Source organism: Phoenix dactylifera, chromosome 6 (genome assembly GCF_009389715.1).
Source record: "Phoenix dactylifera cultivar Barhee BC4 chromosome 6, palm_55x_up_171113_PBpolish2nd_filt_p, whole genome shotgun sequence".
Classification (NCBI taxonomy): domain Eukaryota; kingdom Viridiplantae; phylum Streptophyta; class Magnoliopsida; order Arecales; family Arecaceae; genus Phoenix; species Phoenix dactylifera.
The window spans coordinates 14,365,370-14,474,511 of NC_052397.1; the positions used below are offsets into that span (position 1 = coordinate 14,365,370).

Here is a 109,142-nt window from a genome sequence, read left to right on the forward strand (position 1 = left end):
CAAAAAAAAATTATGCTTTTTAAAGTTGTAATGCACAATTTTCAGAATAATATGACTTTCTAAAAAAACTGATTTTTGCAAAGAAAAAACTTTTATAGCTTTCTAATTCTATACAATTAAAACCAAATTTTGTTCTATGTAAGTAAAATAAATTTGATAAACGTTCAGATAGTAATTTTTAATGTAATCAAGATTACGTTCTGAAACTGTGAAAAATATTTTGCCTAAAAACTGCTATATCTTTACTTTATAAAAGCCCTAAAAAAATAATCTACTAAAATAAAACCAGAAAATTAAAAAAAAGCTTGCTTAGATTGAGGCGTGTTATATACACTGTCCTAAGAACATAATTCGCCCCCTACATGCAGGTCTGCGGCAATCTCGTTCTTAAGGTATAACAATCCGGCTCAGTCCGATCCTTCTCTAATAAGCACAATAGCTGGAGAGTTTTGACCCAACCGACTCCTTCATATGCCCAAATAATAAAAAAGATAAAAAGCAAAAAATTGAAGGGTCGAAAAATTTTGTCCGTAGAAAAAATCCTCGAGAGATAGTGTACCTGTGAAAAAGAGAGAGATCGGATTATTTTGGAATTAATCCTGGATGAGTCTTTTTATAGACTCTATCCGGAATACTAAGAAGATATGATGGTTTCGAAGATACGTAATATTTCAAAAATACCGTATCTTTTCAGAGACCAACGCTTTCTTTCGAAGATTCACAATTCTTCTGAAAGAGGCGTCTCACAAAAATATATTTTAAAACATTTAAAACAACTAAAGTTTGGTCGATAAAAAAAAATTAAATTTAAACATCAACAAAAATACCTACAACCTAAAATATAATGTACTTTAGAAGTCATTTACCTATTCATTATTGTGCTCCAAAATGATAGTTTTAACAACTCGATATAAGTTTTCATATGATTTATAGTTTAGAAGCACTTAAATATGTTGGGCTTTAATTCATACCATATGATTTATAGTTTAGAAGCACTTTAATGTATTGGACTTTAATTTATGTATGTTTTAAGATGTCCATGTGAGAATATAGCAATATGAATTTCTTGATATCATATTCTAATCCTTATCCATATTGAATAAATATGGATACTAATTTTAATATCAATTATAATATCCATATCTGTCATCATATCTGTTGGAAAATGTGGATATACATGTAGATACACCTATATCCAATCCATGTCTGAGCTGTTTTCAACGTACCTACAGATATATCTTGCAGCTATCCATTCGAGTAAGCCACTAAGGTTGAGTTACTAAAGCTAGTAAAATGCATACGAGAATTCAGGCCAAGCTCATATTACAATGAGATAAACTCTCTAGTTAGTCACATAGCATCTCTTGGGAATTTCCAGCTTAAGTTACAATTCAGAGCTATTTGGAGTCCTATAGGTAGAGTCGCATCTCAAATTCCAAGTGCAAGCCAGACACTTGTTTGGATACCTGCAACTCAAATTGCACAGCAAACTGAGCTCTTTGCTGGATTGCAGCTGAGGACTATTTTGTAGTAGGTTGACTCGTAGTTAATGCAGAATGAGTCACAACTGCTCAAGTAGGTATCTCGACATTAAAAAGAAAAAAAATCTTTATTCCCTTCCCCTCTTCTCCACTCCATCTTTTTCTCCTCCGCCACCACCCACTCTCATCTCTATGTAGCCATACGCCATCTCTAGCCCTCTACTTACCCTTCACCTTCTCCACCCTCATCAAGGCCTGCACAGTCGTCTGCTTCCTTCCTACCAAGTACTCTACTAGCGGCTTCGACTTTGATCTCTTTGTCCAGGACACCTTTTATCTCTATATAACTCAAGTGCTTCGACCTGACCTTGCAATTCAACATAATTGATGACACTCTTTTCCTCAAACTCTACTCCAAATAAAGAAATTAACTTCCTTGCAAGTCAACTACCACAACTCAAGTTACAATATGACTTAAAATTGTAGTACAACTTCAACTACAAAGCTCCAACCATCCTTTAACTAAAATGTATTAAGTATTTTGCAAAAAGACAGCTAGCGACCATAGATAAGATATGAGATATGAAACCCAATTTTCTCCTTTGGGATCGTTACAAATCACAAGAGGCATGTCAGACACGGTATGCCAAGGGTCCTATAAGAAAATTCACAAGAAAAATGAATATATATATATATATATATATATATATATATATATATATATATATATATTGTAAATGTTCAAAATCATACCAATGGAGAGTAATGGCTGCATAAGTGCTCGTGAGGGAAAATCTTGAAACCTTGTAGAAAACTTGCATATATGCGCAGAGGCCTCCCAAAGCCCACCTACATGTTCTTTAATACTAAGCTTGTCCACATTTCAACCTAAATTAAATAATAATCAAGGGGAGATTATCAATGGGAACTTATTTTGCATCCCAGTCAATAACATTCCACGAGGCGAAATTTTAATTGTGGTGAAATTTTAAAAATTCTGATCCAAGAACTCTTAACTCCATCTACAACTATCCATTTCTTGTAGCCATGAATCAGAAACCAGATACAGCAAAAAGTTTATAAACTTCCTTAACTCTTTGCTAGAGCAGGAAGCTAATCCTTCCTGCATTAATCTCAGCACCCAAGGTTCGTCAGCACAATGACCCCCTCTTCCTGCATTAATCTCAAGACCAAGGTTCATCAGAACAATGACCCCCTCTGGGGCTGAAGAAAAACCAAGAACCATTGGATTTTCTAGTGCTAATGACCCATTTTAGGGAAGATCCATAAGATGCACAAATGCTAATTTCACAATGGCCTTTAACATCATAGAATGCCCATCCTTGTACTCACACAAAAATACCATAGACAAAACAACATCCAATTACTCATCAGCAGGGACAAAATTGAATGACGCAAGAAATTGCTAGAAGCATTGATGGTTGGAAGGACACTTGGCAACATTCTCTATAAAAGCCCGTTATGACCTTGACATGGCATTAGATCAAGTTTGGGGACGACCACAAATTAAAAAAAAAAAAAAACAACATGAATCAACAAGGTACTGATGCGTAGCTAAATTGTTATAATAATTGAGCGAGGGTATTCAAAATACATGAGTTTGAAATCAACACAGGCACCGACCACATAACCTTGTCTATAAAGCAATTGTCAACACCAAAATGAACAACGTTAAGCAAATATTTATAACAGTAGAGAAATAATGAATATAATTAGAATTTTAAATTTAAGTTTTAAAGCTTGGGCAAATATCCCAGCCCTTCGTTCTCAGCAACTACAGATTTTCTCAAAAGTCTCAAATGGCTCGAGCGTCTATTTTGGGCCAATATCTTTCAAGGAACAAATCTGTTCCTCCCCCATTGAAGACATCACAGACACCACCAGATCCTTCCCTTCTGCAAACCCATCCTTAATCTGAAATTCATAAAGACATAAAGGTAACAAAATTCAAAAATACAAATGCCAAATTGCTTTATAATCAAAAAAAAAAAAAGGGAATGCCACCCTAAATGCTCAAAAATAAAAAAGACAAGAGGGTCGAACACAAAAGCAGCAGCTTCTAAGAAACATTAGCTTTTAAAGAAACATTGTTAATGATTCCTCTCTCTTCAGCCGAGACTACAACGGTATTGATCTTAAGATCAATACGACAGCAGAGCATCAGCCAACAAACCCCAATTACAGACTGGTCGGTTAGTGTTAAACCACTGCATTTCTTCCAATGTTACAAACAGTTACCTATCCAATAAGCATCGATGGGGCAATATGGCGAGAGAGAGAGAAGAAAGAGAAGCCGCAGCATGTGGGTTGATCGGCTGAGTCCATGTGATGCAAGCAGGCTGGGAGTATTGGATGTATTGAGAAAGGGTATAAGCTTCAGGAGGAGCAGGTTTTTTGGTTTTTTTCTTTTTTTGGGGGGAGTGGGGGGTTATGATTTGATTGAGAATTTCTAATTTTGCCAAACACAAACCACAGAAACTCACAAAAGCAAGTGGATGTTCAAGAAAATAGCTGCTCCTATGGACATTCATTGTCATGACCAATTAAAAGGAAACAATAACGACAAAAAACATACATATTTAATTTGCTAATTTTGACGTCATTTTACTTTGTTTAGTGAAAAGGCTGCATTTACATGACCAAGTTAGAAACATCAAGTTTTATCAAATTAAGTTCTTCACTCTAGACATGCATTCCCGTCAATGGAGAAACCTGGTGAACCTAAACTTCTGATACAACTAACATAGATGTGAAGTACATAAATAATTCAACTAAAAGATATTTAAAACTAATACAAATAATAACTCCACAAAATGCATAAAACACAAAAAAGTAAAATACTATGAAGATTACAGAACCTCATTTGACTTTTAACAAAATTAGAAACTATAGCTGTTAGACCTTGACTCAGTCATCTTGAAGTGCAGAAATTGATACCTCAAACATGAACCACCCCGCCCTCTTTTATGTGGGACATCGAAGCATCAAGTCAAAGAAGGAAACAAGTAAAATAAGTTTCCACCTGGATAATCTGCTATAATGATATTGTTGCATGCATGCTAATCACAAAGCTTATTTTGATACTTCGCCTTAACCAAAGTCAAAGGTTAGTTAAATGTGATCCAGCAGACCTTATGATGATGCTTTGCATGATAATGATCAAATACATCCTAGACGGACGTAATTGACCACCACTTATCAACAGCCCATAAAACAAGGTCCATAAGCATCAAGTCTCCAAAAGACTAGATTTGGTGCTAGCAAACGTTTTTGGCTCATGTTAATAATAAGAGATCTTTTCTTCATTTATATGGAAATCTACAATTCTAGATTTTCATTCTGATAATACAATGCCATACAAGTGGAATGAGCATGTATCTTTCATCATAAACATCATATCATGAAAATTGAGCATAACAAGGAGCTAGTAAGATTGGATGAGTAGCATCATCTTCACTAGTATATGATCTTACCTTTTTTACCAGAATTTTTTAAAAAAGAACAAATATACAAAAATGGACAGCAACACATCCCTTGAATCTAATCAAACAAAATCTCCATGTACGCCATGCACTCATCATGTACTTTCATCACTGTCATGTTGCATCAGAATATGTACCTCACTAAGCTCATAAAAGTTCTCAGCAATCACAACAGGATTAGCTAGATAGATTCAAAGAGAACTCCTAGGATGGCTAAATTATTTATTTTATCCAATTTCCAACCTTAAAAAATAAAAATGAAAGTATACAATGTTACAAATGAAATAAGGGAAAAAATATTCAAACAATCAAATTAGCTAGTGAGCAGCATCCCGTCAGAAGGCACACTAAATCCAACTTGGAAAAATTAAATCGTTTTTTTCATTGTTCTAGTTGACTTTATTATATCATAAGCAACTATTAACCTTATCAAATCGACTCGAGTACCTAGATAACCTTGCCCTTTTACAACATTTCTAGGAATGCTGGAATTCTCTATCTAAAAGTAATAATTTTTCTAAAATATACATACTATAGGCCACTGACTTGCACATCGAGGGAATTATCACATCTAAATAAATTCATCAAGAAGTTAGTCAAAATAAGCTAATACCTCTTATGGATGTTAATCCAATCAAAATATTTCTACTTCATTATTGTCCAACTGAATGTTTTCATGATTTTGACCAAGATCTTTTGCCGTGGTGTAAGCCTTGCTTGGCTCATTATGCAGATCTGTCTCTCTTTAGAAGAAAATAGTCAACTTTGGATCTTCTGTGAGATCCTTGGAGAATTAGCTTAACAGTCGCTCTCAACAATAAATGTCACAGTGTTAGCACCAAACACAGCAAGGTGTACAAAGAATTTAAGAAACCTTTAATTTACTAACAAAAAGAATAACTTTTGTCATTAGCTAAAATATTTGTTTTTAGAAGGTACGATTACTTAGAATCTTTTAATCTAAATAAAAAATTTTGGATGTGATTAACACACTCATTTTTTTCAGCATATGCTGGCATATTCAATTTGCAAGCACATTTGGAATGTAAACTCCTGTAGTAATCCATATAGTCCAGGAGTTTGACCATCCAAATTAGTAGAGTATCATTTAAACAAGAGGAGATTTATTCTTCCTCCCTATCCATAATAAATACTGCAGTTAAAAATGACGATGCAGGATTTGAAGTCTACAATCTCGTGCAGGCAAGGGTAGTCATAAGAGCACAACTGCAATGATAATGCAAAAAAAGGGCAAAAAAGGAAAGAAAAAGCAGCTAATATTTTCATTTTGACCAATCATTATATTTTTTGCTAAGTGATAAAACAGAAAAGTGAAAAACTAATCCAACAAGGAAAATGCACAAAGATTCCACTAATAGCAAGTTCACGCTAGCATTTAATATAATATATTGCAATGTAGTTACACAAGATAGCAATTACTGATAATCATTGAAAAAGTCTTGAAGAATTCATCAATATGACTTAGAAACTTGCTCAAAAACACCTTGAAACAAGCATGAAAATGAATGAATAAAACTAACCTGCGTCAGAAGGGACTCATCAGTTGGGAGCCTCAAATCATCCTTGGTGCTACCATTGTCAGTCAGCAGACTCACCTAACAAGGGTAAAGAACTAAACATGAATATATTAGAGTATCAAGAGTCAAGCCACTGCAACATAAATATATTGGATTGTCCAGACACTGCATAGTCAAATAGATCAGAACATACAAATCCATCCTCAGAGATATCAATGAGCTGATAGTCAGTACGAGTAACATGAGGAACCTGCAAACAAAAAGGAAATGAATATGGAAACCTTAAATGGAATATCATAGTAGTTAAAGGATTTGCTTACGTCACAGTTGTGAGACGAGGGCACAATATCTTCCAGCTTCTTTCCATTGAAGATGTCTATTGCAACAAAGTGACATTTGGCATGGCCATGTTTCCCAGTCTTAGAGGTTGAGACCTCCACAACCTATTGCAGCAAACACAGAACAATTCAATCCATGAAACAGCTAGATGAAAAGAGGGAAAATGCTGTAGACAATGGGGAGAAATTATATAACAAAAAAAACCATGTATATTCACCTTCCAAACATATATCATTGAACATAGTAAACAGACATTTGTTGAATGGTAAATCAAGATTACACTGTATGACCCAGTAACATCTAAACAGAACAGATAAAATGCTCAAAGGAAAAAAGGTAGGAGAAAAGAGGGGGAGGAAATAAAGCAATCGCAAAACGGGATTGGGTAAGAGACAAATATGTTTTTAAAGTTCAGTAGTCACTATATGGATGACCAAGATTGACTAATATACAAGAGAGTGGTTATGATGCTCCATGTTACCTATTACTGACTCTCAAACAGAAGTACTGTATGAAGACGCTCTCCCAGTAATTCATGGGAAACGAAAGTAATAAAAATCCACAGAATACAGCATTATAATATTGATATTTACGAAGATTTTCTTTTCATGAGAAGGTCAATTAGAACTCTAAAAGATCAATTTGTGCAAAAAACATATAAGCACAAATCCAAAAGCAGCACCCTCATAGCCAACAGAAATAAAAAAAAAAAAAGCCCCTAAAAAAACAGACAGCGAAGAAGACAAAACATGCAAAGCTAGATGATCAAAACACCTAAATAAATCAATCTCAGATAATATATCCGAAATCTCCTTATCAAAAGGAAGTCACTTCTCTGAATTTCCAAAAACATGAACCCTAGCTAGATCAAATTGTTTTTTAATTCCATACTACATATTCCAGTGTTCTCCACGAATATACAAATGTACACCCCACAAAATGAACATAGCAAGTACAAAATTCAGAATACCATCAGCATGGGCATCAATAGCTACAGACGGGTGTTAAGGAAAAATAGAATCGACACATGCTGCAACAACATAGAGCCACCGTAACCCCTAAACATCAATGACAAATCTCACGAGAAAAACCTTGTCACAGATCAAGCCAAACCATTAATCCATAAGAAATCTAGAGAACTCATCTCACAGAGAGAAAGCACGCGAAGATTATAGTACAAACCGTCAATCAGATTAAAAAAAAAACATCACAGAAATGAACGAAAGTTCGACGGAAATTCCCTTCACAAACCATCAAAACAATCAGAATCCCTGCCAGACCTACTGAACCGAAGAGAAAAATGAACAGAGATCGCAAAAATGGAAGAGTTCACAACGAATCCGCACGAACCTTGCAGGGTCTCCCCTTGATCACTAAATACCCGTTCTTGCGGATAGTTCCAGCCTGCTGTGGAAAGGTCCTCGACGCTCCCGCATCAGCTTTCGACTCGAAGTGGTGCTCCTCGTCCGACATGGCTCCCGATATCAAAATCTACTACGCTACAAAGATCAAGATCGGAAAAAAAAAAAAAACGAGTCAGAATCAATAAATCATCGAGAAACACCAAGAAACCAGTATCGATTGATCGAGGAAAACCTAGCTGATCCCACCAGATCTAGAAATTGAAGGAAAGGAAAAGAAAGAAGAGAGAGGAGAAAATAATTAAGGCGAGGGTTAGGGTTTGGTAACCTTCCGAGAGAGAGGTGGGGGCACTGACGGCGAGGGAGATGGCGACGGCTCGCGGGAACGGCCTTAAATATCCGAGGCCTTAAAATGGAAAAGATTCGGATTCCGCCGAGGCCTAGGGTTTCAATTAACTCGCCCTTAATGTCGCGTCGCGTCCGGCCGTCCTCCGCCATCGGCTCGGGACAGACACGTGGACGGTTGGAACTCGGTGAGATCGCGTCGAGTTTGGGAGTTGGAGCCCGGGCGTCCGCGGCTGCGCAATCAGTGGGACCACGATTCGATGCCCTTTTTTTTTAAATTTTTATAAGCAGGATACGTGTACCATTTTATCATAATTTTATTAAAAAATTTAAAAAAAATTAAAAAAAATGTGGGGCAGACTTGTAGCTATCATAAACCTATCCATTAAAGAGACGAAGAAATTCGATAGCAGATAGCGTTCATCGATGCATAACGAGGTTAACTTTTTTCATCTTTCTCTAAAAGTACTATATGCTCATATGAAACATGTTATCATTGATGCCATTGTAAATTGAAGTCAAAAATTTTCATTTTACAATAAATTGTGTATACGTTATATTTCCATTGATTTTATGGGGTTTTGATCTTCTATAGATTTATTATGCAAAACACAATAGAAGTATAAATTATCAACAAGGCAAGAAGTCATTTTTGTTTGTTTTCTTTGATTCTAATAATTCTCCTGAGCTTGGTCAGATACATCATTTAGTACTAATATATACATCCATAGGGGCCTGCAAATGATTAATGCCAAAAATAATGTAAAGGTGACTAAAGAGTCCCAAAGACCCCCCCCCCCCCCCCCCCCTCCCTCTCTTCTCTAAATTTTCAATAGAGGAGGCTATGTATAAATGCACTATTAGATTCTCTATAAATATTGGTCGTATCCCAGACGACAAAGTTAGACAAAAATCTAAACATATCATTGAGAAGCAAATGTAAAGTCACCTTTCAAATGGATATTTGACATTCAAAGCACCTTAATTGCTTGACAAAATCCTTTCCAAGCCGCCATGACTCTGCTAGTGGAACAATATCGCAATACAAATACACATCACTTGTAGAGATGGGCACTAGGCCGGGCCGCTCATGGCCTGGCACGGCCTGGCACGAAGCGGGTGCTACAATAACGGGCCGAGCCTAGCACGGCCCATTAAAAGGGGCTGGGCTGGGTTACCACTTTCTGGCCCGCGGGCCGAGCTCGGCACGGCCTATAAGGGCCTGGGCCCGGCACGGCCCGCGGGCAAGCCCGGAACGGCCCATAAGGGTCTGAACCGGGCCTGGGCCGGGTCGGGCACGGCCCGTCCCCCTTAAAATAAATGAAAATAATTTTTTTTAATAAATTAATAAATATTGAAAACTAAGAATTTATTAATATAAAGCCACCTTAATGGTGGGGGGTTTGGCATAGACCCCTACCAGTTTATTAATTTAAATCAAAATGGTACATGAAGGGAGGTTTGGACCTTGGTCTGACCTTCAGAATACAATAAGAAAGGAGAAAAAATAGAGATGACTCACTTTAATAATTAAAAAAATAAAAATGTACAATTATAAAAATTAAGAAATCTTACTAATCATCAGTGATTCAGTATTCACTATTCAGTAGTGTTTGTATCATCATCATCAGAGGATGTTGTATTATGTCCACCTTTATCTTGAAGTCTCGCCTCAGCATCCAACCAATCTTTGAAGCAGAGAAGCATCTCAACCGTTTCGCCAGTCATCCTACTTCTCTTTTCGTCAAGAACACGCCGACCTGCACTAAAAGCGGATTCCGATGCTACTGTGGACATCGGCACAGCTAAAATATCGCGTGCAATTGCAGACATAACAGGATATTAATTTTTAACACTCTTCCACCAAGATAATATATCTAGACTCTCTATTTGATTTTCATCATATGCAGACTGAAGATCATTTCGTAAATAAAATTCTAGTTCACTACTTAAAGATGAAGAAGATGAAGATGAACTTAAAGCATGTGTGTATTTTCTCAGTGCAATGAATGAAAAAATAGATGACGAACGAGAACTACTAGAAGAAGAAATAGAGCTTTGTATGAAGAATCTAGATCCACGAATTTTTTTATCATATATAGCATAAATATCATAAAGAAGTTGTTTTACCTCAATTTTAGCAGGTTCAGGATCTTGAATCATATTTTCACAGTATGCATCAAGTAAAATTAGCACGCCATTCAATTTAACTCTTGGATCAAATACAGCAGCTAAGTTATGCACAGGACATATCTTGTCCCAATACTCATTCCATTTAGATTCCATTTGTTCAATAATAGGCATTAAAACATCATCATATCTATGTTCTGCAAATTTTTGACTAATTATATATGCTTGTTGTAAAAATGAACATGAAGTTGGATAATAAATACCAGAAAGAACATTAGTAGCATTATAAAAACTAAGCAAAAAATCTTCCAAAATTTTTCCTTTATTCCAATCAGTTTCAGTCAATGTAAAGCCTAATCCACGATCATTAATATATGCATTTAATAAGTTTTTATATGGGTATGCATCATGTATCATGCTATATGTTGAGTTCCAACGAGCAATTACATCAAGTTTAAATTTTTTAAAACGTTTACCATAATTTATACATAGTTCTTTAAATTCTTGAAGTCTTGATCTTGAAGCATGAATAAAAGAAACTGCATTTCTAATTTTTGAAATCACATCTTGAATCATGCCCATGCCAGCTTGAACAGAAATATTTAAGATATGACATGCACATCTAATATGCAATAAATTTCCATTTAACATGGGATGCAATGAGTCCTTTAATAATGTAAGAGCAGAATTATTATTAGATGCATTATCAAAAGTAATAGACATAATTTTATCATTAATATTATATGAACATACAGTTTGATAAATGGCATTTAAAATTTGTTGCCCAGAATGTGGAAAATCAAAAGCACGAAAAGCAAGAATACGTTTATTTAATTGCCAATCATTATCAATATAATGAGCAGTAATGGCAATAAAACAATTACTACCTACAGATGCTGACCAAATATCAGAAGTTAATGAAATTTTTACATTTAAAGTAGAGAGTGTTTCAATTAAAGTTTGTCTCATTGCTAAAAAGTTAGTCATAACTACTCTTCTAAATGTACGCCTACTAGTTCTTTTGTAAGCAGATTGTAGGTTTAATTGAACATATTCTTCAAAATTAAAATATTCACATAAACTAAAAGATAATTCATCCTTAACTATCCATTTTAAAAGTGCTTTTTTTTTATTTTCATGATTATATGCAAAATTACCTACAAGTGACCCCCCTTGTATATTAAGGGTACTTTAAGCATGAGAATCATGCATCCTATGACTCTCTTGATGTCCTTTTAAATGGCATGTTCTCCCACTACTACTACAACTATAAAGTTTGGCACATTTTTTACATTTTGCTTTCCAGACTCCATCAACCATAATTCTATCAAATTCATTCCATACAGCACTAGTCCTCTTACGATAAGAGGTTTGATCTTCACTCGGTTCACTAGTTCTAGAGGAACTAGGAACATGGGGTTGGGGATTAGTTTCTTCTCCCTCAGAAACAGGAGGAATGCCAAAATGACTTTCCTCAAAAGATGACATATCTAAATTGATGAATACAAAAAATAAAAACTAACCACAAGGAGGAATTGAGTAGAGGGTCAGAGGGCAGAGGTAGAGCCGAGATTCTGAGCTTCCTCTTGTGCTCTCAACAGGAGTGACCTTCTCTTCTCAACAGGAACCTCCTCTTGTGTAGCACTTGAACACTTGCTAAATGCAAACTAAAAATTAAATTGCTAGAAGAGCACTTTAGAAGAAAGAAATAGTAGTAGTAGAGAAGGAGAGAATAGTTGGTTTGGTGTGGTGAGAATGAGAAAGGAAAGGGATATTTATAGGACTCCAATTTTTTTTTCCAAAATACCCCTCAAATTAGCCGTTTTTGGACTTTTGGGAGGGGTATTTTGGGAAAAAAACCAAAAAATAGCCGTTGGAAACGGCTATTTTCTTCCCCTTGCCAGACGGGCCGTGCCAGGCACGGCCCGTTTGGACCCGTTACGGGCCGTGCCTGGCATGGCCCGTCTGGCAGCCCGTGATGGGCCGTGCCTGGCACGGCCCGTCTCGTGCCATGTCGGGCCCGGCCCGCCAATCCACGGGCCTAGGGCCGGGCTTGGATTTTTGGCTGAGCGGGCTGTGCCCAGCACGGCCCGCTAACGAAGCGGGCCGGGCCAGGCACGACCCGTTTAGTCCGTGGCCCGGTGGGCCTGGGCCGGCCCGGCACGGCCTGATGCCCATGACTAATCACTTGCCACCAAAAGGAAGCAATTGGGGCTTCTAATGACAAAGCCTACTCTGCTATGACACTATAAATCAATTCTGCTATAATTAAAGTTATTCTTGAGCAAGCTAAAGGATGGAAAAAGTTATTTTTGAGCAAACTAAGAGATCACAAAAAATTTCCATTTTGACCTTTAAACCCCCTCCCAAGCTTATATGGAGTGTCAAAAGTTGGTACGGCAAACATCTTATTTTGCTTTCCAATTCTTCGCCCAAGAGTTGGTTAATGAGAGTAGCATTCCATGTCCTCTCTATGTCCCATATAAATCTTTCACTACCACTCTCCAATGAAACCACATTGGCATAGGTAGGTGTCCCCCTAAACCTTTTCTAACCCAAAAACCAGAACTTTCTTCCTCTTCACATACAAATCTTCACTCCGGCCTATTGACAAGTCTATTTGCAAAGAATAGCTTAGGATATCATATTGCTTGACCTGCTTTCGTTCATCCCCATTTGGTATCACTCTGCATGATGTAATAAAAGATAATCATAAATACAAATACCAATGGAAATTTGTGAAATTAATAAAATTAGGTGCTCCTAAGTCCTAACTAGGCACATCCATGAGAAAAATCTCAACATTTGATGCAAAAACGTGCCAAGAGCATCGCATTAAGACACAAAACATAAAAAAACACCTTGCTTTAAAGTCGAGCATTGATCTCTCTAATCTATATTATTACTTCTACTATTAGTATTACTATTATTGCGATCGCTACCACCATCACTATCTCCTATAAAATTAACAAGCACATCATGGTGCTACACTAAATAGGGGAACTTAAAAGGGTGAAAGAAAGGTTCCATGAAGCTATGTTTCCTTAGGAAATAGCTACAAATCGAATAGGTTCAAGGTTAGAACCTAACTAAATCCAATCTTTGTATCTCTCCTTTCCAACCCTAGCCTACTCAATCTTAGGTTGGGATATCTCTAACCCAACCAAATCGAGTCTAACCTCAAGAGACATTCAAATTGAGCTGGATTATTGTCAGATTAGGTTATATTGAGTTATATTAATCAGATTAAGTCAGACTAATTTAAAATTTTAAGATCAGATGAATATTCCAATATTTTTGTTGCATTAATAGTTATTTGGTTGAGGTCTGGAATATCCATCCATTCTAGTAATTAATATACAATTTTACAACCTTGCATGAGTAAAAATATAATTATATAGAAAATATAAAAAGTATTACTCATTAGGCCCAAGCTGAGATTTTATAAAATCTCCAATTGGGGTTGAGCCCAGCAAAAGTGAAGTCCCTGCACTCAGGCAACCCAATGTGACGGGCTTCCGGAGCGTTATCCCATCCCCTTCTAGGCCGCCATTAGCGGTAGGGCTTCTGGTTGGTCCACCGGAGATCTTGATAGCCAGTGCGCGGGAGCGACCGAGCGAGGGATCTCTCCATGGCCGGACGAGCTTTGCTCTCCTCTCAGAACGGCCTTTACGCCGTCGCTCCGCTCTCTTCCATCGGCGGCCGGAGCAACGGCTTCACGGCTTCGCTGCCCCTCCTCCGCCGATGCCCTGCGGCGCCCATCCCGTCGTCCACTCGCTGCCGGAGCCACCTCCGGACCGAGGCGGAGGAGCTGAAGAAACCCCCAAAGGTGGAGCCTTTCGTCATCACTACCCCTCTTTACTACGTGAACGCTCCTCCCCACATGGGCAGCGCCTATACCACCATCGCCGCCGATGCCATCGCCCGGTTTCAGGTTTTCTCCCCAGTTCTTTGTTGGATCGAAATTCGTAGGATTCAGTTTTGGGTACATCTTCTTTTAGTTCGATGAAGTATGCAATGCCTTTGTTCATTTTCGATTAACTTGTGGTCCAAATCAGACAAAGGTGGTATCTTGTTGTTGCTAAAGGAAGAAAAAATTTGTTCTTGGCTGATTTGGGATATCAATTGCTCTCAAATGCTCTTGCTAGTGGCCAATCTTCTCATAAAGCTGGAGCAATTTCTAATTAGAGTTAATAATGGTGTTTTTATTCTCTTACGCAATTCATATTCTTTACAAAAGAAAGCTGGCGTGGTTAAATCACAGCTTAAAACGGCAGAAAAGATTTGTTTTTCTCTTTCCACAATTTCAAGCTAGCGTGGTTAATTGCATTTCTATCACCCCCCTTTTTTGAGCTTTTCCAATGCTAGTCTTTTTGCCCCAGAGGCTGCAAGAGAAGAAGGTTATATTCATCACAGGGACGGATGAGCATGGAGAGAAAATTGCTTCAGCTGCAGAGACTAGTGGCAAGAGTCCTAGCGAGCACTGCGATACTGTTTCGCATGCTTTCCGGATGCTGTGGAAAGAAGTATGTTTCCCTCTCTTTTAACTGTTTGGATTACCAGTGCTTTATATTTTTAGTATTTTTAAGTTATTGGTTGAACTGATGGAATTCATGCTGAGAATTTATTGCTTATAGTACAAGCAGAATAAGCATTACCTTCCATTTTTGCTCATTGATGGCAGCTAGACATAGCATATGACAAATTCATTCGAACTACTGATTCAAGGCATGAAGCTGTTGTGAAGGAGTTCTATTCTAGAGTGCTCAATAATGGCGATATATACCGAGCTGACTATGAGGGGCTCTACTGTGTGAACTGCGAAGAGTACAAGGTAAAACTTCATATCTTCGTCCCAGTGCATAAAATTTTCTTCTTGTTCTTCTTCTTCTTCACCACCATTGTGATTGACAAGAGGCCTTATGGGTATGTGGCCGAAAGGCTGTCTTTGGGCGGCTCTATGTTCCGGAAACCTACTTTTACCTTTATGACCTGGACGGTTCAATTAGCAAGCATGGGAAGGCTTGTGGAGGTTTAGCAAGAGACACATCAGTTCATGACTTTGAACTTCTGCAAGATGAAGATGACCAAAGGCAACACTATTAAGTGTACTAATCAGTAATTAAATAACATGTAGTCTAACTCACATATATTTATGTGTACATGTGTGTGCATGTCTGCATGCACCATAGTTTTTCTATAAAGACAATGATGCACTAAACAAAATGCTTTTCTGGAAAGACAATGATGCATTAAATAAAACTTTAACCTATCCCTGGACAATGGGACCTGCTCAAACATTGTGATTCTTGCTATTGAACAGAAAACTGAAACCTAAATAGATAGCAGGTATGCAACAGCAGGGTTTTCTAGTAGAATGTCTAAGGACTGAAGATTAGGGCTGCGAACAAACCGAGCTGCTCACAAGCAGCATGGTCTCAACTCAACGTAGCTCTTTTGAACTCGACTCAGCTAGGAAACAAGCTGATCTCAAACAACTTCTAAAGTTTGGCTCATAAATGATCCAAGCCTGAACTTGAGCCATTTGAAAATATAAGGTAGAGCCCAGGTTGGCTTGATAAAAGCTTGGCTCAGAGCCTGTATGAGCGGAGATAATTTGTCTAAGATTTCTTCTGCATATTCTGTATAATTTTAAGAGGAAAAATGTTTAAAGTAAAAAAAAAATGCATATGCTCATTATTTTTCTCTTGTCTGAAAGTACTTCTACTAGCTCCATAAACCCATTTCTATTATGCTTTGTCATTCTATTCTCCTTTGAATACTTTTTGATCTTAAACATTTTTACCAATATGTCTTTAATCATCCCTTTGGGTAATATATGCAGGATGAGAAAGAATTGCTTGAAAACAATTGCTGCCCCATGCACTTAAAGCCTTGTGTACGACGAAAGGAGGATAACTACTTTTTTTCTCTATCGAAGTATCAGCGAAGGCTGGAAGAGTTTTTATTGCAGAATCCAGATTTTGTGAAACCTCCATTTCGCTTGAATGAGGTGAGGTGTTAATAGGTACCCAATCCTTGGATTGGTTAAATTTATGGTTTTAGCCTTGAGTGGATTTTTGTTTTGAAGATGGTTATAATTTTTGAATAAAATTGTGTGTTTTGATTTCAAATTTTTAATGCATACAGTACTTCAGTCTTTGGGGTCACTGGCTTCTTATTACATTAGGAGCACTAAATGCACAAGTTTACAGTACATGAATGATGGCTTCTGGATTTCTTAAATCTCAAAGCTCAGTTAAATTCTAATTCTAATTCTAAATCTATTTTTTTAATGTTCAGCTATTTAGGTTCAGACTTGTATGAAAGCTATTTCGTGACTCTACGACATTTCCATAGCAATTTTCTTGTAACTATATAGTTACCAAAATTAAATAATAGAACCAACAATCTCATCATAGAAAGATGTTCTTATCTTTATCTACTCCCACAATTATCTTGCAAGTTGTTTGCATTATCGAAACTTAAGGTCTCCAAGACCTCTCCTTGAATAAAGATTCGTATTCAATCATTCAAAAGTCTATAATCTTTCATATGGGCTGATTGAAGTATGCAATAAGCCAGGGGTTTATGTGTCATTATCACTGCCTTTTAGTTTATGATTGCATTTTCTGACTGAAATATTGTTTTAGGTGCAAAGCTGGATTAAGAGTGGGCTGAGAGATTTCTCTATATCCCGCTCGTCTGTGGACTGGGGCATAACTGTGCCAAATGACAGTAGACAAACTGTTTATGTCTGGTTTGATGCTTTATTGGGGTAAAATCATCCTTCCACTTATCTCTTGCTTAATTTGGTAGTCTGCATGTATGCATGTATGCATGTATCTATCATAATAAACAATCTATATCTCCATAGTCTCAAGATGTTCCAGTTCATCATTTCACAAAATAGCGGTAAAAGCCTAGCCAAATCTGAGCACATAAGGGCTTCATGGTGCATTGTGCCTGGTTTCGACCATTTACATTTTTGCTTGAGGAGTTGTCTCTCAAATGATTTTTGCATATTTCTCTCCATGTTGTTTTATCCCAGTGGGCTGTGCCTGGAAAATTAGACATGAACATCTATTTTTGATCCCAAAATACAACTTCCAAAAAGTTCTTAATGTTTTCAAATGTCAGTATATGATGTTTTTCTGTTGTATTTTTTGGTTTTTTGGTCAATTTTTATGTTGAATGAGAAATTCTGATAGTTGGGCCCTAATTTGCTAAGGCTACATTCATAGGTTTTAGATATAAAATTCACGACTCTGTTTTCTTCATCAATTTGTAATTTTGAATGTTTATAAGTTCCTTTTTTGAAGGAGGTGTTATCTGTTAAAAAGGGAAAGTTGGAAAATGGGAAAAATTGGGCATAAGGAGAGCAAAATATGAAGTCAAAAAATTCTCAAAGCTTTTCGCTTTTTTTTTCTTCAATTTTAAGACCTTTTTGAAATTTCATCAAACAACCAAATACACCACATTACAAAACCATAATTAGTAATGTCAGAAAATACGGGATATCATGGTTTTCTATTACATCCAAACATACCCCTAATTGTCTTGTTAGAATGTAGTTTCTTATGGTCACACTGTAATTAAGGTATGCATTTTTTTAAAGGTCTTAAAATGTTGTTTTGTTCCCCCCTCCCTTTCTTCCAAAAGTTTTCAAAATTTCTTAGCTATGCTATTTGAATTTTGAAAACTGGATTTATGGTTCACTCAGTATAACCTTCTGTATTTGAGCTTCTCATCTGTATTGCAACCTTGGGGTTGTGAATTCCGTTTCACCTGCTAAGCTAAAACTTTTATTCAGAATATATGCAGTGCTCAATGTTATTGTCTACCATAACCATAACCTATTAGCCTGATGTTTTGAGATTTCTTTGTAAATCCTTCTTCACTATTTATCTCCTATCTAAAGCTATATAATCCTTAATAATCAAGTACTTTACCCTTTTTCACGACTTCCTCTGATCCTTCTTCTTTGTCTTCTCTTTTGCCCTTTCAATACAAAACCGAATGCTCTTGCTTATCAGAGCACTGCATAGTCTTTATTCACCAAGTTATCTCCCATTGGTTTCCTATTACTTATTGTTTTGATTTCTTAATTTTGTAATATTCATTAAATACACGAAGATGTCCTACCTTTATGCAGGTATATTTCAGCATTATTAGAGGATGGAGAGAAACCAGGTTTACAACAAGCTGTTAGTTCTGGATGGCCTGCTTCATTACACTTAATAGGAAAGGTATACTATATATCTATCTTTGTCCCTATTCTATTTTTGAAAAGCATTTTTGGTTCTAGAAATCTGTATAATTTATAGAAGGATAGTGTAGTGCATACACATTCAATGTGCTGGCCTTTCATACTGTTCCATTCTTGTGCGTACGTGTGCAGTCTATTCTGGGTGCATCACATTGGGATGCTAATTTGTAGCTAGCAGTCTTTTGAAAAAATAAAAGCTGATTCACACTTAAAGCCATAGTTATGGATTGTCTTATAGTTCTCCATTCAAATGCCTATTATTTACTTTTTAGGTGTGATCTTCTGATGCATGGATATCACAAGACTTAAAAAGCCTGGGTTGTAGTAAAATGTCCAAGTTCTTTTAAAAGATTGAAAGTATAATTATTACAGAGAATGAGCTATATGCTATATTATCTTTATCTTTTTTCCTTAAATCATTTTGCTGTCTAACAGCGTCACTAGTCAACACGAGTTGTATTCTAGAAGCTGTCAAATTTTCCTTAAGTTGATTATTAATTTTTCACACTTTACTTGTGCAGCCATCACCTTGTTGCTTTCATCCTTATGTCGTTTTTTTTGTTTCATATCTCTTTGTGACCTTTAGTACCATGGTATTGGTCAGTTACTTGCTATACTCTTTTTCTCCCTTCTGTTTGTGATACCCTAACAAATTCTCTCATTTTCCTCTTGAAAGAAAGATGCTAAGAAGCCTCTGTTAATTATGAAAACAATTCTCTAGTATTAAATGGCATTTAGGTTTTAAATGTTATCGTTTGAGATCTTTTGGTTTTCTAGAGTTTACATCTGGAAGATTTATATAAAAGGTGTTCATACAGCTGCGCTTATGTGTTTTATGCACTATGTCTCACACCAGATAGAAACAAATCCACTGTTTTCTGCTAAAAAGTATTTAACTTTTGATGTTCAGTGCCATTTATTCACAATCTCCTTTTATCAATTAATAAGCTTATCAGATTACCTTGCTTTTCACTTTGTATGGTACTTTCGTTCAATTCCTGGTTCCAGAACTTTAAGTTCATATATTTCTTATTTTCAATGGATGAAGAGGAGGCTCTCATTTTTTGTTTCCTGTTTTATATCTCCAGGACATCTTGCGATTTCATGCAGTTTATTGGCCAGCAATGTTAATGTCAGCGGGATTAAGTCTTCCAAGCATGGTCTTTGGTCATGGATTTTTGACGAAGGTATGGATGATCCATCTTGTTGACTTTTATTAGAGTTTCGTAAACCATAGGGCATCCCAATTTTTGTTAAAATTCAAATATTAAGTGACTGCAATGTCATAATTTTCTCAAACAAAATGTTAGTCATGTACAATTTCTGATATTATCTTCAGCAAAACTTTTGAAATTTCTCTTTCTGCACCAGCTCATCTACTTATGACTTTAGTGGATGTTATCTATCAATGACCTATGTATTCTCCAGATTGCATCTGTCAGAAATCTCCTGAACTTTCCCATCCTAATTTTGTTCAGTATTTGCAATTGGTCCATGATCTATACTTGAATTCACTATCCCTCTTGATTGACTTTCAGCAAGTTTGTGATTGCTTGTGTTGTCTAGTTTCTTTAATTAATTTCTTTTTGTTCCCAATATGTGCTCACTGCATCTAGACAATCGTATCTTTCGCTTTCAGAAAATGTCTACTCAACCATGACCTAGAGATGTGTCCTTTTCACCTGATACTTGGACAGTTTCTCCATCACCGTGCTACCAAATCGTTTAAACCACAATCCATATGCCTTTTGCGGTAGCTGATTGATGGGATTTCTCGAGTTCTACTTAAGTTTGACTCAGTGATTGGGATAGATCAGTTAGGACATTAGTTGTACTGTGGAGGAAATTAAAATATTGCAATTGGAGCATGTGATTATCATTTCATAGAAAACATTATATTTTGAGTTGCTGTACATACAATTTTTGAGATCTAAAGTTACAATAATAGTTGAGATTGGTCAGGAAACCTCTCCGGCTTGAAGAATGAAGACCTGAGAATGCTTACATTTGAAACAATGTGTACGAGCCCATGATCTCAAACACAAAAGCTATCTCATGTAGTTTACAATCTTCCTGCCGCTTTATTATTCATAAAAACTCAGTGTTCTTGCGCATATATATTCCATATAATACAATTGGTTTCCAGGTTAATGTTTAATTATGGTTGTACAAGTATTTTATTTGGATTATTTTTTTTGAAAATCAAGCTTTGGTCTTATTCAGTTTCAAACTGAAATTATTTGTCAATCACTTCTCATGTGTTCAGACTTCATTACATGGTTTCCGTGCAATACATCTTCTTCTTCGTAATGTATGTGCGTAAGCTCTTTAAAGATACCATGAAACCTGATAATCTATCTCATATATTTATTTTCACTTCATGCAGCACTACTTTTTATTTTGAAAATTTTAGGATGGTATGAAGATGGGGAAATCATTGGGCAATACTCTTGAACCAAAGGATCTGGTGGGTAGATTTGGAGCTGATGCTGTCAGGTACTTTTTCTTGCGAGAAGTGGAATTTGGGAATGATGGGGACTATTCAGAGGACCGTTTCATAAATATAGTCAATGCACATCTTGCGAATACAATTGGTATGTCTACTTGGATGCTGAAGTCATGTTGATTGGAATATTTACTATCCTTTTTCTGGTGGCATGTGGTAACATTAGAGTAATTCTCTACTCAGTTTATATGCTTGTTTAGATTCCCATTTTATATGGGTTGCTTGGACTTTTATATTCTCAGTTATATCCTCTACACAGGAAACCTTCTCAACCGCACCCTTGGACTTTTGAAGAAGAACTGCCAGTCCATGTTGGCTTTTGATTCTGGCATTGCAGCGGAAGGAAATCCATTCAAAGATACTGTAGAGAAGTTGGTAAGGATTAGTAATATATTCTTGAAGGCCTCATCTCTTTTGAATTTATCTTTTGTCATTTGGAGTCCACTCCTTAATGATGTCATCAGCATGGGCTACATAGTTGAGTCTTTTAATTAGTTTTTCTTTGTTATCTCGTACACACGCTTTAATATGGAGTCCTTGTAGTTTTAAATTTTCAGAGAGGTAATCCTCAGTGAACCTCATTAACACCAAAAGAGCTGCTTATACATGTCTTATGGTGAATGACCTAGACAAGAAAACCAGTAAAGGCAAAAAAGAGTTTTGAGTGATATTCATGGACCTATGCAAGGGTTTTTTTATCTTCTTTTCTACCACATTATGACATGTGCCCATGGCTGCATTTAGACAATGCATAAGACTGTCATTATATTTTGCCAAGTGATTTGATGGAGAAGTGGTTTTTACCTGGTGGCTGATACCTTGTGGAGGACTTCATATGAAAATTTTTTGGTGGGAACTTGTACAGAATTAGGCCTCAGTTCGTGTTTGTATGTGCATGCATGTTGAGTAGGGGGAGGATGCCTGCAGCTAGAATGCTATTCTGTTTTTCTTTTCCTTTTCCTGTCCTAGTAATTCATTTCTTTTAGTGTCCTGTTTTGTCTTGGTTCCTGACCTAATACTGCATAGTTTTCTTCTTTGGCTTCCACAGCTTGGCCAGATGCATGTCCACTGATGGGCACTTCTTAAAAGTTCTTTTTCTGACCAAGTAATTGTCCATGCTGAAACATACCAAAATTTCCTTTCATTTGCATACCATGATACATGAGCATATCTTGTCATCAAGGATTACTTTTGTAAAACATTTGTCTACTATAACACAGAAAGCTTATTAGCATGAAAAGTTATTACATCGAAATAGAATGTTAGAATAAATATCTGAGCTATATGTAATACCTTCTCTTAGTGATGGCCTGTTTGTGTAGGTGGAGAAGGTGCGATACCATTATGAGAATCTCTCTTTATCATCTGCTTGCGAATCTGTGTTAGATATTGGTACTGCTGGTAATTCATATATGGATGAACGTGCTCCATGGTCTGGTTTTAAGCAAGGGGGTGCTAGTTCTGAAATAGCTGCAAAGGTAATCTTTGAAATCGACTACATCTTAGTTTGATTGTTTGTTCGATCATTTTTGAGCTTTTTCTAGTTTTTTCTTTGCTATTTCTAGTTCTTTCTTTGCTATAATGTTAATCTTGCACACAGTGAATTTTCTCAAATGCAAATCAAAGAACTGTGGAAAAAATTATTTATCAGGGCCAAAAAATTTTCATAATTGGCCTAGTGTCTTTTGAATATTACTCCATCTTCATTAGATAACAAAAGTAAGTTTTTTTAAAACATTATAAGCAAGATTTATTGTACCGGTACTGGGCACCGTACCGGTTGCCCGGCGGCACGAGTTGGCACAGGTCCGCATCGTGTCGTGCCGAGCCTGTACCGACACAACAGAGGAGGCAGGGGAGAGAGTGAACGAGAGAGAGGAAAAGAGAGAGAAGGGGAGAGAGGGAGGGAGAGAGAATGAGGTTGGTGGAGGCCGGTGGAGGGCCGGCGCCCAGGCAGGAGGCGGAGGCTGGCGCCCGGGCAGGAGACGGAGGCCGTGATTGGGTCCCTGTTTTGTTTGAAATATGGATCCGGCCGCTAAAAATTTTTGCGATTTTTAAGTGAAGTCGGTAAATCGTTTGGCGACTTCACTTAAATATCACGAAATTTTAAAAAAAATAAAAAAAATTGATTTTGGATACCAAAAGAACATCACCTTAACTCAGTGAACAGATGCAGTGGCTTTTTTTTATAATCTATTAATGTTTTTAATTAATATGATAATTATTAGCATTGTCTGGCGAATCTTTTCGCAAGTTCACTTTGCTATCTATTTCACACTTCTATCTGACAACCTTGGCTATGAACATCTTTTATGGCAAGATCAACATATTTGTGGTCTTGGATGTTAAAGATTGGTGGGAAATGCAGGGTTACAGTTGCTAATCATTTCATTGTTCATTTATATGCAGGACCTTGTAATTATATTGGAGGCAATGAGGATTATAGCAATTGCTTTGTTTCCAATCACTCCAAGACTATCTTTGAGGATATATATGCAACTTGGGTTTTCAAAGGATCAGTTTGAAGCAGTGACCTGGGTACTTTCAACTCTTTATGCATCTTCTTTCTCACGTAATGTATACTACTGAGCAGCCTTCTGCATGAAGGAATGCACAACTTCATGGAACGTTTCTTAGATCCAGAAGCTTTGCTATTTAGTTTGGTGCTATGCTGTGTTTGATCATCTTATAGGAAATAGTGATAGTAATAATAATATATAGATTAGAGAGTCAATATTTATCTTGTGTGCATCTGCATGCATGATGCTGGCACATCCTTGCATCAAACTTTAGGATTTTGGTCCTGGATGTGCCTAGTTCATAGTAGCCAATTTTATTATTTTTACAAATTTCCACCGATATTTACATTTATGATTGTCTTTTTGTCTTCATCATATAGAGTGATACCAAATGGGGAGGGATGAAAGCAGGTCAGATAATGGCAGATCCTAAGCCAGTGTTTGCAAGGATTGAAAGTAGAAAGGAAGGAGAAGATGAGGTGGTTCAGAAGTTGGTCAAGGATAAGAAGAAAACTTCTCGTAGTCAAGGGCTTGTACAGGCTTAACAGCAATATTCGGCACTTTCTGCTATACCTGGGAGGCTTTTGGTCGATGCGGAGAAGGCACATGATTGACAGGGTTTGCTTGAATGCGATTGCCACGGGTTGAGCAGTCCCGAGGCCTTGTGTCGAGCTCTGTAGCTAATTATGTGACGGTTGCCTCCAACTCCTAGTGATTCTTTTATAGAACTTGGTGGTGATAATGTGCAAAATTGTTTCCCAAGTTCTATTTCCACAATCTTCAGCATCTCATAAGGCAGTTAAAAACCTGTTGAACTTGGAGGAAACAGGAGAACCCTCTTCATTTATTTTTACAAGTGTTTGTGGTTTATTTAATGTATGGTAATCCTTGTGTTCCAAGAATACAAACAAATGTCTGAACTTCCCCATATTAGTTGCTTTGCCATGAAATATAAAAGCATACTCACACCTACCAGAATGGTTTCCAAATGCTCGATCCCTGATCCCTCCGAGCTTAGCTGTTTTATTATTTGTGGTGATGCCTCTGCCCTTATATTAGCTAATTTAGCCTGCATGCATTAAGAACCATGCATTGTGTCCAAATAGGAGGACAGCCATAATGTTCAATCTTTTTTTTGTTTTTGTGTCTTACCTAAGTTACCTCTGCGTTTGATGTGCTTGCTACCTTCTGGATTTGCAACCCACATAAGCACAGCCCTCCAATGTTCCGAATGGTCAGACTCCCATGATCAAAGTTTCATGATGAACATGGTCCTAAAAAAATCTTGTTATATCAACATGAGTTTCTCCCCTTACATGCAGCATCTTACCATAATGATCTGTTCATGCTCGGGCTCGTGTCAGCTGCCTACACATTTGATCTCATTTTGACTAGGAAATGAGCTTCAACCAAGATGAATAAGATCTTGGTTCGATGAAAAGCTCGTTCTTGCAGCAGGTAGCTACCATCTTTCCTGAATTACTGTAATCCTGTTTGGCGGCGGATAGCTGCACAGTATCTTGAATTGCTACTTGGTTATAACTTGCTTCACCCTTGGTTGTTCCCCTCTCGGATCATTTCTCTCCATGGAGAAATCTCTTGTTTATGTTGTTGAATAGTGCTACCTTCCCACACTTTACTATTTGTTCAGGTGCATGATTCTAAATTGCAGTCAGGGATGGGTACAATGCATGAGAGTAAAGTGACTGCTGAGTGAGACTCAATTCAGGTATAACCATTCAGCAAGCACCATGTTTGCATAGAGAAGATTTGGCCATTTTTTATTTTTTTAAAATTATTATTATAATAATCATTATGGATAAACCTATGGCCTAACTATAAAAAAAGGACCAGTCAATACTTAATGGCTGCTGTAGCACACCAACCTACGGCCTAAGCAAGAAAAGGATTAGTCAATAATTTTTTGGTAATTTGGCACTACTGATGGTGCACGTTACCTAATTAGATAACATTATCCATCAGTGCATGGTCTGAAAGTTAAAGGGACGAGTCCAAAACCAATGAAAAATGGTCAATAGGATTACTTATTTTAAAGAGAAGTACTTATATTTAATTAGAGACGGCAATCCATGACAAACGCAAAAGGCTTGCTTACATGGGTTGGGTTTAAGTGTAGCGTCCTGAAATTTTAAGTCTATCCCGGCTTGTTTAATAATTGGATTGGATTGGATTGATCGTTTGTCAACTTGTTTAACAATTGATTTCTCGCAGCACCTTGTTTCCGATTTCATTTTCCTAATGAAATGAATGGTGGGTTCCCCACTGAACAATACCCTCCTCTGCTAATGAGATTGGTGGAAGAGAATCCATACACTAACCAGTTCAGTGTAAGAAACTCGAATTGGTCTTGCAATGGAGGTACAATAGTAGCATTATTTTTCGACTTTCATTTCTACCTTAGGATGAAAAAGGAGAACAGAAGGATCGCACCCAAGACTGCACCAGCTACTGGAATCACTATTTTCAGCAGTAGAGGCCACTTTCTATTTTTGTATGATCTTCCTTGGCATGTGGGCAAGTGCAAATCTGGAACACCCCCACAGAGTCCACTATTTTCTTTGACTGAAACCTGAGTTGCATTTTTGAAGACCCCCTTCATTGGCACTTCACCTTCAGATGATTGAAAGACAAGAGTCAACTTTTGCGACCGGTCCGAGTCCTCTAGAAGAGCTGGAGTAGGCCCTGTTAAATTGATCCAAGGTTGGCCAGGTTTCCAATTCCATAGGGAATTCTCCCTGAGATTTTATTTGTTCCCATCATCAGTACTTGGAGATGTGAAGAAAGGTTACCTATTGAGTTGGGCAACATGCCTCCTAGCATATTGTCACCCAGTACAAGCACTTCCAATTGGCTGCAGTTGGTCAAAGGGTCGAGGAACTCCCACTCCCTGGTGTTCTTCACCTCGAGATGATTTTCTCCTAGATTAATATGTTGTAGGCCTGCCAGTCTTCCAAGGTCCAATGCCACCCTTCCTCTCAAGTTGTTTTCTGCCATGTCTATGATATGAAGTCCTGAGGCATTTGCTAGTGTAGTAGGAATGTGTCCATCAAAGTGGTTACCACCCAACAGAAGGCCCTGAAGATTAGGAAGGGTGATGACAATGTCAGGTGGAATGCTCCCTTGCAAATCATTAGACGCGGCCACAAACCTAATCAATGATGACACCTTGTAAAGCTGAGGATTGCACCTGTAAGATTGTTGACATGACACTCGAAGATATTCTAGGCTTGTAAGCTGGCTAATCTCCTTCAGAATGCCACCATGCAGATGATTGTATTTGAGAGTTTGGTGAGTCATGACAGGTCACCAATTGAAGGTGGATTGAATCCAGTAAGGCTGTTGTCGACAAGATACAGTTCACCAAGCTTTATAAGGGAGTCAATGTCCACTGAAATCTTGTCGTTGAGCCGGTTGCTTGACAAGTCAAGAGTTAGTAGCTCAAAGCAGTAAGTCAGGTTCACAGGGATTCCCCCTTGGAATGGATTGAAACTCAGGTTGAGATGTTTCAGCCGGTGCAAATGGCCTAATTCCGGGGGGATCTCGCTGAAGAAACTGTTGTTTCTGACATCGGAAGGTGAGGTTTCTAATGGATGGGGAGAGAGAGCCCTCCAATCCCCGAGAGCTGAGGTCCAAGGCAGCGACCCTCTGCTGGTGCTTCCTGCTGCATGTGACACCCTCCCAATTGCAGAAATGGATGGTGTTGTTCCACGAGCTTCAGGCGTTTGAGGGATCATGAACTATTTGATATGGCATGGGAGTGAGGTTACAAGCATCCAATTATCTACCTAAAGCATAATAAATTAGAATAAATTAAAGAAATGTAGGGAAGATGAGGTACCATGGAACAATAAAATGTGCGGGTTTAGCGTCTGAGGCCTCCTTATCAACAAGTTTCCTCTTTCACACAATTTGATAGAAGAAGAAAGATAAAGGCTTCCTTCTCAACCTGATCCTCTTCATTTCTTGGAGAAAGCAGACCTGCATAGCATTTTTGGATCAGTTCAATCTTCTAGGCAGTAAAAGTATGTAGTTAGGATGGCTGAGCCTATCCATCTCTTAGAGAGAGTAGCCAGTCATCCAATTTTCTGTCTAATGAATAGAGTTAGGTTTTCGACTCGCCTAGATCCTTTTTGTTAGAGCAGAACCTTTTTCTAGAAGTTCAGAGGAAAATAGGGGTTCAACTATTCAATGATATTAACTTAAGATAAAACTATAAAACCTTTTCCAACTAAAGCAAATTTACCTCCAGGACGGTTTATTAAGTGGTACACGATATTTACATGCTACAATTAGTGAATAAATGCTTGGTCATTCTGGATGCTTCAAAAGTGCAATACTACAAAGGATTTTAGATCTCTACATCTATCTCAAAACTTTGACATCAATTCATTTGTTAGACTAAAGAATGCTGTTTGAAGAGTGAAACAGCAAAGAACATCGAATCCTGCTTAACTAATGACCAAAAACAATGAAAGAGTTTTCTTCTTCTGCTTTGACAACCATCAATCATAGTTCTCAGGCAACAGTGATATCTCAATGTTGTGCTTTCGCAGAGAAGATTACTGTATAAAAACTACCAGGATCTTCTCATAGGTAAAAATAACCTGTCCAAAAAATTTGTGCTCATTTTTCTGATCATTGATTTCTATAATGAATGGCTTGCAGCTATCAAACTCAGAGAATCTTTGAACAAGAAAGGCAAGCCTGTTACTGTCAGACATCTTTTGTTAAGTTCAATCTTGATTATATGGGTCTGAACCGACTGATAATTAATTTTTTAGTATAAATTTTATCTCCTGAATAAATCTAGTTTCAGTTTATAAAAAATACAAATATCAGCAACTTCCAGAGCCAACTTTTGAACACTTGTGTGGTAGCCATCTGCATCATTTCAAAAATAGGGCCTACCTGTGTAATAATCTCAAGATTATTTTGTAATATTTATATCAATAACGAGGCAGACTGTCTTTTAGTACATATTAGTGATGGACTCAGTGAAGTAGCACAAGGAAATATCATCACATTAAGTTATGAACTTCATCACATCGTGTGCACAAAAATTGGAATATCATAAATTGAGATTAATTATCAGAATTTGACATAGTTTCTAGTGTTTGCAATGCATGCCTTCATAAGAGAAACCAGGCACTAACATTAGATATAGAGCACCAGGTACCTGTTGGTTCCCCTGTCAAATGTGCAATCAATACGAAACAGCAACAATCTCTACTTGGTAGAAAATCACAGGCAAAGAAATTCAATACAGGAGCAGGCTGCGATTCTAACAAGAAAAAAATCTGAACCACATATATTTATGCAATGAAAGTGCAAAGAAGACCTTATTTATCTTCAATTTTCAATGAACCAATAGATATTAAAATATAACGCTTAAGATAGTAATGTACAGTATCCCACAGTAATGTACAGTATCCCACCTCAACCTTTTCTGTTACAAAATCGAAAGGACAGTCAATTTGCATTTGATGGAAATTCCAGCATGGTTGCTCAGTTTTGATCTAACAGTTGTTTTCTCAAGGGCTTCATATCCCACAGACATGTTCCTCTAATTCTATAAGACTATAACCAGGAATTTTTCTCAACCCTCTTTCTCTAGCTATGGTTCTCAAGTTTGCAGCTTCACTCCACTTGCCAGCCTGAGCATATACATTTGAAACCAGTGCGTATGTGCCTGAGTTCGTGGGCTCTAGGTCTAGGAGCTGACTTCCAATAACCTCCCCAAGTTTTGTGTTTCTATGAATTCTGCAAGCAGCAAGCAGAGCACACAAGGCACTAGCCTTATCTCTTAAAGGAGAGCACTTCACAAAGTTGTATGCCTCTTCAAGTTGACCTGCCCGACCCAGTAGATCAACCATGCAACCATAGTGCTCTTCCTGTGGACTAATGGAATGCTCATAACTCATGGAATTGAAGACACGCCAACCCTCTTCAACAAACCCAGCATGGCTGCAAGCTGAAAGCACTGAAGTGAATGTTAACTCATCTGGCTTCAGATTTTCCTTCTGCATTTGACTAAACAGCTCAAGCACCTTTTTGCAGCGCCCATGCATCCCATATGCTGTGATCATTGTGTTCCATGAGGTCAGTCCTCTTTCTTTTGTATTATTGAATACAGCTTCTGAAGTATCTAGCCTTCCACACTTGCCATATGTATTTATTATTGAATTCATTGTGGCAGTATCTTTTTCCAAACAAGTTCTGTATAGGTACCCGTGGATTTCCTTCACTGGTTCTAAACATCCAAGCTGGGAAAGTGCTTGAAGCAGGGTTGTAATAGTCACTGTATCAGGCTTCTCTCCAGTTTGTTGCATTAGCTGAAACAGTGCTAGAGCTCCATCAGCATGACCATAATTTACATAGCCCATCATCATTGCTGTCCATGAGACCAAGTCTTTCTTTGCTATTGAGTTGAAAGTTGTCCTTGCAATGTCAATGCATCCACATTTTGCATACATGTGTAGAATCTGATTGGAAACATCCACATCTGTTTGGAGACAATACCTGACTACAAAACCATGGATCCACCTGCCTCTTCTTATGTCCGCTAGATCAGCAAATGTTGACAGCATACTCAGCACAGTTGCAGAGTTTGGTCTGACACCTGCTTTAACCATTTCACCAAACAAAATGGTAGCCTCATAGACCATATCATTTTGGAGATAACCAGAAATCATTACATTATATAAGATCACATCTCTTATAATTAGCTGATCAAACAGTTCCCTAGCTCTAGTGGTTTTATCACATTTTGAATACATTTCAATAAGAGCAGTAGTCAAAACTATATCAAGAGGAATATCTCTTCTGATTAAGTAACCATGGATTCTTGTGGCAAAGTGTGCATAATTCAAATCAGAACAAGCTGAAATCACATTTGCTAAGGTGATTGAATCAGGGGATATGTTCCCTTCTTGTTGCATGAGTGAGAAAATTTTCAGAGCCTCAGAAACCTGCCCACAATGAATGAGTCCAGCAATCAAAGCATTCCATGAAGCAACACTTCTTCTTTCCATTTTCCTCAACACAGAAGCTGCAGTAGTTCTAGCACCACATCTAGCATACATATCTACAAGACTGGTCTGGAAAACTTCATCTGCATGATCAATTTCTCTCCTTAAGGCATAACAATGGACTGACTGACCTTCTTTGAGTGCTTCAGACTTCCCTGCCGCCTGGAGTAAGCTCACCAGCGTCACCCGGTTAGCATCCAATCCTTCTCTCTGCATATCGCTAGCTATTCCAAATGCCTTAAATAAATGGAATTCAGACAGTTGTGCATACCCAGTAATCATTGCTGTATAAGCAACGACATCCTTATCTAAGATTTCTTCAAATGCTTGCTGTGCATCCTCCATACATTGGAAGCTAGAGTACAATCCCACAAGAGAAGAACCAACAAATTTGTCTTTATTTAGACCAAACTTGATAGCATCCACATGAATTCCTCTTCCAAATTCTACATTCCCAAGCTTAATACAACTCTTCAAACCAAATGTAACAGCTGAACTGTCAATACCAATCCCCTGAAACTTTAAATTTAAATATAAACAAAGAACCTCCTCGAAATAACTAGCTCTAAAATACCCAACGATGGCTGAATTCCAAAGAGAAAGGTTTCTGTTAATGATCTTATGAAATACCCATCGGGATTCAGGTAACCCACCAAAGCTAGCATACAAATTCAACAGCTTGGACCCCAGATATATGTTATCTCCAAATCCATGAGATAAAATGTGGGCATGTAGCTTTCGAAGAGATCTGATGTCTGAACATGAGTGCAAACAAGAAGCAAACCTCTCTGCAGTATAGAGTTCTTGAAATGCCAATTCCTCTTCATGCAATCCGGATGCTTTCCTCGGATGAAATCTTATGGGCACCAAAGGAAATATTTTTCTTGTTGACAATCGAAAACCAGCTGGGAAAAGAGCCATCTTTTATTCCTTTACCGATTGAAATAGACTATCTAAATTCTGTGGTGAAAAACTTTTCCTTCAGACATAAAACACGATTTCTGTACAACTACACCAAATTCTAGCTTATCTAACTGGAATCTGGTTTTGTTGACAAGGATTTATGCATAGTTTCTCAGATTCATTTCGGAAGACAAAATTGAACCCAAAAGAAAGAAGAAAGGCATCTAATATCAATTGTTTGCCTCAAAAGGAGCAAACTTTTTATTAAAACAGAGAAATTGGAAGCCTAGAAATTGTAAAAATCCTAATTTTATCCGATTATTGAAACAAGCAAATCCAAGCTGTCCGACCAAACTAGATCGAAGAACTCGGAGAAACCACGATAGGAGAATCAAAGGGGAGCCTCCAATCCCTTAATTCTCTCGATCCCCTTCCCCTCCCTGGCCTTATCGAGGGGGACGCCGACGGCCCGCGGGGGCGACGCGGGAAGCCGGGACGAGAAGCACCGGTAGCGGAGGTCCTCGGCGATGGCGGGGTACTCGCTCTCCAAGCCCTCGTCGAAGTTGAGGGCGTAGCTGAGGGGGTCGTACCTGAAGTCCGACGAGTGATGGCGGCGGTGGTGCTTTCCGGCGGCGTGGGACGAGATGAAGGCGCGGCACTTCCCGCGGATTTCCGGCAGGTCGTGCGCCTTGGAGCGGAGCCACGTGGAGGAGGAGTGGAGCAGAGACGCCCCCGACCGCTCGCCGACGCCACCGGGAGAGTCTGGCGCCCCGCCGTCGTCTCCAGCGGCTCCGAAGCAGGCGGTGAGGCAGATCGAGGAGTGGCGGTGCTTCGGCTTCGAACGTGGTGGAGGCGGAGGAGAGGTGGAGAAGCGGTGGTCGCAGTCCATCCTGCCTCTATTAGAATGCCGGGGCATCAAAAAAATTTAACAAAAATTGAATATTATATTCTCTTTAGAATTTAGAAGAAAATATTTTTAAATATTTTATGAAAAAAATAAAATGACCTTAACCGACCAAAACAAATTTGGGCTATTCCAAGGATCAAATTGTCTGATTTAGAAATCCTCTTTGCCTCTCACCCATGTTAAGGGCAACCCTTAATTTTAAGTTCGTTATAAAGTTTTATGATCATAATATGGTTTTTTTATTATTTTCTAATTTTATGTTTTTTGCTACATTGCTATATTTTCTTATTATTTTTATATTGATAATTGTGATAGAAATCCACGTTATTTAATCAAATGATATGTATATTTGCGAATGACAATTTGCTCTAGGATATACTTATATCCTAAAAAAAAAAAAAAGCTCGTTTGATTCGCGGAAAGCATTTTTCCTTCTAAGAATATGATTTCTGGAAAACAAATTTTTAGAAATATGAGTTTTTATATTTGAGGCCTTATTCTTGCGCTATTATAATTGATTAGAACCAGATATTGGTTAGAGTATAATTTTATATTTTTATTCTCTCCTTTCGTCTCTTTTCGTATTGGATCCCTCTTGCCTTTTCCTTTATTACCTTCTATTGTCTTTCTTTACTCTTTCTATCCATTCTCATCTCCATCGTTCGCAGAATTTGGCTTATCTCACCGTCATTCTTGTCACTTAGAGTTCCATGCCCATACCTTAGTCTCTAGGTAATGAGGAAAGGCCATTTCCCCTTCCCTTCATGCTCCCTTTAGGTCTCTCTATGAGCTTTTTCTCCGATCAATCTTTTATTTATCTTGCTCGAAGTTCCACCTCTCCAACTCTCTCTTTTTACAAGTCTGCCTCTTTCTCTGACTCCCTCCTCTCTCTTTCTAGAATGCAGCAAGAAAGAAAGAAAGAGTGATTTGATCAACAAAATTATACTTCGAAGATTAACACATAAACATAAGCAAACTAGATTGAAGAATCTCTCTTATGGTGAAGAAAATCTCAAAATTTGCCCAATACAATATATTAAATGCGCGCGCGCGCACATATATATAAATAATATGATCCCGTAACTCTAATTTGGATGTTAAACCCCAAATAAAATTATAGTCAAAATAGGAACTGACAATAAGAAAACATTTTAAAATTATTCTACTATAAATATAAAAAATCTAGCTAAAATTTGATATTGTCCTTAATAGAAATTTATAAAATTTAACAAAAATTTCTAAATCTCAATCGCTTGTATGCTCGCTCACAAGATGGAAATGAATCAAATATTTGCTTGTTGAAGTCTTTACCCATGGTACCAGCTGGCTGCACCCTGCGCCGCATCGCTCTATATCGAACCTCATAAGACAACAAAAATGAAGGGGGTTTTCATTGTTGATATTATTAGATTGAGAAAGCAATTGTGATCAAGTTAAAATGATGTTCCTTTATTTGATGCACAAATCCCTCGAGGGTTGCAGCCTGCATCTGCAATATAAGTATCATGTGCCTTGGCCGATGCTTATATCAATATTTTTAATGATGATGAAGATATTGGTCACTGTTCGATTTATATCATGATATATGCTCTGGTGTTGGCCTATAAACTTTAAAAACTATCATGGTGCCCCTCCCTCAGACACTCACTAAAGGCCAAGCATAGGCATGTTAACATATTTATGAATCGGATTGACATGACAAATACGCCAAGAGATCAACAATGATGTGACTTTGAACAGCATTAAATGACACTCAGTACGTCAAAAAAATTCCATATCATACCATACTGATACTATGCTAGTATGGTACCGATATGAGATTGAGTCCTAAGACGACAAATCTTGATAAGTTGGGTACTGTGAGTTACATCTATACCTAGAACCCTGCTTTCATAGCTTTTCATAAACTTAAATTATGTTCTGAGAATAAAATCCACAGCAGTCATATGCTCTAATTCATAAGAACTAATCCAGCATTTATTGCTATGACATGTACAAACTGTTTAACTCAAAGTACTTAATCAAGGGCCCAAATTAGGGCCAACATGTACAAAGCATCCCCAGGTTATAACAACCAAACACCGAGAAAATTGCTATTCTGATGACCCTCTGTAAGATTATGATCACATATGACGCCCTGTAAGCTCTACTCATGAGGAGCAGAACCATCTCCAGAGGGGAATCTCTGCCTCCGGCATCGCCTTGTCGTCCTCCCCCACCCGATCATGCTTGTCCGACCAATCTCAAGCTCGGTATGAGTAGGCTCTGTTGGCAGGGGACTGACATGGACGACGGCCAAACTTCTTGGCTGCCTCCTTCCCCGCGCCTGCCCGCTTCGACCTGTGCTCCGTCTAGCTGAACCAGTCTGCCAAGGCTCGCCTGAAGCCCTCATCAGGCTTCCGAAAATTTGAAGATCTTCTGCTACTTCATGCCTAGACAATGATGCAAGGCCTGGTAGAATATCTTTCTGGAAATCCCTCCTCTGCCTTCTTTTTCTCGCCTGGCCCCTCCGAGGTCTCGTTAGAAGCAGTGAAGCAGTGCCTGCTTCCTCATCCCTTGGTTTCTCTGGCTCCCATGATCTGCACATGTACTCATCTTCCTTCATGGCCTCAAGTTTCAATGTCAAGGACTCGAATGAATCCACCCCATCATCATCTGAAGTTTCAGAGCCACCATCTCCCCTTCCCTTTGACACTCCACTCTCTGCACTGGATAAAACTACTTCTGCAAACCATTGCAAGGAATCATCATATGATGCTGAGGTCGATAAGCAAAATGTGATGCCATTTGAATGACTGGAAACATCTAATGACATGGAAATGATAATCTCTGCTGCCCCTCTAAGAGGCATATCATGAGAGAATTCTGTTTCCTGTGAACCATCTTTGCTCTCAACAAGCTTATTGAGGTGATTCATCCCTACAATTTTACCCTGCGAACATACGGTACCTTCTTCCCATGCATCAATTGGTGCTTCCAAGTCAATTTTGCAAGCAAATTTTGCAGACACGCCTGGAATGTAAAGCGATGGTGGAGACTCTGCCTCATCTATACCAGAGTTCAAATTAATGTTGTTTCTGGTACCTAGACTATGATTTCTAGCACCCTTTTCTTTTTCACTGAACTTCGCATCATCAGCCAAAGATTGTTTATGACATGAGACAGGTGAGCAGCAAGCACTCTGCTGAATCTTATCAAGAAGAGGAAAACCAGGAATTATATTGCTATTCAGCCCATCAGATGCTTCATGCCTATAAATTTTGTTTTCCTTGATCTGAAAAGGTGATAGAGAATGATGCGGAACACACACAGAAGAACCTCTATCTTTGTCTCCTTTACGTGCAAATTCTGGAGTCAGTTTTTCACATCTGGACATCAGCTGAGAACAATCCTCTGTGAAGCCTAACTTCATTTGAGGGCCACATACTGCTACATCAGAAGATCCACTTCCGGGTGACTTCGTTCTGAGCCATGGTAACCCCTTTGATGGTCCATCATGATTCCCTCCTAAATCTTGTTTGGCAGTGAGGTCGTCCAGAATTCCATTCAGGATGACTCGATTAGAATACACACCCCTTCCAGATTTATTGTCTGTGCACTGCCAACCCTCTAAGCACTTTTGGACTCCATGACTGTCAGAGTTCTGATATGCTGAATTATCACCACCGCTGTTGAGGTTTGGCCGATCAAGAGTGATTGTCGGGAGGAGAAAATGTGCTGAAGATTTAGAATCCAATTGCAAACCATTATGAAGGCCATTTGGAAATTTACTCCCCAATTGCGAGCGTGACTTCAAAACACCATTGCATTGCAGTTTGTCAGCAGCAGTACCAGGGTTTTGAGCATTAGAATTGTTGCTCTGTGTATTCATCATTACAGATCCATTGAAGCATGGGAGTGCTTGAACCGCAATTGGAATATGGCTTATACTCTGGGCTGGCTTTCTCCAAGATGAAGCCGGTGGAGACATAGCACTAGAACAGGCTGATCGAGAAACAACTGAGAGTGGACCGTTCATTTGAGGATATGTCACCGCTGAATGGTTTGAGCAAACAAGATGTAGATTTCTTCCAGAGATTTCAGTAGGTTGTGTTGTTTTCTCCCTTAAATATGTATCTATTTTATTCTGATCAGGTAACTGAGTTTCATGAGATTTCTCAAGCTTCAATTGAATCGACTTGGATGACATTGGGTATTTCTCATTGCATGAACCAGAATTGAAAAAAATCACATTGCTTCTACTTTTGCCTGTGAAAAGAAACAGCCACAAAAGAGAGTCAACTCTCATAGTACCACCAACCTGAACCTAAAAACTTAACCAAAGATTGAAAAAGAGCTCAAATTTAAAATATGCAGCAGAAAATAATAGTAATGAAAGAGGAAAAATGCACATAACCCTAAGCTCGACATAATAGACTCATGAAGTCCTCACAGCAGCTTGGCAATAGTAATTTTAATCAATTGAAGTTACCGAAAAGAACACAGATTCATGCTAGTTGAGAGTTGAGACAATCATTCTACAACTTATTCGAAAGCAACCAAAAAATATGCTACATGTAAAGAACAAAAGCAACTGGATCATCAGCTGATTATTTCTTTTCTCTTCTTGATCCATTTTTGCAACTTTTTGACTAAATTGCTAACATAAAAAAAATCATAAATGAAGCCATAAAGTCAGTGGCTGGGCAGCATGACATCAAGAACCAGTAATTTTCAATATATAACCCAGATCCCTCATCAAAAGCATTCACCACCATTACATGAACTATGAAGAAAAAAATGACTCTTCACCAAAACCTCCAAGGATCATCACATTAAGCAACCAATAAGCTTATTGATTCTTTGGTAAATTTGAAGATCCAAAAACCAACACCCTTCAAATTCTGAAACCATTTTAGAACCTCATAAAGCCAATACAGTTTTTTAATCCAACTCAAACCATCCTTCTGTTGCCTCTTAAAATTGGTAAGTTTTTAGATCTGTGAAGCATTCCTGAGGAAGAAATTATCTTGATTATGTCATCAAGTATAATATGAAGCATAGGTTGTTGCTGATCAAGGCAATGCCAGTTGAAGCAAGAAAAGGTAAATAACAAATCAAATTGAAACTCAGAAATAGACATTCAAGCTTCAAAATTTATATAATCGCACAGCAAGAAATAGAAGCATAACCAGATTGATTGTACCAGAACCTATTGAGTAAAGTTTGTCTTTGACCAGGATAATTTTAATATCAAGAATTTATTTAATTATTCTCGCTTTCTCCTGTCAAAGTGGTGTATAAGACATCGAAGAAAGCAGCAATGTCACACTTGAAGCATATTGGGTACAAAAGACAGTCCAAACAAGACATTCTTGTCTTCAATGAGTACTATGTTGTTGTTGTTGTCTAATGCCATGGGTGGCTAAGGAAGTGCCTCCACTAGATAAGCATATTTTAGTAATAACACAAATGTGGAAACAATTTTAAAAACATAGTCAATTAGTTGGAGGAGATCATTCTTAACCAAGAAAAGATATTGCAAGTTTGAGGCAACAGCTTTGTTCATGCACATCAACAAGATTATGAGTTGGCAAATGAACAAGCCACTAAGTATCATGGGTGAAATTGACTATTGGTGATTATTTATCTTTTGCAACTTGATCTTTCTCCACTCCCTGTGATCAACAATTTTGCTTTTGGTAGTGCTTTTGACGAAAGGGATCATCACATACAAGCTCAAGAGGCCAAAATCATTATTAATGCCTTGGGCCAAAAAAAAGAAAAAGGAAAATTTATACTCTTGATATAATGCATAAATGCATGGCATCAAACAAATGACATAAATATATGCTAATGTATACAATGTTCAATATCAGTTCAATGTAAAAATTACAACTAATAGACTTGATAATGACTCATAAGTATGGCTAAAGTTGCCATAAATCTTACCAACATCATTATGTAATGCTTGCCATTCTTGTCCAATTTCCTGCTTATCTGCATTAAGAAAGTTTGAGCAACTAACTTTATTTCCATTTCCATCCATGAAAATATCCGTGCGAACGAAATTTGCGGTCGATTTCATTGGTAACAAATGCCCTTCTTTATATTGAGTTCTCAAACCATTAGAAACTGAACCTGCAGCTTCCTCGCCATCTAAATCTTTGATGGGTTCATTCAAATCAGCCAAATTGCAAATAGAGAGATCACCTCGTGGATGCAAATCCGACTTCAAGCTACCTTCCCTGCAACTATCATCATCACCAGTGCCAAGAGTTAGATTTACATTATTCTCAGGTTCAATACCATGTATCTTGTTATGAGGATCAGCAACCCGAACACATGAATCAGCAAGAATTTCCTTTTCTGCTCTTTCAGCATCTTCACTATCAATATACACATCAGCAGGGAGATGAAGGTCAAACATTCTTTTTGGCCTCTTGAATTTATGGTCCAATGGTCTGTCATCAAGAGATCCTCCATTTTCAGATGAAATTGGAGTGTACTGCATATTATTTTCCTTCAGAAAACCCAGAGGGGGCTTCTTGTCATCAGCATCTGGCACAGTAGCCCTACCGTAACTCGCGTGCACAAAATGTTGATGAGGCATCTGCCACACCTTCCCATGAACTTCATGTGGCATTTGAGATGAAAATATATTTGAGTGGGATGCCCCCGTTGGTGCAGAATATCTGTATGACTGTTTTCTCTTAAACTCATCCATCAAGTACTTTTGTACTCTATAAAGACGGTGAAGTTCATAAACCTGGTTTAGAACATAGAATTACAATCATGAAAAGAGTCCAGAATATTAGCAAGACAAATGGAAGATGTTGATTTTTCATCCTTAGAATACTTGCAACACATAAGCAAGTACATCGTTGTAATTAAAAACAAGATTTTCTAATTCAAAATTTCTGAACGAAAACAACCAGCCACATCAAAATTTTACAATATTCCAGATCATTAAGCATCCACAGCACATCTAAAAGTTAGAAATGAAAAACCTAAGAAAAGAAATGCTCCATGGTAAGGTTAGTGCCATATTCGTCATAAAAATATGAATGATTTTTTTACATGAATACCCTTCTAAATATCGGATTTTGCATGAATACCCTCCCAAAATTGATATTTGAATGTATACCCTCATAAAACACTTATTTTGCTATTATACCCATTATTTATTCTTGTTTTTGCATATGTACACATGCCACCTAACACCGTAAAAAAATAACGGTTTTAAATTAAAATGACTAAAATACCCTTGATGGGTAGACGTGCAAATAGAAACATTTATAAGGGAATACAAGTAAATAACAACTTTACAAGAATATTCATGCAATTTGGATATTTAGAAGGGTATATATACACATAAAGAATTCTAGCAGATGGAAAGAAGTACATTAATTAATGTGATAGCCTTCATAATTCTGTATTTATTTAATATCATAGCTTTTAGAATTTCACATTTATTAATTGACTATAGTTTTTAGAATTTTGCATTTATTAATTATTGTTATAGCCGTTAGGAAAATGAACATACCTTATGCCACGAGAGAGCCTTAATCTGTGGAAATTTGAACTCCGTGTAATTTGGATTTATGAGAGGGTGACATGTGTCTTATTGATTGGATCATCATTGTCTAATGTTCTGTTTCACTTCACATGAACCTATGGAATCTCTCTCGCACATTTTTGTTGTAGTACTTGTTTATAATCTATCTTGCACATTCTGTTTTATCAATCTGTTTAAGCTTAAAGTTTTTTTTTTTCTCTTTTGAAACTATGTTGCCTAGCTTTAGGATTAAAATATCTACAACACATTTGATTGAATATCTTCTAGGTTTCAGTTATTGCATGTGCATCTCTACGGTACTACAATGAAGAGGCCGGTTAACCTCTCACGGTGCATCCTCACTTGTCAAAGGATGTAAAATGGTCGAGACTTTAGACCTCTTCAACGTGGGATTGGAGAAAGCCAGCAAATTACTTTATGTAGAAGTTGCATGAATGGAAGTTGGGTACTTGACATATAAATATATATAGCAAACCTAATCCCATCGTCATGTTGTTGGGAGAAATCAGGGAATCTGTTACTCTCTTGTCTGATGCTCTTTGATGATTTTTTTTTTTCAGTAGGATGCCTTTGATGATTCGGATTCAGTATAGTTCACCTTGTTTTGGGCTTCCATTCTGAACATAACTTTGCCCGCAGAATCGTGATCGCCAGCTAGATCACCCGTGGGATCGCAAACACGAACGCCCACGAGATCACGATCGCGATCCCAATACAGGAGAAAAAGGCGGGGATAATAACGTAATTTCAAAATTCTATTTTATTTTTAATTAATATAAATATAATTTTTTAACGGTGTTAGAACAACCGTTAGATTAGGGCATTTATATAATAACAGTGTTTTACGAAGGCATAGATACAAATATAAATTTTACGAGGGTATTCACGCAAATTTAAATATTTAGAAGGGTATCCATGCAAAAAACCCTAATTAAAAACAAGATTTTCTAATTCAAAATTTTCTGAAAGAAAACAGCCAGCCACATCAAAATTTTACGAGGTTCCAGATCATTAAGCATCCACAGCACATCTAAAAGTTAGCAATGAAAAACCTAGGAAAACAAATGCTCCATGGTCAGGTTAGTGCCATATTCGTAATAAAAATATGAATGGAAATATGAAAACTTACCTGCTTCCTAAACACCGCTTCATGTTCAAGCATTATTCTCTTCAACATTTCTTTATCATATTCTGAGTGTTCATTCACTGCCCTCACCTTGAAACCATTGTAGAGCTGCCCACTAAATGTTTTATCTTCATGATAAAGAGACCAACTACTGTTTGTGTCATTGTTTAAATTCGTCATTGGATAGTATCCTGGAATGTAGCCTTTACACTGCACTTTTGTTCCCATTCCTGCAAAATTCCAGAGTAAAAGCAGAACATGAAATTATTAAAGTAAGTCAGAAGAAAGACTGCTAATTCTTAAAGAAGATTCTTTAGTTCCAACAACTGCAACCCAATTATGATTTATTAGTCGCAGTTATAAAGACTGATAGCCAGCAGAAGTATTAAGCCTGTACATATGATAGCATTTCAAGAAAAACAATTTAATTTCGCTCACAGATAAGAAAGCAAGCTGCTCAATACAAAAGAGTAGGAACTCCCTGTTTGTTAGGAGGATTTCGGGACGTAGGATAGGGGAGAAGTTGAAAAGCTATGATGGTAATGACAATGATAAAATATCCTGTTCACTTTATCCATCATCCTCAGCAGGAAACATATGAAACAAAATCGGCAATTGGGAAGAAGCTGCAGGATTACAGACACTTTCTTGCAGTCATAAATCCAAGGTTATAGAAATATACCTTAAAAAATTATACCCTATGTTTACTTAAGTTATTTCACTTGTTGAGGTCCACAGATGGAAATGTATTGGCATCTGTCACAAAGAGATACTTGCATATTTCCTCTGTATTCTGGACTCTATAAACTAAATCCTAACAAATCTGGCACTGCACGCTTTATGAAACCAACTAGATTCTTAAATACATGAGGGATGTGGCATCTATGCATAAATGTCAACAAAGCCCACATTACAAGCCGTCTGAATCACCTCGTATTTTCATAGGTTCCATGTGGCATGGCTAGTGCAGTTTACACAAAAGGTCTGGCTGCAGTTCATGCCACATAAAGAGAGAAATCATCTGCACATGCAAGTAGATTTTTGGACCCCTCAAATTATGGCCCTGTTTGGATTCTCCACTCTCTGTTGAATAAACCAGATATGGCTAAAAATTTGAGAGTTTGAAGAGATACGCAGCAGAGAGAGAGAGGTTTAACAAAATAGGAAATTTTAGGTCATATAAATGAGGATAATAGAAGCTGCCATTTGAGAGGAACCTCTATCCCGCACTTTTGGGCTTGCATGATCTAAGGATCCTCCCAATGGACAAAATGCTTCTCTAACAATACCTCCGGCTGGAAGATCTTCCAGCATCCAAACAGCTCCTAAATTTATACTAAATCCAGAATGTAGCTATGAAACATAGAAGGCCTTGAAATAAGATTCGTATTGAATTATATATTGATGGACCAATATCATCTATTGACATAATTCTTTTACGAATTCATGTGCCATTTTAGGTAAATTCTCATCATTATAATCATAGATAAAGTTGTAAATTAATTAATTTTACTTGATTAAAACAAGCTCTTCAATGCATATATACACTTGGAACCACATATAGTTGCGTGAACAAATCCTACTTCTGAAAATTTTTGTGTTTGAGACTCAATTCTAGTATCTTATACCAACATTGACATGAACAATATGTCCCTACCTAGTATTAAAGTATCAAAGTTTATTTATCTTTGCCAAAGAATAGAGTATATAGATTAAGTTAAAACCTCTAAGAAGAAAAATTTATAGCAAAAGGATGAATAAGTTTTGAAACATAGCTTAGCCACTATTACTACAGAAGCATATTATGTTAAGCAACATAATATATTTTATAACCATCAACCTTAAACATTATTTGTATGTAGAAGAAGAAGATGAAAGTACCAGTCATGGTGACACTTGAAATGCAAGTGTCCAGCAAAACAGCTCGAAAATAACTGAATAAGTGCATAACTGGTTAGACCTGAACCTAGCATATCATTTTTGTCCTTGGTCCAAGGCCCAGCTGAAAATAGTAAAATTAAGGCTTACAAAACCACAATCCTGGCTATTTGACACTTCTATTCCAGAAGACATGATATTGGAATTTCCATTGAAAAACAAGAATATCACATATATAAATGCAGATGTATTGGATGAAGTGCAAAGTTAATAATTAAAAGCAACATCAACTGTATATAGAGCAACATAAAGCTGAAGAACTACCCTATATATATATATATATATATCTAGATACTGATTACTAAATGTTACATCACAACATGGACATCTTATTTTATTGTATGCATATTGTCAACAGCTTGGTTATCCCCAGCATTTTCTTTTTTTTTTTTTTTTGAAAACCATCAGTTGATTTAAGGATTGTTAATTAATATTTGAGCATTTAACATTGCTTCAAAAAAAAAAAAAAAATGTTATAGAACAGTGTGACTTTAACTAATAAAATGCTACAAATTAGAGTGACATTTTGCTAAATTAGAAAACCATGAATAATTTAGCATTTACTTGCTAACATTTAGGTGCCAACATTTATGAAGAGTTCCCAGACAAAACACTCCATAATAGCAAGAGTAGCGTCAATAATTCAACTTTAGGTTGCCATAATTATCTATTTATCGGGTGCTGAGCATGGTGTGCTTGACCGCATGACTGACCTAGTTTGAACTTCTAATGTTTTGAAGATTATAATTACAGTACATTATGAAAGACTTGGTTTGTCCAACAGTAAAATCAATCATAACTAGTTGGAGAGATGCAATCAATGCAACGAAAAAGAGCAAAAAGGAACAAACAAAAAGGCAGTCCAACAAGATCGAAGAAAACACCCTAGAAAAGTCTCACATGAAGACTCTGAAAAGCTTATAAAATCAGCTAAAATATGAATTACACAAAAATAACACTACTTTTAGCTGCAATAACACATTAATTATGATAGTGAGACAAAAGCTGATAGTTATAAATTTGTTGGAATTTCTTTTGTTGGTTGGTTACAACCTCTATAACTTAGAATGTGTATCTAGGATAATATTTGCTTTCTTCTTGTAAGTTAATAAATATGAACCTTGTTTTTACTATATTACTGTTTGAAGAAGTAATAGAGAATTATCTTTGTAATCAAGGTTTGCCATCTCAGTACTGATTGCCGTACCAGTATCATCCTATCACAGTGCTGATATGCCCAGTACAGGAGCCAGTTCAAAGTAGCAAATGTTAGTCACCCTCCGTACCGCATAGCGGTTCGGTACTGGTATGGTACGGAACGGTCGGTACACATTGGTACCGACCGGTATGGCAAACCTTGATTGTAACTTTGCTATATTATTATAGATTTATATATTTGATTGATTTTTCCAAAATCCTGTAATCTTCTTGTCCTTCTTTTTCTCTTCTTAACTCACCATTATGAAAACTTTAGCAAGTCATACCATTACATACACTCCTCCATGAAGTACAATGTTGGTCATTATCAAATCACATGGCAATTCAAAAAGTTGGGAGTCCGCCAATCATAGTGGCATTCCAAATCATAGTTCCAGCAAAAGATATGAAATCCATACACAGGAAAATTGCAGCTAACCTTTAACCATACAGATCAAAAGTTTGAAGATCATTATAATGAAGACAATCGTAAATTACAACAGTTATCTGAACAAACTAAAAACATTTGTCCTTTTGGCGATTACAAAGGTATCTATCTTCTATGGAACAACCTCGTCTTCTTTTGTAGTATGACATGTTCGAAACCCTTTATAGCACTTTGCTTCAAGTTATGTCCTTGATCAATTCTTGATTTTCTTTCTCTTGATACATATTGAAAAATGTCAGCGAGTTGTACATAAAAAACATTGCCTTCCTATGATTTCCAACGAATGGAGGTGGTTGAGGTGGAGGGGGCTCAGATGATAACTGGCATGAATTGAGCAACAACAAAAGAAACTTCCATAAACTAGTCAATAAGCTTGACTAGGCACAGGAGATGAATGTAAGACAAATCAACCAAGAGACCCAAGAGTAGACCAGACAAATCTGTTTGATTAAAAAAGGAAAAGCCGACACAATTTAGAATCCTTAGTGCAAGAAAGACTCCAATTCTACTGGTGCAAAATCATCGATAGGCATTTTAGATTGGAGATCATGACCGATCATGTGAGCTAAAACTTTTCTTGATGCACAAAATAAAAATTGATCGTCTGAATACCTGAGTCCATATGCATATTTTTTCCAGCTTTCTTTGGTGCCCATGCTTGTGACATCAGATTATCAAATGCAAGTCATTCAAGCAAAAGCAAATTTGAGATTAGAAGAATAAGACCAAGAGTCTAATTAGAAAATCTAAGCACTTCTATACAGGACCAACGAAAAGAGGGCTCTTCATCTTGCAGATACCCTGCATTGTCAGATGCAGATCAAAATAAATTTCATGATGACAACGATAAATCCACAAGCACTCGGCTTATTCTTCTTTTGTAAATCCTAAGTAAGTAGGATTTTTATAAAATTTACAGATTTTCAAGCATCAATTTTTCTAAAAATGTCATGCATTTTAATGGCCCAAATGCCAACTGCTACTAAAAAGAAATGCAGATTTCATGTATCAACCAATTGTCTCAGACAAAAAGCATAGATTTTTGGCAGCTAAAACTTTTTTAAACACCTGGCGTCTATGTCTAAGTTTAACACCAATATACATATCGAAATTTACAATAGGTGATAGAAATAGAGTGTTCTACCAAGCTCTGCATCATATGCAAGTCTAGTGGCATTGTCAACTTTGAAGCAGTATCATCATCATGCTGAGATCACATGATCAATGTCTCAAAGGAAAACATTAATGGGGCCCAAATTTCATAAAGAGATGGAATAACATGCTATATGTTCAATGTATTTAAAAATCTCATGATGGTAAGAAAGTTACTAGAAAGGTGTATGCAATCAACATGAATAAAAGAGTCTTAACAAAAATTAAGATAAAATTTCCCCAATGTCGCTTGAAAGAACATCAGCAAGCATGGCAGACAACATATACAACATGGTTAAGAAAGAAGTAACTGTTACCAGCTCAAGAAAGAAATGAAAGCTTGCATTAACAACCAAATCCTGTAGGCAGGACTGTAGGATATCATTTATCAAACTTGTAAGAAAATCAGAACAAGCAAACTCACATGCATCAAATTATGAAGCGTTGCAGGTCACCCAGATGAGATACTATTACATTACAAGCTACATAACGCAGCAATGCACTCCTCAGATTTTGGCAGGGATTCAATCTTGATGTATCCTGAGTATATGACAACGGGAGCGACAGTTAAAAAACTACAGAAAACAGCAAGATAACATCTAAAGGACTTCACATGAGAGAGAAATCGCACATAAATGCGATGAGTTACAAATTCCAAAAGCTTGTATTCTTGTTACATAATACAATCCCAAAATAGAATAAATATAATCACATAACAAAGTCAAATGTCAAATCTAAAAGGAAATGTCGCACAAATCTCGATTCTGGCTATGATTGAAGTACTCCTCAATAGGAAAACAGACAAGGCGACAAGCAGAATTCCAAACAAAATCTCCAAAGAAAACGAAAGATAAATCTCCCAATCTCAAGCTAAAAGAACAATAATAAAATGCAAATCCTTAATCTATAGAGTATGAATCCAAAGCCCCCTAAAACCCAGTCATTTGTATCAAAACTGCAAGATCACAGAACGGAAGCATCACAAATGACTCATGATCTCGAAAAATAGAAATAAAAAAAATATAAACTCAACATTCCCCAAACATAGAAACTTCAACAGATAACCAAAGCACAACAAAAACCAACAGACAAAATCGCTCCTTTCCACAAAAAATCAAAAGAGAAACAGCCATACTCAACAATCTAATCAAGAAAAAAAAAATCAAATAAACCCTCTGTAACCCAAATTAACAAGCCATTTAGACACAGGAAAAAAAAGAGAAGAAAAAAGCACGGAGAAACTCAAATTACCTCGATCCACATCCACTCTCTACCATGCCTCTTTTAAAAATTCTTGAAGAGGATTCCACTCTGCATCAAAGATGGGAACTTGGAAGGTCCCAGAAGCCCGGAGTCCCCTCTTCTATGAAAATTCTCAAGCACCGTACGAAGAAGAAGCCAAAACCAATAAAGTGGAAGTGATTGTAGTAAAGAAAGAGAAAGCGAGAGAAAAGAAGAGATAGAGGGAGAGATGGGAATAGAGGATAGAGAAAGAGAAGAAGGGGACTAAGGGGCAGTAATGGAGGTGGAGGAGTCCCTCCGGGGCCATTGGTTGGAGAGACGGCTCCGGATCGTCATCAGATTGAGAGATTTCGATCCGCTGGGCCAGACAGAGAGAGAGAGAGAGAGAGAGAGAGAGAGAGAGAGAGAGATGGGGGAGAACAGGAGGAGGAGAGGGAGATCACAGAGAAGAAAATCTCCACAAGAACAAACGACCTTCCACGAAGAGCGACAGGAAACTTGTCAACATCTGGTCTTTTTATTCTCTCTCTTCTCTCTTTCTATTTCTTCTCTCTCTCTCTCTCTCTCTCTCTCTCTCTCCCCCCTTAATTCCATTTAGATTTTTCTACTCTCCTGCAACATATTCCTTTATTGGTATTTGTCAGAGTTAATACAATTGGATTTTCCCCATTTTATTTTCTAAAAAAATAAATTTTTGGATTTTCCCTTTTTTCCTGTGGAAATAAATTGTTGGATTTCTTTTTTTAATAAAAATATTTGGAGATTGAGATTCTCCAGCTGCTGTCAACCCAACTTTCCTGCTATTGGGAACACAAAAAGAGAGAAAAAATAAAAATGAAAAGAAAAGAGGCAAATGCTGAGCCTCCTGCACTGAAAGGACAGTAACAGGCTCCCCAAATCTGCAAGACCAGCAGGTTTTTTTTTTTGTTTTGTATTATATTGCATTTTCATGAATAATGAGTTCTCTTTTGTATTATTATATATGAAAAATAGTGGGGTGTGTGGGGGTTTGGACAGATTAGAACTGTAGGCTAGTGTGGGGTCCACTGAGGGGGATTGGTTGGATTTTAAGATGCTATGCCCCTGCATTTAGGGCATTATTACCAGATTAGGAATGGTGTGAAACCCATGTTGCCATCCTCCCAGATATCATAGATTTATCACCAAGATTTGGAGAAATATTTGACAGAACTTGTGGTAAATTACTTCTTGTGGGGTTAAAGGGGTTGGTTGCCTAATTGTTAGCTTCAATTGGTGAGAAAGATTGAGTATGTTTGAGAAGGGAGATTGCTTAATCGAAGAGAAAAAAAGTTTGTTATGCGGGCTCTATGTCGATAACGACACATCAACATCATGCGCCGATGAAATCGTGTGCCTTCGGTGCTTATGAACTATCTAGTTATTTTTTTAAAAAAAATGCACGAGAAAAAAAAAAGTTGAATTGATCGGGGGAAGTTGATTGTGGCTTAGGTTTTGTATTTGGAGTCATCAGAGGGGATCCATGGCTGCTCCGCCATGGTCATGAAGAATGGGAGTGTATGGTTCAGTTTTTCTGTGTCTACTTTGTGAATGGCTATAATGAGCATATCAGGGAGGGTTTGTTAGTATTTAAAAGTAAGAAGGTGGAGGAACCTTGGTAGATTTGGCTCCATGGAAAGCATAAAAGCAAAGAAGATTCGCAATGCATTAATTAGATGAGCATGCAATTATAAAAGTACTATTTGTAACTCCTTTTTTGCTACAATATGTCCTATAAGATGATGGGGTGCATCTCTAATACTCTTGCACTGAAAGCAACCAGACTTTTGACTAGGCACCCCTTGTATTGTTTCAATTGTGGAGGAGAATAAATTACTTGATTTTTTTTTCAGCAATGTGTGGATGTGTGAAAGTAGAAGATTTTGGTATGATATCACAATATGAGGATGGCAAGATTAGAGTTTTTCAGCAATGGGAAAATAGTTTGGTGAGTGGGTGTGTATATTGGACTAGGGAAGTGGAGGAAAAAAAAAAAAATCAAAATATCTTACATCTTATTAGAAGTACCTTAAATCTTAGTATTGAAGAAATTTGTAGAATATGTGTTATTTTATGTGAAGATTGATAAAATAAATCTTCCTAGTAAATTGCATATCAACCTTGAATTATGTGAGTGTAATTTGGTGATTAAATGCCTTCATGTATGATCTAGACTTCTTCTAATATATGATGCAAAATTCATTTCCGGACTCCCTCATCTTCGATGGCCGGCCATTGTTATCAGACAAGGCAATGTTGATAGTACCTATGCTATTTAGAAACTTCCATCTCCTTTGCCGACAATCACACTTTGACACTGAATGTAACAGTTGCAAGTAATAGTAGACTACTATGCATAAGCTTTGTCCTATCTATTTGAACTCGACTTGTTAATTATCTTATAAACTTTTCCCTTAAAATGCTAAATTCTCTATGATTGGTAATGTTATAAGTTAATGCAACATGCTTTGTTCAGATATCTCTCTACAATGTTTTAATAAATTGCCTCTTCCAATAAACAAGACTATAGCCAGGTGGTTGCATCTTTCTTTTTTAATGATAGAAGATTTAATGTTCAAATCTTTGGGAGATATTTTTCCTTGGAATTCCCATGAATAATTCTTTTAATTTTTCTAAGAAATGATTGATGGTAGACCAACTTTTATTCAAGTGAGAAAAATGGATGACCCAAGCCCTATTCCTATTTTGGGTCCTATAGTTATGTCTAGTTGCATCACAATGAGAGCCAAAATAATCTTTGTTGCGGGGACGACCTTCGGCCGGAGCCTCGTGCAACAGCATAGTCCACATTAAGCTAGCAGAGAAAGAGGACCGCGTTCCTCCCGAGGTATTGTCCGCTTTGGGGGTCGAGCGTACCCGGAGCCCTCCTCACGGTTTTGCCCTTCAAAAGGCGCCTCGAGAGGAAAGGGCTTCCACCCCCCATTTAAGGCACGGAACTTTTTCGCTACTAGCCGATGTGGGACTAAATTCAAGGCCCCCTCCCCTCCCCACAATATAGCCCCCCCAGCGGGAAGGTTCCGGGCAGGTTTTTGCCCACCGGGCCCCCACAGTCCTGAAGGGTAGTCAATGGAGTGAGGAGGCGCCCCTACCTGGCGCGCCATCTGTTGCGGGGACGACCTTCGGCCGGAGCCTCGTGCAACAGCATAGCCCACATTAAGCTAGCAGAGAAAGAGGACCGCGTTCCTCCCGAGGTATTGTCCGCTTTGGGGGTCGAGCGTACCCGGAGCCCTCCTCACGGTTTTGCCCTTCAAAAGGCGCCTCGAGAGGAAAGGGTTTCCACCCCCCATTTAAGGCACGAAACCTTTCCGCTACTAGCCGATATGGGACTAAATTCAAGGCCCCCTCTCCTCCCCACAACAATCTTAATCCATGTAAGATACTATTTAATGGGAACTCTGGCACTTGATATTTCAGCAGTTGTTCTCCTATCCAAAAGCAAATTAAAGCCACATAGTACCTTGAAAACTTTGGAAGATCTTTTGTCCCCAATGAAGGATAATAGATCTACTCTATTCAACTTGACATGCTACTCAAACTAACAAACTCTTGCCCAATTAAACTCTGTATTGCTGTCGAAATTGAAGACACATCCAACTGCATTTGATGCTTCACATAATTGCAATCACCATTATACATCTTGTGTGCCTAATACAACTCACTTTTTCAAAATGCACGGTTGAATTCACTGGAGGCATATAGATATATAGGTTGAGATGATTGATTTCATTATTGATCCCCTAGTTCATTTCATATGTTCGATTCTATAAGATGCATACCCATGGGAATCTAACCTAGTTTGCTTGCTTAGAATAGTGAATTTTTTATCTTATTAATACACCACCCTTGGCATGGTATGGTTTATTCAATAGTTTGACATCATCTTTTACAAGTGGATATAAATTGTAAAATCAACCTTCCTCCCTCCCTACATAGGTTAAGGATTTGTATTGTTGATTTTCATGCATGCATGCTTCTAGAATTTGGTGCGCTCAATCGTTAATCACCATGTACCATATATAGCATGGATTATGCAAGTTTTCATTGAAACAATATTTATCTCATTGTACTTACCTTTGATAATTGAAAATAAGTATACGTTACGATCTGGGTGATACTTAACTAGTTTCATCCAAGCCTTCAAAGATACACTTTTTATCAACAATATAATCACACCAAGCCATGAATAAAATATTGTTAGCATAAACTTTTGCCAAATTTAAGTAATAAAAAATACACTCAACTTTTGTTTTTGTGATATAAGTTTAATTCTATAAAACGTTTCATAGTAGTTTGCCATTTTTTTATTAGAAAAGATGGCTAAAAATTAATTTATCAGAATTACTAGTTCAACAATTCATTTGTCCATGTTCGTCATGTACATGATAGAGTTGAATATTAATTATAAAAATTAATATTTGAATAAGATTATATTTCAACCAACCTTGACAATGGCACAACAAATATAGTAGCATTTTGAGTTTCGCAACCAAAAGTTGAAGAGAACAAAAGGCATTACATGTCTAAGCAATGATAAAAGATAGTTGGGATGCAAGCATGCAACTATTTGTGCATGTTCGTAGACATTTTAACAAACTATTTCCAACTTTGGATCCGCCACTCATCTCTAGCACCAAGGTAGCTCTAGATGTAATCTATGCTATCGAAACTTCTTGCTCTACCTAGAATCACTTTTCTACGCTTTGACTAATCAAAGTCACGAATACCTACCTTGGTTGATGCATTAAAATAAAACAGTGACAAGGTGGCTCTTGTCTCCCTTATTTCAAAATAAAAAAAAAAAAAAATAACACCATTCCCCCTCCAATCTTCTAATTCTTAAACCACCAAGTCCACCTCACTCATATAATCAAATGAAAGATTAGGACTCCAATCACAAGCACAAGTCAAACCTTCATCAAGGTTTCATTTTTTCCCTAGGGGTAGCCTCGTAAATAGCCTCCACAAGGTCATAAAACTATGGGACCTGCCTACGGGGCCACTTTCGTAATTTCCTCCAACTACAAGGTCAGTCTCCCTCCTCCGTACGACCAGACACCGAAGCCTTAGCGGCGAAAATTCCTCCCTCCCCTTTCCTCATCCCGAGGTCGATCTGCACCCATAAATCCTGGGTTGTCCAAACATTTCCCTCTTCCCAAATAGCCCTCAGTCCGTGTTCGAAATTACCAGCTCTGGCATGACGAGAATGCCCCTATTCTTTTGTCCACTTGCGAACATTCCTTCGTCCCCGAGATCCATCCAGTCCTCATTATTCTCGCCCTACTGCCATTGGATCACGTGATTGGAACCCTCCCATAAAAAGAAACCTTTTTCTATGGCAATTTGCCGTCACAAGCCCAAAGTTTGAAACCTTCAACGTTATCCCTTTTATAGTTGATTCTGTTCGAAATAATAGCTAGTATTTCTGTCTTAAGAATAAAATAATAGCTAGTATGACAACCATTATAATGAGAAATAATAGACCATCCGCTTCTAAATGACATCAAAAGACAATTGAGAAAGTGTGGCGCCTTTCAAGCTGTGCATATTTACATAGAGGTGAACATGCAGAGATGTGAAATAATAGACCACCCATTTCTAGAGAACATCAGAAGGTGACTAAGGAAGTGTGGCACCTTCAGAGATGAACATACCTACAGATCGGGTCGTCTCTTTTGCTGCCCACCATTTTAGAGATTTTCTCTGTACCTGCCTTATATCTGTTCTCTCACCTTTAGGTTACATCCTTTCTCTTGACTTTAATGGCAGTGCTCACACAAAATTAGTGTGAGCAGCCGATGTACCCAAAATAAATAAATAATAATAATAATAATAGATAAAAACTTATATCAATATCATAATAATAAATTGCTAACTGATATGAGATAAATTTTTTAAAAAATATTTTAATATTTTGGTTATAAATTAAGGGCTTGTTTATGTCACCACATCAATAGAATCATATAAATGAGGATCTCTTATATGGACGCCAAAGTGAGCTGATCATAGTATTCTTTTCAAGAATATAATAGAGATATTATCTAATAAATCTAGTGGACCTTGGCTCCCCATTTCTCAAAAGAAGAAAATGACTGAGATGCCTACCCCTTTCAGGTGGAGAGAAATGCCAACCAAGATTAGTTCATAGGACGACAAAAATATTTATATGCTAATGATTAATGAAGATGTTACTAAATTAACCGAGTGTTAGTGATTTTTATTGCTGATTGTTATTTACAGCATACAATAGGGCATCCTAAATTGTTAGACTAAAGCTAATGATTGAGCTAACGGTGATTGCTAATCTCACTAACTCAAATTACTTGTAAACTTATGGATGCTAATCAGCTGATCCAAGCTGAGCATCCAATTGTTTGGCTGGCTTGATCATACTATTGGGGTGCTCGAGCTCGGGCTTTATTGGAGCTATGCTCAATCAAAGTTGCTCGAGCTTAGATTATCATTGCAAGCAAGCTAGTGCCCGTGTTTGGCTTATTTGCAAACTATTCTAAAGTGCAGTTTGATCTTGAAAATCTCTTTTCCTTTTTAATCAAATCAGAATGCTTGCATAAACTTCTCATGAGCCAAGCCTGAGTTGCTTAGTCTTGGTTCCCTATTCCTTTTCCACATTGGAAGACTAGTAAGTCAACCCGGTTTTAGTTGCCTTGGAGTCTAGATTATCTTTGAAAGCAACAGTACATGGCATGGAGTGGTCCCTGCCATAGGTCTACAAAGGACATTGTTATAGAATTAAGGTGAAAGAGGTCTGTCATGATGTTGCTTTCCATGAAGGCAATGGATGGACTTGTAATGAATCCATAACTTCACCAAATAGGAACATCAATATAGTGCCTCAAACATATGGCAATAATTAGTTTCATGTAAAATATATTTCATGAGAAAAAAAATCCTGTCATTTTAAAACAAATTTTTTTTTTTTCCTTTGCTGAAATAAAATCTAAAATTTCTTCATTCTTTTCTCATTCTTGTATGTAAGAGCATTGCTCACATTTTAAACATTGTAGATTGAAGCACATGCCACGCCATATATGGAAGTAGAGGTTGAGATTCAACACCAACATTGGCATTAAATGTGAGAGGATAGAGATGATTCTCCAACACAAAAATAAAAATTTAACGCCCAAGCACTTTGTCATAAACAAAATATAGCCCTGACACACTAGATGAGACTTGATAAGCATTATAGTGTTTCTAAAAATTTCAAAATAATTCTTTTGGAATAATTGTTGAAATATTGATTTGGATAAAAGATCGACAAATTAGTTTTAGGAAATCAACTGTCAGATCTACATCCTTTTTGGGATGTAGTCATAGTAGTTAGTTTCAAAAGAAAAGGTTGGATGTTTGGAGCTAGAAAGATGAATAGGCTTCTATAATTAGATTTTTATGAGTAATGCAATGGATCCCAACCCTCTTTCTAAAAATAATCCTGCATTGCTTGCATAAGTCACAGAGCATGAGAGATTCATTATTTCTTTATGCCACAATCCTTGATGAATTGGAGCTATCCCTATACCATGTCTCATGCTAGCATTGTAAGAAAAGTTTTTGGTAATAGGTTCAACCTTCTAACCCTTTTTCTTGTTTATAACTAAAGATGAAATTACTGAGGTATTATTGGTGTATGATCCTTCTATAATATGATTATTATATTTCAATTCAAATTTCTTAACCGAAATTGCATGTTCTAACAATTGTAAGGTTAGCTTTCATTTTCTTCTATTGTTTTAACAATATATCTGGCCATTGTTATGATAAGGGGCAAAATTGATCCCAATTAAATATACCCACACTTATGGGATGCAGACTTTTTTCTGTTTTCTCCTTTTTTTTTTATTTGTGTTGAACAAAATGATGGGAAGGGCTGCAACACATTTCATTAGACATGAAATGGGTACAAGAAGTGGAAAAAAAAATCAGAAAAAAAGAGAAAAAAAGACCTTTCACGGACAAATTATTGCTTTCGGCTTGTTTTGAGCAAATTTTTGCTTTCAACTTGTTTCGAGCAAACTTTTGCTTACGATATAAACTGACATGCATTTGTATGCCTGCATATATCGGTAGGCTGAATAATAATTTATACCGAACTCTCCAAGCTTAGGCTTAATATGCCCTAATTAGCTAGGATTACAGTGATGCAACTATATTCACCAATGCTTCTATTTAGAGGCTTACAAACCTATCTGTCTATCTATTTGTTTATCAGTTTGCGTGCACGCGTGCATGCGCATGAGTGCATGTCTAAAGATTATAATCTCCTCGGAGTGGCAAAGGATTGTGATTACATTGACACTTGTTTTTGGTGTCATTCCTTAGAGAAAGAAAAGAACAAAATTGAGTCTCATTTACACAAAAGACTACAGTGCCAACTTGCTGCACACAAAATTTGGTCCTTTTCCTGTTAAGACCTTGGTTCCTTTCAAGCCAGGAGGCTATAGCAGCTTTTTTGTTAGACAGGTCCAAAATCTACGTTTCACGAGATCCAAGTCCAAATTTAGAAAAATAACTCCAAGCTTGGTTCCTAAAATAGACTTTGAAGCTGGCCTTCTGTGACCCACACACACACAATATCAAATTTATATGGCTTGCTTTTGTATAAAACCATCTTGGTTTTGGTCTCAACCATGTTTCAACTTTCACAAGGGATTCTCTATTTCAATTTAGACCCTAAACCTTTGCTGCATCTTTGAGGTCATGATGGTTGTAAAAAAAATGCATACTTTTGATCTGATCTTATTTTGTAAGGATCTCTTTCATCTCGATTTCGTTTATGTTTTCATGTTTCTGCATTGCCCTAGTTTCATATCATTTTCTGGCAATATAGTTCTAGTCATGTGTAAGGTTGCTCTGTTGCATTTATTATGTCACACTTGCATTAAATTGGTGTTCTTCAAGCTTCAGTATGCATTTGCTTTAAGTTCCAGATGCTATGAGGCTAGAATACTGGTTGTATGAAATTCACATGCAACCCGGTTTGAAGGTAATCGGTATTTCATGCGCATGCGTAGATGAACATGGCTATGCCAATGTTTGTAACTGTATACTAAAAGATGAAGAAGGGATTATTTTTATATAACTCAAGTGTCATGGGGATGCATTCAAACATATGGTCCCTTTATTCCCTTGAAGTTATTCCCTTGAAGCACCATCTAGGCTCAGAAGATTGCCATAAATGCTGTCATTTTCCTAGTATCAACTGCCTTCAGGATTTCCTTCAACTCAAAGCATTAGTTTTTTGGATTTTTTGGGTAAAAAATTGAAATCATTAGGTTCGTTCATGAGAACATGTAATTAAATGAAGCACATTACTGATCACATGAGATGTGACCACATATTGACACTTCACCATAAGTCTGTCGAATAGATTATCTAATCAAAAACTTCCATATTGAACTCCCATTTATAATTTACAGCCTCTAGCAACCTTAAGGTAGTTGATTGGGTCACATCTGAAAGCCGCCATCGAATCATCAAACAAGAAAATTAGAATGGAGTAATGAGAAAACTTGCAACACACAATACACTCAATTTATAACCAAAAGGCTAAGCAATTTAGTGTTGCATCGACGAAGATGGTGGTCTTTGTAACTAGTCTTCATTTGGGGGGGGGGGGGGGGGGGGGGACCACTGCTGCGACCTACAGTAACTTCTCCTAATGCTTATAATGACGTCCCGAGCTCAAGCTCGGGATGCCCCAAAAGCCTATTCGACCCCAGGAGTATTCGCCGACCCGCCCTGACTAAGCTCGAGGCGTCTTCTGTATTCACCGACCCGCTCCGACCAAGCTCGGGGCGCCTTCTATGTTCACTGACCCGCCCCGACCAAGCTCGGGGCGCCTTCCATATTTGTCGAGCCGCTCCGAGCTTGAGCTCGAGGCGCTTTATCCAATAACGTGCCCCGATCCTTGAGCTCAGGGCGCTCTATCGAGCACATCTCGGAATCAGAGATGCTAGGCCGACCTTAGCACTCGATAAGCCGACCTCGCCAAACACATGATGCAACCTCTCACCGAGCTCGGTCTCGCCTACGGCCGCATCCACGAGCCTGTCTACGCTTGCCTACGTGGCCGTACACTGCAACGCCTCCGCGCCATGCTTTGCTTGCGGGCCAACGACAGTCAAGGACAATGCCATGCTGCTTCAACCATACCCTGCTACAACTGTCAATGCTCTACCATTCACAAGAACGGACTGCGCCATGCGCTCCAAGTAGGTTCTAGCTACGCGCCATCTGGCTTGAAGCCAACTTCTCTCATGATGGGAACGGGCCATACCTCCACCACCTGGGCATCTCTACATGGACTATAAATAGCCCCATCAGGTAACGCCGAGGGGACTTTTGATCCATCTAAGATTCACTCTAACTTGAACGTCGGAGGGCCATCATCGGAACCACTGGTGAGGCTTTGTGCAGGTACGCCGTCGTGCGGAAGATGGTTCAACCTCTTCCTCAACTTTCTAGCAGCTCCCTCGACTCCTCCGGCGTGGTCACCCTCAGGCCAAATTAGAACCACAATAGGTCCCATTTGCGCTCCTGAGCGAATTATGTGAGCCTTCTCCTCGACTCTCTCTCTCTCTCTCTCTCTCTCTCTCTCTCTCTCTCTCTCTCTCTCTCTCTCTCTCTCTCACCCACCATAGTAAGAGCTGAGATTTTAAAGAGTAATGGCAATGGCTCTTTCCTAGCTAGTGTATTGCATTTGTCTAGTGGAGCACTTGGATGCTCCTTTCAAATGGAAATGATGTGAGGACATGAAGGAAAGGTGCATGTCTCCCTTGTTCTCATCCATGACTTGATGGCACTTTTATGAATCTGCACTCAGTGTTGGAGCATATGTCTTGTTTCCCTCACCATTAGGAGACTCCCTTGTCTTTTTTTAACAGGAGAGTAAGCTCCTCATATAATTCCATTAAAAAGCCAACCATTAAATCTCTCCTAGACTAATTTACCTAAACTAATTTTTGTAGCATCAAAATCCATGGTATACATTTTCTTAAAGAAATATAAGCTAGAAAATTTATGCGCCGAGCCTTGGAGTATATGTGTATAATGTATTGAGCTTGGCAATGCCAACTGAAACAATAGGACCAGATATAGGTGGCTAGCCAAGGTTTGAAAGGACCCAGTTCCAAAGGATGGAGTAAATTCCCTTCATTATAATAGGCAACCAGAGTTATTTTAAGGGTCATCAGACCTGCTATCTTTTATTTAAACCATTGCTACAGAGGAAACTCCACATTCCTTTGTTTGGAAGTTAGGTTTAAGGGCAGATGGCTTGAAATGGCTTATTGGTAGTTTGGTCTCCCTTAGTTACTAGGATGCTTCTGTTGGAAATTTTTTTCTTTTGCCTGGGATGCCAAGTGGCATATTTTTCAGTCTTCATTATTATCTCCACATGGCTTTTTCATACCACTTCTAAGATTCCAAAATTTTCAGATTTCATTCAATAATGTTTTTTTTAAAAATTGCCACAAGAGAAAATTTTCATTTTCTTAGAAAATATAAATTTCAAAAGTTGGATCACACTTTCAGTCCTCAAATGGGATATCACATGGCTTTCATCTACTCAAACGCAAGCCTTGGATCTCAGGTGGAAGCTTGGAACCTTGATTGGCTTAAAGAAAGGCTTTTTATTGCAAATAACCTACCATGTATGCCCGAGAAATGGAGAAGACCCACAAGTTGGCTTGGGTTTTTTCATGTCTGGTTGGGTTGGGTCAATTCCCACTATTTCTCTAACTTTTTGTTGCATCCAATGTCTGCTGCTGCCGGTATCGAGCCCCAGATTGATCATCCAGCAGCACGAGTAGGTACAAATTTGCTGAATTTTAATTATTTTTAAAAAAAATTAAGTGAAGTCCATAATAGGTTTACCAACTTTTATTTAAAATTCGCAAAAATAAAAGAGCCATCTCCTACGCATGACTGCACCTCGGCCTCCGCCGGCTGGCCTCTCTCTCTCCCCCCTTCTCCCCCGCTCTCTCTCTCTTCTTCTTTTTCGTTGCCACCGATACGACGCGAGATACTCTGAATCGGACGGTTCGAAATAGTTCCGCCAACCATAATTGCATCCATACCTAACTCAAGTAAAAATTAAGTCAATTCCCTGGGTTTGGATTACAAAATGTTGGTCAGATCCAAGTTGTCACGTACAAATCAAATGTAGTTCAATATAGCTTGGAGCCTTAGTCTTCCAAAAAGGAAGCGCAAAGTAATTATTTCATATATGACATAAACCAATAGACACCTCCATAGGAATTCCACAGCATTTTATAAATGAAAGGAAAAATATTTTATAAGAATATCAACAACATGTATATCTTAAAATAAAAAAAAAAAAAGATGCACAAAGACCAGTTGAATTTGGTGACACCATCAATTTTTTAAGAGAAAATTAATTCCGCATCCCTTGTTTGACCATCCTTTTAACTATTAGAGCCAGATACATTTCATTTGAATCAATAATAGATTAATCCTGCACACATTTGTGCCTTGCTTCACACACAAACATTTTTAAACACGGGTGAAACAACTAAAAATTCAGTTACCATAGAAATGAGGGATCGGTTGTCGAAATATTTTGATCAACATGCCCTAATTGTTAAATGGTTGGCAAGCCATGACCCCAGGTTAGGTTGCCCTTCTTCTCATGAACTAACAGATACTGGCATGGTCCTCACTCTTGTTATATGATTGTGGTCAATCGCAGGAATCTAATAATCACCAAATGACAAGAATAAATGAACTACATCCAGTTAGATGGTCAAGTGTCTTATTTGACCCCATGTTAGGTAAGAAGATCAAGAGCCCAGGGACCCTTCATTTCAAGAATTACTTAGAAGGCACTCTATGCTAAGAGCTACTCTTCTCTCTTCCTTCCAAGGGCATAGCAGATCTTCTTCCTCCCTTTAGGAGTTGTCACACCTTCTGTTCAAAAACAAGGCCCAACACCTTTCCTCCCACAGCCCAACACTTCCTCCAAAATCCCTCTCTTATTTCCTCCTTCAGCTTGCTCCCTCCCCCAACCACAGCACCCATAAAACAACCTCAAGTCACCCACCCCAACCACATTCCTCTTGACCATCTAATCAGCACAATACAATCTCCTCCATCACCTCCTCAAACACCCCATTCCTCCCCACCCTATCATCCCCACCTTGGAGGCCCACCAAGAAAAGGCCCTCCTCCAATGGGCCGCCGATCCCTTCGATGTCCGAGCTTATTGTTTGGATCTCCTTCATGGACAAAAGAGGTGGCCGCTTGAGTATGATGCCGGCAGCCCTAATAGGCCTGTTGACGGCGGCGATACTCTCGAATATGCGAACGTCGTCGAGCTTCTTAGTGGCAATGAGGAGACAACACTTTGGGGGCCCATGGATGGGGTGAGCCCATTAGGATCAAGTGATGCTTGCTCACTAGCAACTAGCTTTGCTCAGAAAGATCTCCAGTCTGATTTGATTAATGGCTCGACATCATCATTCAGTGACCGTGGTCTAAGATTGCAACCTGTTAGTCTGCAGTTACCAACAGATGTTAGAGCTTTGGATCAAGAAAGTAGAAACACTACTTACTATGCTCAAGACCCAGTATGGGCTTTAGACATGCGAACTTGGCCGACTATGAGGCCCAATGAAATGATACAACTTATCTTATCAGTCATTATGGGGTCAAAATCTGGAGGCATTTGCCCATCAGTTATTCAAAAGAAACTCAATACTCTATTTTAATCCATCAAGGATTGTCTGAGCTCTTATTAATTACTTTATTTAACTCCAGACTAACAAATTCAATAGACTAAACATGCTTCATCTGATCCAATCTAAAATCGACATTACTCAGGTTCAACAGCAGATATTAAATGGTTCTTGAGAAAGGAAGCAAGAGCCCCTAAGCTCTTCAGGAAAAGCATAACCACTATCACCTGAAAAAAAAGTACCGGAAAAATCAAAATAAAAAGTTTACAAAAAATATCAAGCTGTTTTTTCATTAGGTCACAAGTTTAACATATTATCAAATCTTTTTTTCTTCCTATAAAAATGAAGATCCGAGCAGGTTATAGCAGAAGAATGACCTCCGCCAGTTCTATGGAGCCCTTAGCTGAACCTTTTCTTATGGAAGAAGAGCAGTTTGGGCTTGAGGATGGAACCTAATCTAGGGTTTTTTTGAAGGATTTAGAAGTGAGGAAACAGGATGCCTCCATTGCTGCTAGCCAATGAACTCTGATACAAGCTTGTGTGGTTGAGGATAGAGAAGGAATGGGAGCTGTGGATTTATATACGGACACACAGACCTGAAAGCTGTACCAAAAGGAATTTGAAGTCCAATCCAACATGGCTATACTTCATTTCTAGCTCTCCTACATGGACCAATGGACACAAGGAGCTGGAACAATATAAAGGTCCACCATGTAAGTAGATGCATATTTGTGGCTGAAGCCATGTGATTTGTCTTGTAGATGAAGACAGGTGGAGGGGGGATGTGGGTATAAGGTAGGGTATGGGTTTAGAATCCCTCATCCAAAAAAAATAATAATAAAAATAAAAATAAAAAATAATAAAAAATTCTTTTTGGATGATGCACTCTTAGTCTCCTTTTTCAACCTCTGAATCCAAGTTATAAAAGCTAGATAATGAGCAAAGACCTCTCTGCCTTTTGGAATAGACTCTCATTTAAACTAGATAATGGAGAAAAATGTACACTACTGGGATAAATCATGGATGATCGATGAACAAAATTGTTAAAAATGTGAATCATCAAAAGGCTTGATTAAATCAATTAACCAAGAAAATCATGGAGAATAGTATAGGTGAGTAAAATGTCCCCAACAATTTGCAATTGTCCTTCATCAATTTAGATGATGTCATTGCTATGATTAAACTCAAAATTTTATTCAAAAGCTCGGTAAGGGGCTAAGGAAAAACAAGCAATGCTGGAATAACAAAGAACCTAACGAAGAACCCCCTATTTATTCAGCCCCTAACCTATTTCTTCGGAGTTATTTATGATAATAGTGTACCATTTTAGCATTTTACTAATGGGAACAAGACCAGAACAACAATGAAATATTATCCAAGCAGCAAAATATGTGTATGAACGCTTACCGTATACTAGAAATAAACAACAGTACAGGTCTGTATTCAGAATTGTTTAATATCTGGTACCAAAGCAACCCACATAAAGAGCAAACCAAGCTACCACATCTGCCACCACCACTGCACTATACCTGCTTCCACCACCACTATCATCAATGGAGATATTAAGTAGCATGACCAGCATGTCCCTCGCATCCAGCCTTACATACAGCACCTCCACCGAGCACTTCATCCCACCATTTGCAACCTGACCCCAGCCCCTCTGCCTCCCCTTCTTGAACTTGGGAGTCATGATGTGAGAGGAAGCACTGATGGCTATGATCCTCCGTTTGATAAAGCACTTTAGATGCATCAAATCCCTTTTTTCATAGCAGGCCATCATTCAGAGATTCACGATTCCTCTTGAACAATTCCAGATATTTAAATCCAAAAATACATTCAGACTTTGCATCTCCCCACCAACAACAGAACCATAAGCACCATCACTTCTTTATTTCTTCTCTCATAAAGCCAGGCAAGGAACAACATAATTCTTCCAGCACAATGCTGAGCCACCAACACTCCTTTCGCACTCCTTCCACCATACAGTTTAACTCCCATTTAGCATTGACATTCTTGCTTCCTTGACATCATTCACATTCAGTACAGTGACATTCCATCCAAAGAACTTGTTAACTAAAAACCTACTATACACTCCATCAATTCCTCAGCAGCTTAAGCTTTTGGGTCAAGTGATTATTTTTCCATAGCACCAGAGCTAAGGTTGCTTGAGATCATGGGTTTAGATCTCTTCCAAGTATATACATAATTAATCCGGTAGTTATCCTGAGGAGTAACCTGTAACTGTTGCATTAAGGTTCAGTGATTCTGGACTTGCTGCTCTGAAGGTCATCTTAATAGCATCAGTTGCAGTAGGGCCCACCAATCTTAAAGTTGTTTCAGCAGCAGTCTTTAATCTTGACTTCCGTAGACTTGCTGATACTACTACTTGTTTTATCCCAATAAACTTGGCTTTCGAGGTTTGGTATTCTTCCTTCCATTGACCCTTTTCCCATCCGGAATGGTCTTCCTGCTTCCAAAGACCTCATTCCATTTGGCCTTGTGTTTTTTCCCTTGAGAATGGCACTCAAGGTTAAAAGCATTGCCGCAGTTCACTTTGCAGAGATTGCACCAAAAGTATGCTACCTCGTTTGAAGGTGTGGAATTGTTGCTTGCATGCTGTCTGGTATTCTTCCTTCGTTTGACCTTGTTCCCACTTGGTTCAGAGGACATGCATTGAGAGACCTCAACCCATTTGGCCTTGTGTTTTTTTCCTTGGAAGTGACACTTGAGATTAAAAGCATTACCACAATTCATCTTGCAGATATTGCACCAAAAGGATCCTATCTGGTTTGGTGGTGGTCGCTGACTGTCAGACTGTTGCAACAACGGTTGTTGACCCTGTGAATGCCTGAGAAGAAGTTGTCGATTCTGTGAATGCTCAGGGAAAGGCAATCGATCATGGTTTCCTTGCAGGGCTTGGTCAGGGATATTTTCAGATGCCGCTTTTCGCTTTATCCCAATAAGGCTTTGTTTTGGAGGTATTTCCTAGAAGAAAAAAAAAAAGAACAATTAATGTGCAATCAGCCATAAGATATATGCAAGTTTCTAGTTGGTTTTTCACAAGCATATCACAGAAACAATGATCATAGAACCAAGCAATGCTTTGAAGGGATAGTGAATTGCTTAGAATCAGAATCCAGGTTAGATATGCAAATTGGCATACTTCCAAAAAGGAGAGAGCACTGCCCAATAACACAAGCAATTGAGCAATGTACAGGTTATAAAGCATTCCATAAGGAAAGAATACGTGCAACTGCAAGTGAAATATTCAATAATTTAAGCTGTGCTTGGTTGCATAGAAAATGAGGTGAAGTTCCACAAATTTCAATTCTTCGAGGCTATGCTTCAATTATGACAATGTAAGGAAAAACAAAAGAAAATAAGATGAGAGTGAGCCCACACCTTGCACGTGACCATTACCAGAAAGAATGATCCCACTCACATTATGGCAAATAGATGGCTAGATGAGGATGGCTTATTGGTCAAAGTCATGGTAGATGAAAGAACACTAAAGAGGCTTGAAATATATCAACTAAGTGAACTTCATAACACTAAACTGATGGTCTTAATAGCACTTGTCTTGGATACATAATGGGATCTCAAAATACAATCTGTAATTCACCAACTTTTAAAGAGAAAAATATTAGGGGCGGACATATCATCTAACAAATAGTGAGTATCATAAGAGAAAGACAGAAATGTAATACAGAGATGGTGGCCCATGAAATTCGGTGAACAAGAAAGGAGTGATGCCAAAAATGGGTGCAGAGGAGGGAGTGAAACCTAGAGCATAAGAAAAATATAATACATTATGAAAGACTTAAAATATCCTTGAGCTGAATGAAGGAGAAAACCCAAATCAATTACCGTGTGACTTCTTTTTCTTGATGGAAAAAGGAGGGTAATCCCACTAGTCATTAATAGAGTAAAGAATACAGATAAAAAGAGTAAAAATATATGGAAAAAGAAAATTGGGAAGCAACAAGTACAAGGTTCTACAAAAGATTGACCACTCTGTTAAACACCTGCTTCCTATGAACCAGATATCTCTAGTCATTCAGCATTCCAATTATCTTCAGATAAACCCCTTCAGCATTTCAAAGATTTGTTAAGGAAAGATCCTTCTATTTATCTCATTCCAATTACCCCAGCAAGCAGCTAGTACTATCTGGTCCTGAAAAGGTTGGAGATTAAGGGAAATTCTCTTCTTTCTCCAGCTGTTCATTAACTATGGTTTCTTGCAAAACCTTTGGACGATTATCCAGTTCCTTCACAGAGAAATGCATTACAGCTCTATGTCATCACAATAGTGAAAAATATCACCTAAATTTTGATAGCAGATGTAAATGGAAAACTCAAACAGAACAAATTGAAATAATTGATAAAAATAAACAAAACAAAACAGAAAGGCTAATGATTGCAACAATAAGTGCATGTGGAAGGCCTTGTTAATAAATACAATATATTAAGCCCACTACCTAATGCCAGCAGAAACAAAACAAACTGCCTTCCAAACTTCCATTGCATGTTATGTAAATATAAGTACAGATTTGAGTTATTTATGACTAAACTATGAAAAAGAAGAAACAGGTTCTTACTTGAGAGGGTGCACGGAGCAAGCCAGAGTCTATAGAAGACTGCAAAAGAACCATTTCCATTCATTTATGGTCTTCTAGCTCTCTTTTAAGTGCTTCCTCTTAGCTAATGGCCGCCTCCATCAAACCATTTGCTGCCTGTTCATTGTCAGCTAATTCATGTGCAACCACCTTCTCAAGTAGCATAGCTGATATTATATCTAAGTGATCAGAATTCAGTGAATGTAGGACCAAGAAGACTCATCACATCATAAACTGCAGCAAAATGACTATCCAAATGACCCTATATACTTCCTCCAACTTCACCATCCATCTAAATGATATAAGATCAAAAGCACCGCCCTGAAACTAACAGGAGGAACAGAAGAACAATTCAGCAATTAGAAATCTCATAAGAACTCCCTACAGAACCATCACAAGTTGGGCAAATTGCCTATGCTGCACAATGTAAGCAAAGATATCTTAAGTATAATTCATTTCTTCATTCAAACAGCTTTAATAAGAAGAATCGGAGATATGCAAAATCCTACCAAAACCTAGAGGAGCATAGAATCAGACATGTCACACAAAGATTCTTTTAAATATTTAAAAATTGATTAGCATTTAATGAAAAATGAAATTTTAAAGAACGGGGGGAAAAAATCCATTAGAGGAAACAGCAGCACAGTGACCTGACTTACAAGCATGTCAAAATCATGCATACTAGGAATAAATCAGAAACTTAACACGCCATAAAACCACATGATCTGCCAATCTAGCCTTCGCAATGACTTTTAAAACATTCGCAATAAATGGCATCAAGAACTTTAAGTTATGAAGAACAAGCTACAATAAGATCAACGTCCGAAAGTCCAGAACTTTGACATCCAGACCAGCAGTGCTTCATAATATAAGTACAACCAAAACATAGAATCCTGCAACACTTTGAAACTACAAGAAAAATCTACAAATATTCCCCGAAATCAAATCCATTTGGGATGAACAGTTAGAAAACGTCCAAGTTTCGAACCAAATGCAACAGCAAACCAGAGAGTTGTACCCTAGAACCAGCTCGTCCCATCAATTACGCGACGAAGAGCATTCCATACTGCAAAAAGACAAAGCAACATCGCTTCAATTAGAGGCAGTGAAAGGACATACATAGAAAGGAAGCAAGGGGCGGAGTTATACCTAGAATTCGGAGCCGAGCCATTCCAAGGAATCATCTTGAGATGATTTGGATCGTGATGAGAGAACTAGCCAGCGAAGAGCCAGAGAGGAGGAGCTCCCGAGGCCTAAAGAAGCCCTAACCCTAGAGGCATAAAAGAGGAAGAACTGCTTCCCTTCTACTTCTAGGAAGGAAGATTGGGACTTGGGAGGATTGAAAACGGAGTAGGGAATTGCATTTACGCCGTTGGTACAAAGAAGTACGGTTCGAATAACGCCGTTATTTAATTAGAACGGATAGCCCTGAAAGCTGTTACGCTTTCAACGACGTTACTTCTCCAAAAGTGCCTAAGGCCCTGTTTGGGGGAGCTGTTGGCAGTAGAGCTGTTGGAAGCAGAGCTGTTGGAAGTAGAGCTGTCTGAAGTAGAGCTGTTATAAAAAGCTGTTTGCTGTTTGGTAACTACATTCGTAAAGTGCTGTGGTGGTTTGTTTTGTGTTTGGTAAACAAACCGAGAAAGTACTTTTGTATGATAAAATTACCATAAAGGACATTGCATAGTATTATACAACAGAACATAATAAAACATAACATAAATTAATACATAAATATACGATATAGTATAATATTATTGTAATATAAAATAATATTATGTTAATATAGCATAATAGTAATATAATTATTAGAGTAAATTAATATTTGGTAATATAACATAATATTAAATTATTTAACATAACATATTAATGTATTATGATATAATGTAATATATATTATATTTATAGTATAATACAATAATAAAAGTATAAAATATTATAATTATTAGTATAAATTAATTTCACATAATATAACATAATATTAAATTATTTAAAATAACATATTAATGTATTATAATGTAATGTAATATAATATAATATTTATAGTATAATACAATAATAAAGGTATAAAATATTATAATTATTATTATAAATTAATTTTCCATAATATAATATAGTATTAAATTATTTAAAATAACATATTAATGTATTATAATGTAATGTAATATAATATAATATTTATAGTATAATACAATAATAAAGGTATAAAATATTATAATTATTAGTGTAAATTAATTTTTCATAATATAACATAATATTAAATTATTTAACATAACATATTAATATATTATGATATAATATAATATGATATTATATTTATAGTATAATACAAAAATAAAGGTATAAAATATTATAATTATTAGTATAAATTAATTTTTCCATAATATAACATAATATTAAATTATTTAACATAACATATTAATGTATTATGATATAATATAATATGATATTATATTTATAGTATAATACAAAAATAAAGGTATAAAATATTATAATTATTAGTATAAAATAATTTTTCATAATTACCCATAAAATAATTTTCCGCGGTCCAGGGGCTCTTCTTCGTGGTCCACGCTCGAGAAGGACCTCAGCGTGGGCCGCGAGGTTGATGATAAAAAAAAAACAATAGATTGATTTTGGAAGGTATGGAGAAGGATTAAAAAATTTTTCTTCTAAAATGTGGTTCAAGAGATGCATACAAAAATTGAAAAGAAAAATACCTTTTCTTACGGAAGGGAGTCTGACGGCTAGGGTTCTTGGCTCAAGCAGATTTTTAGGTTTATAAAGGGACAAACTATATAATTATGTTATTTTAATATGTGCATTTTTGTCAAAAATACAGCTTTCCGAAAAAGCTGAAACAGCTTCCTCCCAAAAGCTCCAAATTGGAGCTTCCTCCCAAAAGCTGTTTTCAGCTTCCCGCAAAAGCTGAAACAGCTTTTTGAAAAATTTACCAAACACAATTTTTGATCTAAAAGTACTTTTGGAGGGCCAGAAAGTGCTTTCTGGCCCTCCAAAAGCTCCCCCAAACAGGGCCTAACTCTCGTGTCGGACCGGAACTGGCCGAACTGGACCGAGCCGCAGCTTGCCGGAGTCGGATCCAAAATTTTTAGGCTTCGGACTGGGTTTAGACTTGAAATTTTTATTCAAATCCTGATCCAATAAGGTCGGATCAGTTGCATGTAGGATTAGAACTGGCTGGGTCAGACCAAGCTAGAGCTTCTACGAGCCACGTCTGGAAATTTTTTCAGCTTCGAGCCAAGCTTAAATCCGAAATTTTTTTTCAAATCACAGTTGAATCAATCTGGGTTTAGGCTTAAAATTTGATCACGCCCAACCTGCATAAGTCCGTTTTGGTTGAAAGGTTCGGTGGATTGGAATTTAGCCTGATAATCTGAAACTCTTGGCCCAATTTAGCTCAAAATGCTCTTGAAAGACTCGTAGTAGAAGGTTTTAATAATGAATTCGGGCTGGAATCGGGCTTCATTTTAGACTTATGCCTCAGGCCAGAAGTCAAGATTGAGCTTTGATCAGGCACTGACAAGGCCAAACATTGGTCCATGCCTGACCCAAAATTTGTTCAGATTTTATTTCTAGGTCAAAGCTCGATCTGAATGCTCTAGGCCTCACCAAAGGCCCAACCCAAAGCCGAGGCCACCCAATAGCTTGATATTTTTTTAAGTTGCCAACAGTATTTATTAAAAATTAAAAAAGAAGTCATCTATCCAAATCTATCCAAAGAGGAGAGAGCAATTCTTCCGCAAATAACCTATCTATCCAAATCTTCACAAAGATGAGTTTCCAACTCAAATCTTTGGTACAATTAAAAAAAAAAAACTTAATTCACAAAATATACTTCTTATTATTTATTCGCTGATTTTTATATAATTACGTAAAAAATTATTCTTAATGCTCCCTCTCAATAAATAGTTACTTCTGGTTATTTATTTTTTGTGCCTTCAAACTATAAAAAGTCAATCATACCCATCTTTATTTATAATTTCATAAATCAATACATGTTTGATTTTTAAGCACAATAGCATGTGCTCAGGAATTGGATAATGTTACTACTTCTCATCATTGTTCGAACAGTAAGTAGGCTAATCAATGGAAAAATTAGACCCCAAATTAGAGGCTTGCTTGTCCAAATTTCAAGTAGGCCTCACATATCTTGCTTATTTGGAGCCCTCATGAAAACCAGAAAATTATCCTGCTGCGGTGAAATAAATTTGCTGCTATCCATATTTATCCTTCAACTTTGAGCTGTTGGAGCTCTATATTTTAGAAAAGGTTGGCTATGTAGCTGATTTCCAGGTATCTGATTAGTCTTATGAAGTAATGGAAGCTGAGCTTTGGGACCGCAAGATTGTCGAACATGGTTCGACTGATGCCATTGCCTTCTTGAGAGGTTCCCTTCATCCATAAGAAGAATTCAGATCAAGCAGTGAAATAGAAATTATTATGGATAAAAAAGAACAAAAAACAATTATCATATTACTCATCAATATATACCTCATCAACCATTATCATTGTAGTGATCAGCGCGTCAAAGAAGATGATCGGAAAGGATACGAGCAACCAGAAGATTTTTTTTTTCTTTCACAATTGTCACTGAAAATCAGACCATATTTCAAACAAAATGATATCCTTGTTTGGATGATTATGATTATTCCATTGGCCTTTGCATTGGCCAAGCATATGAGAGGAACACTGAATTCAAAACAGGCAACGTGAAGCACAAGTATTCGCTCAGCATACGAGAGGAACACATGTATTTCAACCTCCTTAGCATTACCTTCTAAAATCTTCTTCTTTGCACTCTGGCAGTAAAGATTGTATTGATCTTTTGATGTGAACCTTATATTCTCATACCTACCTTCTTTATATATATATGTTTGTACGTACGTATGTAGATAAGTACTTGTATATGTATGTAAACGTGTGTATCTATGAACGCATATAGTAGTAGCAGGTCACCTTTCAACGGTTCAAACTTCTTAATAGTAGATATAAGGCGGTTCAGCCTAAAGTGGAGCTCCCATTTTCCATGTAACATTTGCACATTTATGCTTCTGTGCTAAATAAATTGTTCTCTGCCAGCTTGTACTAGTAGGTATATATGTTGAACTGAGTCTGCAGCCTATTTTGTTCTGATTCTCAAACTATTCTTTTTGGTTATCCTTTTATGAGTAGACCCATAAAAGTCAAAAAAAATAAAAAAAAAAGAGTCAGAGAGGGAGAAGACTTAAAACTATCCCATCAAAACTCTTCTGAATAGTGCACAGTAAAAAAGACAATCCAGTCAGCAGCATTATTCGCCATCTAATAAAATTAGTAGCTCGGAAAGCTACGAGCCCACACACATTCCATACTAGTGGGTGCTTGTCAAGACGACTGTGCTTGTCAACACTCTTCTGAATCCATTCAATCACCGTGGTCGCGTCACCTTCAAAATGGATACAATCTGCTCCTAGAACCAATCTGGCATAGATAATGCCCTCCCATGAAGCTCTCAACTTTGTACCACTGACTGGCTCTTTGAAGAAATGTCGCCCCGCAGCCGCAATAAATCTGAACAGTAATAGTGTACCTAGTACAATTGAGAAGCATCAACATGTACCTCTAATCATACTGGAAAGTTTATGTTGAATATATCTACTGACTGGTTTCTATTATAATGTCAACTGATAAATTTTTAGCGGATACAATTTGAATCATTTGTGATGTAGAAACCAAGAAAACCCAGCTCCTGGTTGGGAGCCTACCCTGAATGAAAACAATGTCAATGGGATTTGGAGAAACAAGACAAAAATAATGTGATTTAGTTTAAGAATGTTGGGAGGGGAAAAAAATCATGAACAGGAGACTATAGCAAAGTAAAAACCTTTGAATAGCAAACTTGTATCACACGCTATCATGAAAATTGTGCAAATATTTTGAATACAATATCCTAGACCAAGTTACCAACAATATTACACCACATAGGATTTCAATGCTAAAACAATTTACACAAACAAACCCTAGGGAGGGGGTGGGGGTCGAACGTTGCGGAGGTAGGGAGGAAGAGGGGCGAGCGCTTGGGAGCAGGGGTTTAACCGGATGGATATCGATTAACCTAAGTATTCGACTATAACCTTAAGATAATTTTAATCATTTTTTTTAGAAAAAAAGTAACTAAAAATCCACCTAACAATCCCAAGAAAAAGGAGACGGTGAGGGAGAGGAAGACGTAGAATGCCCCCCTCCTCGGAGAATCTTTCTGGTGGCCGGAGATCGGGCCGTCGGTCTTCGGCGAGGGGTTGGCGCGGGCGTCGGAGAAGGAAATGAGTGGGTCGCCGAGGAAGGAGTCGTTGTCGAAGGTGGCCATCTGGCCCGTTACTGGGATGACGCCGGAGAGGAGGGGGTTGAAGGAGACGTTAAACTTGCTCAAGTCGGTGAGGCGGTTGAGGCTCTCTGGAAACTCGCCGGAGAAGTTGTTGCACGAGAGATCCAGTTTCTGTAGGCATTGGATCCCGCCGAGCTCTGGTGGGATCGGGCCGGAGAAGCTGTTGCTGGAGACGTTGAGGACGATAAGCGGGAGCCGTGCGATCTCCGGCGGGAGACGGCCGGAGAGCCGATTGAGGTTGAGATAGACTAAACTGAGATTCCTCATCCGGCCGATCTCCGGCGGGACCTCGCCTGAAAGCTGATTGCCGGAGATCGCCAGCAACTGCAACGGCGAGTTGGAATTCAGGAACTTCGGCAAAAGCCCATGCCCCTTGAGAAGCTGTCCCCAAATAATCTGGCAGTTCTTTCTCGTCATCAGGACGTAGACGAAGCTGAAGGGCGGGTAGGAATCCGGAATCCACCGCTTCACGGCCAGGCAGTCGCCGAAGCCGGCGATGAGGCTGTCGCGGCGGTTGGTCTCGATTGTCGGGACTGGATCGCCCCCAATTCCCGATATCTCCGGCGGAATTTTCCCGGTGAGACGGTTGTTGGTGAGGTTCAGCCACAGCAAGCTGCTGCAGTTCCCGATCTCCGGCGGAATTTCTCCTGTGAGACTATTATTGTCTAGCATGAGCCAGAGGAGGGACTTCAAATTCCCGATCGTGGGAGGGATCGAGCCGGTGAGTTCATTGAAGGAAAGATCGAGTGCTTGGAGTCCGGTAATGTTGCCGTATTCTGGCGGGATGCTTCCATTGAAGTTATTGTAGGCAAGAATCAAGTATTTGAGGCTTGGCATGTAGTTGATCTGGACTGGGAGATTTCCGGTGAAGTTGTTGTAGCTGAGGTCTAATCCTGCAAGGTGCGGAAGCTTGAGGATGCCGGAGGACTCCATGCCGCTGGTGTACTGATTAGTATGCAGGACTAGGTTTCTCAATGTTGTGAAATTCCCGAATATTTGTTGGATTTCACCGCCAAAATTGTTCTCGCCGACATCAAGGAACACCAATTTGGAGCAATTCAGCAGCTCGCTGGGGATGTCTCGATCAAAACTGTTTTTGCCCAGTATGAGTATTTCGAGCTGCGAGAGTGATCCGATGCCGGAGGGCACCCTGCCGGTGAAGGAATTCTCCCACAGGCTCACATGGTTTAGCTTCGAGCAGTTGGCGATCGAATCGGGGAAGACTCCATCGAAACTATTCGTTGAAAGTTCCAAGATTTCGAGCCCGCAGTCCGATCGGAAGCTCTCTGCAAAGAATTCGCCGGTGAAATTGTTGTCGGATGCCACGAATTCCCTGAGCTTGGAGAAGCCATCCCAGATTTCTCCATAGAACTGGTTCAACCTCAGGTCGAGGTACTGGAGCTTGGGGCATTGGTCGAAGCAGCCGGTGATCTCTCCGGTCAAATTGTTTGTTGAAATGTTGAGGGTGACCAGGTTCTGGCATATCGCCGGGAAGTTGGACCGGATTTCTCCGAAGAACTGATTCATGCCAAGGTCGAGCGTCTCCAATTTGTTCAGTCCGGTCAGGTTCAATTCTCCATCGAGGAGGTTGAGGGAGAGATTGAGGTACCGGAGGTTGACGCAATTGTTGAGGTCGCTCGGGATGCGGCCGCCGATGGTGTTGGCTGAGAGGTCAAGGTACGCGAGCTCGGTGAGGAGGGAGAAGCTGGGGAAGATGGCGCCGGAGATGCTGGAGGCGGATAGGTCAACATGGGTGACACGCCCGTCGGCGCTGCAGCCAATGCCGAGCCAGTTACAGGGTGAGGTTTCCGACTCATTCCATTGAGCATAGCTACCTCTGTATATGAGGTTGTTGTTTTGGAGGAAGTGCTTGAGCTGAAGCAGGACTTTCTTGTCGTTCTGTGGAGAGTCTTTGGCAGTTATCGCCTGACCTGCAGCAGAGCTAGCAAGTCAGCTCTCGCAAACAATAAGCAGGAATACTGCTGAAGTGGTATGCTTATTCTTGCATTAGCAAAAGGAAGATGGCAAAGCAGAGGAATATCTGCCTACATAGGATTCAGAAAGTTTAGATATTTCACAAGGCTGATGAATGCTGTTCGTCAAAACCAAAACCATTTCGAAACCCAGGAAGGATTCAGGAAGGATAACCTGAAAACTAGTTTGGGGGTTAACCTTGGTCTTCTGGAGATAATTGAAGTACGGAAAAGAAGGATTTGCGTCCAGGAAGCTCTGAGAAGGCTGTGGTTAAAGCATGAATTATGAGGAAAATGAACTAAAAAAGAGATGGATTAGAGGAGGTTGCAAAAACGAGATGGATGAGATCTGGGACTCTTTAATGTTCGGAGCTCTAAAGTTATATCTTGGAAACACCTAGGAAAAAGAAAGAAAGCAGAGAGGCATCAGGTTGTGAACAGAGGAAGATCAGAACTACAGAAACTTATGCTTGTAAACCATGTTACCAGCAAAATTACATCCCTAAAAAGGAGTTTTATGGTCGAATTTTAATGCTGAATTGGCTACATAACATAAAAATTTTGTTGAAAAGGGAATCAAGATGACATTATCGATCCACGAATATCTGACAGAACTACTTCACATGAAGCTTGATGCCTCAGAAACTTGAAAAGCCTGTAGTTTTTGTGGCCAAAGAATCAGATAAGTGCAATACAGCATCGACGGTGACAGCAGAAATTTGTATACTGAAGAAACCAAACACAAGGAATCAAGACAGAGGAGGAGAAGAAGGAGGTGCATGTCTGATCGATACCTGTAATAAGAATTAAGGAGAGGATGAGGAGAAAATGACACGACAGACTCGCTTCCTCCTCCGACATGTCAAAGCCGCTATATCATCGAAGAGAAGAAAAGAAGAGGAATAAGGTTGCAAATGAACAACTATGATATCCTCCTGACAAATAGTGCTTCTCCTTATATCTATCCTCTGTTCTTCTCTTTCTTCTATATTCTTTTGTGAAGCCTCCTAGATATGGCACATAATTGAGCATAGAATAGGTATTAGGGAAGAAATGATGCTGGTCGTTCTTCTCCACTTACCAATCATTGTCTCTCTTGAAATGTCAGCATAACATGACTATGGTATAGTGAAAATAATAACAAAGAATGTTATGTCTGTAATCAATAATATTTTCCTCTTTTTTTTCAATTATAGATCTCTTAGTACGTACTACATATATGACTGGACTTTTTTAATTTGGTTTTAAGTGTGTACTGGTCTATTTAAACTCAAATCCTTCTTTCTTTGGTTCCTAGAGGAAGGCTGCCCTTGTTGATTGTGTCCACATTTGGGCTTTGGTTGGGTCTCGACGAGGAAAGTTAGGCGAGAAGAAAGCATATATGGGGGGTGAAATTATTAGGTGGAGGAGGTCCACCATGGACCTAAGGTGAAATGAATCTAATTAATAATTTCACCCTATAGAGATGAATCCACCTAGGGTGATTTCACCCTAAGTCCACTGTGGACCTGGTCCACCTAATAATTTCTTTATATGTGTAATGTGTCAGGCTTGCATCCATATTGGCCGGAGTAAGCTTCTAGAACTAACATTATATGGCAGTAAATTAAATAGAAAGTTAGGGGAGATAAGGATTATTCACACAATAAAAATTCTCATGCCACATAATATAAGAGGATTAGTGTGACATATGGGAATTGGTGTGTTACACAAGCAGATGTTGAATGCTAAGTTGGTACTCTCGTGTTGCTGATCTCGAAAAATTAATGTACAAATTGGAAGCTCGTAGCATTTTCTCTTGGAAAATTGATTCACTATAGATTAGTGAAAGCACAAGGAAGAACGTGTTCCTTATTAGCTTACAAACTTACTAGAGTGCCTTGAAAGTTCATTTCAAACTAGTTCTTAATAGTTTCCTTACCCATACATTTCTTACAAGTTTTCAGATCCTCTGATATCCTGCCTATCTTTGGTTTGAAAATTTTTCATCCCCCTAATGATCCAGTATGGCTTTGTACATCAGTATTCCATAGTGGTATCTATGATACACACCACTTCTCCCTTTTTATTTCCTCACTCACCCCCCATCCGATTCAAACGATCAACTTAAAATAGGGAGATAGAACAGTAATAACATATACCTCATTCTACCAAACTTTCCAATCTCAAAGTGCTATTATAGTATAATAAGACTAGTTTAGAAATGCTTACTTGTAAAAGGTGGGCAATGGAATATATCATGGTAGGGACCATTGAACATAAGGTTTTCTCTCATGTGGGGTCATAATTTCTTAATGCGGCAGTCAACATGGGATCATCATTGAAAGCTGCATCAATAAAAGGGCACCATCCAACACTTCAAAGAAAGCATCGACCACTTCCTTTTGAAAAATTATATTACGTACGTGGCCATGCACGCTCCAATCACAGTCACTCGTTTCTATAATGATGCACAAATATGAACTCTTGATGGACTTGTAGGAATGAGCGGCTGTGATTGACAATATATATAGTCTTATAGCGTGCGCGGTATGGGATACAATTTTTCCTTCTTTTCTTCCTATGGTGTCAAAGTTATTAATGTTATGGGACCAAGTAGGGGGGGTCGAGAAAAATTAGCGCCGGTCGACATCAAACCTATCCCAAGCAAACAGCCCTCCGTGTGTTCCATGCTATGCCTCTTCCCTTTGCTTGGCTCAGAGTGTCAAACACGTTGTCTCTTGTTGCGACTGTCTATATGAACCATATGGTCCATGAAGCCGCACGTGTTGGACCCATGGTTTTTTCCATGTAGTTCATTTGACTGACCACAAAATTTGGATTCTGAAGACGAAGTCAAAGTCAATTTCCATGCCTCTTTGCATGTTGACTTTTTGATGGATCGAGCATTGCAGCACTAATGCATGAAGCCATGCTTACCGCATGGCCATTCATGTAGATAACTATAGCGGTGCCCCAAGATGAGAGCTTGATGAATAGAGCCCATAGCAACGAACAGATGTGATTAGTTGTGTGTATGGTCATATGGTGCATGCAATGTAGGGTATAATTTCTCATTGATAGGTATGATGGTCAAGATTGGACCTTGCCTTTTGAAAGTTTGGGACTCAAAATAGGGGAGGGAAAGATTTTCACTGGATTTTGTATTGGTTATTGGTGAGAGAGATCAGAATAATGGAATTTTAATTAGTGGTGATCATTTTGACTTCAATTAATAATATGAAAAGAAAACATTAAGATATATTGGATCGGTACACATATGAGACCATTAAAATAAAAAAAATAAAACAAAAAGGCAATAAGAGATGCCATTCCAATGGTTTATAGATGTGTAGCCATATTTGATGCAAGTAATTGGTTGTCATTGAGCATCACTGCATCTTGCAGGAGTTTAATACTCGTGTGACGTGAATCTCAAGCCCACTAACAACCTCTTTAGATGTTTGGAAGTGACACCTGAGATTAAAAGCATTACCACAATTCATCTTGCAGATATTGCACCAAAAGGATCCTATCCGGTTTGGTGGTTTGGTTTGGTGAATGTCTGAGAAGAAGTTGTCGATTCTGTGAATGCTATGGGAAAGGCAATTGATCACGGTTTGCTTGCAGGGCTTGGTCTGGGATATTTTCAAATGGTGCTATTCGCTTTATCCCAATAAGGCTTTGTTTTGGAGGTATTTCCAAGAAGAAAAAAAAAGAACAATTAATGTGCAATCAGGCATAAGATATATGCATGTTTCTAGTTGGTTTTTCACAAGCATATCGAAGAAACAATGCTCATAGAACCAAGCAATGCTTAGAAGGGATAGTGAATTGCTTAAAATCGGAATCTAGGTTAGATATGCAAATTGGCATACTTCCAAAATGAGAGAGCACTGCCCACTAACACAAGCAATTGAACAATATACAGGTTATAAAACATTCCAAAAGGAAAGAAAACATGCAACTGCAAGTGAAATATTCAATAATTTAAGCTGTGCTTGGTTGCATAGAAAGTGAGGGGAAGTTAAACAAATTTCAATTCTTCGAGGCTATGTTTCAATTATAACAATGTAAGGAAAAACAAAAGAAAATAACATGAGAGTGAGCCCACACCTTCCACGTGACCATTACCAGAAAGCATGATCCCACTCGCATTATGGCAAACAGATGGCTAGATGAGGATGGCTTATTGGTCAAAGTCATGGTAGATGAAAGAACACTAAAGAGGCTTGAAATATATCAACTAAGTGAACTTCATAGGACTAAACTGATGGTCTTAATAGCACTTGTCTTGGATACATAATGGGATCTCAAAATACAATCCGTAATTCACCAAGTTTCAAAGAGAAAAATATTTAGGGGTGGACATATCGTCTAACAAATAGTTAGTATCATAAGAGAAAGACCATATTTCATCCATAAGAAGAATTCAGATCAAGCAGTGAAATAGAAATTATTATGGATAAAAAAGAAAAAAAAACAATTATCTTATTACTCATCAATATATACCTTACCAACCATTATCATTATAATGATGAGCAATCTAAGGGATTCTTTTTGTCATAATTGTCACTGAAAATCAGGCCATATTTCAAACAAAATGATATCCTTGTTTGGATGATTATGATTATTCCATTGGCCTTTGCATCGGCCAAGCATATGAGAGGAACACTGAATTGAAAAGCAGGCATTGTGAAACACAAGTATCCGCTCAAGCATGAGAGGAACACATGTATTTCAACCTCCTCAGCGTTACCTTCTAAAATCTTCTTCTTTGCACTCTGGTAGTAAAGATTGCATTGATCTTTTGATGTGAACCTATATTCTCATACATACCTTCTTTATTTATGTATGTATGTACGTACGTAGGTACATATGTAGATAGGTACTTGTATATGTATGTAAATGTGCGTATCTATGAATGCATATAGTAGTAGCAGGTCACCTTTCAATGGTTCAAACTTCTTATAGTAGATATAAGGTGGTTCAGCCTAAGGTGGAGCTCCCAATTTCCATGTAACATTTGCACATTTAAGCTTCTGTGCTAAATAAATTGTTCTCTGCCAGCTTGTACTGGTAGGTATATGTTTAACTGAGTCTGCAGCCTATTTTGTTCTGATTCTCAAACTATTCTTTTGGTTATCCTTCCCTTATAGGGTAGTTAAGGATATTTTAGATCTACCTTTTTTTTATATATATTTTTGATACAGTAGTAACTTACACCATACGCATATGAATATACCTATAAAAGTCAAAAAGGAGTTAGGGAGGGAGCAGACCCAAAACTCTCCCAGCGAAACTTTTCTGAATGATGCACAGTAAAGAAAGCAATCCAGTCAGCAGCATTATTTGCCTCACAATAGACATAAGTGGCCTGAAAAGCTACGAGTCCACACACATCCCATATTAGCGGTTGCCTATCAAGACGGTTGTGCATGTCAATACTTTCCTGAATTCAAACGATCACCGTGGCCGTATCACCTTCAAGATGAATATAATCCATTCCTAGAACCAATCTGGGCCCTCCCAACTTTGCAGCACTAACTGACTCTTTGAAGATATGCCATCCCTCGGCCACAATAAATTTGGACGGTAATAGTGCACCTACTGAATTTGGGAAGCATCAACATGTACCTCTAATCATACCGGACAGTTTATGTTGAATATATCTACTGACTGGTTTCTATTATAATGTCAACTGATAATTTTTAGCGGATACTATTTGAATCATTTGTGATGTAGTAACCAAGAAAACCCAGTTCCTGGTTGGGAGCCTACCCTGAATGAAAACCATGTCAATGGGATTTGGAGCAACAAGACAAAAATAATGTGATTTGGTTTAAGAATGTTGGGAGGGAAAAAAATCATGAACAGGAGACTTTAGTAAAGTAAAACCCTTTGAATGGCAAACTTGTATCACACGCTATCATGAAAATTGTGCAAATATTTTGAATACAATATCGTAAACCAAGTTACCAACATAGGATTTCAATGCTAATACACCCTACACACAGACATATTGATCCCAAAGAATATTAGCAAGATCCACAAACAAACATATCTAGATAAGAAGTCCCTTGAGGGGGCAGGACTTGCATCGATTTGTGTCAGCAGATAAGGGGATCACAGATTTGGGGTTAGGGATGTTGAATGCATGAGAGAGAGAGAGAGAGAGAGAGAGAGAGAGAGAGGGAGGCGAGTATTTGGGGGCAGGGGTTTAACCGGATGGATAATTTTAATCATTTTTTTAAAGAAAAAAGTAACTAAAAATCCACCTAACAATCCCAAGAAAAAGGAGACGGTGAGGGCGAGGAAGACGTAGAATGCCCCCCTCCTCGGAGAATCTTTCTGGCTCCGGCCGCCGGTCCTCGGCGAGGGATTGGCGCGGGCGTTGGGGAAGGAGATGAGTGGGTCGCCCAGGAAGGAGTCGTTGTCAAAGGTGGCGATCTGGCCCGTTACTGGGATGACGCCGGAGAGGAGGGGGTTGAAGGAGACGTTAAACTTTTTCAAGTCGGTGAGGCCGTTGAGGCTCTCTGGAAACTCGCCGGAGAAGTTGTTGCACGAGAGATCCAGGTTCTGTAGGCACTGGATCCCGCCGAGCTCCGGTGGGATGGGGCCGGAGAAGCTGTTGTTGGAGACGTTGAGGACGACGAGCTGGATCCTTGCGATCTCCGGCGGGAGACGGCCGGAGAGCCGATTGATGTTGAGATGGACTAAACTAAGATTCCTCATCCGGCCGATCTCCGGCGGGACCTCGCCGGAAAGCTGGTTGCCGGAGAGCTGGAGGTAGCCGGAGATCGTCAGCGTCCGGAAGGGCGAGGTGGGATTCAGGCACATCGGGAAAATCCCATGCCCCTTGAGAAGCTGATCCCAAATAAACTGGCAGTTCTTTGTCGTCATCAGGACGTAGGCGAAGCTGAAGGGCGGGTAGGAAGCCGGAATCCACCGCTTCATGGCCAGGCACTCGCCGGAGCCGGCGATGAGGCTGTCGCGGCGGTTGGTCTCGAATGTCGGGACTGGATCGCTCCCAATTGCCGATATCTCCGGCGGAATTTTCCCCGTGAGACGGTTGTTGGCGAGGTTCAGCCACAGCAAGCTGCTGCAGTTCCCGATCTCCCGCGGAATTTCACCTGTGAGACTATTATTGGCTAGCATGAGCCAGAGGAGGGACTTTAAATTCCCGATCGTGGGAGGGATCGAGCCGGCGAGTTCATTGAAGGAAAGATCGAGTGCTTGGAGTCCGGTAATGTTGCCGTATTCCGGCGGGATGCTTCCATTGAAGTTATTGTAGGCAAGAATCTAGTATTTGAGGCTTGGCATGTAGTTGATCTGGACTGGGAGATTTCCGGTGAAGTTGTTGTAGCTGAGGTCTAATCCTGCAAGGTGCGGAAGCTTGAGGATGCCGGAGGACTCCATGCCGCTGGTGTACTGATTAGTATGCAGGACTAGGTTTCTCAATGTTGTGAAATTCCCGAATATTTGTTGGATTTCACCGCCAAAATAGTTCTTGCTGACATCAAGGAACACCAATTTGGAGCAATTCAGCAGCTCGCGGGGGATGTCTCGATCAAAACTGTTTTTGCCTAGTACGAGTGTTTCGAGCTGTGAGAGTGATCCGATGCCGGAGGGCACCCTGCCGGTGAAGGAATTCCCCCAGAGGCTCACATGGTTTAGCTTCGAGCAGTTGGCGATCGAATCGGGGAAGACTCCATCGAAACTATTCGCTGAAAGGTCCAAGATTTCGAGCCCGCAGTCCGATCGGAAGCTCTCTGCAGAGAATTCGCCGGTGAAATTGTTCTCGGATACCACGAATTCCCTGAGCTTGGAGAACCCATTCCAGATTTCTCCATAGAACTGGTTCGAGCTCAGGTCGAGGTACTGGAGCTTGGGGCACTGATCGATGCGGCCGGTGATCTCTCCGGTCAAGTTGTTTGTTGAAATGTTGAGGGTGACCAGGCTCTGGCATATCGCCGGGAAGTTGGACTGGATTTCTCCGAAGAACCGATTGATGCGAAGGTCGAGCGTCTCCAATTTGTTCAGTCCGGTCAGGTTCAATTCTCCATCGAGGAGGTTGTGGGAGAGATTGAGGTACCGGAGGTTGACGCAACTGTTGAGGTCGCTCGGGATGCGGCCGCCGATGGTGTTGGCTGAGAGGTCAAGGTACGCGAGCTCGGTGAGGAGGGAGAAGCTGGGGAAGATGGCGCCGGAGATGTTGGAGGCGGATAGGTCAACATGGGTGACACGCCCCTCGCCGGTGCAGCCAATGCCGAGCCAGTTACAGGGGGAGGTTTCGGACTCATTCCATTGAGCATAGCTACCTCTGTATATGAGGTTGTTGTTTTGGAGGAAGTGCTTGAGCTGAAGCAGGACTTCCTTGTCGTTCTGTGGAGAGTCTTTGGCAGTTATCGCCTGACCTGCAGCAGATCTAACAAGTAAGCTCTCGCAAACAATAAGCAGGACTTCCCACGATGAACACGCCGGCCGAACGGCCAGCGTGATCTCCGCAAGCCCCCCCCCCCCCCCCCTTTTCCCTCTCCCTCTCTCTCTCTCTCTCTCTCTCCCTTTCTTTCTCCTCTGAGAGCCCCATCCCTTCCTCTTCTTTTTCCCCTCTTCTTGAGACGATCGCCGGAGCCGTAGTCGCCGCCGGAGCCGCCAACGCCGCCGGGGATCCATCGTCGACGACCGGAGGTGAGGAAGACAACCATCTTTTTTTTTTTTTTTATGGATTTAAAAGGGAAAAGAAAGAGGGATGTCAACCGGCTTTATTTCCCTGTTTTTGGGAAAAAAATTTTTGTGTGGGATTCGGCCGGCCGACGGTGGCCGGCCGAGGTCAATCCGGCCGAAACGAGTTCGGCCGGAGGTGGGTGAACGGGGGCCGGGCTTCCAGCCCCGGTCTCCCTCTCTTTTCCTTCCTTTCTTCCTCCCTTTCTTCCTCTCCTTCTCCTTCTTCTCTTCGTCTCTTTCCGCCGCCTGTGACAGCAGAGTGGCCGGCGGCGGCTGGCCGAGCGCCGCCGCCGAGGGCCACGGTCGGCCGCCGAGGGCCGACCGGAGCCACCAGCCACCCCCCCCCCCCCCCTTCTTCCTTTCTTCTTCTTCTTCTCCTTCTTCTTCCTCTTCTCCTTCTTTTTCTTCTTCTTCTTCTTCTGGCTGGGTGCTTGTCCTTGCTTTGATTTCCGTGCCTTAAGTGGGGATCAGACCATGAACCGGTTTAGATTATGAACCGGTTCCACCTAATCCTCGTATTGGGTTTGATCTGAATTTGAGTGAATAGGTTTGGGTTATGGTTTGGATCTGAGTCAGAAATTGGGGTTAGCCTGATTTGAGTGTAATCTGGTTCGTCAAGATTTAATCTAATCTGGTCTGGTCAGACCTGGTTTGGGTTGGGCTAGGGACCTGTTTTTGGGCTGAGTTGGGTCTGATTGGATTTGTGGGCTGGTTTGGTTTGGGCCCGAGATCTGATTTGGACCTGTAATCTGGTTTGGTTCATTTGGGCCTAATCTGTGTTGGGCCACAATTGGTTTGGGTCTAAAGAATTCTGATTTTTGGGATCTAGTTTACTTATTCTTGGATCTATGAACTTAGGAGTTTAGGGGATTGGAATTAGTTTAAATTATGTTTCTTAATTAATTAAATAATTAATATTTATGTTTAATCAGGGGTTCGTGATATCTGTGGCAGGGATTTTTAAGCGAGCCCAGGTAGGTAACCTTGCTCAAAGTATGATTTACATGTATTATGCATATGTGTATGATTATTTCCAGCATATTGATATGTTTTATATCCTTGGCATCATTATTATTTAGAAGCATGTTATTGACTGGAAATCGATCATCTGAAAATCTATTATGTAGATATTGGTTTTGAAAACTTATGTTTATATTAAGTTTGATTGTTGGAAATTGTGGATGTGATTTTGGAGATCGCGTGACTATTGTCTAGGATTCCCGCCAATGGGGTGGAAACGTTGGCCCTGTCGACTTGTATGAGGAACTAGTTCCGGCACTATGGGGTGTTTTGGCTCTGCGGAGCATGCTCTGAGGAGCAGAGATTGGGCACCCTGGGGTGCAGCACTGCGGTGCAGGGCTCCATTAGGAGCAGAGTGTTGACACTTCGGTGTGACCATGCCACTGGGTGATGTGGCCGTAGTCATGCGGTTTGATCTGTGGATTATGTTATGCGTGATGTGATAGACTGAGATGGTATATATATATTACTTAAGTATCGGATTGGTTTGCGGATCATTATATTTATCTTATGCACATGACCTGTAGTTACATTGCATATGCTTTAATACATGTTATCGTGACTTTATGCATGTTGTTACCTACTGAGCTGTTGTAGCTCATACCTGTTTTTGACATAATTGCAGGAGATGATTGATGGGGGATTCGGGAGGAGAGGACTTATGACACTGGACATAGATAGATTTAGATTCATTTTGTCATAAGTAATTGATCTTGTAAATAAATGTTATCAACTTTATTTGAGACATTTGAAATTGAATTATTGATTTGATTATCATAAATGATAGATTTTTTAGTATTGATATTGTGATCTGATGTTGTGACTTGAGTGTCTGATTATTCAGCCTTGCACGCCCGTGCGGTCTGCCGTGCGGGTGTGCAGCGTCTGGCGCGTCCCGAGCCTAGGTTTGGGTTCGGGGCGTGACAGATTTAGTGGTATCAGAGCTTAGGTTAACGATAACTAGGGACATCAGAACAAAAGAACAATAACTAATGAAAACCCTAGGAGCATAGGGACACATGTGAGGAAATGAGAGTGGGGTAGTAAACTCATAGGATGATTTTTGACTTAACCCTAACTTGTGGTATTATGTCTGTATCAGGATGCCGCCCTGCCGTGCTCGTGTACCACCTCGTCGTCTGATTGAGACGATGGGAGATGATCCGGCGACTCCTCGCCCAGCTGAGCGAGTTCAGGAAGAGGAGATTGCTCCGACAGTTTTAGACCGACCAGAGCAGGATCAGGCGGGAGGATCGACCCCAGTATTGGAACTGGTCAGGGAGGTGATTGGGCTGGTCAGACAGCAGAGGGACCCACAGCCACAGCATCCCTCTGCTAGCTCGTCGGATCAGGAGAGGAGCATTGCAGAATTTCGGAAGTTGGCTCCTCCGGCCTTCAAGGGAACCACAGATCCCAGGAGGCCGAACACTGGCTTGACGAGATGGAGAAGGCCTTCAGGGCCATGGGATGCACCGAGGAGGAGAGAGTCAGATATGCTACTTATATGCTCCAGGACCGGGCACACCACTGGTGGGAGTCAGTGGAGCGGACCATGATACAGGATATCAGGACTGTGACTTGGGCTGGATTTCGGACGGCTTTTTATTCCAAATATTTTCCGTCCAGCCGTGTCAGAGAGTTGGAGAGAGAGTTCCTGAGTCTCTCTCAGGGGAGTATGTCAGTTGAGGATTACGAGGCAGAGTTCGATAGACTGTCTCGTTTTGCACCCTCCCTCGTCCAGGACCCTGTAGCCAGGATGAGTAGATTTGAGGAGGGATTGAGACCCCACCTGCGTCGAGGCTTGGCTGCTGTCCATTGGACCGACTATGATGATCTTGTAGACAGAGCGAAGAATATGGAGATTATCTGGAAAGAGACGCAGGAAGCACATAAAGGGAGGCTGAAGAGGGCCAGAGATTCTGATTCGGATAGTGAGCGGCATGTACGCCGACCCGTGCAGATCCGTCACGGAGCAGGACAGCGAGCTCCACCTGGGAGGACTGCACCAGAGCACCAGGTGATATCAGGAGCCTGTTATTTTTGCAGTCAGATTGGACACAAGGCCATTGATTGTCCCCGGAGACGGCCCAGGGTTGGAGCATGTTACAGATGTGGCCAACAGGGCCACAAGATGGCTCAGTGTCCTCAGACCCAGTCTAGGACTATTGTCTATTATGGGTGTGGTCAGCCGGGCCACAGGATTTCTAGTTGTCCCCGGGCCGGATCTGTGCAGAGGCCACCGAGCGCTAGGGCTCCTCAACGACAGATTCCCCCTGATCCAGCACAGATTTCTCAGCCAGCCGCTCCCAGACAGCAGACAGGAGGAGGGTCTCGCACCCAGGGACGGGTATATGCACTGACACAGCAGGATGCTCAGGCATCCAACACGGCAGTGACAGGTACCTTATTAGTACGTTCTACTTATGCATATGCACTATTCGACTCAGGGGCCACACACTCTTTTATTTCATCTACATATGTGCATAAGCATGATATATTTTGCTCACCCTTGGAGAGGGAATTATGTGTTAGTACCCCAGCTGGGGGTAAGATGATCACCTCACTGATATGCAAGTCTTGCCCAGTAATTGTAGAGGGTAGAGACTTGGAAGCTGACCTTATTGTCATGGACTTACATGAATTTGATTTAATTCTGGGTATGGATTGGTTAGCTATATATCACGCTACCATTGACTGCTTCTCGAAGCGGGTGACTTTCCGAATCCCTGACATTGAAGAGTTTTATTTTGTGGGTGATGGAGGGTGTGTCTCCCCTCAGATAGTGGCAGCCTTACAGGGTATTCGGTCTCTCAGAAAGGGGTGCTCTGTGTATATGGCAGCTGTCATGGATTCTGAGCAGTCGGAACAGAAAATTGAAGACATACCCGTGGTCAGGGAATACCCTGATGTTTTCCCTGATGAGCTTCCTCGTTTACCACCAGTTAGAGAGGTGGAATTTGCCATTGATCTAAACCCTGGTACGGCACCCATATCTAGACCTCCTTACAGAATGGCCCCTGCTGAACTAAAAGAACTGAAGGAACAGTTGCAGGAGCTATTGGATCTGGGTTTCATTCGACCCAGTGTCTCTCCTTGGGGTGCACCAGTGTTATTTGTGAGGAAGAAGGACGGCAGTATGAGGCTATGCATTGATTTCCGGAAAATTAACAAAGTGACTATCAAGAACAGGTACCTCCTCCCCCGGATTGATGACTTGTTTGATCAGCTTCAGGGTGCCCAGGTGTTTTCAAAGATTGATCTGCGATCTGGATATCATCAGTTGAGGATAAAGGAGTCTGATATAGCCAAGACTGCCTTACGCACCAGATATGGCCATTATGAGTATCTGGTGATGCCTTTCGGGTTGACAAATGCTCCAGCTGCATTTATGGATCTGATGAACAGGGTATTTAAACCTTTCTTAGACAAATTTGTAATTGTGTTTATTGATGACATCTTAATCTATTCCAAGAGTCATACTGAGCATGAGCAACACTTGAAAATTGTTTTGGAAATTTTGAGACAGAATCAATTGTATGGGAAACTGAAGAAATGTCAGTTCTGGCTGGATCAGGTGATGTTCTTGGGGCATGTGGTATCTAAAGAAGGAATTATGGTTGACCCGAAGAAGATCGAAGCTGTAGTTGACTGGAGCAGACCGACAAATGTATCAGAGATCCGCAGTTTCCTTGGATTAGCCGGCTATTACAGAAGATTTGTAGAAGGCTTCTCTAGTATTGCTGGGCCCTTGACTCGACTCACTCGCAAAGGAGTGAAATTCGAGTGGTCGGATCAGTGTGAGAAGAGCTTCGAGGAATTGAAGCGCCGGCTAGTGTCAGCACCTATTTTGACTCTGTCAGTCACGGGTGTTGATTATACTATTTACAGTGATGCCTCCAAGAAGGGTTTGGGCTGTGTGCTGATGCAGAATGGAAAAGTTATTGCCTACGCCTCTAGACAGCTCAAGCCTTATGAAGAAAACTATCCCACACATGATCTCGAGCTTGCAGCAGTTGTATTTACTCTGAAAATATGGAGGCACTATTTGTATGGAGAGACATGTCAGGTATATACTGATCATAAAAGCCTGAAATATCTCTTTACTCAAAAAGAGCTGAACATGAGACAGAGGAGGTGGCTGGAGTTGTTAAAAGATTATGATCTGACTATCCACTATCACCCTGGAAAGGCAAATGTAGTAGCAGATGCACTTAGCCGGAAATCTTCAGGGAATATTGCAGCCTTGATTACTACTCAGAAGGATATTCTGGAAGATCTGAGGAGAGCAGAGATAGAGGTGTATCTACATGAGGCTACTATGAAATTGGCAAACTTGCGAGTCCAGCCTACACTTATTGATAGAATTAAGGCAGCGCAAGTTGATGACCCTCGACTCCAGAAGATCAGGAGGGATATCGAGTCTGGTACACAGTCAGATTTCCGTATACATGAAGATGGCTCTTTGAGGTTTATTAACAGAGTCTGTGTTCCAGATAATCCTGGTCTGAAGAAGGAAATCATGGATGAAGCTCACAGTACGGGATATACAGTGCACCCAGGCAGTACCAAGATGTACAAGGATCTGAAAGCGGTGTTTTGGTGGAATAACATGAAGAGGGAGATTGCCCAGCATGTATCTCAATGCTTAACTTGTCAGCAAGTTAAGATTGAGCATCAGAGACCAGCAGGTATGCTACAGCCTCTGCCGATTCCAGAGTGGAAATGGGAGCATATCACTATGGATTTCGTATCAGGGCTACCTCGTACCCTTAGAGGTCATGATTCAGTCTGGGTGATCGTAGACAGACTGACCAAAACAGCTCATTTTCTGGCAATCAAGACTGGGATGACACTGGAGAAGCTGGCAGAATTATATATCGAGCAGATAGTACGGCTGCACGGAGTTCCAGTATCCATTGTATCAGACAGAGATTTCCGGTTTGTGGCACATTTCTGGGGCAGCTTGCACAGAGCTTTGGGGACCACCCTTAGCTTCAGTACAGCCTTTCATCCACAGACAGATGGACAGTCTGAGAGGACCATCCAGATTCTAGAGGATATGCTGAGAGCCTGCTCTATTGATATGAGGGGCTCTTGGGATCATCACTTGTCACTGGTAGAGTTTGCTTATAATAATAGCTACCAGGCAAGGATACAGATGGCTCCTTATGAGGCTCTATATGGTAAGAAGTGCAGATCGCCTATCTGTTGGGATGATGTGGGGGAGAGGAAGATCTTGGGTCCAGAGATGGTGCAGCAGACAGTGGAAAAGATTCAGTTGATCAGAGAACGACTCCGAGCAGCTCAGAGCAGACAGAAAAGCTATGCAGATATCAGGAGGCGGGAATTGAAATTTCAGGTCGGAGATCATGTGTTCCTCAGAGTATCCCCTTCTAAAGGGATCATGCGGTTTGGAGTTCGAGGCAAGCTCAGTCCGAGATATGTGGGACCCTTCGAGATTCTCGAGAGAGTTGGATCTGTTGCTTATAGACTGGCACTTCCACCTGCTCTATCGGGAGTTCATTCTGTATTTCATGTCTCCATGCTGAGGAAGTATATTGCTGATCCAAATCATGTGATTGATGTGGCACCTTTGCAGCTTCGCGCCGATCTTACATATGTGGAGCAGCCTGTCCGTATAGTGGATAGGAAGGACCAAGTCTTGAGAAGACGCACTATCCCATATGTCAAGGTCCAGTGGAGCAATCATAGTGAGAGAGAAGCCACCTGGGAGCTGGAGGAGGAGATGAGAGAGAAGTATCCAGCCTTGTTCTCGGATTGAGGTATGTTTTTAATTTCGAGGACGAAATTTTTTTTTAGTTGGTTAGAGTGTAAGGACCTGAAATTGGGCCCATTCTTGGGCCCAATGAACTGAAGTCGGCAATGAATGCCGACTTCAGTCTGTTCATCGTGGTCTTCCCACGATGAACACGCCGGCCGAACGGCCAGCGTGATCTCCGCAAGCCCCCCCCCTCTTCCCCTCTTCCCTCTCCCTCTCTCTCTCTCTCTCTCTCCCTTTCTTTCTCCTCTGAGAGCCCCATCCCTTCCTCTTCTTTTTCCCCTCTTCTTGAGACAATCGCCGGAGCCGTAGTCGCCGCCGGAGCCGCCAACGCCGCCGGGGATCCATCGTCGACGACCGGAGGTGAGGAAGACAACCATCTATTTTTTTTTTTTATGGATTTAAAAGGGAAAAGAAAGAGGGATGTCAACCGGCTTTATTTCCCTGTTTTTGGGAAAATTTTTTTTGTGTGGGATTCGGCCGGCCGACAGTGGCCGGCCGAGGTCAATCCGGCCGAAACGAGTTCGGCCGGAGGTGGGTGAACGGGGGCCGGGCTTCCAGCCCCGGTCTCCCTCTCTTTTCCTTCCTTTCTTCCTCCCTTTCTTCCTCTCCTTCTCCTTCTTCTCTTCGTCTCTTTCCGCCGCCTGTGACAGCAGAGTGGCCGGCGGCGGCTGGCCGAGCGCCGCCGCCGAGGGCCGATCGGAGCCACCAGCCACCCCCCCCCCTTCTTCCTTTCTTCTTCTTCTTCTCCTTCTTCTTCCTCTTCTCCTTCTTTTTCTTCTTCTTCTTCTTCTTCTTCTTCCGGCTGGGTGCTTGTCCTTGCTTTGATTTTCGTGCCTCAAGTGGGGATCAGACCATGAACCGGTTTAGATTATGAACCGGTTCCACCTAATCCTTGTATTGGGTTTGATCTGAATTTGAGTGAATAGGTTTGGGTTATGGTTTGGATCTGAGTCAGAAATTGGGGTTAGCCTGATTTGAGTGTAATCTGGTTCGTCAAGATTTAATCTAATCTGGTCTGATCAGACCTGGTTTGGGTTGGGCTAGGGACCTATTTTTGGGCTGAGTTGGGTCTGATTGGATTTGTGGGCTGGTTTGGTTTGGGCCCGAGATCTGATTTGGACCTGTAATCTGGTTTGGTTCATTTGGGCCTAATCTGTGTTGGGCCACAATTGGTTTGGGTCTAAAGAATTCTGATTTTTGGGATCTAGTTTACTTATTCTTGGATCTATGAACTTAGGAGTTTAGGGGATTGGAATTAGTTTAAATTATGTTTCTTAATTAATTAAATAATTAATATTTATGTTTAATCAGGGGTTCGTGATATCTGTGGCAGGGATTTTTAAGCGAGCCCAGGTAGGTAACCTTGCTCAAAGTATGATTTACATGTATTATGCATATGTGTATGATTATTTCCAGCATATTGATATGTTTTATATCCTTGGCATCATTATTATTTAGAAGCATGTTTTTGACTGGAAATCGATCATCTGAAAATCTATTATGTAGATATTGGTTTTGAAAACTTATGTTTATATTAAGTTTGATTGTTGGAAATTGTGGATGTGATTTTGGAGACCGCGTGACTATTGTCTAGGATTCCCGCCAATAGGGTGGAAACGTTGGCCCTGTCGACTTGTATGAGGAACTAGTTCCGGCACTATGGGGTGTTTTGGCTCTGCGGAGCATGCTCTGAGGAGCAGAGATTGGGCACCCTGGGGTGCAGCACTGCGGTTAGGGCTGGAAGTGGGCTCGGGCCGGCCCGAAGCCCATCGGGTCGGGCCGCCTGCGGGCCGGGCTATGGGCCCGGCTCTCTGCCTTTCGGGCCGGGCTCGGGCTTAATCATTCAACCCATTTCTATTTCGGGCCGGGCTCGGGTATTTCATTGGCCCGGCCCGGGCCCGTCCAAGCCCGAGCCTATTTCCAGCCCGACGCGGGCCAGTCTGCCGAATCACGAATGCCTTAGCCCGAATCACGAATGCCTTAACCCGATTGCCGAATGCCTCAGCCCGAATCGCAGCCGAGTTGCCATTAGGGATTTTAGATTTGCAGCCCGAGGGATTTGCAGAGCAGGCCAGCAGAGGCGGCGCGGACGAGCGGTGGATCTCCTCCTTCATGAAGCGCAGCAGCGAGCCCTTGGCCCTGGACACCCCCCGCATGTTCCACGCGGTCTCCCCGACGTTGCCGGCCTCCTCCTCCTCCAACCCCCGCCAGCGGCGGGCAGCCCCAAGGGGGGCGAAGCCGGAGCCGGGCATGTCGTTGGCGTACTCGACGGAAAAGGGCTTGTCGACGCAGGCCTTCCAGAAGAGGGTCTCGATCTCGAGCGGGGAGAGGAAGCTAGCGGCAGTCTTCTTGGCTTTCTTGAGGTAGGCGCGCTCGAATTGCTTGGCCTTGGTCTCGAATTGCTGGAGCGTGTAGTGCTCCCCGCTCTGCCAGACGGGCTTCTGGATGGGGCGGGGTCGTCGAGGGCAGAACCCGATCTGCTGCTGGTGGGTGGCGAAGGTGGGGGGCTTCTTGGGGTTGAGCTCGTGGGCAGCGAAGGAGCAGTACAGGTTGGCCAGCCCCAACCAAAGAAGCCCGTTTGGATGGTAGGTGAACATGGAGCAGATTGTTGAGAGTCGGTGTCATCTGGCGTCACACTTCTGAAAAGCTTGGAATATTTTCTCATAAGATGCAATAAGTAAGCCACAATGGATTCCTTCCTATTGTCTTCCTCAGCGCAGGCTCTTTCAATCAGCTTCCTGAGAGCTCTTCTCTCAGTAAGAGCTGCTCTAGAGGATGTAATGCCCAGCTTTAAAACAGCTTGGTGGAAAATTTCAAGTTCAATGCCATCGTTGGAATCACCATTAAATTGTTTTTCCTTCTGAAGCAATGTGATTACTTCCTCACCTACTTGCTTCTCTGATGGATCCAAAGTAAAAACAGTGCCCTCCAGCTGAGCAACAATCTCCATGATCTGACAAGAATATGCGAAAATATAATCTTCAGTAAACAAGAAACGTAAACTTTGTCAAAGATAGATACAATTAGATGGATATTCAAAGCCAAACGGGCTGGCCCAAACAGGCCTGGGCCGGGCTCGGGCCGGGCTCGGGCCACTTTCCTGTAAAATTATTCGGGCCTCGGCCCGGCCCGAAGCCCGGAAGATAATTTCGGGCCGGGCTTGGGTAGGGGTGTGGCCCGGCCCGGCCCGGCCCACTTCCAGCCCTAACTGCGGTGCAGGGCTCCATTAGGAGCAGAGTGTTGACACTTCGGTATGACCATGCCACTGGGTGATGTGGCCGTAGTCATGCAGTTTGATCTGTGGATTATGTTATGCGTGATGTGATAGACTGAGATGGTATATATATATTACTTGAGTATCGGATTGGTTTGCGGATCATCATATTTATCTTGTGCACATGACCTGTAGTTACATTGCATATGCTTTAATACATGTTATCGTGACTTTATGCATGTTGTTACCTACTGAGCTGTTGTAGCTCATACCTGTTTTTGACATAATTGCAGGAGATGATTGATGGGGGATTCGGGAGGAGAGGACTTATGACACTGGACATAGATAGATTTAGATTCATTTTGTCATAAGTAATTGATCTTGTAAATAAATGTTATCAACTTTATTTGAGACATTTGAAATTGAATTATTGATTTGATTATCATAAATGATAGATTTTTTAGTATTGATATTGTGATCTGATGTTGTGACTTGAGTGTCTGATTATTCAGCCTTGCACGCCCGTGCGGTCCGCCGTGCGGGTGTGCGGCGTCTGGCGCGTCCCGGGCCTAGGTTCGGGTTCGGGGCGTGACAGTGACAGCAGAAATTTGTATACTGAAGAAACCAAAGCCAAGGAATCAAGAGGGAGGAGGAGGAGAAGAAGGTGCATGTCTGATTGATACCTGTAATAAGAATTAAGGAGAGGATGAGGAGAAAATGACACGACAGACTCGCTTCCTCCTCCTCCATGTCAAAGCTGCTATCATCGAAGAGAAGAAAAGAAGAGGAATAAGGTTGCAAATGAACAACTATGATATCCTCCTGACAGAGTGTGTTTCTCCTTAGATCTATCCTCTGTTCTTCTCTTTCTTCATTTAACAGTCCATGAAGCTGCGCGTCTGCTTGTTCTGATCACACGATGTGCAAGACCCATGGTTTTTTCCATGTAGTTCATTTGACTGACCACAAAATTTGAATTCTCAAGACGAACACAGAGTCAATTTCCATGTCGCTTTGCATGTTGACAGGTTCTCCCTTTTGACGGATCGAGCATTGCTGCATTAATGTGTGAACCCATGCTCACCACATGGCCGTGCATACAGATAATCGCAGCTGCTCGATTTACAGCGGTGCACCAAGATAAGAACTTGATCAATGGAGACCACAGCAACGAGCAGTTGTGATTAGTTGTGCGCACAGTCATACGATATAGAGTATAATTTCTCGCTGGTACATATGATGGCCAAGATTGGAGCTTGCTTTTTGAATGTTTGGGACTCTGAATAGGAGAGGGGAAGATTTTTACTGGATTTTGTATTGGTTATTGGTGAGAGAGATCAGAATAATGAAATTTTAATTAGTGGTCATCTTTTAATAATATGAAAAGAAAACATTAAGATATATTGCGCATCACTGCCTCTTACAGGAGTTTAATACTTGTGTGATGTGAATCTCAAGCCCACTAACGACCTCTTTAGATGTTTGGAGATTTTATCAGTCAGAAGAAGCAATTAAAAGAGATTAAAACTACTGATGATCAACACATAATTTTGTTTTTAAGGATAGCTTAACTATTTTTCAAGGTGAATTATATCATTTTTGAAAACCAAAGGTTAGTTGGGTAAGCAGGGAACCCAATCTCTATGAGCTACTCCATTTCCAACATAATTTCAAAACAAAACTACCATAGAAAATATTTTGTTGATAATAAGATGCAGATTAGCGTCATTGGCAACAAGTATTTCTACTTGTAAATGCTATCCAACTTGTGCTATCTCCAACCGCCTGGCCCGCCCGAACCGGGTCCAGTCCGAGATCACCTCATCCAAACTAACCCCTTCCATGAACTCGTAGACCAGAAGCTTCGTTGAATCCCGGTCCGACCGGCCAGCACTTCCATCTCCACACGGAACTCCCTCTCTCCCCCTCCCTCCCACCCTCTTTGCAGCTTCTTGACCGCCACGTGTCTCCTATCTGGGAGAACCCCCCCTGTAAACCACCCCGTATCCCCCTCGCCCGATTACCATATCCTTGGAGGTGACAAGTGAGATTAAAAGCATTCCCACAATTCATCTGGCAGATATTGCACCAAAAGGATCCTATTGGTTTGGTGGTGGTGGTCGCATATTGCCACTCGTTTCTATAACAAAGCACCGATATGAACTCTTGATGGACCTGTAGAAACGAGCGGTTGTGATTGACAGTATATATAGTCTCATGGCATGCGCGGTGTGGGATACATTTTCTCCTTCTTTTCCTCCTATGGTGCCAAAGTTATTAAAGTTATGGGACCAAGTAGGGGGGGTCGAGAAAAATTAGCACCGATCGTCATCAAACCTATCCCAAGCAAACAACCCTCCATGGGTTCCATGCTGTGCCTCTTCCCTTTGCTTGGCTAAGAGTGTCAAACACGTTGTCTCTTGTTGCGGCTGTCTATATGAACCATATGTCTCTTGTTGGACCCATGGTTTTTTCCATGTAGTTCATTTGCTTAGCTAAGAGTGTCAAACACGTGTTGGATTCTCATGATGAAGTCAAAGTCAATTTCCATGTCGCTTTGCATGTTGCTTGTTTCCATAGCGGTGCACCAAGATGAAAGCTTGATGAATAGTGCCCACAGCAACTAGCAGATGTGATTAGTTGTGTGTATAGTCATATGGTGCATGCAATGTAGGATATAATTTCTCATTGATAGGTATGATGGTCGAGATTGGACCTTGCTTTTTGAAAGTTTGTGACTCAAAATAGGGGAGGGAAAGATTTTCACTGGATTTTGTATTGGTTATTGGTGAGAGAGATCAGAATAATGGAATTTTAATTAGTGGTGATCATTTTGACTTTAGTTAATAATATGAAAAGAAAACATTCAGATATATTGGATTGGTACACATATGAGGCCACTAAAATTAAAAAATAAATACATAAAGGCAAAAAGAGATGCCATTTCAATGCTTTATAGATGTGTAGCCATATTTGATGCAAGTAATTAGTTGTCATTGAGCATCACTGTGACTTCTGAAGATTAATTTTTTTGCATGCTTGCTTTTCCTTTCAGTCACTGTGACTTCTGAAGAATTATGATTTGAAGCAATTTAAAAGTGATTCTACAACGTTTTGCTTAATGAATTAGGTCATCATGTGCTCCTAAGTGTTGTGATTTAAACTGGTTTCCCATAAATTTGTGATTCTTTTCTGAAAGTTTTTTTTTCTTTTTATTCCTTTTATCTCGGTAAGTTGGATCATGAGTCCATTATCCATCTTTTTTCTTACAAACTGTCCTGATACATCAAAATAGAGGAGCTAATAAAACTCTGCAGGGAAAGGATAAAGAAAAAACATGAGTGTCATCCAAAGATCTGGGCTTGATTAGCCACCACTTAGCAAATCTGTTTACCTTCCGATACATATATTGGAGAATAATCTCCTGGAAACTTTCTCTCATCCTAACTCAATCTTCAATAATAAAGCAGTTCTCCATTGTCTGATGGTCAGCACTTCGGCATGCCAAATATCTCATCCATTCTTATGGCTCTCACAATTCCAACTCCAGGCATGAAATCCCCTGTCACAGGGGAACCATTAATATTAAACTTGTAGCAATATATGAAAATGTGGAGGTACTAGAGTCCATATTTCACCTTCTTTTTTTTTTTGTGGTAAGTCAAAATTTCACTTCAACTCCTTTTATTTTTAGGAATACCCTTGGACCATAGCCCAAGATTGCCCAGCCAATATTAGTTTCCTGCATCAACCTCTGCTGCAAGATCAAACCCCAGGGATTTGGCATTCTGTGAAGGCATTTTGGGGCTCAGACTAATCATCATGCAATTCGGAACATTGGTCCAGCCTTTCAATGTAGGGCTATTTGGAAGGAGCCAAATTGTAACAACCCAGGATCTCATTCCAAAAAAGTTAGACGGAAGATATTATTTAGGTTCCTTGGCCCTGTATAAATACTCAAGAACTACCCAGTGCACATCTGATGTGGGACTAAATGTACACCCATAGAGGCCCTTACAAACTCTCCCCGCTTAAGCTCTGGCATTCTCACCAGACTAAATGTCCAAATCTATCAAATCTAATCACAAATACCACAAGTTGCCGATAGACAACCTCTATAAACTTGTTGCAATGTCCTCTAATTTATATAGGCTATGGGCCGGATCTGCTTTGATATCATTATCACAACCCAGAATCTTGCTCTAAAAAGGCAAGCCGGAAGGTGTTATTAGGATTCCTATGCGTTATATAAATATTCAAGATCTATCCAGTGCATAGCCGATGTAAGACTAAACATACGTCCGTACGAGTCCTTAAATGAATAACACATCCAACTAATATAAGATAGGGACTATGCATGAAATTTTTCAATAGCATAAAAGATGGCAAGAATATCATGTAAGTCACCAAGTTGGTCTTTATATATTACCTTGGAAAAACTATGGTGCAGCAACCAAGCAACAAGAGGTTCTCGAACAAGGATAAACTGATAAGCCACTAACTACTAAATGTTGCCTCTGAGAGCTTCCTATTCTTCAAAAACTTAGGGACAATCGCAAATTTTTTATTTTCATCAGCGAGGACTGCATTTTTTTGTGGTTGAATGCTGTCAAAATTGTTTATTAGGAAGTCGTTTGGTGTTGCTCTTGCTTCTACTCTTATTTACAAAAACCCAATAAGAAAAACGAACTACATTGAACAAATTGCAGATATCTTTGAAGCATTTGGAAGCAAAAATCTATTGCTTTCAAAAAAGAATGAAAATAAAAACAAGAGAAAGCAGAAGTATTATGCAAATATTATTTTCGACATCAATCTCTATACCATATTTCACTAAACATATATAGAAACAAAAACACAAAACATCAACAAGCCAGATAGGCTCTAGATATCTACTTTGTCCTCTCTTAACTTGTTTAAGAATCAGAGGCATGCATTAGACATTGCATGGCGTAATCCTTTACGTGATCCTTGTCTTGCAATATTTTGTGACTGAGCAAACTCGTTTCTAGACAAAATGAGAATAAATTGCCATTATTGAGCTTCAAATGACTTGCAACAGTACCTATACATGGTGGTCCTGATGTGCAACACATATCCAATATCTTTTTTTTAGGTAAACGGAGGCTAGCATTATCCAATACATATCCAATATCATGGTCTTATCTTATGCACATCTCGTTCATGTAGACTAGTTTAAGCTTAGATATCACAAGGGGTTGGCAGAAAGTCTGGTCCTAGATTAGGTGAAGTCGGCATATCAATCCCCATGCAACAAACCCCAACGTTCAGTTGACCTCAAAGCTAGTTTAGCTCAACTAACTTGTAACCTACTCTACATGGTGCAGCCACATACTAACTTGGCTCTCAACAGCTCATATCCAATATGAGGGAATAACTTATACTAGAAGAGAATTCTACGTACCAAAGGAAGAGACCCACTGTCAAAAAACTTTGCACCCGACCTTATAATTTGGTCTAGATGAAACTCCATCCTCCTGACTCATGTTTGCACAAAGATCGAAGCTTTAGCAGATCCATTAAAAATCTAGGTCATAAAATTGGACTTCTATTAACCCAAATTGGAGAACTCCTACTGCATGCAAAGCCATCCCAAATAGCTCTAACCTGGCTAATTTTTCAAGTCATGATGGTTTGACATCACCAAGGCTCATATATTTAACTTAGCAAAGCAAGAAAATAGCAAATCATATACTCTTCACCAAATAATGGTTGAAAAATCAAATTGTACTATTGTTTGGTGGTTGCATGACCTTGATGTTTCATATTCCACATACAAACTCTGGTACCCTAAACATATAACTCATGTAATGCTTAAGTGATCAGCAATGAAATAGGTTGTGCAATGGGTATCACTGGTGATGTTGATTGAGTAACTGCAGGTTGCCATCAAAGCGCCAAATCAGCACAAAGAATTAGCCAAGTGAGTAATTAACTAAGCAAAGCTCCATAGCATATTTCATGTTTTGCTACAGTCATGAATATCTCAAGCATAGACACATAGCATCATACTCTTAATTCTCTTCATAAGCGTTAAATATAATAATTTTCCCAGCAACAAGATGTAAATTAAACAAATAAAAAAAAAAAATTGCATAGCATATGCAAGTTATTGATCATCATCCACAAGCAAAATCTCATTTATCATTCACAAAGAATGAATTTTGAATGTGAAAGAAACAACTGTGTGTCTATACATTTAAAAATCTGTTCACTATACCGTATCAAAACATTCCACTATCACTTTGGCGAGGAAAGTCAGCCTTCACCTCCTCCTCCACCACCGCCGCCGGCGTCGCCGCCATTGCTGTAGATACTAAGCAGCATGGCCAGCACCACCCTCATGTCTGGCCTCGCCTGTGGCACCTCTGCCGTGCATCTCATCCCTACCCTCAATAACTTACACATCTCAGCCAGCCCCTCCACCACCTCCTCCTCCTCCTCCTCCACCGCTGCCGCCGCCATCACCGGCACCATCGCCCTTCTCAACGCCATGCATCCCTCCCCTGCCACCCTCCTCGTCCACTCCACCAAACACTCCTCCCCTCCATCCACCGCCCTCCTCCCCGTTGCCAGCTCCATCGCCAACACCCCGAAGCTATACACGTCGCCCCTTGTCGTCGCCCGCCATGTATGCCCATATTCCGGCGCCACGTACCCCACCGTCCCCGCCACCACCGTGCTCACGTGGCTCTCTCCGGCCCCCACCACCCTCGCCAACCCAAAATCCGTCACCCTCGCCCGCCCAGCCCGGTCCAGCAAGATATTACCCGCCTTCACGTCCCGATGAACCACGGCCGGCCGGCACTCATGGTGCAAGAAAACCAGCGCTCGGGCCACCCCAACCGCTGTCTCCAACCGCCTGGCCCACCCGAACCGGGTCCAGTCCGAGATCACCTCATCCAAACTCCCCCCTTCCATGAACTCGTAGACCAGAAGCTTCGTTGAACCAACCAGGCACCAACCATACAAGGCCACAAGGTTCGGGTGGGGCCAGCCGGACCCGGTCCGACCGGCCAGCACTTCCATCTCCGCACGGAACTCCTTCTCTCCCCCTCCCTCCCTTCCTCTTTGCAGCTTCTTGACCGCCACGTGTCTCCCATCTGGGAGCACCCCCCTGTAAACCACCCCGTATCCCCCTCGCCCGATTACCATATCCTCGGAAAAGTTCGCCGTCGCCGTTACGATGCCGTCATAGGTGATCAGCGTTCTATCCAAACGGAAGACTTTAATTCCATCCGAGGAAGTTGTGGAGGAGGGTTCGGATGTCGACATGGATGACGACGATTCCGCCACGTCGCTTCTCCGCTTGACGCCGTCTAAGAGGAGGACGTCCGGGTCGGGAAAGTCGGGAATGGCGTCGACGACCGGTGAACGGAATCCGACGCATAGGACGAAGGTGAGAACGCCGCTGAAGGAAAAGATGACGGTGAGGGCGAGGAAGACGTAGAATGCCACCTTCCGAGAATCGCTCTTGTGGCCGGAGGTCCGGCCGCCGGTCGTCGGCGAGGGATTGGCGCGGGCGTTGGGGAAGGAGATGAGTGGGTCGCCGAGGAATGAGTCGTTGTCGAAGGTGGCGATCTGGCCCGCGACTGGGATGACGCCGGAGAGGAGGGGGTTGAAGGAGACGTTGAACTTGCTGAGGTCGGCGAGGCGGTTGAGGCTTGCTGGAAACTCGCCGGAGAAGTTGTTGCACGAGAGATCCAGGTTCTGTAGGCACTGGATCCCGCCGAGCTCCGGTGGGATCGGGCCGGAGAAGCTGTTGTTGGAGACGTTGAGGGCGACGAGCGGGAGCCGTCCGATCTCCGGCGGCAGACGGCTGGAGAGCTGATTGATGTTGAGATGGACTAAACTAAGATTCCTCATCTGGCCGATCTCCGGCGGGACCTCGCCTGAAAGCTGGTTTCCGGAGAGCTGGAGGTAGCCGGAGATCGTCAGCGTCCGGAAGGGCGAGGTGGAATTCAGGCACATCGGGAAAATCCCATGCCCCTTGAGAAGCTGATCCCAAATAAACTGGCAGTTCTTTGTCGTCATCAGGACGTAGGCGAAGCTGAAGGGCGGGTAGGAAGCCGGAATCCACCGCTTCATGGCCAGGCACTCGCCGGAGCCGGCGATGAGGCTGTCGCGGCGGTTGATCTCGAATGTCGGGACTGGATCGCTCCCAATTGTCGATATCTCCGGTGGAATTTTCCCCGTGAGACGGTTGTTGGCGAGGTTCAGCCACAGCAAGCTACTGCAGTTCCCGATCTCCCGCGGAATTTCTCCTTGGAGATTATTATTGGCTAGCATGAGCCAGAGGAGGGACTTTAACTTTCCGATCGTCGGAGGGATCGAGCCGGTGAGTTCATTGAAGGAAAGATCGAGTGCTTGGAGTTCGGTGATGTTGCCGAATTCCGGCGGGATGCTTCCATTGAAGTTATTATAGGCAAGAATCAAGTATCTGAGGCTTGGCATGTCGGCGATCTGGACAGGGAGATTTCCGGTGAAGTTGTTGTAGCTGAGGTCTAATCTTGCAAGGTGCGGAAGCTTGAAGATGCCGGAGGACTCCATGCCGCTGGTGTACTGATTAGTATGCAGGACCAAGTTTCTCAATGTTGTGAATTGCCCGAAAATTTGTTGGATTTCACCGCCAAAATAGTTCTTGCTGACATCAAGGAACACCAATTTGGAGCAATTCAGCAGCTCGCTGGGGATGTCTCGATCAAAACTGTTTTTGCCTAGTATGAGTGTTTGGAGCTGTGAGAGTGATCCGATGCCGGAGGGCACCCTGCCGGTGAAGGAATTCCCCCAGAGGCTCACATGGTTTAGCTTCGAGCAGTTGGCAATCGAATCGGGGAAGACTCCATCGAAACTATTCGCCGAAAGGTCCAAGATTTCGAGCCCGCAGTCCGATCGGAAGCTCTCTGCAGAGAATTTGCCGGTGAAAAGGTTCTCGGATGCCACGAATTCCCTGAGCTTGGAGAAGCCATCCCAGATTTCTCCATAGAACTGGTTCGAGCTCAGGTCGAGGTACTGGAGCTTGGGGCACTGATCGATGCGGCCGGTGATCTCTCCGGTCAAGTTATTTGTTGAAATGTTGAGGGTGACGAGGTTCTCGCATATCGCCGGGAAGTTGGACTGGATCTCTCCGACGAACCGATTGATGCCAAGGTCGAGCGTCTCCAAATTGTTCAGTCCGGTCAGGTTCAATTCTCCATCGAGGAGGTTGTGGGAGAGGTTGAGGTACCGGAGGTTGACGCAACTGTTGAGGTCGCTCGGGATGCGGCCGCCGATGGTGTTGGCTGAGAGGTCAAGGAACGCGAGCTCGGTGAGGAGGGAGAAGCTGGGGAAGATGGCGCCGGAGATGTTGGAGGCGGATAGGTCAACACGGGTGACACGCCCGTCGCCGCTGCAGCCAATGCCGAGCCAGTTACAGGGGGAGGTTTCGGACTCATTCCATTGAGCATAGCCACCTCTGTATATGAGGTTGTTCTTTTGGAGGAAGTCCTTAAGCTGAAGCAGGACTTCCTTGTCGCTCTGTGGAGTCTCTTTGGCAGTTATCGCCCGACCTGCAGCAGAGTAGAACGAAAGTACTAGCAAATAAGCTCTCGCAAACAATGAGCAGAGCAGAGCAGAGCAGAGGGATATCTCCCTACAAAGGATTCAGAAAGTTTAGATATTTCAGAAGGCTGATAAATGCTTTTCGTCAAAACCAAAACCATTTCGAAACCCAAGAAGGATTGAGGAAGGATAGCCTGAATACTAGTTTGGGGGTTAACCTTGGTCTTCTAAAGATCATTGAAGTAGAGAAAAGAAGGATTTGCGTCCAGGAAGCCCCAAGAAGGTTGTGGTTAAAGCATGAATTATGAGGAACATGAACTCAAAATAAAAAAGAGATGGATTAGAGGAGGTTGTAAGAAAGAGATGGATGAGATCTGGGACTCTTTAATGTTCGGAGCTCCAAAGCTATATGTCTTGGAAACATAGCGAAAAAAGAAAGAAAGCAGAGAGACATCAGGTTGTGAACAGAGGAAGATCAGAACGACAGAAAATTAGGCTTTTAAACCATGCTACAAGCAAAATTACTTCCCTAGAAAGTAGTTTTATGGTAGAATTTTAATGCTGAATTGGCTTCATAACATAAAAATTTTGTTGAAAAGGGAATCAATATCGATCCACGAAGCTCTGACAGAACTTCTTCTCATGAAACTTGAAAAGCCTGTAATTCTTGCGCCCAAAGAAATACAGCATCCACGGTGACAACAAAAACTTGTGTACCGAAGAACCAAACCCAAGGAATCAAGAGAGAGGAGGAGAAGAAGAAGGTGCGTGTCTGAATGATACCTGTAATAAGAATTAAGGAGAGGATGAAGAGAAAATGACACGACAGACCCGCTTCCTCTTCCGACATGTCCCAGCTGCTATCATCGAATAGAAGAAAAAGAAGAGGAATAAGATTGCAAATGAACAACTATGATATCCTTCCTCCTGACAAACAGAGCTTCTCCTTCCTCTGTTCTTCTTTTTCTTCTATATTCTTTTGTAAAGCCTCGTAGAGAGCATGGCACACAATTAAGCATAGAATATTGGTATTAAGGAAGGAAGAATGCTGGTCTTTCTTTTCCTCTTACCATTCTATAGTTTCTCTTGAAATGTCAGCATAACATGAATACGGTATAGTAAAAATAATAACAAAGATTGTTATCTCAGTAATCAATGATATTTTCCTCTTTTTTTATCAATTATAGATCTCTTAGTAGGTACTACATATATGGCTTGACTTTTTAAATTTGGTTTTTAGTGTGTCCCGGTCTCCTTAGAGTCTTAGGCTGAATAATCTTTCTTTCTTTGGTTCCTAGAGGAAGGCCGCCCTTGTTGACTGTGTCCAAATTTGGGCTTTGGTTGAGCCTTGACGAAGAAAGTTAGGGGAGAAGAGCGTACGTGGGGTTAGGCTTGTCCCCATGGTTGTCCCTTGTCCGGGTAAAAGCTTCTACCATTCACATTAGATAGAATAAGGGTTGAAGTTATTGATTTATATGATATCTAAATTCTTTTTAGTCTTTTGTCGACCGATAATTTAATTTAATTAACCTTTTTTTATGAGCATGATGTGCAGATGAAGTTTTAGAACATTCTTTATATTATTTTTTTCTAAAAAACTAAATATTGTTATGTAAAATTTAAGGTTCCCTTTTACTTTGATGGCTCCATTACATCACAGGTGCTGCAAAAGTTAAAATAAAAATCATAGTTGTAGCTGTCATTACTTGGCAATAATATCCTGATTTTGAATAGCAATGACTATTAATTTGAAGATAATTAACCAATTTATATAGACTTCTAGTTGTATGAATTTGACTATGACCCATAAATCTCTATTATGTAAATTTTTAAAAAGAATGTAGCCGTTAAAGTATGTGTCTCGCTCAACTTAGGTTATATGGGGAAAGAGTAATACTACCATGCCACGTGGCATGACATACGGGAATTGGTGTATTGCATGATCAATGGTTGAATGCTAAACAAGGGTTGCTGATCTAGAAAATTTTATGTACAAATTGGAAGCCCAAAGCATTTGCGCTTGGAAAATTGATTCACTACAAATTAGTAAAAGCACAAGGAAGAACATGTTATTTATTACTAGAGTGATGCCTTGAAAGTTCATGTCAAACTACTTCTCAGTAGTTTCCTTGTTGTTTTCTCATACTTAACCCATACATTTCTTGTAGTTTTCTCAGTAGTTTCATATCCTCTCACATCCTGCCTATCTTTGGTTGGAAAATTAACTTTTTTTCCCTCTAATGATGATCAATATTCCAAAACATTATCTATGGTATACAACCCTTCTCCCTTTTTATTTTCTCCCTCACTCACCCCCCATCCAATTCAAATGAAAAGTTAAAAGAGGGAGAGAGAACAGTAATAACATGTATTCCAATCTACCAAACTTTGCAATCTTAAAGTGCTTGAAGGAGAATTATGACATTTTGGATGGGGTTGTAATAGAATAAGACCACTTTAGAAAGGCTTATTTGCAAAAGGTGGTCAATGGAATAGATCATGGTAGGGACCATTGAACATAAGGTTTTCTCTAATGTGGGTCGTTTTCTTAATGCGGCATTCCACAAGGGATCATCATCCAAACCTGCATCAAGAAAAGGACACCATCCAAGACTTGAAAGAAAGCACCCACCACCTCATTTCCTCCCATGGTACCAAAGTTATTCAAGTCATGGGGCCAAGTAGGGGGAAGAACAAGAGAAAATTTCCCTTTGATTGGCTAAGAGTGTCAAAAATGTTGTCTCCTTCTTGTGACTGTCCTTTTAGAAACCTACATGCTCTTGGGTGCAAGCAAACCCCTCTCTCACTCCATGAACCATTGCTGATTTGAGAGGATAGATTGGATCTTTTGTTCATTTCACGGGTAATGAAGCTTGCACGTGTGCTTATTCGGATCACATGATGTGTAGGACCCATGGTTTTTTCCATGTAGTTCATTTGACCGACCGCAAAATTTGGATTCTCATGACGAAGGCAGAGTCAATTTCTATGTAGCTTTGCATGTTGAAAGTTTCTCCCTTGTGACGGATCGAGCATCACAACATCAATGCATGAACCAACCTTGTAAATGGCCACAGGTTACCCTACACTGCATGCACCACATAGCCGTCTAGTAGTACACCAATATGAGAGCTTGATGAATGGAGCCCACAGCAACGAGCAGATATGATTGACTGTGTGAATAATCTCATGGTGCATGCAGTGTAGGGTATAATTTCTTCACTCGTAGGTATGATGTCAAGGTTGCAGGAAGCTTACTTTTTGAAAGTTTGGGACTCTTGAATTGGGGGAGGGGAGGATTTTTACTGGATTTTGTATTGGTTATTGGTGAGAGAGATTAGAATAATGGAACTTTAATTAGTGTTCGTTTTTACATCAGTTATTAACTAAAATAAATAATAATAATAATAAAAAGGGCAAAAAGAGATGCCTCAATGGTTTATAGATGTGTAGCCATACTGGATATGCAAGTAATTGGTTGTCATTTGGCATCACTGCATCTTAGAGGAGTTTAATACTTGTTCTAAAAGTTATCATGTGGATCAAATTATATCAAGTTTGTCACATAAATAAGGAAGCTAACTTATGCTCTCTCATGTTTTTGGTGAAACTGGAAAAACTGATCATATGAGTAGAAGATGCATCATGAAGGTATATTCATCAAATCTTAAGATGTGTTACATATCGATCTCTGCGTTTGTATTGCCGTTTGTCTGCAAGGAAAGATTAGTTCTCTTAGTAATGCAGATCATTGACTTCTTGGCTGGCTCATTAGCAGTCGAAACACCTAAAATAAGACATGGAGGATGTTGATCATGCCTAAGTTGCCTTTAATTGATCTCCTTGACAAAATTTTATTTGATGGAGGTGCAATTAAGCAAGGCTGCTGTTTGTTTTGCTTTTTATAATATCTTCCTTGTTTTAAGTTTGGTGGCATGATGGACATCTAATTTGAGGTTGGCTTGATGCTTTGATACAAGCTACTATAAACCTAGCCTTTTTTTTTTCAAAAAGAAAAAAATCTTTCTTTTGTTCCTTTGCTAGCAAGCATTAGGATTCTCCTTCCTTTTGATCCTTTATCTCCACTTCATTTACTTAATAAGTGGTGGCCAAGCAATCACTTTTTTCTCATATAAGACAATCGTATGACCAATTGTGCTTCATAATAGAATGTTGGGCAGTTAACATCAAAAAGCAGAATGTTAGGCAGTTAGAAAATAATATATATACAAAATTAGTATAGCCAAAATGACAATACTAAGACAGTTCTCAAGTAACACAAAAAAGAAAAAAATAAAATTATTTGTAAAATGATAGAGGTAGCATCAATTAAAGATAAATTGAGAGAATGATATATAAATAATTTGGATATGTACAACATAGACCTTGGGATGTACCGATACCAATGAGTGATTTGGTATGTATATAAGGAAAGAGGGTAGGGATAGACTGAAAATCATATAAGATAAAGTAGTAAGAAAGGATTTGTTTATGCTCCATCATTTAGAAGGTATAATGCTAAACAGAGCGAAATGTAGGAAAAAGATTCATGTAGCCAACCTCAACTAGCTATTTTGGGATTAAGACTTGGTTGAGTTGACTTGAGTTGAGTATAGGGGTGAGCTGGTTCCACTGACCTCTAAGAATAGGGAGCCAACATTGGTTATATATGCCATTCAACCAATATGCATGCCAGCTACTTTTAGAGAGATCCATGTTTTTTTTTTTCATTTTTGATTGAAAGATAGGCATGTGTTTTGAGCTTGTGTGATGTGCATCTCAAGCCTACTAACAACCTCTTTATATCCTTGGAGATCATATCAGTTAGAAGAAGCAATTGAAAGAGATTAAAACTGTTGATGATCAACACAAATAATTTTATTTTTAAAGATAGCTTAACTATTTTTCCAGGTAAAATATATTATTTTTGAAACCAGAGATTAGTTGTGTAAGCGGGAAAGCCAATCTCTATGAGCTGCTCTATTTCCAATATAATTCAGATCAGAAACACTATAGAAAAGATCTCCTTGGTTGATAATAAGAAGTAGATTCGCTTTATCAGCAAGCAAGAATATCAATTATTCCTATTCGCAAACGCTATCCAACTTAGGGCTTGCGTGCACCCTAAAATCAATATTCAATAATTAACTTATTTAACTAATATTAATAATTAATTTACATTCAATAATTAACTTCATATAATTACATTAAATGATTAACTTATTTAATAAATCATTTAAATAATTAGTTAGCATTTAATAATTTTGGGTGCTAATATGCAGGATTGGAGTTGCAAAGAGCAGTCATTGTATTATAACAATAATTTGAACATTCATGTAAAAAGGAGCTAGAATGATGACCTCAAGCCCTTCATAGTATAATTGAACATGAACTTGTGAGAGCCTCCACTGGTTGATTGACTTGGCAATGCCACTTTTGATTCAATAGACATAGATCCAATTTTACCAATATCATTTTGATTTTTGGATGGATGGATTAGAAAAAAAAAATTTGCTCTCTCTCTCTCTCTCTCTCTCTCTCTCTCTCTCAATGAATCATCAAGATGTCAGGCACCACATATTATAGAAGAAGATAATACAAACAATTCTAATCAAAAAAAGATAATAAGAACCATGGAGTTTTGTTCGAGAGAACCACGGGTCTGTTCCTTCTCTCCTACACTATACTTTTTTACTGATTTCGTGGGCTATACCCACATACATCGTGTGTGAGTCCCCATTGTACCAAAAAAACAAAAAAAAAAAGATAATACGAACAATTTTTTGGTGGGCGAAGAACATAAGAAACAAAGAAAGTAGTGAGATCTCACGGTATGCATGTTGTGACTTGCTTACTGGATGGCTGGACAAAGGATTGAATACTAACAAACAAATCAATCAAAGGAGATTTCAGGTACTTTCTAAAGGAGGGCTGGTCAAGGATTAGGGCCTGCTCCAAATGCTTTCTTTATAAATAAAAAAGAAAAAGAAAAAAACAGCGGCTCTAATTGACCTTGGAGTCATTCCAATGTTTATCAAGAAAAAAAAATCCTGTCAATTGTAGAGAGCCAGCATGAGTCCATGCTGGCGTAGAAGATTTCGATTTTTTAAGTTGGTTTGTCGTGGAACATATGTCCATAAGAAGAGCAAGAAAAAAATTAATTGGGTAGCTTAACTATAAGACAAAAATTATATCATGAAAGACTAAAATTATATCGGTAGCTTAATATAAGGTATAGAATATAGCTTCCATGTAAGCAGTACGCTTGCTGACCCACTCATCTACATCTCACTTCCGGTTTTCTCCAAAAGATAGATTTATCTCTGATTGGATATCCCTTGTCTCTCTTTGTATAGTAGCCACCATGATCACGGGGACACCTATGGCATGTACCTAAAGTAGGGGTGGCAATTAAGACAAGGGCGGACTAGATATGAGCAAGGTTATATACAGGATAGGTCAAAAATTCATCAACTCGAACCTGAACTGTCGTACCCCAGATCCGTGACATAATATAGCCATGTTATCGAGAGGTACAACCCAAACACCAGAGCAGTTTAGGGCCTTTTTTCAGTGATCAACTCGGATTCATAAATCAGGTCGATGGAACCCTATATTGGGATCCATGA

General features: G+C 39.9%; 7 protein-coding genes, 1 long non-coding RNA gene and 1 pseudogene across 16 annotated transcripts; 1 reads left to right on the top strand and 8 right to left on the bottom strand.

The window, feature by feature from the left end:
- Nucleotides 1-3,046: 3,046 nt before the first annotated feature.
- LOC103705232 (eukaryotic translation initiation factor 5A-2-like) lies at nt 3,047-8,679 on the bottom strand. Of its 4 annotated transcripts, none has more exons than XM_008788867.2 (6): nt 8,551-8,679; nt 8,212-8,360; nt 6,843-6,965; nt 6,716-6,772; nt 6,526-6,600; nt 3,047-3,416 (listed from the first exon to the last, which is right to left on the bottom strand). In XM_008788867.2, the coding sequence occupies exons 2-6, from the start codon at nt 8,332-8,334 to the stop codon at nt 3,315-3,317; spliced, it is 480 nt and encodes a 159-aa protein (XP_008787089.1). In that variant the 5' UTR covers nt 8,335-8,360; nt 8,551-8,679; the 3' UTR covers nt 3,047-3,314. The 4 variants fall into 4 exon arrangements, with proteins under 4 accessions (XP_008787089.1, XP_026659729.1, XP_008787088.1 ...); XM_026803928.2 differs by having other exon boundaries at nt 8,212-8,352; nt 8,551-8,613; XM_008788866.3 differs by having other exon boundaries at nt 8,458-8,565.
- A 5,488-nt stretch (nt 8,680-14,167) lies between these two features.
- On the top strand, nt 14,168-24,975 carry LOC103705321 (methionine--tRNA ligase, chloroplastic/mitochondrial). The gene is made up of 12 exons (XM_039127518.1): nt 14,168-14,631; nt 15,080-15,223; nt 15,382-15,531; nt 16,543-16,710; nt 17,351-17,475; nt 18,853-18,946; nt 20,055-20,153; nt 21,380-21,560; nt 21,732-21,847; nt 22,795-22,950; nt 23,882-24,010; nt 24,372-24,975. The coding sequence occupies exons 1-12, from the start codon at nt 14,329-14,331 to the stop codon at nt 24,534-24,536; spliced, it is 1,830 nt and encodes a 609-aa protein (XP_038983446.1). The 5' UTR covers nt 14,168-14,328; the 3' UTR covers nt 24,537-24,975.
- A 1,238-nt stretch (nt 24,976-26,213) lies between these two features.
- Nucleotides 26,214-32,050, bottom strand: LOC103705231 (pentatricopeptide repeat-containing protein At4g21300-like). 3 transcript variants are annotated; one of them, XM_026803926.2, is made up of 4 exons: nt 29,448-32,050; nt 27,851-27,990; nt 27,200-27,749; nt 26,214-27,087 (listed from the first exon to the last, which is right to left on the bottom strand). In XM_026803926.2, the coding sequence occupies exon 1, from the start codon at nt 31,959-31,961 to the stop codon at nt 29,553-29,555; it is 2,409 nt and encodes an 802-aa protein (XP_026659727.2). In that variant the 5' UTR covers nt 31,962-32,050; the 3' UTR covers nt 26,214-27,087; nt 27,200-27,749; nt 27,851-27,990; nt 29,448-29,552. The 3 variants fall into 3 exon arrangements, with proteins under 3 accessions (XP_026659727.2, XP_038983442.1, XP_017697788.2); XM_039127514.1 differs by having other exon boundaries at nt 26,214-26,694; nt 26,802-27,749; XM_017842299.3 differs by having other exon boundaries at nt 26,214-27,749.
- On the bottom strand, nt 26,698-27,309 carry LOC103705320 (putative receptor-like protein kinase At3g47110). The gene has a single exon (XM_008788986.2). The coding sequence runs from the start codon at nt 27,307-27,309 to the stop codon at nt 26,698-26,700; it is 612 nt and encodes a 203-aa protein (XP_008787208.2).
- A 2,697-nt stretch (nt 32,051-34,747) lies between the features above and the next one.
- Nucleotides 34,748-48,044, bottom strand: LOC103705318. 2 transcript variants are annotated; one of them, XM_039127512.1, is made up of 6 exons: nt 47,521-48,044; nt 46,694-46,809; nt 43,416-43,536; nt 41,538-41,764; nt 38,782-39,598; nt 34,748-37,098 (listed from the first exon to the last, which is right to left on the bottom strand). In XM_039127512.1, the coding sequence occupies exons 3-6, from the start codon at nt 43,480-43,482 to the stop codon at nt 34,997-34,999; spliced, it is 3,213 nt and encodes a 1,070-aa protein (XP_038983440.1). In that variant the 5' UTR covers nt 43,483-43,536; nt 46,694-46,809; nt 47,521-48,044; the 3' UTR covers nt 34,748-34,996. The 2 variants fall into 2 exon arrangements, with proteins under 2 accessions (XP_038983440.1, XP_038983441.1); XM_039127513.1 differs by lacking the exon at nt 43,416-43,536.
- Nucleotides 48,045-59,927: 11,883 nt separating this feature from the next.
- Nucleotides 59,928-67,218, bottom strand: LOC103705228. 3 transcript variants are annotated; one of them, XR_005512226.1, is made up of 5 exons: nt 67,025-67,218; nt 66,894-66,941; nt 65,858-66,196; nt 62,667-64,244; nt 59,928-61,079 (listed from the first exon to the last, which is right to left on the bottom strand). It is a non-coding gene; the product is annotated as an uncharacterized LOC103705228 (long non-coding RNA). The 3 variants fall into 3 exon arrangements; XR_603758.4 differs by having other exon boundaries at nt 65,858-66,202; XR_003385306.2 differs by lacking the exon at nt 66,894-66,941 and having other exon boundaries at nt 65,858-66,202; nt 67,025-67,217.
- Nucleotides 67,219-71,757: 4,539 nt separating this feature from the next.
- Nucleotides 71,758-75,478, bottom strand: LOC103699166 (probable LRR receptor-like serine/threonine-protein kinase At1g74360). The gene is made up of 2 exons (XM_039127515.1): nt 75,025-75,478; nt 71,758-74,188 (listed from the first exon to the last, which is right to left on the bottom strand). Exons 1-2 carry the CDS (start codon nt 75,089-75,091, stop codon nt 72,000-72,002), a joined length of 2,256 nt encoding a protein of 751 aa, XP_038983443.1. The 5' UTR covers nt 75,092-75,478; the 3' UTR covers nt 71,758-71,999.
- A 4,637-nt stretch (nt 75,479-80,115) lies between these two features.
- LOC103705317 lies at nt 80,116-93,872 on the bottom strand (annotated as a pseudogene).
- A 5,110-nt stretch (nt 93,873-98,982) lies between these two features.
- LOC103710125 (probable LRR receptor-like serine/threonine-protein kinase At1g74360) lies at nt 98,983-103,638 on the bottom strand. The gene is made up of 2 exons (XM_039127521.1): nt 103,297-103,638; nt 98,983-102,521 (listed from the first exon to the last, which is right to left on the bottom strand). The coding sequence occupies exons 1-2, from the start codon at nt 103,361-103,363 to the stop codon at nt 99,232-99,234; spliced, it is 3,357 nt and encodes a 1,118-aa protein (XP_038983449.1). The 5' UTR covers nt 103,364-103,638; the 3' UTR covers nt 98,983-99,231.
- Between the last annotated feature and the right edge of the window lie 5,504 nt (nt 103,639-109,142).

What these genes read in the sequence shown, in the direction of transcription:
- LOC103705232 (XM_008788867.2), bottom strand. Translation starts at nt 8,334, where the DNA reads ATGTCGGACGAGGAGCACCACTTCGAGTCGAAAGCTGATGCGGGAGCG. An exon ending in TCAAGGGGAGACCCTGCAAG is followed by an intron (nt 6,966 to 8,211) that starts GTTCGTGCGGAT and finishes TTGCTGCAATAG; the next exon opens with GTTGTGGAGGTCTCAACCTC. An exon ending in ATGAGTCCCTTCTGACGCAG is followed by an intron (nt 3,417 to 6,525) that starts GTTAGTTTTATT and finishes TATGAATTTCAG; the next exon opens with ATTAAGGATGGGTTTGCAGA.
- LOC103705321 (XM_039127518.1), top strand. Translation starts at nt 14,329, where the DNA reads ATGGCCGGACGAGCTTTGCTCTCCTCTCAGAACGGCCTTTACGCCGTC. An exon ending in CTCCATTTCGCTTGAATGAG is followed by an intron (nt 16,711 to 17,350) that starts GTGAGGTGTTAA and finishes ATATTGTTTTAG; the next exon opens with GTGCAAAGCTGGATTAAGAG. An exon ending in AAGATACTGTAGAGAAGTTG is followed by an intron (nt 21,848 to 22,794) that starts GTAAGGATTAGT and finishes CTGTTTGTGTAG; the next exon opens with GTGGAGAAGGTGCGATACCA.
- LOC103705320 (XM_008788986.2), bottom strand. Translation starts at nt 27,309, where the DNA reads ATGACTCACCAAACTCTCAAATACAATCATCTGCATGGTGGCATTCTG.
- LOC103705231 (XM_026803926.2), bottom strand. Translation starts at nt 31,961, where the DNA reads ATGGCTCTTTTCCCAGCTGGTTTTCGATTGTCAACAAGAAAAATATTT.
- LOC103705318 (XM_039127512.1), bottom strand. Translation starts at nt 43,482, where the DNA reads ATGCACTTATTCAGTTATTTTCGAGCTGTTTTGCTGGACACTTGCATT. An exon ending in TTCAAGTGTCACCATGACTG is followed by an intron (nt 41,765 to 43,415) that starts GTACTTTCATCT and finishes GGAATTTTGCAG; the next exon opens with GAATGGGAACAAAAGTGCAG. An exon ending in AGCATTACATAATGATGTTG is followed by an intron (nt 37,099 to 38,781) that starts GTAAGATTTATG and finishes TTCTTTTCACAG; the next exon opens with GCAAAAGTAGAAGCAATGTG.
- LOC103699166 (XM_039127515.1), bottom strand. Translation starts at nt 75,091, where the DNA reads ATGTCGGAGGAGGAAGCGAGTCTGTCGTGTCATTTTCTCCTCATCCTC. An exon ending in CTCCTTAATTCTTATTACAG is followed by an intron (nt 74,189 to 75,024) that starts GTATCGATCAGA and finishes GCTCTGCTGCAG; the next exon opens with GTCAGGCGATAACTGCCAAA.
- LOC103710125 (XM_039127521.1), bottom strand. Translation starts at nt 103,363, where the DNA reads ATGTCGGAAGAGGAAGCGGGTCTGTCGTGTCATTTTCTCTTCATCCTC. An exon ending in CTCCTTAATTCTTATTACAG is followed by an intron (nt 102,522 to 103,296) that starts GTATCATTCAGA and finishes ACTCTGCTGCAG; the next exon opens with GTCGGGCGATAACTGCCAAA.